The 103,069-nt window shown below is 46.4% G+C and overlaps 2 protein-coding genes across 4 annotated transcripts in view; one reads left to right on the plus strand and one right to left on the minus strand.

Moving 5' to 3' along the window:
• Positions 1-4,918: 4,918 nt before the first annotated feature.
• On the plus strand, positions 4,919-56,042 carry AGPAT5 (1-acylglycerol-3-phosphate O-acyltransferase 5). Its single transcript, XM_079141824.1, is given in 10 exon segments — positions 4,919-5,272; positions 19,750-19,755; positions 19,757-19,795; positions 19,801-19,819; positions 24,686-24,801; positions 26,216-26,305; positions 37,822-37,912; positions 49,642-49,800; positions 52,447-52,570; positions 54,278-56,042. Coding segments are annotated over 10 exon segments (1,089 nt in total). The 5' UTR covers positions 4,919-5,053; the 3' UTR covers positions 54,504-56,042.
• A 36,314-nt stretch (positions 56,043-92,356) lies between these two features.
• Positions 92,357-103,069, minus strand: part of XKR5 (XK related 5) — a 23,092-nt gene continuing 12,379 nt past the window's right edge. For all 3 annotated transcript variants that reach the window (XM_079141820.1, XM_079141821.1, XM_079141822.1), the window contains exons 6-7: positions 99,693-99,804; positions 92,357-96,134 (exon numbers count right to left, since the gene is read on the minus strand). In XM_079141820.1, coding sequence (XP_078997946.1) covers positions 95,017-96,134; positions 99,693-99,804 — 1,230 coding nt within the window. In that variant the 3' untranslated portion in view covers positions 92,357-95,016. The remainder of the gene's footprint in view (positions 96,135-99,692; positions 99,805-103,069) is intronic.

A 103,069-nucleotide genomic window follows, 5' to 3' on the forward strand; every position in this document is an offset into this window, starting at 1 on the left:
GCCTTGTAATTTAAGGATTGCCACTCCTTAACATCAGCCTACTTAATCATTAGTTGCCCTAAGTACTGTCTTGTACTTGCAGCTTTCATCACTGACATCCAAGTCCCAATGAAACGGGGACCTCGGCTGCCTGTTGACAGCTATATTACCTGACTAGACCCAGGCTGGTGGCACCTGGTAAGGGCTCAGTGGTTAATGAGGAAGTGAACGAATGACTTCGTGTCTGTGTGGGCACCAGCAGGTGAGGAACAGGGGCGCTTACAGAAGAACCTTTTGGTTTCTAGCCTTGATGGCTGGGTGGATAATAAAAGGAACACTTACCGCAAAGAGTGGTTAATAAAGATCCATTTGCTCATGTACCTTGCAGGTGACTTAATTCACCAGCTTGAGGATCTCATCAGAGGTTTCTTGTCTTCTGCTATGTTCTGGATGTCAGCTTTGTTCAAAAACAGACTTCCCATACCATGCACTTACTAATTCTTTTAAAAATAATGGGGCCAGGTGTGGTGGCGCATATCTGTTATCCTGGCAACTAGGGAGGCTGAGGCAGGAGGGATGCAAGTTCAAAGCCAGCCTCAGCAACCCGTTGAGGCCCTAAGCAACTTAGCAAAACTCTGTCTCAAAATTTAAAAAAGTGGGTTGGGAATGCGGCTCAGTGGTTAAGTGCCCCTGGGTTCAACCCCCAGTACCAAGGAAAAAAACCTAAAAACCATTATGTGTAGACTACATTTTTACTTAACAAAATTAACTATATTTTCAAACCAAAACATTTAGTAAGAAGGGTGGCACTGTTTTGTTTCTACCCATCTCCTTAGCCTCGGGTGCAAATGAATACACCTGGATTCTAGATGTTCCACTCTGTCTACTTTCAGATTGGTGTTTGGTTGAAGTGTTTGAACAGCCTTTTCAGAAAATGGAACCATTTTCATTTCATAGTACACTAAAAGTCAGGAACTGTAGCATTTATAGATTTTGAGACTACATTAATGAAATTTTCATACTGTTACATTAAAATTCACTGATCTAGCTGGGAACGGTGGCACACACAGGTAACCACAGTGGCTTGGGAGGCTGAGGAAATAGGATCGAAAATTCAAAACCAGTCTCAGTATCTTAGTGAGGCCCTAAGCAACTCATCAAGACCATCTCTAAATAAAATATAAAAAAGGGCTGGGACGTGGCTCAGTGGTTAAGTGCCCTCACTATCAAAAAAATCCAGTCATCTATCACATATGTGTAAAGAACCACTTACCCAAATGTTGTAAATGTCATGTGTCAAGTATTTAGAAAACCTTCACTGAGTTACACAGATCTAAATGCCAACACATTTCATCATACAATACTGAAAAATCACAATGATTACTATTATCACATATCTTATCAAAAAAGTTCTAGTGGACTGGGTGTGGTGGTACACACCTGTAAATCCCATCTACACAGGAGGCTAAGGCAAGAGGATACCAAGTTCAAGGCCAGCCTTAGCAATTCAGCCAGACCCCCTGCAAACTTAGCAAGACCTTGACTCAAAATTAAAAATATTTCAGGAATGTAGCTTGTAGTTCAGTGATAAAGCACCCCTGGATTCTATCCCTAGTGCCCCACCCCCCCAAAAAAATTCAAGTGATGGGAAAGTGTCAAATTCATGGGAGCAAATATGTTTTCCGAAATTCAAATATTCACTTGAAAATTTTATTGCAGTATTATCTATTGTTTTCCTTAAACAATATTGTTTTGTTTCGTTCATTTTTGAGAAAATGTCTGTCAGAACAAGCACAGTTTATCTGCTAGATATTCCTTCAAATAAAAATGACATTCCATGAAAAGAGTGGCTAGTTCAGCCTGCCCTAGAGGCTTCTTCCTCCAGAGCTCCTGTTCTTCAGCAGGCATTCACCAGCACGTCCCGCACACCTCATTTAGCCACGGGAATGCTGCAAGATCTGTGGCCAGGGGCTGGGATCTACTGACCTAATGTTTGCAACTACTTCTTCAAGGATATTATCTAGTGAAATGTGTCTTTGGTTTCTTACCCCGAGACTGTGGTGTCGAATGGGGTGGCACTAGAATAGTTTGGGGTCACTGTAGTTTACCCACTATGGCTCTTGCATCACCACTGCAAATTCAGCACGGTGAAAAAGTAAATGGCATTTTGTGTCACTGCAAAAATACTCTGTACCTTAGGCCACCTGAGAGCACCTTGGGGAGCTTGAGAGGTTCAGGGTCCATGCTTGGGAAAAAAAAACCCACTGCACTAGACTGATCCTGGCCCCCTCAGGAGGGCAGGGTCAACTTCCTCCCAAAGCAGGTTAGTGCCTATCCACATGAGAGCCTGGGGGTCTCAGGAGGGGAACCAAGGCATTGAACTGCTAACCCTCTACTGCATAAACTAGAGAAACACACAGCTGCAACCTCAGGGTAAGAAAACGGGCTGTAGAGGAGAGGCTTTTAGTCAATATTCAAAACAGGTTACTGTTTAAATCTTTTAGAACAAGAATGTCTTCTTGATTTACTTGTATAAATGGAAAAATAAAAGCTTGAGTGGAAACTGGCCAGAAGCCCCAGGAATAAAGGGGAATTGGAGTTTTCACTGTTAACCCAGGTGCCCAGCAGCCTGTGGCAGTCAGCATGCTCTTCAACAAGCACTGTTCTGAAAGAGTTAAGGAAAGATGAGGCGGGTGGCACTGTAATGTGGCTCTTAGTGAGCAGACCAAAGGTATCCTAGTTCAAGATCCTTCCATTCTTTCACACTGAGACCCGAAGCTTCCAAGTGTACTGGTTTCAGATAGCACCCTTCTGTTACCACCTAGAGTGCCAATTTACAATTCGCCTGAGGGCCACAGGTTTCCGGTAAATTCAACTCTGGTGTTCCCCAAGGCCTCAGCCTGCTGAGGCCTAGATCCCCCAGGCAGAATGCTCTGCTTCACTTTGTCAGGTGGCTCTGTGGGTAACAATATCTCCTGAGAATCAATACTTAGGATTACTGACCTTAGCACCATCCCAGGTAAAATTTTCTCCATCTCAAGACTATAAAACTAGTATGCTATATTTTCATAGTATATTTATGTTTTAATTCATATTTTTGGAATTAAATCCCATCTGGCTCTTATTTTGGTGTAGGTTTGCAAGTATCCTTGAGAATACAGAGATGTAGTCAAAAATAGTTGTCAGATGCTCAGCCTTCCTGACCGCTGTACCTGAGCCAAGTCCCGGAGGTCAGAACTGCACTTGAAATGGCCCCTCTCCCACCCAGAGCACTCCAAATGATACTGTATGGCACCTCCCTCAGATAGCAAGAAAGAATAACCTTGAGGACAAGAGATAGTCTGATTTTTTTAAAATTATGGCTGCACTGAAGTGCATTTTGATACATTTTCTTACTTGCAAGTTCTTATCAGATTTTGACATACTATGATTAAACTGTGTATCCTAACAAAGTTAGTGCTTGGATGCAGAAGAAACTTTGATACTCATAACTCTGATGATATGCTTTGATCAATGCCTTTGATGTTTAAAAGCATATTCCACCAAGATAGAATCTTGTAGGAGAGGCAGAATAAAAAGCATTATTCAGGAGAAAAATTCAGTGCAAACTTTCCAACTGGTAAAAGGCTTCAGGATATTTAAAATGTATCAGGGTAGGTACAAATTCACTATGGTACTAACGACCCGCTGTGTTCATTTAAGGTTTTTGTAGTCACTTTATTTTCAAAACGGTACTTATAACTCATCAGAATCTATTTCCTTTGCAACTAAATTTAGGACTTAAAAAAAAAAAAAAAAAAACCTTTTACATGTCAACTTAAGAATGTGTTAGGGGAATACATAGCATTCTTTCAGTAAGCATTCAATTTGTTTCTTTTTTTGTTTTGAAGTTTGTCCCACTGTGGGCACTTTCTCAGCTACAGGCTTTAAATACTACACCCCAAAACACGAGGTTTCAAATTAAAAACGGGGGGGGGGGGGGACCGAAACAAGTCAAATACCAAGGCCCCGGGGGAAGTGAAGCAAGAGTGAATTTCGAAAAGGTCTAATCAAATCAACTGTTGGAAACATCCTGTTCGGTACGCGCAAACATGTCATTATCATCATTCCGGTGATGCAAGAAAAAGGAGCCTAACTCTGCAACACGCGCGCAACCCTCGCTAAGGCCTGGCCTTGGTAGACCACGGGGCGGAAGGCGTCCTGCCACTTGTCCGTGCTGGGACTGCTGACAGCGCTCAAAACACCCACTGTCACCACTCGAACTGCGTCTCGTTGACCTTCCCACGGTGAGCTGGACAGACGTTCGAGGCCCCCACAAGGTCCGGCGCGTGCCCGGGGCTCCCCAAACGCACGCGCGTCTCGCCGCCTTGCTCTTCCAGGGGCTCGCAGGCATGAGGGCTCGTTCCAGGCAGCCCGAGGGACGCTCAGCCCGGCGGGGCGCAGGTCCACCGAAGGGCAGACAGACGCCTGCCCCTACTCCGGCCCGCACCCACCTTCTCTCGGGTGCCCCGAGTCAGCGCCTCCCTTGGCACATCCGCAGCTAGACCCAGATGGGGAGCATGCGCAGTGGCGAGAACCCGTCCACGGCGCACCGGGCGGCAGTTTCAGCTCAACCGTCCGCAGGAATTGGCCAATCGGAGGGCGTGTTTCCAGGCGGAGGCCCGCCCCCCAGCGGAGACCATGGTGACGGGTGGCCAATAGGGAGCAGTGTTATTGCCGCGGAGCCCCGCCCCCGGCAGGGGACCTGGTGACGGGCGAGGGTCATGGGGTGTCAGCGCTCCTGAGCGGCGAGCCCCACAGGGCCACGCGTCCCCTCGTGCTGCGACCAGGAGCAGCGCGCCGCACGCACTGCCCGCACTGCCCGCCCGCGCCCCGGCGGCGGCGCGGCCCATGCGGCTGGGGACGAAGGCCTGGAGCGGGTGGCGGGCTCGGCGTCTCGGCGGCCGGGGCCTGGGAGGTGAGGGGGCGGCGGCGCGCCCGGCCCCGCGCCGTGATTGGCCGCGCGCCGGCCGCGGCTGAGGCCCGGCGCCGGGCGGGGAGGGCAGGCGGAGCCCGCGGCCGCCGAGCCGGGAAGATGCTGCTGTCCCTGGTGCTCCACACCTACTCCATGCGCTACCTGCTGCCGGGCGTCGTGCTCCTGGGCTCGGCGCCCACCTACGTGCTGGCCTGGGGGGTCTGGCGGCTGCTGTCCGCCTTCCTGCCCGCCCGTTTCTACCAGGCGGTGGACGACCGGCTGTACTGGGTCTACCAGAGCATGGTGCTCTTCTTCTTCGAGAACTACACCGGGGTGCAGGTGAGCCCCTCCGCGCCCGCGGCGCCTCCGCGTCCACCCGAGCCCCGACCCCGGGGGTTTCAGAGCGTTCCGGCCTGCTTGGCAGGTCCAGCCCAAGAACACGTGCTAGCACCGGTCCTCCCACCGTGGGGGAAGTTTCTCGTTTTCACTTTGAGGTTCCTCGCAGGTCCTCGGAGTCTTTCAGAAGCGGTAGTAACGTCGTTCCGAGGCTGCAAGTGCAATCCTCCGCCCCTGCCAGCGTCCCCGCCCCCTGCCCCGGACTGGTGTTGCTTTCTGTCTTGGTGCCTGGCACTGTAGGTGAGATGAATGAACACTTTAAGTAGGGCAAGCCTTGGGCTGTTTTTTGGCATTTCATCCAAGAAGGTGGTAAGGTCGGAACAGGATCCGTTTGCACTCAGAAGTGCGTATTTAAAAGGAGCTCTTGCAACTGATGTTACCATTTGGAGGATAAATAAAACTGTCTTGCGTTCTTCCCCTGTACAAAGGAGAGCTGGGCGAGGAAATTGATACATTGTTACAATAGAAGCCCTATGGCATGTAGATACAGGTCTTTCCAACTTTGACTAGGTTTAAATGTGTGTCTGATCTTTTGTCGGATTGCTTTCTCCCTGTTATTGTTTCTTTATAGAGAGTGTAATGTAGATTAAACTTGAAAAACAAAAGTAGAAGGTCTTAACAACATTAGTTATTTGAAGTCTCATAAAAATGTGATTTTTTTTTCTCTCCCAGTTTCAAAGAAGAGCTTGATTCTTGGTTATTCCGAATGCACTATTAGCCTCCTCCACCCCGTCCCTCCTTGAGGTTGGGTGGGGACACCAGTACCGGATCATTTTTAGTCTTATTGCCTTTCTTTTTTTTTTCCATTTAGAGCAGCTGTTTTCATCCTGTGGTCAGGTGTTACTACATTGGATTTGCAGTTGAACTATTGATTCCTTACTGAGTTTGCTGCGCTTGGAGATTATTTGTGAGCAAGGAAACTAGGAAAGGCCAGGGCCTCCACTTAAATCATCATCTTTTAAGTGTTTCCTGGGAAAGAAAGAAAAATCACTGTTCCAGATCATGGTTTCCTGGCAAGTGACTTTTAGAGTGGATCTCATTTAAGATTTTCACAAATTAAGGGTGATCTGTTCGCCCCATGCACTCTTACTTCACTAAGTTAGTTTAAAAGTGTGGTTTTTATCTTGGTTAAGTTTTTAATTTCACATCATGTGACAACTAAGAACATGTCACTCACTTCTTGGAAAATTTATTCTACCTGTAGTGGGTTGTTTTACTTTTGTCTAAAAAATAGTGTGTTCTATGTAGTGTAATGTAGAATATGCCTTTGGAGTTGTTTGTGTTTAACAATTGTAAAACTTTATAGTAGTTCTGAATTTCTGAAATTACACACCTTACTTTGTATATTGCTGACTAAAATGTGCAATTCTTGATTTCCTAGCAAGTGGTTTTAAAAACATTTAATTTACTGATTTTTCCCTGTTATTTCTAGTAAAAGAGTCCAATATCCATTCATAATCGTCATGTATTTGTGAAAGGGTGTCTGCTGATCCTTAAATATAACTCAGAATTTTACTTAATGAGTGTCCCTTGATAAAAGCTTGTCAGGGATACTAAATGCAATTGCTCACTGATCATCAGAAGCAGTTTATGAACAGTTATTAAAAATGTAGACCCAAGAATTTTTTTTGAAAGAGTTATTTGCTGTTTAGTGACAGAGCAGGGTATTTTGAATGTTTTAGTCTTTTTCTAAAATCTGGGTGTCCTGTGTAAGCAGGTCTATATTCTGATATTTATTGGTGGTTTCCTTTAAGAATAAATCAATGGAGGAATAAATAATTATCTTCAAATGTAAAATAAAAAGGAAAAAGATTCATGAGGACATTCTGCCACCTTACTCTTATTTCTAATCTATTATTTTTCATCATTAACTTTGTCATGGAGATGTTTTGATTAAAATTTTAGCTTTTCTATTTTTTCGACAGGCTTTTAAGAATTTGAATTGTCAGCTTTCATTTACAAGTCTATTGGTCATCCTCTTATTCTGTATAAAATACTGTTTGTTGGCTCAGAAGGAAATTTTTAGTAGTTTAAGAGGATATAAGTTTTTAGATAACACTCAGGTTATACACTCTAAAGAAGCATTTTTAGATCAGAATATTTTTTAAATTAATATTTTCAATGCCTTTTAATTTTGGGTTTAAAAGGAAATTGTGTGTAGTAGTTATGGTGCTTTTTTTTTTTTTTTTTTTTTTTTGCATAAAATTTTTAAGCTGAAGGAAGGTAGGTCCATGAAGTTCCATGAAGTTTACTACCTGTTCTTGGCAGGAAAATCTGCTTCCAGCACGTTACTTGGATATCCCATTGGAGTCTAGGTAAACATCTGTTCTTCCCTATTTTCATATGTATCTTCGAGATAGGAAAAAATTTCAATCAGTGTTTCTAAAATTACTCTTTATAACTTATATATCCTTTTATTTAGGTTCTTCCAGAGTCTCTCATTAGTATTGACACTCTAGTAGGTATACCTTAATTTTTCCTTCAGAATAAGTAAAACGAATTTTTAAAATTTTGTGCATGCCACTTAATTTGAGATCCACTGCAAATCAACATGAGTCTTTTTACTATTGTAAGAGGCATTGGTTCAGCCAGGCGTGTGGCGCCTGAGGCAGGAAGATCCCCAGTTCCATTTCAGCCTGGGCAGTTTGTGAGACCCAGTCCCAAAATTTAAAAAAGAGGGGGATACTGAGGATGCGACTCAGTAGTAGAACACTTGACTAGCATGAACCAGGCCCTGTGTTCAATCCCCAATACTGCCAAATCAAATTAAAAAGAAAAAAAAAAAAAAAAAAGCATTGATTTAAGTGTGTAATTTTCTTGTGAACTGCCATAGCAGAGCACTACAAACTGAGCTTAAATACATTTATTCTCACAGTTCTGAGGCTAGAAGTCTGAAATCAAATTGCAGACTGGGTAGTAGTCCCTCTAAGAGGCTCCAGGGGAGAGCTGTCCTTGCTCTCTTTCAGCTCCTGGCTGCTGTCAGCATTCCTTGACTTGGGACCACATCCCTTTGGTCACTGTCTTCCGGCCCAGTGTCATTGCCTTCAGCTCTGGTTCAAGCCTCCCTGTCTTTCTCTTATAAGGACACTTGTCATTGAGTTAAGGGTCTGCCCATATGATCCAGAATGGTCAGCTCCTCTCAAGATTCTCACTTAAATACCTGCAAAGACCAGTTTCTCAAGTCAGGGCACATTCAGGAGCTCCCAGACTTAAAACGAGATGTGTTTTCAGGGGCCACCTTTCAGCCCTGACAGTAGTGGATGCCATAGTTCTGCCTGTTCAGTATTTTGTTGTTATTTCTTAGTTTAATTTTGTCTTATTGAATTATTTACTTTTTAAAAAATACATTAGGTCTTTGCTTTCTTTAGCATGCTAGAATAAAAGGGGCCTCATTCCTTATACTAAAGATACTTTTAAAATCATATTCCGTAATATTTTCATTTCTTAATTATGTATTTACCTTCACATATCCCATAGAGCATCGATTAGTTGTCTTATTTTCAGAATCACTGGCAGTTTTTTATTTGTTTTGATGTTCTTTTAATTCTTAATTGATTCTGAGATTATCTTCTGATAGTATACCCCACAAAGTTCAAAAAGAACCACAAAATGAGGGGCTAGGGAGATAGCTCAGTCGGTAGAGTGCTTGCCTTATAAGCACAAGGCCCTGGGTTCGATCTCCAACACCCCCCCCCCCCCAAAAAAAAAGAACCACAAAATGAAACAAAACTGAAAACGTGATTAATTAGAGGTAATGTAACTCTGTGTTAAGACTTTATTATACATAATATGGTGAAGACATTGGCATTTGGGTGTGTTCACATATCCTAAGAAATATACAGGATAGGTAGGAATTTAAATGTGGGATGTCTGGACTCCAAATAAGAAGCCAAGTGTGTCCTTGAGCCAGAGTTGAAGGCAAACTTGTGGGAAGCTGAATAGGAAGCGGGCCAGCAAAGGGAGTGGTTGACTCCTGAGAAGGGCGTGGAGGCGGCCTTCCTGCTGCCATCCGTAGTCGAGCTGAAGCTGAGTCTATGCCAACCTTCCGTCGTAGGATCCTAGATGTATGCTGTGTGGAGGTAGCTCGCAGACAGTAATAAATAGTGATGATAGATAATGAAGATCTTAACATGTTTCGTGAAACTAAAAAAGTAACTGCAATTTTTTCAAATGTCAGAATACCTTCTTTTTAAAATCATTCTCTTTTCCAATAAAAAACAGTAGAAACTGAACACTGGTATTTGCAGACCAGTTATCTAGTGATGCAATCCAGACCTCTTCATCAACACCTAATGAGTATTTTAATCACTATTATATTACCGCTTAAATCAGTTGGTAGCTTTTGGAATTTACTTCAAAATGTGTTTTCCATGAATGGTTCTGACTGCTAATCCCCTCCCTTGCCAGTATTAACATATTGTGACAGTTAAATGTGAAACTCTTAGTTTATTTAAAATAAACTTAGCTTTTTAGTTGACCTGCTTTAAGTGTAAAATAGTTTGAAAAATACAGAAAGCAAGATAAATAATTAAGTCTAAGATTTTGATGTTTGTAGGATGTGTTCCAAATACTCCTAATTTCTTTAGTGATTCATATTTTAACGGAAACATTTTTCAAGCTCTTCAAAGACAATAAAAGACTTCCTATTTAGGAACTTGTAGTACTACTTCATCAAAAGAATCCTAAACTTTTTTTTCCCCTTTCTTTCTTTGTTACTGGGGATTGAATCCAGGGATGCTTAACCACTGTGCCATATCCCCAGCCTTTTAAAAATATTTTTTATAGAGACAGGGTCTCATTGAGTTGCTTAGGGCCTCACTAAATTGCTGAGGCTGGCTTTGAACTGACCATTTTCCTGCCTCAGCTTCCTGAAATGCTGGGATTACAGGTGTACACCACTGCACCTGGCTGAGTCCTAATCTCTTAATGAGTTAAATGTGCATTCTGTATCTTGCTGTGAAAGCAGCTGAACTCTTGGAATTGAACATATTTACTTGGGATTGAAGAAGACACCATATAAGTCAACTGTACCAACCCCGCCTTACTTATTACATGTCTGAATTCTTTCCACATTCTGCCCCAGTATCTCGAGTCTTCCCTAGTATTCATAGTCATAAACAGAATGCAAATAGATTGTCTTTTCAGTTTTATTTTCCTCTGCTATCATCCACCAGAAGACCTTAAATGGCTATTGCCCTTAGGCTTGACTGGGTGAGGAAGACAGGGGGCTTGGGTGTGCCTTTGCATTTGTTTGCTTAAGCAGAACTGTACAGACCTTTGATACAGGAAATCAAACAATTCCAAGCAAATACAATTCCAACTAGGGAACCTTAGTGAGCTAGAAGATCTTAGAAGTGTAATCAGAACTTTGTTTTTACACTTTTTACAAACCTGTTCTTTAACTTGCACTTGTATAAAGTTTTTAATGTCTTAGTTTTGAATTTTAAATCACAGAGGCAATAAAACATTCAAACACTGCCCGAATATCTTGAGGAAGTTAAAGTTTCCCCTCTTTCTATCCCCCCTCCCCACTTTTCCAGTTATGAAATGGTTTGGTGTGTAACTTTAGGTTTCTTCCAAGGGCGTTTACATAAATGTTTAAACTATGGGCAGACTCATTAAATGAACTTCCAGGGGTGTTTCATAGTGACCCTGCATAGCTCTCCCGGGCCGCCGTGAGGGAAAGCAAAGGAAGATGTGACTCAGGGCGTTTTCCTCCTTTATAAATTTGTCTAATTTTGAGGAACTGAAGAAACTGAGAGTTGATGCTTCTTCAATAGAATTAGAAATTGATTTTTTTATGTTTCTTAAACAGAAGTTGATATTAATAGCTTGACAATCCAGTGCCCAGTAGTGACTCTTGAACCTAGCAATAAATCAGTCATCCATCCTTCAAATATTTGTGTGTGCACAATTTTCTGGGTGAGCTGTGCTGGTTACAAAAGGGTGAAGAAAAATATAGACATGGTACTTGCTCTTGCGGGGCTCACATTCTAGTGGGGAAGATAAGCAATAACAAGATAATTAAAATTTACTGTACCATGTGAGTTTGTTTAGCCTAGTGAGAGGAGGTAGAGGTTTGAAAAAACTTCCCTGAGCAAGTGACATGTTTTCTATTTGGAAAAAGGGTGGGTTTGGAAGATATTGTGATAATCCAGGTGGCTGGATGGTAGAAAGGTGGACATCACAGGGTTGGAAAGAATTCCAGATCTGTTTTAGAAAGAGCCAACAAGGGCTTGGATTGGAATTGAGAAAAAGAAATGAAAAAACAAGGGAGGGTCAGCACTTGGTGAATACTACTGTGTTCCAGCATTGTTCTATTATGTGGATCTTTTCATTCTTGCAAGGTAGACATTGTTCTTCCCTTTTTACAGTTGAGAAAACTGAGGCACAGGTAGTTCCTGCCTGTAAGCTTCAAGCAAGTAAAGATTTAGTTCAAGGCAGTCTAGTTTCAGGGCCGCCATGTTCTGACGAAGCATCGTCAGGTTTTATGGTTATATTGGTTGAAATGCGTTCCCCATTCTCAAGTTACTTGTGCTAGGAAAAACAAGGACAGACAACTACAATAGAAAATAATCTGAAATTGTTGATGTGTTGCATTTATTAACTTTGTGAGACAGATAAAGGAACTCTAATTCTTTGCTGGGGTTACTCCAGAATGTGCTTATCAGTTGTCATGAGCTACTTTGCATTTTTACTTAGAGTACAAGTAACATAGTAACGGTGTGTGTAGGGAAAAGAAATTCTCAATTGATAGAACAGATGTGAAGCACCAAAAGCACAACATTGGAACCTGGCTAAATTTCTGTTCAGCTCCATTTCTTGGTTTTAGTCTAGCCCAGCTACTCCTTCCTCCCTCTTTCCTTCTCTCTTTGTCAGAGTACTCTCAACAGTATCCTTTTAGACTCCTATATGCTTAATTCTCACTCAAATCCGGCTGTTCCTCATCTGTCAAGGTCTCACCCCATTTCAGTGTCAGGATTACTTTTATGTAAGAGTAACATAATTTTGACATGAAGTTAGCATCTCTTATTGTGTATATGGACCCCGCTACAGATTGTAACCTCTTGGAGCTGGCAGTAAAGGGGAGAATAACTTGACTTGGTTTTTCCCTTTTAACAGAAAGGGCGCAGTGCTCTACAGAGAACGCCACTCTGCATTTCTGCGGTTGTATAATGGATCTCACTTGAATGGCCCTACGAGTGGACAAGTTTTGGTTAACAGGGACTGCAGGTTTAGTGAGGCTCTTCATTCTTTACTTAAATAAAGAGGGAAGAACCCTGAACTCCACCCTCGGGAGTAAGATTAGAGGCACTATACAAGAAGCAGTACTAGAACTGCAGAAAACATAAAGCCTTTCAGTAAAAGCCTGTCGTTTTTGCAATTTTGAACCCATGCAGTTCTCCAAGGTGTGTTTTGTTTCCTGTTTCTCTGGGAACTAGCCATAAAAACCCACAGTAAGAGTATTTTAGAGGACAGTATGTGCGCATAAGCACAAGTGCTATTTGGGAAGACAACTTTGCTGTCTCTTGTCTTGGGGTGAGAATTCTAAAAGCGGAAGGAAATGAGGGTTGATGACACCTAGAGAGTGAAGTTAAGTTATATTAGGTGCTAACCACAGAGAGGTGGTGGTGTTTTGGATTAATAACATAGTCTCTGCCCTCAAGTAGCGCATCATTTAGTGCAGGAAGAAGTTGATTAAAAGAGAAAAACCCTGAGCGTATAGTGAGGTAAAGACCAAAATAGAGAGATCAGCAAACAACTTTAGAAATAAAGGTGTCATGCAACTGAGTCCTGGAGTGTCCTTCGTGGGTGGAGCTGTTGCTTCTGTTCGAAGGCGATTCAGGTCAGTGGGTGCCTTGTCACTAAGGAGGGCTCTGTGCACTACCTGGGGCTTCGCGCTCATTCTTTTTTTTTTTTTTTTTTTTTTTTGGGTGCTGGGGATCAAACCCAGGGCCTTGTGCTTATAAGGCAAGCACTCTACCGACTGAGCTATCTCCCCAACCCTGCTCATTCTTAATATGTATTTCTGTAGGAAATTTTTTTGTTTCTTTTTATTTGCTAATATATGAGAAGCCTTGACATTTTTTATTTGGAAATTTTACAGATAATAATTTTATCATAGTTGAGATTTGAGTATCTTGGGGTGAGAAACGTAGGTCTAATTTCTGTTTCTCTTCTGCACTGTGTCCCAAGTTAATCAAGTCAACTGTTCAACTTTAATATTCTCATCCTTAAGTGGAATATTTTTTGTTGTTTTTAAGACTAAATGAGACAATAAATGAGATTGCTTACTCAGTGACTGGTACATCAGAGGTGTTGAGGAAAAAAAAAAAACACTCTAAAATAAAAATGGTACCAAGAAATATGCATGTATATATGAATTTTGTAATCTCTGATGTTTGATTTAGATATCATGTGATAATTGTCTTACATTCTGATTATTAGCCAAATAATTATTTACTAATTTAATCCTGTTTCAGAAATGCATCATAATTTTACTGTTCAATGAAATATTTCAAATTGGACCAAAGTATAGGACCACAGTTTTTTTTTGTTTTTTGTGGTGCTAGGATTCGAACGCAGGGCCTTGTGTTTACTAGGCAAGCACTCTACCAACTGAGCTATCTCCCCAGCCCAGGACCACAGTTTTTGTATGCTTTATATACAAATCTCTTACTGGTTAACTGGTAATGTAGTCCTGTGTTGCTTAGCAACAGGGACATCTTTTGAGAAGTGTGACATTTAGTGATTTCAGTGTGCAGATATCACAGTGTACTTACACAGATGTAGGTGGTCACCTGATATGACTCCTTGATGCTGTGAGCATGCATTGTCGAGGCATAACATAAATTCTTTTTCATAGGTGAATGGAGTACACTATAAAATAGCAATAAAAAGTACAGGATAGCAAACAGACCATTAACAGTGTTTGAGTGTTATTTACCCTACAAAATCGTATGGCTGTACTTTTATATGACAGAGCACAGTGGGCTTGTTTACACCATCACCACAGACACAGGAGTAATGCAGTCACTAAGATGGCTGTTGTCACTAGGCAATGGGACTTTCTCAGCATCATTATTAATCATCTGGGGCCACTATTATAGTTGCGTATGCTATCTATGGTGGACCAAAGTGTCATTACCTGGGGCATGACTATTTTTTTGAACATAAAAATACGCTTAAAAATTCATTTAAAAGTACACATAAGCCAGGCATAGTCGTGTGTGCTGCAATTCCAGTGACTCCAGGGGCTAAGGCAGGAAGATTGCAAGTTCGTGACTCGCCTCAGCAACTTAGGCATTCAGCAACTTAGTAAGACCTGTCTCAAAATAAAAAATAAAGCCAGGCATGGTGGTACATGCCTGTGATCCCAGCAGCTCGGGAGACTGAGGCAGGAGGTTCAGAAGTTCAAAGCCACCCTCAGCAACTTAGCAAGGCCCTAAGCAAGACCCTGTCTCAAAATAAAAAGGACTGCGGATATGACTTAATGGTTAAGTGCACCTGAGTTCAATCCTGGTACAAAATAAAATAGAATAAATAAAAATAAAAAAGGGCTGGGGTATAGATCAGAGGTAAAGCACCCTGAGTGAAATACCCAGTACTGAAACCAAACCAAAACAAAACAAACATCAAAACCATCTAAAATATTCATTCACTTATACTATAATTCATTTCAAATGGTTTAAGCATAGAGTGTAAATTTTATATACAGTCATTTAAATTAAAAATTACAACTGCATTGCTAGTAAGTCTGGGGAGAGGAAAATAGTCTTAGACAGCTGTTTTTTTATCTATTAGAGCTGAAGAAATAGCTCTTGTTGGAGACGCTTGCCTAGCATGCACAAGGACCCGGGTTCGAAGATACTCTTCATATCTATTAATCACAGAACAGTTTTTGGTTTTTTTTTTTTTTTTTTTTTCGGTGCTGGGGGTTAAACCCAGGGCCTTGTGCTTGCAAGGGCAAACACTCTACCAACTGAGCTATATCCCCAGGCCCCCACAGAACAGTTTTGAATGAAACAATTTTTTGTATTGGATGATAACAGCAATATGACATTTTTTTGAGAGGTTACATGTTCCATCTATTTTGTGAAGTAGTTTACTGGCCCTTGGGTTTTACCACAGCCCCGTCGGGAGTAGTTATTGTTACTGCATTCATTCTACAGAGAGGTGTGTTGAGGGTTCAAGGACTTTATAGATCAGATTCTCATAGTGAGGGTCATGGGCCTCAGATTCAAGTTTAAGTGTTAATCCAAGTCTGATGGTGTTAAGCCTGTGCTATTACTGCCCATTGTTACAGTGTAGGGGAGGAAAGCCTTTCTTCTGCTGCTTTTAGGCTGGGTGGCTGGTGCTTGTGAATTACATGGACAAAAGACAGATTCACAGGAGAAAAAAACATGCACATTTACTGATGTATATCTCTACGTGCAACGGGAGATCTACATATGACTTTTAAAAAGGACGGTAAATTGTGAGCAGATGACTAGGCAAAAGAAAAAGGGTCTGGAAAAAGGGAGTTTGGGCTACTGTGGGTGGTAAATTGTGGGGAGGGTGACCAGGAGATATATGGCACACAGGGGTGGCTTAGTATGGTCTGTCATGTAGACTCACATTGGCAGTTTCTGGTCTTCCTGATGAAAGAGGGGATCAGTTTTACAAAGGGACATCATATCACCTTCCACAGGGAAATATATGCCCTGCCTTTAGGCGAAGGGCTAGGGGCCAAGCCTCTTCCTGTGGCTGCTGTTTCTCAGTTGTCTTTAGTTGAATTCTTAGGCCACAGGGGCATATTTTAAGGTGACATATTATGATTCCTTTCAACATCATTGTATTTAAAGACAATGAATTTTATTTTCTAAATATTTATCATATTTCAGTTTTTATATGCTGGAGGACAATGGACTTTATTGAGAATAAATGAATGTATTTTTTTAAACAAAGCAAGAACTCTATGTAATTTTCTGTCCCCTATGGGGGTGATAGTTCGAGATCTTGGGTGTTAAACACTTTAATTTCATTTTACTGCCTTTCGTAAGACCAAAGAGAAAGTCTTCAGTGTATACATGTCCTGGAAGCAAATATAAAAACAATGTAAAAATATAATCAAAAGTAAAGCGAAAACCCAAAACTAATTTTATGTTGAAAACGACGTACAGTTTTCTGTAGTTGTGAAATACAAAAGTCAAACAGTGATTCAGTGAACATCTGTTGAAGACTATCTGGGGTCCTGGACTCTGTTCCTGCCACCCAGGAGCTCGCAGGCCGGAGGGACGTGCATGTGAGTGAGTCTGCAGGGCGCATCCTGATGTGGGCCTGGTGGGACTGCTGCTTTGTCCCGAGCTGGCAGGAGGTGCAGAGGCTTGGGTGGAGAGCCAGTGACAAGGAGGAAGGCGCTTGTCGGGCGACCACCAGGGGGGAGTGCAGGTGTGCTTGGCATCACGTGATGAGCTTAATGTCTGTATGCCTGGAGCGTTTTTTAAGTTCTTCAGAGCTTTTTTAAAATTCGTAAATATTAGAGTTATCTCGGCCATGTACTTCTTTTTAATAAGATAGCGATTATTAAATATTTTGAGAATCTGTATTCTTCAAATGAAAACTGTTTCTTCTCCTCCATGTTAGTAGACTTTTAAAACACATAACCTTTCCACTTCAATGAATGGAAGAAATTTTATATTACTTAGTGTGAAATGCCTATTTATCCTTGGGTCCTCAGAAATGTATGATCTTAAAAACTGAGTATATTCAATAAGCCAGCATTGAACTTATACATTCCTGCCTTTGGTTTATCAGTATCTAAATACTTAGTAATGATTTACATCTGTTATGTTAAGATTTAGTGTACCATTTCACTTACTTTATCTCAGATATGTTAAGTCTTAAATATGATAGGCTCCTATATTTTGTAGCTTCTTATTTCTTGGATTCCAAACAGTTTGTGTTTAAGCTGTGAGTGGAAAATCTTAGAGAAGAGGCTGTCATCCAAATACCTACTTTGAGATTTTAACTTTATTTTGTCAAAGGCTTACCATTTTTTGCAATTCAGTTGGAAATAGCATTTCTTTCAATATGATATGCATATGAAGAAAATATTTATGGGTATATAATCATGTGTAGTAAAATCTTGTAGTTGAATTGCATTTCCCTGTTCATTTTACCCAGTTGAATTCATTGTTTATGCTTTCTGTAGATATCATTGAGGGTTGGTTTTTAAATATTGAACAAATTTAACTTTGAGCTAATCAAACAAAATACTGAAGTTACCAGTTATTTGCAAGCCATTTCAAGGTGGGATTATTAGTTTTGTAGGGATGACAGATACAAATTTTTTTAACGTAGTCTGTATACTTTATTTGTTCCATCAAATATATGTTGTGTGCTCTTTTTTTTTTTTTTTAAAGGTAGAGAAATTAATTGGTAGAGGTAGAAATATCTACTAAGAAGAGATGGCCTTTCCTACAAAGCTTTCAGGTTCATGCTGCATCCACAAACAAAAATAGAAAATTGTAGTATTTTAAGGCTTCCATGGAGGTATGGTAAATGGACGAAGCCCCCAACGTGGTGATGTGCAGAATTTTAAGCTGTTGATGCCATTATCTGCTCATGGATTTTTGAACAAGAAACTTGGCTTCTGTACTCCTCATCCTGCCTAAGTGTAAAACCCAGGCTGGACACACCATTTACACTGAGAGACATTAGATGATTGTACTAATTTTTGTGCTTTTTTCTCTACCCTCACGTGCTTGTTTGACTTTAAAATGAGATTTGTTTAGGTTTATAAAAGAATTTGAAGTGATATGTTTCCCATGGTTGGTACTGGAATCTGTAATCTTGTGAAAACTCCTTTTAATAGCTTGTTTGCCATCCATCTTCAAAGACTGCATCCTGGCAAGTTTCTTAATAGATCTCTACAAGAAGGTGAGAAAGGAGCCTTTGGATTGTTCAGGTGTTGCCTTCAGCTTGGGGGCCAGGCTTTGTCTCCAAGACCCTTGGAAGCTACCCAAGGAAGCGAAACCTGAAACTCTGCCACAGATCTATCTGCAGTACTGTTAAATCGAGCGTGTACCCGAGGGTCCTGAATGAGGTGTGCTCGTCATTAAGGGAGTGGGCTCACGATCTGGAATCCCACCCAGTCTTAACCCTGCACAGATCAAATATTTGGTTTTATTTATTTACTGTATTTATTTATGCCATTGATAAACATTATTTTAAAAATTTGGACATATGTTTGTACTTGTTAGATCCATAGCACTGTGTGGTTGTCAGAGATGGCAGAAACCTCAGTCTGCGTCCCTGACCTTTGGAACTTTATGTCACCTAGTTGCATTTTCTACAAAGATATTGCATTAATGTCCTTTCTTTCTTGTTAAGATATTAATGATAGTTTCATGGAGCAAATGGTAGTCCCTGGGGTTGAACTAGATCTAAAAAAACCTTAGCTAATTCATAATCTTGCTACTCCATGATGACAAGGTACTATCATGCCCTGAATTAAAAAACAGTAAAACCCACCATTAACAGTCATCCTTTGAAGTCTTTAGAAGTGTACTCCCAGCTTCTTTAAATTATTTATCATGGGCTATTTAAGACATACAAAACTTCAGAAGTCTAATAAAGGAACCCTCTCTCTCCACCACCTGGTTTTAAGAAGTTGCACCTGACAGGGGGATTGGAAGCTCTCAGGGCATCCGCTCCTCCCACGTGTGGGGAACTGAATTGCCCTTCTCCTGCCGTGGCTGATGCAGACACACAGTTCGGATCCCCTGACGGTATGTCCCCTAGTACCTACAGAACACAGTGTTAATCTTTTGCATATTACTCGAAAGACTGGACATTCAGGTCAGTTCCCCTCTGTGCTCCTTGCCAGCTCACCAGCTCCCCTGTCTGGTTTTCACCATGACACTGTTTGGTGGGCCCCAGCAGGACTCCAGCACTGTTGCTTCATTGGCCTCATGTTTGTGTCCATTTTTCCCTGAAATCACACCTAAGGAACGCACGGCCTTGCAGTTGTAGTTCTTTAAAACATACTGTACTTTCCACAATATTTGTGCTATGTGTCATTATAGTCGCCGTGTTCATGTCTCTCTTCCACTGGCTGGCAGGCTATCTGAAGGAAGAGGTACGAACAATTTTATATATTGCTAGCAAGCAATCAATTCTTGTGGACTTTCTCTGAGGATGTTGAATCATTCTGCTTTACAAACTATGACCATTCACTGCCTGACATTTGTCTGCTTTATAAACATGAGCTATTTATGGTCTGTGCAGCTTCTGAGAGTTGAAATCTAATTTGTCATTAATTATGGGTATATTTACACATCATGTGTTGTCACTTTTTCACATTGTCTTAGCTTGTATATTGCAGTAGTACATTTTTTAAAATATCAAAGTAATGTTTCTTTTGTCTTATCTTTTAGATATTGCCTATATGGAGATTTGCCAAAAGTAAAGAAATATAATATATTTAGGCAAATCATCAAAGCACAGGTTTGTATTTCATTTGCTGAGACTTAGGTTTTTCTACAAATGGTACATGAGTATTCACAATAATATTTTTATATATTTAAATGAAGTGGGGTCTTTTTCTAGTTGTTAAAACATGCATTTTATATGCAGATTTTCTATTTGTCTTATTTTTCTGTGATTTTACTTTTTGGAAGTCAGTAATGAGAAGGTCCTGAATTTGTCTGAGCGTCTTCCTCTGTAAGTAAGTCGTTTGCTGGCTTTCTTCCTGTTCCCTTGGAGCAGCTTTCTAGACTGTTCGTTCTTCTCTTTCCTAGCTGTTTTGCGGGTGTGTGGGGCAGGTCATGGTGTGCACACCCCATGTCTCCTGGCTGCAGCCTGTGCAGTTGGGCTGGTGTGTACACTTGCACACTTGCTCACTGATCATGGCCTTCTGTTCCCATTGGCCTGTCTCCACCTCCTTTTGGCCCTTCACATGCCTTTGCTTTAACTCCAGCTTGCTAGTCTGTCAGAGGAATCACAGAGACTGATCTTCCAGTAGACTTTGAATTAGGTCAAGGTGCTTTTCAAAAGCTGTTCATTTTAAATAATTACCAGGAATTTGTAAAAATAGTGCATCAAGTCCCATAACCCCCTAACCAAAGTTTCCCTCAATGATAATATTCATAAATTGTAGTCCAATATCAACACCAGGAAAGTGACATTGGTTAAGGGCACTTTTCTCCAAATAAGTCATCAAAAAACACAAATCTCCATATTTTTAAAACCTGTAGCTACTTTTGATTCCTACTTCCTAAGTTCCATTTTTATTACTTTTAAAAATACAGTACGCCCAAAGCTAAAAACCACCCGATCAGTGGTAGTACTCTTTATGAAAAAGATCATGCGTGCCCATGGCTTTCCTTGGTTTTTGCCGATCAGCTGTCCCCGTGATTTTGTTGCTTCATTACTTGTACCTTAGGTAAGTGTAGAAAATGACTGCAGTTGAAGTGAATTTTTCTCAGTTTAGCATATTCATGACTGCATCCAGATGCCTAGGACCAGAGCCGGAGGTGCAGGAGTGGATAGGAATCGGGACCTATCTGTGTATGTTCTCCAACTTCATTAATTTAATGGGACTGGCTCAGATTATTTGATATACTATAAGTCCTGCCTTTCTTGTCCTGTTGCCGAGGAAGAATTTCTCCAGGGTTCAGGTATCCAAATTAAAAAACAAAACAAAACATTCATGGACCTAGCATAGGGAATGGCCTATGATAGCCATAATTACCCCACATTTCCTAATTATCACTGACCCAGTCATTAATTTGACGTGTAATTTCTTTGTTTGGTAGGATTCTCCTTGAAGTTCCGTGTTCAGTGCCCCTGCCAACGTCCCCTTTTCCGGTTTTAGTGGAGATACTGCTCTTAGCAGAGCCGTGGTCCTAGTGCTTACATGGAGTAAGTACTGGGAATGGTCCTGAGGCTGAGGTGGCGGTGGTGAGGAGTCATTTTAAAGCTTGCTCTGTGGCCTTACATGAATCTCCTCCGGGGTGAGAAGTGATGGGAGAACACCTGTGAAAACACACTACGTGAACAGTTCTGCTTTTGTGTTGGGATTGAATGTAGGTGGCAAACGTGAACTCCCTGCTCGGCCCACGCCAGCCTGCAAGGTTCCGTTCCTCGCAGAGAGCCACTTCCTTCTATTCCCGCCTCGCGACTTGCTTATATTGCTTTGGCACCGGGTCCTGATACTGACCAGCCTTTGGAATTTGGGAAGGCTACTTTTTGAATGCTTTCTAAAAATGCCCAACTTGGAGACATACCAGAGGGATGATTTTAAATTACTTTAGAATTGCAGGCTTTAGTTAGTATGTGATGGAAGGTATGGAACCTTTCCCCAGAAAAATGCACTCATGAAATCTGCATGTAGTTTTTGGTTCCAGAGGTTCCCAGAGCCTAGCCAGACTTAGTTCCTTTGCTTCTTGTGTGTAGGTGCCCTTTTAAAAAATGATTTTGAGATATTAAAAGGAACAATTGAATATCTCTGAAATATAATTGGCAGAAAGAACATTTCAAGGGCCGCTGCTCAGCTTGGGCTTTCTAGTTCACCCTCTCTGAGGCCTGCCAGAACAAATGAGTTTCCTGGCTGATGTCCAGATAGAATTGACATTTAAATGAGTCTCCTTCCTCGCTTGTTCTCACTTGGCATGTCCTTGCTGTCTCTACATTCTTAGTTTCTGTTAACTTCTTTCTTTCCAGAGTTACCAAAGATACAGTAATGGCTGTTCCTTTCCCTCATCCTTCTTGAACTATCTGTTTTTAACACTGTTTTACATGTTTAATCTCACAAATGCTCCCTTTTCTGGGTTTAGGTGGCAATTTCCTTGAGTAACAGCACGTGTGGTGAGTAAACTGTCATAAGTAGACATGGGCTTTGAAGTCAGGGACCCTGGTTCATGTGCACGTGTGGACAGACTACTTAACTTCTTGGAGGCTTGTTGCTTAGGTATACTCTTTACTGATTGAGGTTTTAGGCGGTTTACATTTAGGCTATCTCATGATCCCATTAGTGTGTATGGCTTATGGGTGGCATTTAGCAGCAGTAGTGAGGATAAGAGCTAACCCGTTTGCACGGCCTGGACCCATAGTAGATAAGTGCTTCACATGCAGCATCTTTTTACAACAGACCTTTGTGAGTTAGGAACTAGTGTTATAGAATGACAGAGCTGAGGAAGATGAAAGGTCGCTGCCCCTCCTCAGGCCCTCCACACCTCTCCTCAAGATCAGGAAGCACAACCCTACTTTGTTTAGTTCACTGTTGAAGAATTCTGACTTAGCCAGATTAAATTGATTATGCCAGAACACAAAATATGAGGGGTTACCACAAAGGTGATATGTTATCCTGTCAGTTGTAATCTAGTGTCACCTATCTGAAACCTAGCCAAGAATAAGCAGCAGGACAATTCAGTAGCAAATATTGATGCCACAAAGCTTATGTCTTTTGATTGCTTAAGTTGGCTCTTAAACTTTTCCACAAAAATTTTTAAGTTTAAGGGCATAGCTCAGGGCAGTTTATTAGGATCATGATATATTTTGGAAATCTTGTACCTTCTTATGACAGCTCTTAGAAGATGCATCCAAGGGCACAACATAACCATGCTTGTTTCAAAAAATATATTTATTCTTCCCCAAACTTGAAAAAATAATTGTTTCAGGAAAAGATGCCAAATCTGGTTTTTAACTTCATGCCCTCTAAATATGTACCACGATGTACTTCAGCCTGGTAACCATACAGAGCCATATCACATTAGTTCTTAGTATTGAATCTAATTGGAAATTAGGCACAATTTTAACAGAATTGGTTGTGTGTTTTTTAGATGTGATTTCAAAGAACGCTGTCTCAGTGATGATTTATTTGATCTAAGTTAGAAGGGACTAAAGTGAAGCCTTCTATAGAAAGTTGTGTACCTTAGAAAAAGCCATAGTTGGTAGCCTACTTAGTGTAGATGTCTCAGACCAATAGACACAGCTGCCTTTTACTGTGTAACATAGGCAGAAATCTTTGCAGGCATCAGTACGTAAGGATCCGTAACATAATTTATACATAAAATTGTAAGTCTTAAAGATAAGAGCAAGGTAACCTGTGAGTGATAACCCCTAATTAAAAAGAGAAATTTATAGTAATTGATAAGATTTTTCTAGAAGGTTAATTTTTAGTGTTTAAATGACCGTATTTTTGAGATAGTCGAGGTAGTATGTGCGTTGTCTAAAGGATTTCATGTGACAGAGTTAGTCATCTTGTAACCTGTGGAAAACTATCCCCTTTTGTTAAAACTTTATTCTGATTTCTTTAAATTCCAGATTTATTTCCTAGGCTTTAAAACATTTTTTTCCTTTACTCCATCTGTTCTCATTTCCATGGCCCTGGATATGCTTGTGATGCTAGAACTCTATTTTTTTTGCAGGTTCTTAACAAATATATTTTTTAACTCTCACACCCTTGAATTCATCTGCTAACACTAGAAGTTTTCTTCACGTTTCACTTTTACGCTTCCATTCTTACCAAGAGAGGCAGTTTGCAGCCATGGGCTTTGAAGTCCTGATTTCTCTGGTTCTCAAGACACCTTGGTTTGTCTTCATTTCCTGTCTGCGTCATCTCCTCCGTTTACCATCTCCTCGCCCAGTTTGCTGGTTCCTGTTTCTTTGCTTTGGCAAGCCCCCCTCCTGCGCTCAGCATTCCTCTTTCGGAAGCCCAGCTCTCGGCTTCTGGAAAGGCTTTCTTTGCCGGTGTCAGCTCGCTCAGGCTTTGTTCTTGGTTGCAGCCCTTTGGTGATAACATAACCGTGTGATTATGGCTATTGGGGACCTCATCCCTTGGTTACTTAAGGAGCACATATCTGCCTGGCCTTGTTGTAAGGCACTTGAGACATTCTGAGTATCAGTGTAACCTAGTACTGTGTCCAAAAACTCATTAATAAAGTGCCCTGGCCTTTTGTTGAACATTATGTTCAGAATATTTAGTCACTCTTGATAGTTTCTTTAGCATTTTCTGCTTATAATTTTCCCCTTTTCATGAAAAAAGAAAAATATGTCTTCTAGCCTTAATTTAAAAAGCTCAGCTTATTTTTATTTTTTGTAAAATACTGCTATTGAACTAGTTGGTATTTTGTGATTTTGTGTTTCATCCTTGAAATAAAAAATGTTTCAAGAATTGGGGGGAAGTCCAACCCCCCCCAACTTAAATTTTTTAAGTATCTGGGGTTTATTTAAAGTAATTTTAAGCATTCTGATTATTTTCACAGCATATTCCTAATACAGTGCTGTGAAGAGGCTGTTTCTGTGGTCTGTGTAGAGGGATGCTGGAGTTGACTTGGATGCCGGAGGCACTGATGGATTCTGTCTTTGCAGTTGACTGGATTGTTGCTGATGTCCTGGCCATCAGGCAAAATGCTCTTGGACATGTGCGCTATGTGCTCAAGGATGGGCTGAAGTGGCTTCCATTGTATGGGTTTTACTTTTCTCAGGTAACCTTCTTTTCTCTGCTTTTTCCTTTACATATGTGTCAGTTTAAAAAAATATTTTAAGGTTTAAGTGCACTTAATATAAATATGTTTTTTGCTTTGTTCTGTGGTGTGGGGGATTGAATGCAGGTCCTTGTGCATGCTGAGCAGTCGCTGTACCGCTGAACTGCATCCCCAGTCCAAATGTATGGGTTTTAGAATGCACTTAATAGCTTATTTTAAATTGAAGAATTTTTATTTTTGATGTTGTGTATGTATATACATGACTGATTATCTACATAGTTAAAAGAAATTGCAAAAGTGCTAAAGTACAAAAATCAGATAGGAAACTAAAAGACACAGAATTCAGCAGTCATTACCTTAAGAAACCAATGATAAAAGCAATTAGTGTGCCTGGTGTGGTGGTGCACACCTGTAATCCCAGTGGCTCGGGAGGCTGAGGCAAGAGGATTGAGAGTTCAAAGCCAGCCTCAGCAAAAGTGAGGGGCTGAGCAACTCAGTGAGACCCTATCTCTAAATAAAATATAGAATAGGGCTGGAAGTATGACTCAGTGGTCAAGTGCCCCTGAGTTCAATCCCTGGTACTAAAAAAAAAAAAAAAAAGTAGTGATCTCTCAGGGATCAAGCAAAATAATGAGCTAATGTGTAAAGTTTTTAGCATGAGGACATTTATTTTCTGAGGTCTTGAAGTACAGGATCCATGAGTGAGAGAGACTGGATTCTGCCCAGGTCTTTCTCCCTGGCTGGCAGACTGCAGTCCTCTGTCTGTGTCTCACTGGTTGTTTTTATGTGCACTTGCATCCCTGGTGTTTGTTTTTCTTAGAAGAATGCCAGTCACAGTGGCTCAGGGGCCCACCCCGATGACCTTAATTTACTTATCATAATTACCTCCTTCAAGACGCTGTCTCCGTATATAGTCACCATGGAAGTTAATGCTTCAACACATGGGTTTTGGGGAAACAAAATTTAGTTCTTACCAGTACCATTTAAATATGTGTAGCTGAGCTGGGTTTTCAAATCCCTAAAGGTTGTTAGTTTTGACATTTTGAGGATGCTTTTTAGGGATTCTGTAATGAGTATGTGAAAAATTGGGAGTTAGGATCCATCTGATTGATCAATTTTGTGGTTGTTGTTTAAAGGATATATTTTTAAGAAAGAAAGCATTGTTAACTACTGACAAACTAAATGGTCATGTATTTTCATAGGATAGCATGCAATTTTATTGGAATAATGTCAGAACAGAATTTTCATCTAAGTTATTTAGGTGCTAATATTTCAATGTATTAAGTATACCTTAAGTTATGAAATGTGATTTAGTCTTTACTCTTCAGGAGTAAAGTTGCCTCTTTGACGACTGTGGCAGTTGGTTATTTTAAAAGTAAAAACATTTTTTCTCCCCATTTTTTTCATGGGCCAGCATGGAGGAATCTATGTGAAGCGAAGTGCCAAATTTAATGAAAAAGATATGAGGAAAAAGCTGCAGAGTTACGTGAACGCAGGAACTCCAGTAAGGATGCCGGTTTTTCCCTTATCAGCTCTGTTATTAATCCAAGAATTAAATTAACATTTAAGAATCGGTTTGAAAGTGTACAACATTATATATAGTAAATAATTCAGAGTTTCGTTGAGGCAACAAAAACTCTTAAGTATAAGTCAGTGATTCTTTTTAGCCATCAGAAAGATTGCTGCTGACAATTAGGTCCTTTCCTGGCGGTTGTCAGTGTTGACCTTAAAGAGGAACAAAGAGAACACTCGATGTCTTTTCAAATCTATGAATAGTAAATGGCAGTACGCTGGCTCCTCAGAGCTCATTGAACCCCTGTCTTCTGTACATCAGATTTGGCACTAGGAGCAGCCACTGTTTCTTGTGGGTATAAATTTGGATTTCATGTATACACTGAATTGTTTGAAAAACCAGGAGTATGAATATTTGCATTCAATGTGAATATTATTTTCCAAAACTTTGCTCTTAAAAAACAAAAACAAAACAAAACAAAAAAACAAGAATCTCGACCTTGTATTTGAAGAATGCTAATTGCTGCCAAATGACTTTTCCCATGACTCTCCTGGACAAGCAGCGTGATCGGCATGACTTCTTGGGATCTGCCTCTCAGTGCGTTCCAAGTGCTCTGAAACTTTGCTCCTGGGCAGAGTTCTTCCTTTGTCTTGTCCCTTCTCACCTCTCTTCTTGCACGCCACCTCCCCGAGCTCCTGCTGAAGGGATTCTGCCCAGTCAGCCGGTGTGGTGCCAGGGTGAGCATTTTCCCATGAACGTTCCCTGGGCGTTTGTGCAGGATGTGGTTGCGTGCAGTTTGGGCAGATGGGGATGGAATGAAACGAGGTGAAGAGCAGCCCTTCACCCTGCTCGGCACTCTTCGGAGGACAGGACAGGCGTTTGAGAAGGGGCTTCAGTTCACTCAGCGTGGTGAATTTTGACATGGGGGAAGGGTCCCTGTAGATCCCCAACAGAAAGACTGGATTGGAAATATGTATGTGCACTTTTAAAAATTATAAATTTAAAGACATGGATTTACATGTTAAAATGTCCATTCCTCTTATCTCCTCTCCTCTCAGCTCTATGGTTTGGTGTCTGTCATTAATTTTGGAAAATTTGTTTGTTGCAGGGTGAGTATGCCTGATTCAGAAATGCTTAGAACCAGAAGTTTTTCAGATTTTTTAGATTTTGGAATATTTGCATAGAATTTGCCAGTTGAACATCTCTAATCAAAATCTGAAATGCTGTAAAATCTGAAACTTTTTGAGCAATATCAGTATTCAAAAATTTTGGATTTGGGAGCACTTTGGATTTGTGATTTTTGGATTAGGAACGCTCAGCCTATATTTCTTTGAACATCATTCCTGTCCTGCTCTTGTCTTTTCTCTGGATACTAGTGTGTGGGGTCATTTGATGCTGCCCCAGCTCTTGGATGCTTTACCTTGTCCCATTGCTACCCTCCCCCATTCTTGTTTTTATTTCTGTGTCAATGGTGACTTCTGCTGATGTGCCTTCGGGTTCCCTGGTCCTTCTGGCTGTGTTCGGTCTGTACTCGAGCCAGTTAAAGGCGTTCTTCATCTGTCACCTGGCTCTCCATTCCTAGCATTTCCCTTTGACTCTGTCTCATGGTTTCCCTTTGTGCTGAATGTCTCCACTTGAGAAATTGTCCACCTTCTCCAGAACCTTGATTGCTCCTCTTCTTGTTGCTGTAAGTCCCCTGGCTGTAATTCCAGTGTCTGCCTTTCTGAGACCAGTACTTCTGGTGGCCCTGTGTCCAGACCCTGCTTTCATCTGGCCGTTTTCACACCTCCTAAGATTCTGAAAGTTGGCATCTTGGGTAGACGAGTAGACACTGAGGCACATCATACCAGCACTTGGAAATGGTCGCGCCTTTCTTTTTGCCTGTGTTGGGGGTGAAGTCCTTCCATCCAGCAGTTGTATTGGGCTTGAGTTTTGCTTTAGTCATGCTTCTGGAGGGCTTCAGATTGCAGTGGCTCTCATTCCTTGGTGCTCAGGATGAAGGGTCTCTTCCTGGGGAGTTTCCCCTCCGTGCTCGGCTTTTCCTCAGGTGCCCTCTCACCACAGTGCTGTGGCACTGGGAGCTCTGGTGATCTGGTGGAAGGAAGGGAGGAGTATTTTTGTTCTGATTGCCTTGGGGAAGGCCTCAGGGGGCATCCTCCCCTGACCCTGCTCTCCCCTGTCACATGTATCGGGACACCCTCCTGCCCTCCCTCTGTTGAGACTTATTTCTTTGCTATCCTTTGTTTTCAACCACTTCTAAAGTGTAGCAGAATTTTCTTGCTCTTCTTCCAGCAATTTAAGACTGCTGTTGCACGGGAAACACAGAGGGAAGGGCCTGCGTGAGGCTGGGAGGCCTTCCAGGGCCAGTCCTCCGCTCCAGGACTGTGTCCATTCGCCTCCTGACTCCAGCATTTTTCCCCTTTGTCATTTCCTTCCTTTGTCCTTCCTCTCTTCCTCCTCACTTCCTTCCCGCCTTCCAGTTGTGGTGAATTCTCCTTGCGCCTGTAGCCATCGGGGGTTCTTCTATTTTACTGGTTCACATTTGGCCTTTGCAAATTGGTAACAATTTTAATTAAATTCTTTCTAGGGGCCTGCTCTGGCTTTTTCCTAGATAAGCAAGTACTTGCATCTCTTCTCCCCTTTGAGCCCTTTCCTCAGGTATTTGGTTGGTGTTTGCCTTGCAGCCTTCAGCCCTATGAAGTTGTGAGTTTACACGTTGGCCAGTGTTGTGCTCGGTGCTGGTGTAGGCTTGGGAGCAATACTGCTTCAGTGTTCTGCACGCTACTTGGAAGACTCCTCCTATAGTTTATTAATAATTGTAAAAGTTGGAATAATTTCAGGCTTACAGAACTTTGCAGTGCACTTTCCCCCAGCTCTCACGGAGACATCTGGTGATGATCTCCTGCTTAGCCCTGATGCGCTTGTCAGACCTGAGAAAGGAGCACTGGTGCCGCACCAGTGCTTGATCCCCAGTCTGCGTTCAGATTTCACCCTGTATTTACTGCGGCTCTTTTTCAGTTGAGACATAATCCCGCATGCCACAAGTCTGTCTAACTCCTGTCTTTTAAAATCATTGCATTTTTCATTGTATGAAGTACTATGTGTTTTTTCTTTTTTCAGATCTATTATTTCTGTTTTATTCTTCAGGCCTGTCTTTTTTTTTTTTTTATTCTAATTATTTGTACTTGACAGTAGAATGCATTTATACATTTGATTGATTATACATAAATGGAGTATAACCTCTCATTTTTCTGATTATACATATTGTAGGATCACATCAGTCATGCAGTCATATAGTCATACATGTACATGAGGTAATGACGTCTGTTTTGCTTTACTGTCCTTCCTACCCCCTGCCCCTTCCTCTCCCTTCACTCCCCTCTACCTTATTATAACGTAATTCAATTCTTCCCTGTCCCCCCACCTTATTGTGAATTAGCATCTGCACATCAGAGAAAACATTGGGGCCTTTGGTTTTTTGGGGATTGGCTTATTTCACTTAGCATGATATTCTCTAATTCCATCCATTTACCAACAAATGCTATAATTTCATTCTTCTTTAAAGCTGAATAATATTCCATCATATGTATATCTACCACATTTTCTTTATCCATCATCTGTTGAAGGGCATCTAGGTTGGTTCCATATTTTAGCTATGGTGAATTGAGCTGCTATAAAAATTGATGTGGCTGCGTCACTATGGTATGTTAATTTTAAGTCCTTTGGGTATAAAGCAAGGAGTGGGATAGCTGGGTCAAAGGGTGGTTCCATTCCAAGTTTTCTGAAGAATCTCCATACTGCTTTTCAGAGTGGCTACACCAATTTGCAGTCCCACCAGGAATGTACGAGTACCTTTTTCCCCACATCCTCACCAATACTTATTGTTGCTTGTATTTTTGATAAGGACATTCTGACTGGAATGAGATGAAATCTTAGAGTAGTTGTGTTTTTATTTCTTTAAATAGTGGAAGCAGAATTTAAAAGATTTATTTGGTCAGTTAGCATCTAGAGTCCATTGAGTCTTGTTTTCTAGTAGTTCTTGCTCATGGTACTTGCTTTCCTCATGCGCTTCGTTATCTTTGTTTTCTGCTAATTACATTTGGAAAATTATTTGTAGAAATCAGTTGAAGCCTAGTATGAAACTGTCTTCTTCCAGGGGATATTTGTGCTTAAAACAAGCTGGATACCATAAGGCTCCTCTAGTTTGGGCCTGCGCAGAGCCACATTCTGCAGTACTGAGCTGGAGGCCCGCTGAGCTCCTCAGCCAGGGCTGCTCACCTCTCTCTGCTCCAGGGAGGCCGCCACAGGCGTGGTGTCACCTTCGCTCCGGGCCTGTCGGCAGCTTTCTAACAGAAGGCTCTGATCTTTTATTTCCGCTCCTCTTGCCTTTCCTGCTTTACTATGTCTGCTCGATTTTGATCTTACTATTATCTCGTTAGCCTTTTCATTTTTCTTGTTGGCACTGGAGATTGAATCCAGAGGCATTTTACCGCTGCGCTATATCCCCAGTCCTTTTAATTTCTGATTCTGAGACAGGGTCTTGCTAAATTGCTGAAACTGGCCTTGAACTTCCTCCTGCCTCAGCCTCTCAAGTTGCTGGGATTATAGGCGTGTACCTCCAGGCCTGGCTTTGTCAGCTTTTTGATACTTTGAGAATGATGTTATACCTAGTTTTTCAAATTGTTTCTATAGGAAGGTTGATTCAGATAGTTCTGTTCTTCATTGTGGGTTACCAAAAGAACCGTTTTTCAAGGTCAAGAATCTCACTTTGTGTCTTCCTAGCACAATGTTAATGACTGGCAGGCTCGTGTCAGATCGCTGTGTGACTGAGGTCCGACTTCTTAGAATGTAGATGAAAGCAGATATTATACTCATGTTTGTGAAAGTTAAGTAACTAACATGGTATTTATCAAGTTACCTTTCATATGACTTAATATTTCTCATAGGAATCTGTGACTACATCAGTTTGTACTCAATATTGGTATTATTTGAGAGTTTGCAAAATTTCGTTTGAAAAAAATGCATCTGTATTACAAATTATTAAGAAATGATTTCCATAATTGTTGCTGGGATAGTTCTTTCACCAGGTACTTATTGGTTCTGGATGGAAATGAAACATTTATGATAAAAATAACTACATAATTTATAAAAGTCATGTAGTTAGAATTCAAGCTAGTAAAATTTATACCACAAATATGGAGACTTAATGCTTTCTTTTCCAAGTTTCTTTCTGGAATGGGCAGCAGCCTATTAGATGAGAGTATTCCTTTGGCATCAGATTTGGCTTTAAATCTTAGATCTGCTGTTTAAGCTTTGTTATTTTACATAAGTCACTACTGAGCTTTAGTTTCCATGTTCATTAAATGTTAGTAACTATTAATTTGTTAGCTGGTATTAAATAGCATGTTCACAAACTACACTAATTGTCCTAGTTTCCTATTCCTACTGTAACAAATTACCACATACTTATTGGCTTAAAATAACACAGATTTATTTTCTTAACCTTTCTGAAAGTCAGCCAAAATGAGTCTTTCTGGACTGAAATTAAAGTGCTGGTGGGGCCGTAGTCCTTTCTAGAGGCTCCAGGAAGAGCCCATGCTCCTGCTTTTCCAGCTTCTGAAAGCAGCCTGCGCTCCTTACCTTGTGACTTCCGTCCATCTCCAGAGCCAACAGGAGCTGTCCTGGTCTGTCCTCATGGGCAGTTTCTCTGGTTCTGACTCTTAAGCCTCCCTCGTCCTTATTTCAAAGACTCTATGACTATAGTAGGCCTTCTGGTTAGTTGAAGATAATCTTGTCTTAAGGTCCACGAGTAATCCTCATAGCCCTCTTGCCATGTCACACAACATGTTGGCAGGTTCCAGGACTTAGGATATGGGCCTCCTAGGAGGGAAGGCATCGTCCTACCCGCCACACTCACGCGTGTGTCGATGTGACTTAGTGTTTTCTGGTCATACGTGTAGCCCTTCCAGAGCGCAGTGAGTAATGAGCTCACTGAGGGAAGAGGCCGCTGTGCCCTGCCACATGTGGTACTTGCTTCTCTGAAAACACATGATGGACTTTTGAGTGATGTGAGTGTTTCTGATTATAATTGTAAAGAACTTGAAAAGTTTTTTTAACATTGCTAGATTAGATTAGTTTGGAGAACAGAAGGCAGAGGTAAAGAAAAGGTTGTAATTATAAAATATATAGCTGATCAGTTTTTAAAGTTCTGTGACATTATTGCTATATGAATGTGCTTTGAAAACTGTTTAGTAAACTAGATAGAATTTTTAAAACGCAGAGGGGAAAGAAGCTTAATAAGAGTCTCCACTTAGTGCTTGATATTTTTATAACATTCCTCTGATAATTAAGTTGTCCAATGCATGGAGAAAGTCCGGTTCAGTGGTTAGTTACGATTTAAAACTCTAATTATATAGCTGTTTTCTTTTTGACTAGGTTTTTAATGTAAATAGTTGTTAATTTTCCATTAGAGGATAAAGTATCTCATGTTTCACATGGTGTATCTTATCTTGAAAATAGATTTTTTTAAAAAATGGAAGGTCATCACAGAGGAGAACAGAATCACTGGTTCTTTCAACGAAAATTTAGCCTATCAGACTTACGTGTTTAGTAGTAGAAAACCTCCACATAATTTGATTGCTTCTTTCCTTAACTGCCCCCCCCCCCATTATGTATCATCATCCCTTATCAGAGAAAACATTTGGCCTTTGGGTTTTTTGGGATTGGCTTATCTTACTTAGCATGATATTCTCCCAACTCCATTCATTTACCCGCAAATGTCCTAATTTTATGGCTGAATAATGTTCCATTGTGTATATATACCACATTTTCTTTATCCATTCATCTATCAAAGGGCATCTGGGTTGGTTCCACAATCTAGCTATTGTGAATGAGCTGCTATATACATTGATGCAGCAGCATCACTGTAGTATGCTGATTTTAAGTCTTTTGGGTATAGGCCAAGGAGTGCGATAGCTGGGTCAAATGGTGGGTCCATTCCAAGTTTTCTGAGGAATTTCCACACTGCTTTCCAGAGTGGCTGCACTAATTTGCAGCCCCACCAGCAATGTATGAGTGTACCTTTCTCCCCACATCCTCGCCAACACCTGTTGTTGCTTGTGTTCTTGATAATCGCCATTCTAATTGGGGTGAGATGGAATCTTAGGGTTGTTTCAATTAACATTTCTCTTATTACTAGAGATGTCAAACATTTTTTTCATGTATCTGTGAATGCTTGTGAATCTTCTGTTAAGTGTCTGCCCAGTTTCTTAGTCCATTTGTTCATTGGGTTATTTGTCTTCTCGGTGTAAAGTTTTTTGAGTCCTTTATAAATTCTGGAGATTAGTGCTCCATCTGAAGTGCATGTGGTAAAGGTTTTTTCCCACTCTGTAGGCTCTCCCTTCAGATTATTGTTTGTTTCCTTTGCTAAGAAAAAGTTTTTTAGTTTGAGTCTATCCCATTTATTGGTTCCTGTTTGTATTTCTTATACTTTGGGAGTCTAGTTAAGGAAGTCTGGTCTTAAGCCAACATGATGAAGATCTGAGCCTACTTTTTCTTCTCTTTGGTGCTAGTATGTAGGTTTTAAGTCTTTTGGGTCTATACTAAGGAGTGGGTTAACTGGGTCATATGGTGAGTCCATTCCTATTTCTTTGACAAGTCTCCATACAGCTTTCCTGTGTGGTTACACTGATTTACAGCCCCACCAACAATGTATGAATGTACGTTTTCCCCACATCCTTGTCAATATTTATTATTTGTACTCTTGATAATTTCCATTCTGACTGGAATGAGATGAAATTTCACTGTGGTTTTGATTTGATTTCTCTGATTGCTAAAGATGTCGAACATTTTTGGCCAGTGTATTTCTTCTTCTGAGAAGTGTTTAGTTCTTTTGCCCATGTATGAATTGGGTCATTTGACTTTGTCGTGTCAAGTAGGTTGAGTCCTCGATGCCCTTTGAGGGGAGCAGGTGGCGAAGGTCTCCTCCCTCCCCACAGACTTTCTCTTCACGCTCGGGTCCTTTGTGGTGCAGAGGCTTTTTAATTTGATGCCATCCCACTTACTGATTTTTGGTTTTACTTCTTGCACTTGAGGAGTCTTGTTAAGGAAGTTGGTTCCTGTGCAAACATGTTGGACCGTTGGACCTACATTTTCTTCCAGCAGTTGCAAAGTTTGTGTTCTGATCCTAGGTCTTTAATCCACTTTGAGTTGACTTTTGTGCAGAGTGAGAGATAGGGATCAAGTTTCATTCTTCTATATAGGGATTTTCATTTTTCCCAACACCATTTGTTGACAAGGCTGTCTTTTCTCCAGTGAATGTTTTTGACACCTTTGTCTAGTGTCAGATAATTATATTTATGTGGGCTTATCTCTATGTCTTCTATTCTATTCCCTAACCCTCCATGTCTGTTTTGGTGCCAGTACCAGGCTGTTTTGTTACTATAGCTCTGTTGTATATTTTGAGGTCTGGTATTGTGCTCAGAATTTCTCTAGCTGTTCTGGGTCTCTTATTTTTCCAAATGAATTTTAGAACTGCCTTTTCTAATTCTGTGAAGAATGTCATTGGTATTTTGGTGGTAATTGCATTGAGTATGTAGAATGCTTTTGGTAGTATGGCCTTTTTAATAATGTTCCGCCTGTCCAAGAACATGGAAGGTCTTTCCATCTTCCAAGGTCTTATTCAACTTCTTTCTTCAGTGTTCTATAGTGTTTATTGTAGAGGTCCTTGACATCTTTCTTGAGATTTATTTCTAAATTTTTTGAGGTTATTGTAAATGGAATAGTTTTCTAATTTCTTTTTCAGCAGGTTTGTCTTTGGAGTATAGGAAAGCAATGGATTTGTGTATGTTAACTTTGTGTCCTGCTACTTTACCAAATGTGTTTTTCAATTCTAGAAGGCTCTGGTGGACTTTTTTGGGTCTTCTCAATATAGGATTATGTCATGAGTTCTTCTTTTCCTGTTTGTAGCCCTTCTCCTGCTTGATTGCTCTGACTGGAGTTTCAAGGACTATGTTGAGTAGGAATGATGAGAGTGAGCATCCTTGTTTCTGTTTTCAGAAGAAATGCTTTCAGCTTTCTCCATTCAGTACGGTCTTGGCTTTGGGTTTGTCATGTATAGCCTTTACAATGTTGAGGTCAGTTCCTTCTATCCCTACTTATTGGCTATTGTTTTAAACATGAATGGGTGTTGTACTTTGCCAAATCCTTTTTCTGTATCTGTTGAGATAATTATGTTATTCTCATCCTTAAGGCTAATTATATTTATCGATTTCCTTATGTTGAACCAACCTTGCATCCCTAGGACAAAACCTACTTGATCATTGTGCAATATTTTTAATGTGAGGTTTTTTTTGGAAGCAGAGATGAACCCAGAGGCACTTAACAACTGAGCCACATATCCAGCCTTATTTATTTATTTATTTAGAGACAGAGTCCCACTAGGTTGCTCATAGCCTCACCAGGTTGCTGAGGCTGGTTTCAAACCTGTGATCCTTCTAGCTCAGCCTCCTGAACTGCTGGGATTGCAGGCATGTGTGACTACACCCAGTTTTTAATGTCTTTTTGTATGTAGTTTGCCAGTATTTTATTAAGACTTTTTGCATCTATGTTCATCAAGGATATTCATCTGAAGTTTTCTTTCCTTGATGTGTCTTTGCCTGGTTTTGATATCAGGGTAATACTGGCTTCATAGAATGAGTTTAGCAATATACCCTCCTTTTCTATTACATGGAATAATTTGAGGAGGATTAGTATTTAAAAGTCTGGTAGAAGTCAGCTGAGAATCCATCCAGTCCTAGACTTTTCTTTTTGGAAGGCTTTTGAGATCTCCTTCAATTTCATTTCTTGTTCTTGATTTGTTTAGGTTTTCTGTATCCTCATGGTTCATTTTGGGTAAGGGAGCTTTATATCTCTTGGAAATTGTCAGTATCTTCAAGTTTTTATTGCTTATTAGAGTGTAAATTTTCAAAATAGTTTCTGATGATCCTATGGATTCAGTGGTGTCTGTGGTGTACTTCCTTTTTCATATCTGATTTTATTTATTTGAGTCTTCTTTCTCCTTGTTTTAGTTAATTTGGCTAGGGTTTATCAGTTTTGTTTATCCTTTCAAAAAACCAACTCTTTGTTTCATTGATCCTTCATATTTTAAAAAATTCTCTATTTCATTGATTTTTGGCTCTGATTTTGATTATTTTCTATTTTGTATTGACTTTGGTGTTCATTTGTTCTTTTTCTAGGATCTTGAGATGTAGTATTAGATTTTTTATTTGGTGTCTTTCTAATTTTTAATGCATGAACTCCATGCTATAGATTTTCCTCTTAGAATTGCTTTCATACAATCGGAGAGGTTTTGATATTTCATTATTCTCATTTGTAAGAATTTTTTTTATTTCTCCCTTAATTTCTTCTGCCATTCATTCATCATTCAAAAGTGTATTTAGTTTCCAGGTATTAGGATTTTTTCTGTTTTTTACCTTATTATTGATTTCTGATTTCACTCCATTATGAATAAAAAGGAGTGGGGATGTAGCTCAGAGGTAGAGCACCCCTCAGTTCAGTACCAAGGGCCTACTCCAAATGTTTATTTGAAAAGATGAATGTCTACTTTTGTCTTTTGACTGTCTATTAAAAATATCACTGTAGTTTTTGCAACTCACTTCTCAAGCTAAGGGTTTGTTATTGTATGATTTTAATGTTTTGTTTTACCTTCTCAAGCAGGTAATTATGAAAGCTTAGACTAATTGATTACTAAGTAAATAACTCGATACTCTCATTTATTTATAGGTATTATATTACTTCAACTTATGTAACAAATATGAAGCTGCTTATAAATGCATTAGGGGAGTTATATAAAATAGTAATATTATACAAAGCTTTTGAAATGCAGACACTGCCTTTTATATTGTGGGAATTTCAATTCATATATATGATTTTCCTCAAATGAGCTGTACATTTAGTCTTGATACTTAACATTGATTTCTAAAATTTGTACCCTTTTAAAATGTCAGGTTGGAGTGTAGGGGGAAAGGGTGGAAGAAGAACGGTTGGGGCATGGTCAGTGCACACTCTCTGCATGTATAGAAATACACTGAATACCAGTATAAATGTGCAATTAATTACTATGTTAATAAAAATTAATACAAAAATAAAATCAGTGTTATGTTATAGATTCTTAGAGGGGAAGGGTTATTTCATTACAAGTCAGCCTAGGATGGCCAAATTTTTAATTAGTGAATACTAGCATATTATTAGAAATGTTTTTAGGTTCTTAGTGACTAGTCTACCATGAATATTGCATTTTAAATACAGTCCGTGTTATGTTCAGACTTAAGTGAATGTTTGCAGATTGGTTGCTCTGCATGAAACAAATGTCATATGTAAAAGAGTGTATATTTTTCTCACTCTAGGAAAGACAGTCCTACAGTAATTGGGTTAGTATTGGTAAGGTAACAGTAACAACAACAAAGCTCACACAAAAAAGCAAACTAAATTTCCTTTATGCCCCACAGATGTATCTTGTAATTTTTCCAGAGGGAACCAGGTATAATCCAGGACAGACAGAGCTCCTTTCAGCTAGCCAGGCATTTGCTGCTCAACAAGGTAAGTAAAAAGTTGACTGTTTGAAATATAATTTTTAAAGAGAATGATCCTTATAGTTTTTCTTCCTGGAGAAATATGTCTTACAGTTGAATGCATTAATGTATTATCTTTGAGGAAATGAGGTTTCTCTTAAATTCATTGGCATGTTATTGCATGTGTCTAAGAGAGTATATTCAAGTGCTGTGGATTTAGTTAAAATCTAAGTACGTGGATATGTAAGTGTGGTTATTTTCCTACTTGAGTGGGTTATGGGTTATGGAAATAACTTCTCTCTTGTAGGTTTATAGATCAGAGGCAGAAGCCATACTCTTTTATCAGCTGTATGAGTACATGTTGCCTAATGTGACCAAACACCAGTTTCTCATCTCTAAAATACATAGATGTACCTCTCAGGTAGCCTCAAATTTGTATATAATTAAATTAGAATATAATACTCCTCTTGGAGAGTATTTCAAAGTTGGTTCACAGTTCTTAGAAGGTGTAATATTCCCCAGCAGTGGAATGTTCTTAACTTACCATGTCCATTATCCTGTGTATAGGACACCTACAAAAAATGTATGCCATTGTAGGACACCTGTAAAAGTGCTCAGTTAAGTTTTTGTGGGTGTCCTGCACATAGGATGATGGGATGTAAAGGATCACAGTCTACATTTTAGAAAATCAGATAACTAGACCTCAGTAAACCAAGTGGTTTAACCAAGTTGGAATTCGGCAGACAGCAGTAGTCCTGCTGTGTCCTCAGAGGTGTCTGGAGCTCGGGTCAGTATGAACTCTGCTGTGTGGCCACAGGCGTGACTGAGCGTGTGTGGATTCGTGGCGTCGTCCTGGGCTGTGACAGTGCTGGGACAGCGCTCTCTGCAGCAGCGGTGACACCTCTGTCCAGCGTTTGCTCCCACCCACATGTGGTTTCTGAGTGTTCAGAATGTGACCAGTGCATCAGAGGAAAGGAATTCCCAGTTTTATTTGATTTTAGTTTCATTACCACTCTAAATTTTATTTAATTTTAATTTGCATTTAAATAATGTTGCTGGGGCAGATCTATGATAGCACAGGTTTGTGGGATACAAAAAAAAAAAAACTTTAGATTTTAACTAAATCCACAGCACTTGAATTTAATCTCAGACAGATGTAATACGCAAACAAGTGAAGGAGAAACCTCTTTTCCTAAGAGAAAACACTTTCATTCATTCACTATATATAAATATGCACATGTGTGTGAAGTCTTTATAACAGTACATTTTGTGTTTTACTCCTGGTTTACACTCCCTGTGTTAAGGGGTGGTTCGGGGCAGGAGGTTCTGTGAAGGCTTTGGACTTTTACCACCTTCTGTATCCGGTCTGGACACCGTGGGCTGTCATTTCAATTGCTCTCTTGCAATACCAATGTCTCTGCCTTTTTCATATTGAAAAAGGAAAATAAAACCTCCCTTAACTCCCATTTTCCTCCTGGCATCCTCTTCCTCTCTCATTAAGAGCCCAGGCCTCTGTGTTCACTGTCACCTTCTCACTGTCCTCTCGACTCCGAGTGAGGTGATACGGCATTCATGGTGCTCTCTTGTTCAGATTTCCTAGACTTCTGTAGGGCTAGCCTTTGTTCTCCTGCTAATTTTCCAGTGATTCCTTGTGAGTCTCCTTTCTCGCCCACTCTTCTTCCTTCTTTTCTGTTTCACACACTATTTCCAAGGTCTGACTTTGACCTTTCATTCATTTCACTTTCTATGTTTTTCATAGTGGTCTTTGTCTGAATTCATGGCCTTAACCATCCTTTGTTTAATTATCGATGACTCACAAAAAGCTCTCTCCTTTTTCTGTCTCTGCCTAATTCTAGTCCTGTACGTACAGTTGCCCACTAGAGAGCTTCACTTAACTGGTGCAGAGCGACATCTCAAAGTCAGTATGTTGAAGGTATGTTGCCCTTTCACACATGCACTCATGTTTCCTATCTTAGTGATTCATTCAGTCCAAAACCAGAGTCATCCTAGACTCTTCCCTTTCATCAAGCAACCATCTGATAGATCAGAAAACCTTGTTTCTCTGCATGCCCATAATTACTGCCATACTTTAAAATCTTAACTCTTTCTTTTTTCAGATATCTGATGTTAGATGAGAAACCATCCAAAAGCTTAGTAACTTCAGACAGTAACAACTGTTTATTTGCTCATAATCTGTGCCTTGGGCAGGGCTCAGCAAGATTGGCTCATCTCTGTCTACATGGTCAACTGTGATCCAGAAAGCACGTGGAAAGTCCAGTGTGACTTTGCCAGCATGTCTCATGTCATACATGGATGGGAGTAACTGGGCCTCTTTGTTAAATTTTTCAACTTTTCTTCATGGTATTTATCAAGTGTCACTCTTTGGCCAGTATTTGTGCCTGGATGGACATCAGCAGTAGCTTTGGACTTTTCCTAAGCTCATTATTAGTCTCATAATCTTGGACAAGTTTCTTTCTTTCAGTCTCTTTCCTCGTAAAGCAGCAATGATAATATGGGTTTTGTGAGTGTCACAATATTTATACAAAGCCTGGAATGTAATCTGTATTTAGTAAGTCATCACTGGTAACTTTAGAAATGGCTGGAAGGGACCAGTACAGGTGAATCTGTTGGTGATACCAAACACCGGTAGCTGAGCCTGAGGGATAAAACAGAAGGACTAACAATTTCATTCCGCTACATATGGATTTCCAGTTTCCCCAGCACCACTATCTTTTCTCCAAAGTATGTTTATGGCACCTTTGTCTATCATGAGATAATTGTATTTATGTGGGCTTGTGTGTGTCTTTGTTTCTGTTCCATTGGTCTTCCTGTCTTTTTTGGTGCCATACCATGCTGTTTTGTTTCTGTAGCTCAGTAGTAAAGGTCTACTATTGTGATGCATCAGCTTCACTTTTCTCCTAAAGATTTCTTTGGCTCTTCTGGGTCTCTCATTTTTCCAAATGAATTTCATGATTGCTTTTTCTATTTCTATGAAGAATGTCATTGGAATTTTAATAGTAATTGCACTAAATCTGTATAGCACTTTTGATGATATTAATTCTGCCTATCCAAGAACTTGGGAGATCTTTCCATCTTCTAAGATCTTTTTCAACTTTTTTTCTTTAGTGTTCTGTAGTTTTTATTGGAGAGGTCTTTCACCTCTTTTGTTAGACTGATTCCCAAGTTTTTGTTTTGTTTTGCTTTTGAGGCTACTGAGAGTGGGATAGTTTTCCTAATTTCAGCTGATTCATCATTGGTGTATAGGAACACAATTGATTTGTGGGTGTTAATGTTACATCCTGCTACTTTGCTGAATTCATTTATGAGTGCTAGAAGTTTTCTGGTGGAATTTTTTAGGTCTTCTAAATATAAGATCATGTCATTGGCACATAGGGATAGTTTGAGCTCTTCTTTTCCTATCTGTATCCTTTAATTTCTTTCTTTGACCTAATTGCTCTGGCTAGAGTTTTAGGAAGAATGTTAAGTAGAAGAGGTGAATGAGGGCATCCCTGCCTTGTTCCAGTTTTCAGAGGGAATGCTTTCAGTTTTTCTCCATTTAGAATGATGTTGGCCTTGGGTTTAATGTATATAGCTTTTACAATGTTGAAGATCGTGAAAAGAGAGCCTACAGAATGGAAGAAAATCTTTGCCACCTGTACCTCAGATGCAGCATTACTCTCCAAGATATATAAAGAATTCGAAGAACTTAATACCCCTAAAAAAACCCTCAATCAATAAATGGGCAAAGGAACTGAACAGACACTTCACCGAAGTGTCTTCACCGACAAATATATGAAAAAATGTAAAGTATCTCTAGCCGTTAGAGAATACAATTTAAAACTACACTGAGGTTTCATCTCACTCCAGTCAGAATGGCAACAGTCAAGAATACAAGTAACAGTAAATGTTGGCAAGAATGTGGGAAAAGTGTGCACTCATACATTGCGGTTGGGACTGCAGATTGGTACAATCTCTCCAGAAAGCAGTATGGGAATTCCTCAAAAAACTTGGAATGGAACCACCATTTGACCCAGTTATCCCACTCTTCGATATGTACCCAAAGGACTTAAAATAAGCATATTACAGTGACACAGCCACATCAATTTTTATAGCAGCTCGACTCACAATAGCTAAGCTGTGGAACCAATCTAAGTGCCCTTCAACAGATGAATGGATAAAGAAAATTTTATATATATACATATATATAAACACACATACACACACAATGAAATATTACTTAGCCATAAAAAAGAATGACTTTATGGCATTTGCCAGTAAATGAATGGATCTTGAGACTGTTACGCTAAGTAAAGTAAACCAATCCCCCCCAAAACCAAAGGTCATATATTCTATGTGTACACACAGTAAGGGTTGGGGAGGGAAGAATAGGAGTTCAGTAGATTAGACAGAAGGGATTGAAGGGAAGGGAGGAGGGACAGGAATAGGAAAGACAGTCGAGTGAATGTTTATGAGCATCAGTTAATATTGAATCAAAGATCATGAATGGTCCAGAATGTAAAAGTGGGGGGAAACCATGGTAGAAAGCTGCACTCAAGCTTCGTATGACTTGAGTTTTTTATTCTTCTGTGCTAGTCATTTATTGAAAAAACAGTAGGAGCGAAGAAAGGGAGTAAGAAAGCTTCTGCTTTCAGATTGTATGCACAGTGATTGTGAGGAGCCCTGGATCATTTGACTGTCTGCCCGCCGCGGATCCTGACCTGCGCCTGGGCGGTTCTTCAGCTGCGACTCCTCTGCCTCCTGCTTCTCCAGCAGCACCCCAGCTGGTAGCCGTGTGTGTGTTTTTGTCTGAGGAGAGGCTGCAGCAGAGGCGGCACTGGTCACTCCTGCTCTCCACGGAGGAAGAGCAGTCTCCTTGGGCATCCTGTGTGTGCAGCAGGTGTTCAGCAGCAGATGTTCAGCACCTGGGAGAGTTCGACTTACATCTTTGAGGCCGTTCCTATACCATCTGATACATTTTTAACAGAACAAGTGGTGTTAGTAATAGCCCTCTTGCCTTTTCATACTGCTTTCTTCTGCCCCTTTGTGAATTTTTGATGCTCTCAAGTCCTATTCAAAATTCTCAGTGATTCTCAAAGTGGTGTCTGGACCCTCAGCAAAAGCTGCCTAAGAACATGTTTGAAATTCATATTCTCAAGAGCCCCACAGTCCTACTCAGTGGGCAACCACAGGGCCAGGCCCATACACTGCTTAAGTTCTAGAATCTCTGGTCTAAGCAGTAGTCTTGTGTTTCACAGGGTAGTAACTGGGGCACTGTCGTGCATGCCTGGAATCCCAGAAACTCAGGAGACTGAGACTGGGAGAATTTCAGGTTCAAGATCAGCCTCAACAACTTAGCAAGACCCCATCTAAAAATAAAATAAAAATATGGACTGGTGGTAGAGCATGCCTGGTTAAATCCCCACCCCGTATCACCAAAACAAACAAACAAACAAAAAAATAGAGGAGACTTGAGTCAGACTCTTACATTACAATTAGAACACGTGGATCTAATATTTATTCATAAACCTTAGTTTTATGCCTGAGTTTCGTGAAGAACAAGCAAACACTGACAGCAGTTAAGCACCTACTCCAGGAGCGCAGAGCAGGGTCGTGAGAACTCTCCACCTGGCTCTGTCAGACATCAGGCACTGCTTTGTGAAGTGGTCCATTTTAGCTGGGTTTCCTTGATACTTGATGCTTTCAAGTGCTTCGTAAGAAATTAAAACCCTATCATATTTTCTGCCACACTGGTAGTAAAGATGGGCATACTTAGACTTTTCGAGCTCTAGTAATAGGAAACAGAAAGGTAGTGAAGTCTCTGTGATGGCAAACCAAATACAGTTGACCTCCATATCTCCTCTCTGCCCCAACTCTTAACCCTGTGGGTTTCACGTCTGTGGATTCAGCCAGTTGCAGATCATAAATACTTGCAAAAAACAAAATTGTGTCTGTACTAAGCATGTACAGACTTTTCATTATTCCCTGAACAGTAACTATAATAACTATGAATGTAGTGTTTGCTGTGTGTCAGGCACTGTGAGTAGTCTAGGGTCTTTAGAGTGTGTGGAGGATGTGTAGGTTCTGTGCAGGTACTAGCCCTTTGATATGAGGACTTGAGCATCCACAGAATTTGGTATCTGCAGAAAGTTCCAGAACGGCACCCCATGGATGGCCAAGGAATGATTGCACTGAGAATTTTCACATTATTGCATTTGTGGTTTCAAAATTCCTCCACACTTAAGGAACTTAGCTTTCATCCTATGAATAATTCTGGCAATTGTGTATTTTTGAGAGTTCTTTCGAAACATAAAACAAACTGAGTGTGGTGGCGCATTTCTGTAATCCCAGTGTCTCAGGAGGCTGAAGCAGAAAGATTGCTAGTTCAAAGCCAGCCTCAGCAACTTAGCGAGGCCCTGAGCAACTTGGTGAGACCCTGTCTTAAAATAAAAAGTGAAAAGGACTGGGGATGTGACTCAGTGGTTCAGTGCCTCTGGGTTCAGTTTTGGGTACTAAAAACAAAACAAAAAACCCCCTCCCCCCAAAAAAAGCCCTTAAAACAAAGGAATAAGCTAAGGTAAATATTTTTTCTACACTGAATAAAGATAAGTTTTATGTCTGATATATCACATAAACAAACTTAGGTGGCAAATAGCAAGCTAATAATACATTTAATACATGACATCAATTTAGTATGAAAAGAGCTCTTGCTAATTATGAAGAATGCAAAGTAGAAACATGGATAATGGTGTTGACAAGAAATTCAAGAGATATGAGTGATTCAGACATCTGAGCAAGTGTTAAAGAAATGTAAATTAAATAAGCACTCTGATGCCAGCTTTCAAAGACCAGTGTGACAAATGTTAAAAAAGAAAGTTATTGCCCAGTATCCAATGGAAAGGACTTTGTCTCCTCCTGATGGATATATGAGTGGGTTGTTTCCTGTTGCTATAACTTTACCATGAACTTGATGGCTTGAAACAGTGGATTTATCCTTGGCCGTTCAGTTATCGGTGTTTCTGGACCTCACTGGCAGCTGCTGGGGCCTGCTGGGAGGCCCTAGGAGCACACCTGCTTTTCTGCACAGGGTCCTGGTGTGACCTAGTGCTCCACACTCATCCTCCTGAGACCCATGGTCCTGCAGATGATCGGCCAACTCTTCTTCCTCTTCCCTCTTCTCTCTGACCCTGGCTCATTTTCTTTCTGGTGTAATTCTGCCCTCTCTCTCAAGGCCTGTGGCTCCTGTTTGCCCTTCACCCAGTTGTCTGTGTGACCCTCTGCAGTCCCCAGTGTGGGGTGGACCCTTCCAGCTGTGTCTCAGCTGTCGGTAACCCTGTGCTTTCTCCCTTTTGCAGCTGACAGCGTGGTAAATCGCTGACGACTGCCTTCTGTGGCTGGCCCTGGTTTCAGCTGAGCCCGGACCCTGGGACTGGCAGTCCCCCCAAATTCCTCCTTTTGACCACCTCTGTGGTTTTCCACAGGCTTGCCCTCCACATTCTAGGTGGCTTTGCATTCAGAAGGTTCCTTTGGCAAGAGTGTACTCAGTGTGTCTTGTTTCTAAATCTTAATTTGGACCGTCTTTCTTTGGCTTCCTCTCTTTGGAGAAAAGTTTTCTTCTTGGGTGTGGCAGCTGCAACGCGTCCGTGTTCTCGAGTCCACCTCCTCTGCCTGCCCATGTCGCTTCATAGCCACTTCTGCTCTCTGCCCCAACTCTTAACCCTGGCACAGAGCGCCTCGGAAGACCACGGTGGGCCGTTCCCCACCTCTGCACACCCAGGACTCTGCTGCCCCCAGTGCCAACCTTCAGAGGGGCTGGGCCGCCTTTCCATCTATTCTCCAGGAGTTCACCCACTTTTAATGTGATGGTGATTTCCACAGTATGTCACCTCATGTGATATGTGCTCCTCTTTGTTAATTTCCATGTAACATGACATTACGTATGAATGACCCCATTTTATAATCAGAAAACAATTCTAACTGTTGTGGAAATAAATAATCCAGTATATATATTTTTAATAAAGGTAACTATCACCTCTCCTTTAATTTCTAATGTTCTTACAAAGTTTTTATTTGGTATAGTTTTAAATTTTTTATTGGTGCATTATAATTATACATAATAGCCTGGCACAGTGGTGCACACCTGTTAACCCAGCTAATTGGGAGACTGAGGCAGGAAGATTGCAAGTTCAAGGTAGTTTGGCCTATTTTATTATTTGTGTCAAAATAAATAATAAAAAGGGATGAGGACGTAGCCAGGTGGTAGAGCATCCTTAGGTTCAGTCCCTAGCACCATCAAAAACCAACCAGACTGGGGAGGGGGCAGGGGAAAGGAAAAATAATAGAATGGTACAAACATCATTACCCTGTGTACATGTGTGATCACACAAATGGTGTGACTCTACTTCTTATATAGCCAGAGAGATGAAAGTTGTACCCCATTTGTATACAATGAATCAAAATTAAAAAACAAAACAACCCAACAAAAAAAAAAAAAAAAAAAAACACCACACACACAACAGTAGGGTTCATGTACATGGACTTGAATAGTTTGGTCAGCTTCATTCCCCAGTACTGCCCCTTCGCTCCCTTCTCTGCTCCCAGTCTCTATTCTTCTGGTCCCTTCTGTTTTCATGAGATCACCTTTTCTTCCTTTTCTCTCTCTGTCTTCCACATAGGAGAGAAAATATAGGACCCTTGACTTTCTGAGTCTGTCTTATTTCATCTGACATGACTTTCCTCCAGTTGCACCTGTTTTCCTGCAAACTACTTAATTTCATTATTTGAGGTTGAGTAAAACTCCAGCGTGTGTGTGTGTGTGTGTGTGTGGTACCACATTTCTTTATTCATTCACCTATTGACAAGTGTCAGCCTGGTCCCATGACTGAGCTGTTGTGAACTGTGCTGCTGTAAACATGAGTATTGTATGTATCACTATAATACGATGACAGTAATTTTTTAGAATAACTAATGAGTGTAACAGCTGGGTCATATGGTGGTTTCATTCCTAGTTTATGAGGAAACTTCACACTGATTCTGTTGTGGTTGTACTAACTACAATACCACAGCTTAAGTGTTCCTTTTTCTTCACATCCTCTCCAGCATTTATTATTGTGTTCTTGATAATGCTGTTCTGACTGCAGTGAGATGAAATCTCAGTATAGTTTTGATTTGCATTTTCCCTGATTGCTGGAGATGCTGACTTTTTAAAATTTCTTTTATCCATTAATTAATTAGATTATTGGGGGGGGGGGTTGGTGTTAAGTTTTTTGAGTTCTTTATATATTCTGGATATTAATCCTCTGTCAGAAGAGTAGCCAACCTCCTCTTTTGAGCATTTTCTTCCCTTGGCTTTTGCATTTTGTTTTAGTCAGCTTTTCTTTGCTTCTGTGACTAAATGATCTGACCAACACAATTGTAGAGGGGGAACAGTTTATTTGAGGGCTCAGGGTTTCAGAGGTCTTAGTCCATAGAAGGCCGGCTCCATTCCTTAGGGCAGAGGCAAGGCTGAACATCATGGCGGAGGAGGGTGGCAGAGGAAGCAGCTCACATCATCAGAAAGCAGAGAGACTCCACTCTCCAGATACAGAATATGTACCCCAAAGCCACGTTCCCATTCCCAACTTCTCCAGCCACATCCCATTACTTCAGTTAATCCCCTCAGGGATTAATTCACCAATTGGGTTAAGACTCTCACAACCCTGTCACTTCTCCTCTGAACCTCCTTGCACTGTCTCTCACGTGAGCTTCTGGGGCCACCTCACCTCCAACCATAACACATTACATTGACCTGCCTTGCTTTGCTTTGCTTTGCTGTTTTCTTTTCTCACTTAAAAAAACAAAACAAACAAACAAAAAAACCTGGCTTCTCCTATTCTGTTAGCATTTTATCTTTTACTGTAAAGAAAAAAACATGCATGTTCCCTAAGTCTGTACTTCTTGCCTTTTCCTCTTCTGTCACTTCTCAACTGCAGCCACTGCCATTTCTTAGATCATCACATCGAGTCATTTGATTCCCACAGGTCTGTCTCCAGCTGAGTCTTGCCACGTACAGACATCTTTCCGACTACCTGGAGTGTGCCTTGTCACGTAGCTTGCTCAGTTTGAGCTCACGTTCTCTACCCCTCTTTCTCTCTGCATGGTGCTCACCAGCCCTCCATGGGTAGCATGGCCTTAGCCACACATTCTAGGGCAAAAACCCAGTGGTTTTTATTCTTGTTCCTTTATGACCACATTCATTATTTGCTTGATTTAGAATATGGACCACTGTCTACATTGTCTCTTCAGTCTACACTGCTTCATTCCTAATTCAGAACCCCACTGCTTATGACCCGGTACCTTAAAATACTTCTGAAACTTAAACTCTTTTTATAAGCTTAGGTCATGTCTTTCAGCCTCAAATTCTGGGACTCAGAGAGCACAGTAGGAGTGACTCAGCTGTCACTCTGAGTTCTAGAAAGATGTCTGTGGTGTGTTTCCCACCTAGCCCTTCCTGCCTTGGTGCCAAGCTCCTCAGACGCTCCAGACTCCCCTCTTCACCTTTGTTCACGTGACTTTCTCCCACATTCTCTACGTCCATCTTGGCCTCTTTCCAGTGTCTTTTCTCTCAAAGCTTTCACCAATAGAAAATCAGTGATTTAAAAAATTTTTTGAAATTTTTATATTCTGAGAATGTTTTATATCTCATTGAAGACATTCTTCCATGTGCTGTAGGTACATAAGTTTTGTTGCTTCATTAATATTTAACGTACATGATTATGGTTTTAGAACAGTTACTTGTTAGTACTCGGGTAGAAAAGTACTGAACTAGATGTAATAAGGTCTTGCTAGCTCTTTCACTTCAAGAAAGTTGTTTTACCTCTCTGCGCCTCAGATTCTTGATTTGTGGGAATAAGTGAGATGATATATATTAAATCTATACATTTGTGCATGCAAACACAAAATTTCCCACCTTCATCACTGAAGGTATTCTGTCTAAATGTGTTTGTTTATAATGTTTCCACAGTACAATACTAATCACAAAATTTCATTTATACTCAATCACCACAAGAGGCCCTGAGGTAGAAACTTGATCAGATGGGTAGGTCATCTTCAGTGCTGAATAGAAAATGAGGAAATTCCAGAGTCGGTCCAAGAACAGACACCGTCACCAGAAAGAGCTAACTGAACAGCTTCTGTTTTTCTCTGTTAGGGCTCAGGGCCTTTATACAGTTTCTTGGAAGCAGAGTCAGATACCAATTTGTTGGGCTCAAGTTGAAGCAGTTAGTTTAAAATACCTTGTTATTTCTGTTTCCTCCACTGAAATTCTGATTGGTATCTGCATTTGTTACTATAAAATTGCTTTTGCAATAATGACTCGAGGTTTGAGATAGTGCCAAGGCACAGTTGTGGACTCGGGGTCATTAATTATGAGATGTGCTGCTCAAACATCTTGAGTGATCGTGGGCAAGTTGCTGCCTCCTTATGCAGCTGCCTGAAGTGAGGATCCCAGTGTTCGCACTTGGCAGGGCACACTAAAGCCCAGGTTTCTGAGGACCTGCTTTCTGGCAGCTTCCCACGTGGTATCTTGTGCCTGTAGGTGTTTGGTTTGTATTAAAAGAGTGTGCACTTGAGCAGAAGGCAGCTCGTGAGAGGAGTGCTTCCTCAGACAAAGCCCAGATGTGAGGTGATGGCATTAGTGTCTGCCTGTCGTGTCTATTTGTGGAAATGGAAAACTTTACTGTATTCCTTATTCGTGGCACACTGAATTGACTTGTTTTCTAGGCCTTCCAGTATTAAAGCATGTGCTGACACCAAGAATAAAGGCAACTTACGTTGCTTTTGATTCTATGAAGAACTACTTAGATGCGATTTATGATGTTACAGTGGTTTACGAATGGAAGGACAATAAAGGGCAGCGAGAAGAATCACCGTCCATGACAGGTAAGTTCACGTTTTCGTATGCTAGAAAATCAGTACTCGTACAACACTTGCGAGTTCTGTCTATTGAGTGTATCACCATTCTTCTAAAATACTAAGTGTGCTTTCTTTTCTTTCATTCTGTGGACTTGGTGTCTTTTTCAAGATGCTCTTAATCCACCCCAGTTGAAATCTCACTTGCCTACTAAGTTTGGTACTTCTTGGCTGCCATGTTATTCTTTTGTAAGTCTTTAACCAGCCTCTTGCTACCTGAAGCTCATATACAAAAATGGACAACTCTGTAAAGGAAAGGTAGGGTGGTACTGAGTAATTCAAGGTATGCATTGATGGTCAGTGCTAATCTTTAATTGTGTTTTTCAGAGGATACTTACGAAATTTAGTATCATTGATAAGAAGAATTTGTGACATTTCTTTTTCAAACATGCTGCTTTTTAAGGACTTAGATCTATTATCTGTGTCATATATAAGAAAAAGAATTTTGAGTGGGCAGAATAGTTTGGGTAAATATAACCAGACACTTTTGACTTTAGAGAAATTTGAACATGGGAATGTACAAACAAGGAAGCGTGGAGCTGCTGTCCCTTTTCAGAGCATCCATTTGAGCTGGACTAGAGAGAGAACAAATGCTTTCTTGGTGAATGTGCCTTTCACCATGACAGCTGTTTGAAGTTGGGTCAGCTTGTCAGAGAGTTTGCACCAGTGGGATCTCCTGAAGGCAAATGTCCAAAACACACACCAGGAGCCCGTGTTGTATTTAAGCCTGCTTTTAAGGCATTCCTTGGAATTAGATGTGCCTTAGGAATTTCGCAGAATAGCGTTGTTCGTTGCAGCAAAACACTGATAAAGGATCGTGAGTAGAGCTTGAGAAGTCGGTGAGAACGGAGGTCACTCCCTCTGCCTGAGGCCCTGGTGGTGTGGACCCAGCACGGGCACCGCTCACCATCCTACAAGTTGAGAAAATGACCAGTGACTCAGAAGAAATAGATAAGAACATCACAGAGAAAATGTTCGACTTTATTCATAATAAGAGAAATGCGAATTAACTACATTTTTAAAAAATCTGTCACATTGACAGCAATCCCAAGGTATGATTACACGATCAGTGGGTAAGATTAAAGTCTAACAGGCAAGTTCATACTTTTTTTTGGTACTGGGGATTGAACCAGGGGTGTTTAACCACTAAGCCACATCCCCAGCCCATTTTTAAATAACTTATTTTGAGACCAGGTCTTGCTAAGTTGTTGAGGCTGGCTTTGAACTCGCAGTGCTCCTGCCTCAGCCTCCCGAGCCGCTGGGATTACAGGTCTGCGCCATTGCGCCCTGCTCACCACACGTTCATGCTTTGCTTTTGGGACATAGTGTAGTACAACTTCTGATACAGTTGTTTTGAAAACATCTTTCAAATTTCCAATGCATTTACATTGTAGATTTAGTGATCTCCCTTTGAGCCAGTATTCCACATGTATACCTGCGCACTGGAGAGATTACATGGTTTGCATCTCCCTTGCCATCAAAACCTGTTCGCCCCTCCTTAGGTATTTTTGATGACCTAAGTGCTGCATGTTGCTAGGGCTTGACACAGAAATAAAGAGCCACTGCAGAGAGTTCCCAGCAGAAAGGGAGGTGTGCAGACTCAGGAGAGTGAAGGCTTCTTTACGGATAAGCCTGAAGTCTTCCTCAGACTGTGCAAGGCTGATTCACCATTTCTTAGCACATGTGTTTACACATTTTCAAGTTGAGAAGAAAGGTCTCGGCCTCCTGCTTGCACACCTGCCCAGGGAACATAGTCTTAAATGAATTATGTTCTTGTTCTTCAAGGAACATCAGTGTGTGCGAGTCTCCCACAGAGAGCCACCTGCAGGGGAGTCCCTGGGCTTGGAGGGCTTTCTTGCAGCACACACTCAGCTCACCCCTTGTGCAGCCCAGACAAAAAGAGATCATCTCTTTTTCCATTTTAGTGTGCCTTCAAAATAACAGTCATTTAAGGCTTGTAGCTATTTCGTAGTAATAACTTGGTTCCCAAACCAAGGGTAGTCTGTTAACATGTGGCAAGGAGTAGGAAATCAAGGATTACCAGCAATTAGAAACCAGTGGCCAAGACTGGAGAAGCAGCTGCTGCTCCTGTTCCACTGGGGCTGTGGAGCAGTGACAAGAAGCTGTGTCTGCTGGCACCCAGAAGAGAGGGCTCTTAGGTGCACTTAGGTCTAGGTTTAGTAGGGAAACAGATTGACTCCTCTGCCCTAGAAGCCTCCAGTCTGGAGGGGGATGGCAGTGACCATGCGGAACAGGTGCTGTCCTGGAGAGGGGTTGGTATGGAGGTGAGTTGATGGTGATCAGCGTCTTGGCATCCCTTCAGAGGGATGGGGTGGACTTCTAGTTAGGGTCCAGCTTCCTATTCCTAGGATGCTGAGAGAATTAAAAGTTGTTGTATGAAAAGAACATATGGTGCTATTGATTTATTGATGACTTATATAATTATAGTAGACTTGGAAATAACATCTCTTCACTGCATCTTGAAACTTCAAACTGCCAGTTTATAATGTTTTTTTAAGCCCTTTTTTTTTGCCTTGTCTTATTTCATTGTGAATTACTTTATATAACCATGAGTTCTAAAATAGCAAAAAGTGAAATATTTTTGTCCTTTTTTAGAATTTCTCTGCAAAGAATGTCCAGCGATTCATATTCACATTGATCGTATAGACAAAAAAGATGTCCCAGAAGAACAAGAATATATGAGAAGATGGCTTCACGAACGTTTTGAGATAAAAGATAAGTGAGTAACAACAGTTCCTGCACTTAAGAAACTTAAATTTCACTACAGTAAATAATTTGAAACCAATTTAAAGAGTTTTATTATCTTAAGAATACTTTTTATAAACTCAAGTCAAATCTTATTCCATGCATATCTGTTCATGTTTCAATTTTTGCTTTTACAAGTCATTCATTATAAAAACCTGTTATGGTGGGCCTGTCTATGGTATTTCCTGAACTATGTGCTAAGATAGAAAATTCAAGGAAACAGAAGAGTGTAAGATGCCAAGTCTGCTTTCCCAGGTCAGATAAGGTGGTGTTCCTGTGTAAGGAGCAGCTGCTGTCCTGTGGCGCACAAACAGGGCTATGGGAAGAGAGGGTTGTGCCTCTTGTGTTCTTGGGCATGGTGCAGGTGTGTTTGTTGGAAGAGGAAAGGGCAGTGGACGTTTTGATGGCGAGGCTGTCTCTGTGTTGTTAGTATGTTGGAGCCTGAATAGTTTCTGGCCTTGACCACGTTTTTGTCCACACGGATAGTACAGCATTTAACCTTGCTCAGAATTACCTGTTAGTGAACTACGGGCGTATTTGGATCTGCTCAGGTGACTCCCAGCTAAGGCCACGCTGCGCAGCCAGTGGCGATGCCTCAAACTAGAGGGAGCCTCGCTGCGGCAGGCAGCCTCTCCATCTGTGAGTTCAAGGGAAGTTGAGGGTTTCCTTTTCAAGAGTGAAAGGTGATTCTTAAATTCAGATGTGATATTTAGAAATTATGTTTTGTTACAAGAAAGTATTTTTTCCAAATTAATACTTTAGGATATTTACTGTTCGTTTTGCTATAAATTAAAGTTTTATGGTTTCTGAAGCATATCCTACTTTTTAAAGATATATTTTAAACATTATATATATATATATATATATATTTTTTTTTTGGAAAATGGGTTCATTAGTTACAGGATGTACCAGTTACTAAGACCACATTAAAAAGCATTTTCTGTATTTCATTGATGCACAGTTATACATGACAGAATTTATTGAACTAGTGATTCAGGGCCATTTTGGTTATGGGAGAACTTTAATAAATAACATCTATGTATGTTAATATGAAAATCTATTTTTAGAATAAAAGACCAAACAATGTTTAATATCCCATTTATTTTGTGGTATAGATATTTATATGTATTTAAGATGAGTCTGGACATTTTAAAACAGTAGTTACCTCTAGGGATGAAATTTATAAGGCAATAGAAGCATTTTTCCTTCCTGAATTTTTGTGTTTGAGATTATTGTATTGTGTTCTGCTATTAGAACCTTACATGTTTTAAATAAGATGGGAAAATGCTGTTGTTTTCCTTCTTTTACCCATGTTTATAGTTCTGTGGGAACTAGGGCTTTGTTGGGACTCTCCATGTGTATCGTAGGCACTGCGGGTCTTTTCTTGGTTGTGCGGTGTGATGGGAGCTGCAGGGAAGAGGGAGAGAAGATGCAGTGAGCTGTTCCCTATGAGTTTGTATAAAAACAAAAACATCCTTATCGGATGTTCCGAAGTCATACATGAAATGCAATCATACGTAGCATATAAATTGATATATAAAGCATAAGAGGCTAGAGATCTCATTCTTCCCTTATTTTCCAAGGAGCTCGACTTTCTCCACATGTACTGGGAACCCCCTAGATCCTTGAAGTGTCTTTAAACTGACACTGTCAATTGTCGTGGTTTTCATTCTGGCTATAGGTTGCTCATAGAATTCTTTGATTCACCGGATCCAGAAAGAAGAAACAAATTTCCTGGGAAATGTAATCATTCCAAACTAAGTCTCAAGAAGACGTTGCCGTCACTGCTGATCCTGAGTGGAATGACTGCTGGCTTGCTGATGACGGAGGTGGGGAGGAAGCTGTATGTGAACACATGGCTCTGTGGGACCCTGCTGGGCTGCCTGTGGGTCAGCATCAGAGCGTGAGCCGGTGGGCGGAGCCTGCTGCCCGCCTCTCCTCTCACTGCTGGCCGCACAGTGCATCAGCTTTTCCTGAGTTTAGTAACAAGTGTAAATAAAGCCTTGTTGATTGAACATTGGATAAGATAGAATTTGTGGCTAAAGCCGATATGCAGATGATCTTGGGCAAACATACATGGTTTTCAGCTCTAGTAAAAGCCCAGTGGAGCTTATGTGCTCCTTAGCCTCCTGTGAGTTAATGTCAGCTTCTGAAGATTAATAGGATCGTATAATTTGACATTGTTTTGTAATTCAGATGGCTGTATTTTTTAACATTAATTTGCAGCACATTTCACTATATTTGTTATTTCCAGTTTTTTTACGACCTGACAGCTCCAAACTCTTATCACTGTTTAGTATCTTACAGCTATGCAATACTTGGCTTTTTCTTACTTTCTGCAAACCCATGAAAGAAATTGAATTTAAGTGTGAAGACATTCAAGGAAAAGGGCAAGAAATGTTCATGGGGAAAGAAATTCTGTTCAGTGAGTGTTTTTATTGTATTGTGGTATTAGCTGATTTTACTTTATATTGAAAAATAACTAATGTTTCTAATATTTATTGAAACCACTTAATTTGCATACCCTATACTCTGCATAAGAGAATAATGTATCAAATATCAGAATGAAGTTTAAGTTAAAATCGCGACTGATTAATTACAACAGAACTTGAAATTGCCCAGCTTTTGAAGATTTAAGCTACACTATTAGTACTTCCCAACATCTGTGCCATAAGTGCTTGAAAACATTGTTTCCTGTTATTTTTTATATCAGTAATTACTGTGAACCTTGTTTGGATCCGGAGTCGACAGATATTTGAGATGATTGGAGCTCACAAACATTACGACTCCATTTGCTAGCATGTGCCTTTTGCCTCTTTCTCCTTGATTTAGCGAACTGTTCGATAGAGACACCATTTCTATGCTATCTTGGTAGTTTGCACTGTGCCCTCTTCGTTTCTCTGGGACCCCTTCAGAGGTGCTGCTCCATCCACAGCTTGCACAGTAGACCAGCAGCGACGGGCAGCCAGCTGTGGGCCTCGCTAGGAGTTGAACTCCCCAGGCCTCCTGAGTGAGCGTCCCTGACTCCTGCAGAGGCCATCTCCCCCTTGTTCAGTGTCAAGAACTTTCTTCATCACATCATTCATCAGGACTGCGTGGATTTGGGTCTTTTCCGATGGTTTTAATGGAGCTACAGAGTGAGAATAAGAGCTACCTTCCAGGAACCAAATCACAGTTTTCAGTCATGGAAAGACATAGCCCATGGAAGAAGACCTTTTTAAAGTGTGATCTGCTGTTTTTATGTTGTGATTTAAATACGACTGCCTACTGGTCTTTTAAGATAACAGTTCTGCTTTCTGTTGGTTAATATTTGTTGCAAAATTATTTAGTGACCCAGATGACACACACCAGTTGAATTATGAAAAGCAAAATGGAAAAAAAAAAAAATCAAGGGAAGTTTTGTCTGACTGTCTTCTGTTACTTTTCCCAAACCAGAGAATACGCCATCTCATACAATACCTTTGAAGAGTAGCGTGCCGTGGTGCGAATCTGTTTCCGTACGTTGGTATGTCTGTGAATAAAATGTCCATATGCCCACATTCCCACAGAAGACAGTTAGCCTCACTGCAAATGGAGGCCTGGGTCATACTTGTGAGAAGGTCCTCGTGCTGAATTGCCTTTTTCTCTTACATGTAAAGTGAAATTTAAATCAACCCCATGTCTTTGTTAAATCCTTTTTTTAAAAAAGTCTTAATTTTAGAGCTGATTTCTGATTAGATCAAAATGAATTTAAGTTGTGGAACTTGGAATATCATGGATATGCTCCATATTTAAATTTTAAGAGACAATACCATTAGAATTATGTGGATTATAACTGATTTTAACAAGGCAAAGTGACCTTCATAAGGTCACTTGAACATGGTGTTTCTTAGGACTGTACTTAACTTTCTTCTCACAAAAGATCACTAAAACACGGGAGTTGGAAACATTTTTGTATCAAAATGTTTAAAAAGTCAGAAACTTAATATGTATTGATATTGACTTGAATTAACTGTTTCTAAAATTAAAAACCGTATGCCTACCTATAAATCTTTTCACATGTCATTTAAGCTTTCATTGTATTATTGATGATTTACAGCTTACTTTACTTATTTTTTTCTTTTTAAGAATGCCATCATTGTGCATGCTTTTATGTTTTTCAGCAAAGGGTGTGTTTGGATGAAAGTAAAAAATAAAATAAAATAAAATCTTTCACTCTCTCTAATGTCTTTGCTGTTTAACATTTTGTGACCCAAATATTCACCAACTGTTTTCTATTATCTTCTTTCTAAGAAGATAGACTTAGTGATTGAATGTGCTTTCTGAATTTATAAAACTATAATATTTTTATGACATACTGAGCAAAGCTTTTAAAAACTAAATTGAAATGCCAAAAATTGCAAAGCAGTATAATAGTTTGTAAAAATTCATCTATGTTATTAATAAGATGTGTGGTCAACACTAATTGCTCAGCAGTTCTATAATTGTTAGGTGATCTCAGCGAAACATGTCAAGTGCCTAAAATTAGCAGTGCTGGTGAGCAGATGGGCAGTCTGGCTAGTTGTTTTACATTACTAATGGTTTATTTCACATGTTTCAATTCTGTGTGATTTTTTAAAAAATTTAGAGTAGTACTAGTTTTCCTTTATACATATAATATTACACGGTTTATACTTACATTTTCTGAGTAGGTTTGTGTCAATCAAATGGTTTAACTAGATTGACTATTAATTAGAAATAGAAATTTGCCGAAGTAACTCCTAAATGTATACCAGACACACATTTGCGAAGACAGAAATACCTACCGGAATATTTCATCTGTTCAATTGCAAGTCTGTAGTAAAAGTGAATTTTAACCTTACTAATATTAAGGCCCTGGTCTGGGGTCAGAGCATCTGGAGTTTCGGCCCATCCCACATGTGATTCAGATCAATCGTCTGTGGACCCCTGAGCCTCAGAGATGCACAGGTTCCCAGATGGTCTCCCGGCCTGGTCCTCATGCCTGGGGCCGTCTTCTGCCGCCTTGCCACCTGTTGCCCCAGCTAGTCGACCTGGTGGTTTTCTTCTGTCTCCGTCACTGCTCAGTCTTCACCCCTCCACAGGCCCTGCCACCGGGCTGAGCTGTGCCACGTGGAGCTCCCTGCTGCTCTCAGGACGTGAGCCACCCACCTCCACAGCCCATTTCCAGGGTTGTAGAACCCTGGAGATGGGAGATGTGCTCCTGTGTAAAATGAATACCAGATTCTGAAAAAATAAGGATAAGATCAATGTAAAATACTCTATTGATTTTTTTTTTAAATTTTTTAGTTGTAGCCGGACACCATACCGTTATTTTATTTATTTTTATGTGGTGCCAAGAATTGAATGCCTTGCCTTACCATGGTAGGCAAGTGCTCTACCACTGAGTTATGATCCCAGCCCTCTATTAAATCTTTATATTCAGTAAGTACAATGATAATTTTTGGGGGGGAATATTGTGTTCAATAACATATACTAAAATTACTTTCATCTGTTTTACTTTTTAAAAGTAATGAATAGAGAATTTAATATTGGCTACGTGCTTGGCTTTGTATTACTGTTGGACAGACACAGTATACAAGATGACTTAAAGGGCAGGGACCTTTGTCCCAATTTTTAATTCCCCGAACTGGCAATTCCCAGCACATATTAAACACTTAAAGAGTGTTTAATACATACAAATGTTAACAAATGGATACTCAAATCTACAGAGATAATAAATACAAATTATTTGTCTTTCACATTTAGCTTAATCATTTATGTCAGATTAAATATGATATAAAGATTTTCTGTAGTCCACAGTCAATTATTTTTAAAGTAAATGGCACAATCAAGAAACATTTAATAAGTGACATAAAAATTACAGTGGAATGGTCATCCAGGAATTGGTGTTCAAGGTAATGCACAACAAGAAACAAACTCTGACATGAACAGAACACTGAAACGTGTTCCCTCCGCATTGGGTATTCAGTGGGTATTGGTGGGGGTTGTATTTTCCAAATTTAAAAAATGTCAAGTGATTTCATTTAGAAATAGCCAAAGATAATTCTGTACTGTGCTACAATTGCTAGTTAAATATGTTGCCACTCTCCCTTGATCTCTTTTCCAGGTGTGAGTGGAATCAGTAAAATCTTCAAGGAATTGGAAAACCCTCTTCTGGACTGTATCTCAGTGAATGTAGTCAGCTAATGTCACATGACACTCATTCCAAATAGTGACTATTGAAACTGATCTTGCATGTGTCTGTAATAGGGAACTAAAATTCTGTTACTCCTTTCTGCTCCTTTCATTATTCCCAAAAGAAATCCCTGGGATAGATTTCCCTGGTCTCAGAACCACTGTTGCCAGCGGGGTGCTGGGTGCCAACGGTGAGAGAATGGGGTGCCCAGCCTTGGTGCAGCTGAAAGTTATAAGGACCTAGGAAAATGGATTCCCCCAGTTATTGTTAAAAACACTCTGGTAATCTAGCCAATAATTTTGGCCCTTTAGGTAATACACAGAAAATACATTTCTAAATGGCTCAGTGAAGAAGTAAAATTGGGAACAGGGCTGGAAGGACATTGCAGAGGAAGAACCAATCCGAGTCAGCAGAAGATGGCACTGAGGTCTCACTGGTGAGCTGGTGGGCGCGGACAGAAGGATGACTGGGCGCTCCCAGGTGAACTGCCATAATCAAATACTGACTTTATTATAAGGAGTCTTATTTATATATGCACTATCTATACATCCAGTTCCATAGATACGAGATGCACATGGTGTGTGTCCTACAGCCCAGGGTCTGCCTGGTATTGCTGAATCACCTCTCTCCACTTTTGATGAGCACAGCTGCCAGGGCACCCTAACTGAAAAGGCCCTCCATGCATTGCTGCTGGCCACCTTCCCCTCTCCCCAATGGCCCAGCAAGGTCTTGACCAGCCTCCTGAAGCTTCACTTAATTCAAAGACTGCTGATTTGGTAAGTGGTACATCCCATGTGATCCTCAGTATCTGTTCATGCCCTATTACCGTCTCACTTAACAAATTCATTCTTATAAATAAATTATTTGAACTGGGATGCAGCTCAGTGGTAGAGTGCTGGCTCGGTGTGAGCAATCCCAGCACCACAGAAGAACGGAGGAACCTGCGGTGTTTCCAGGCATGTTCATGCTGGCCGCACCCGACTCTGATGGACTAGGGTAGCTCTGGGCCGTTCATGACTTTTGATCAATAGTTACTGAAATTCTCAGCCACTCAGCCTTACCCGAATTCAAGTAAGTGCTCCAGTAATACTATTTAGAATCACTGTCTGTCATTTATTGAGTGTTTGCTGGCTGAGATGGCACACCAGGTCCTTTACCTAGACTCTAGTTTTCACCGTGACTGAAGTAGTCAAGAGTCCCCAAACGTCTGGTGATGAATGTTTATTACTGTTTTTGAAATCTCGCCATCCAAAAGCGGAACTCTGAGAGGCACCTGCCACTGCCCCTGTGCCACTGCTGAATGGAGGCCGGGCTCCCTGTCTCAGTGGCCTCCCCGGGGTGAGGACGGGGTCGAGTGTTGAAAGGAGTGGGCGACCTTCACAGGGAGGCAGCACCAGTGGACGGACACCCAGTCCTGCTGTGTGGTGGGGAAAGCCATGAGTGCCTTCTGTCACCAGTGTGGACGGACACCCAGTCCTGCTGTGTGGTGGGGAAGGCCATGAGTGCCTTCTGTCACCGTGTCCTGACCTGAAGGCAGCTCTGCCCTGCTGAGGGTCTGAGGACCGGGGAGCCTGGGGCACAGGGCCCTCAGGCAAGTGCAGGAGCCCATGTTCTCATTGGAAGGTGGGGAGCTGCTCTGCAGAGACTGGGGTGGAACTGAGCTGCTTGACATTCCAGTCAAATGACCAGCCAGATGAATGGACGTTGGTGGAACAGGTGAAGAGTCGTGAAATCAGCAGCAAATTCCCTGCCCCAGAGGCGCCTGTGGCGAGGCGGCGGGAAGGCGAGGGTGCGCTTCCTTTCTCCCATGAGGTGCCTCAGGAATCTGTGACTCCAGCACCAGGGGTGAGTGAGTGGCTTCTAGGAAAGCCACGGCTGCTGTGGGGACATTAAAGAAAAACAGGTTTGGGGAGAAAGCAGGTCTAGCCTAGACCCTCCTCAGGTTTCCTCCTGAGGCCTGGAGGCCGGAGGTGGCTTGGGGTCTGGAGCAGGGATCATGGCCTGGGCAACCAGCCCTGCCCTCTGCAGGCCTCAGGGCTGCTGCTGTCAGGAGGTGAGGTCTGGAGAGGCAGCTCACCCGGTGGTCAGGAGTGGGCTGAGGCCTGAATGCCCATCTGACCCCAGAGCCCGTGTTTCCCCCCGCGTGCCCTGTTGCCCAGTGTTCTTGAGGTCACATCCAGTGCAGAGCCAGCTCTCAGGGCTCAATTCCAAGGGCAGCCGAGAGGCTTGCAGGCAAAGGAAGCTGCTGGGGTTTACTCCAGAGGCATAAACACGCAAGAGGCGAAAGCCCGTTAATGGGGCTGTCACAACGCACCACGTGGCTGAGGAACAGGCCCTGGAGGGAAGGGGGGGTCCCTACGGAGTCTGAAAGCAGAATGAGCTGGAAGCCCATGTTTTAGCCCCTGGGCCAGTGATGGTCTGCCACCCCATGGTGGCCGCTCAAGGACAGAAAGAAAGCTGCTTCCCTAAGGGGATTTCTGATCGCGGGGCTGGGACTGGCACAGGCCTCTGCCCCACCTGTCATCCGTGGCTTGGAGAGATGCCCGGCCCCACCAGAGGGGGTGCTCTGAGCTACCCACCCAAGCCTCCTGCTGCTCACAGCCAGGGGCTTCGCACAGTGGGGAGAAGCCTGAGGTTCAGAGAAGCAAAATGGGGGTGGCCGAGGGCACCTCTCCAGTCACAGCGCTCTCCTCCCCCACCCAGAGGGGAGAGTGTGCGCGTGGCCGCCTGCCCTGCTTGGAGAGCCAGTAGGGACTCTCCAGGAGGGCCACATGCCCGCCCCACAGGGCGGGCCACAGAACCCACCCACCAGCCCAACTGCTCCTGCAGTTCCTTTTTCCTCTCAAGGCTGCTCTGGGTGTTCACGTGCCACAGGAGAAAGCACGGTGGGCGTGTGGTGGTGCTGAATTCCCCGCACCCAGCCCCCGGCCTGCCTCAGTCCTGGGGGGACAGGGAATCAGCACTCGCTGGGCATCTTCCTGAACGACAGGGAAAGGGCACTTCTGAGGGTGTCCTGCAGGCTGCTGAGGCCTGGGTGCCAGAACCAGAAGCAGCCTGCTGCCTTCCCAGAGCCAGCGGCCCAAGCCCTGGCACGGGTCCTGCCCCAACTCGGTGTGAGCACCAGTTCAGCTCACAGGCCAGCTGTGTGACCAGCCCAGGAAATGACTAGAGACCTGTCCGGAGTCACACCGTGTGTTACAGCTTCTGGTTCCTGGGGAGAAGCGGGCTGTGTGGGGAAGAGGGGCGTCCAGCCAGCCTGGAACAGCCCCCAGTGTCGCCTAGAGTGGACTGGCACCCGGTGGCAGGGCTGGCGTGGCCATGCCACCTCCTGACTGTGTAAAGAGGCATCAAGGTTCCCACTTTACAGACAGAAAACCGAGTCTCCAGCAGCCATGCCGGGGACAGAGCCGGAGTAGGAGAGCCACGGCTGGGCGCAGGGGTGGGCACGAGCCTTCCTCCTCTGGCTGCAGCGGCAGGTGGCCCGGGGGCTCGAGGCCCAGGAGGCGGAGGTGCCAGCATGCGGTGGGCACCGGGCAGGGGCAGGGTGTGGGAAGGCCGCCTGGAGACGGGGACAGAAAGCAGAAGGAAGTGACTTGGATGGGGTGTGCCCAGCGTTCAGCTGCCCCAGGCATGGGCTTGGTGGGCATCGCCCTGTCATTCCTTAGGAGACCTGCTGTCGTACAAGTCTGTCCTAGTTGACAGCTGAGGGACGGGAACTCACAGATTGGACAATCCATCCAAGTCACAGAAGAAGGGGCCACGCCAGGTGCAGATCTCCCTGCTGGTGCCCAGCCCACAGGCTGCTTGCAGGCCAGGCCTCGAGAGGCCACGGTGGGCTGTGGGCTGGCTCCGGTCTGTGCTCCTCTCAGCAAGGCCCCACTGCCCTGGGCCACTGTCCCTCACCACGGGCAAGCAGGTAGTTTGGGGAAATCCTCAGGGCCTCCTTCAGCTGTAAAAGCGATACCCGCTGCCCTGACCCGAGGCCATCAGATGTGTGACCTGGACACGGCCCGCCTGCTGCGGGTGGGAAGCAGGGAGGCCCTCCTGTCACAGTGAGGCTGCGCAGGCCCCAGGTGTCGCCCTGCAAAGCACAGCTCCTCTCCATGCCGACCCGGGCCTCATCCTCCTTCTTTACCAAACGTCTTCCTCGGGAAGGTGACAGGGACAAGCAGAGATCCTCGCCACTTCCCACCCCAGAGTCCAGAAAGGACCGGCGGTGCCGACCCAGGCTGATCTTTCTGTCTGCTGGGGGAACACGCTGGGGCAGGCTCAGGCCTCAGGGAAACCTGGCTCCGCCTTCTCTGCAAGGCACCTTCAGGACTGGGGACACACGGCAGGGCAGCCTGATTCCCTCCCGGGGCAGGCAGTGGGTGTCAGTGGACCCTGGCCAGGCCTTTCCCAAGAGGAGCAGCTGCAGAAGCCCAGGGTCTCGGGTCACCCCTAACACTGGAACCCTGCCCCAGCCTTCGTCCGGCCCTGGCCCCCCAGGCTTTCCCTGATCCTCCTGCCCTCAAAATGTCCATTGACAAGGTTGCCCTTTTTTCTAGGCCTGAAGCTGGGAGAGCTGAAACACACCTGCCAAACCTGTTGTCCAGGTGCTCATGCTCGGTTTTGAAATCGTGGAGAATAAGGGATGAACTGCATCTCCCCAGCTTTATTTATTTTTTGTTTTTATTTTTGAATTTTTCTGGTGCTGGGAACTGAACCCACAGCAGGCTGAGCGAGAGCCCTACCCCTGAGCCCTACCCTCCGCCCCTCCCCCAAATGCCTGATCTTCAGTGCCTCCAAATGGGACCATGCTTGGAGGTGAGGCTTTACTGAGAGGACTAGGGGAAATAAGGTCTTAAGGGTGGCCCAATGCTGCATGACTGGTCCCTGTGAGAGGAGGGACTCTGGACACAGACCTGCACAGAGATGTCCATGCAAGGACATCCACGAGCCAAGGAGAGAGGCTCGGGAGAAAGCAGCCCTGCTGACTTCTTGATCTCAAGACTCTGGCCTCCAGGACTTCAGGAAGACAGATTCCTGTTGTCTGGGCCCTGGTTTTTGCTTGTCTGCCGTGGCAGCCTGAGCAAGCAGTGCAGAGATCTGTAGGAGACCATCCCTGGGCTCAGAGAACACCGTGCACCGGGCATGAGGTGTTCTATCAGGAGTGTGGGCTTTCCCTGCTGCCTGCTCCTGCCTCCGAGCCCAGTCGGGGCCCTGGGGAGTGCTCGCGTGTTGCTGCCCCCTGTACCCCCTTCAGGCCTAGGTTTAGGCCCACTCAGGAACCCTTTCCTCGTGGCCAAGTACACACTGAGCCTGTGCCAGGCAGACTTGAACTGAGGCAGCCTGGACACTTTTAAATCTCTTGCACCCTAACACTGCCAGAATCTATATGCCTCTCTCCCCGGACATTCTAAATGCAGTTCAGTGTTCGTCTGTCTGTCTAGAGATATCTAAAATCTGTTACAGCAGACGGGCACATCCTCAGAGGGCTGCTGAGAAGGGCTGAGTTAAGTGCTTCCTTGAATGACTGATTTGCTGGATACCCTTGTCTGAACGATTAAGATGGAGACTGCAGGCAGCTAGCTCCTGACGCTCTTCCCCTGGGAGCTCCTACTCATCTCTCAGAACCGGCCTCTCCGGTAGTCTCCCCTGAAGGTTTCTTTGCCCCTGAAGACGGTTGAGCAGCCCTTCCTTAAGTCCCCAGTGACAGGGGTCTGAGGACTGTGTGTGGTGTCCCTCACTCTTCTGCCGAAGGCCTCACTGCAGTGCACTGGTCCAAGAAGGCGATGCTTCTGGAGGAAATTAAGGCTAGGTGAGGTCACAAAGGCCGGGCTCTCACGGTGGGATCAGTGCCCTTCTCGGAAGAAGAAGGGACTCCAGAGCTCTCTGTGTTCTGCCCTGCATGCAGGCATAGAGCCTCCTGTGGAGTCCACCCACCTTGGCCCTGGACACCCACCTCCTGTGCTCTGAGCAGCAGACCTCTGTTGTTGCCGTCGCCTGGTTGGTGGCCCTTTGTGAGCGTACCAGGTGATGGTGCTGGCGGTGCGCCTCACCCTGGAGGCGGGTGCTCTTCACCCGTGCACAGCAGCTGGTTGCAGGTGGCTCACAGCAGGGCTCCCCTGGCACAGGTTGAGTTCACGAGTGGCTGGGGTGCCTGGGACCGTGTGAGGGTTGGAGCGGCCTGGGGCTCCAGGCTGAGTGCTTTCAGCTGAGGGAGACTGGAAGGCCCAGCAAGGAGATCTTTCTGATCTCCCATTTCCTGTCTTCTGTTCCACTCTTCCCAGGGCAAGTCAGGAAAACCAGAAACTAGAAAGGCGAGTCAGCTAGCTAGAAAGGTCACTCTTTCCCTTCCCCCTCAAAGCCCCGTGCAGCCGGCCCTGCCATAGGTGGCGAGGTCATGTGGAAGGAAGGCTGAGCCATGGCCCCCGAGACTCAGGCAAACAGACCTGGGGCCCTCGGTGGGACTCTGGTCCAGGCACACACTTCATCAAAACAGATCATTCTCCCTGGGGCTATGGGGCTCCATTTCCAAGTCTCCTGTGTTATGCAAATCTTCAATTAAATAAATGTTTTGTTTTTCTTGTGCTAAACTGTCTTTCCTTATAGGAATGTTGACCTTGACCTTCATGCTGGGTGAAGGTCACTCACATCCTGCTGCCCCTGCCATTGTCACCTGAACTTGGGTATTATCGTTTCAGTTCGGACAGGTGAAAGGCTGGGTGAGGCCTCAGCTTGTTTTAAGGGGTGAGCAAATGTATCCTTCATTTCATAAAAGGATCATAGTTCCTCAGAGTTGAGACACTTGATTTTGGGGGAAGCAGGGCTTGCTGTGTCTTTATTCTTATTCCAGGTCTTCCTGTTTGTTCTGAGACCACCAGCTTCCTGAGGATGTCAGTCACAGGCCTGCTCCTGGCCAGCTCCTGCAACAGCCCCAGGCCAGCCTGTGGGCCTGGGATGCCCCAAGTCAAAAGTCACAGCAACATGCCCGGAAAGACAGCTTCCACAGGATGGTGGAATGAGGTGGAATGAGGTGGAACGAGGTTAAACGAGGTGGCCCTGTCTGCCTGCGCCCGCTTGCGGTACTGAGGGATTTACAACCAGCCTCATAAACGCTGTGCCCCAGCCAAGCGGAGCTGCTGTCTCCAGGCCTGTCCGGTGGGAAAAGGCTCTTTGTGGATGCAGAGGCCGTGAACAGCCCCAGCTTCCTGCAGGGAAAGGAGCAGCCCGAAAAGCCACCCTTGTGGGAAAACAGAAACCAGCCGGCCGGCTTCGGACCTGGGCTCCTGGACCAAGCCTGAGAGAGGGAGTGGCCGGGGGTGGCGGCTCTGGGGCCCTCCAGGGGCTCAGGTGGACGGCAACTTTCTCTGGGGGTGCCATTTGGAGAGGAAGTGACACCCCTAGACTGGCTTCCAGATTTAGTCCGTTTACAGCTGTCCCCTCCCCCTTGTTCCTTTTGAAATTCTCTTCTGGGCTTGACTCCCTTCTGGTTTCTGCCCCCCAGGATGCCTCCAGCTCAGGGGGCACGCAGACCCCTTCACAGGGATTTGGCACCACCTCGTGGCCAGTGAGAAGCTGTTGGTTCTGGTTTTGACTAGGTATTGGTTCCAGTTGTTAATGAGGTTTTGGTTTTGGTGCTGGACATTGAGTCCTGGGTTTCACACATGCTAGGTAAGAGCTGGCCACCCAGCTGCACCCCAGCCCAAGGAACGAGTTTAAACACAAACATCAAAAGAGCAACACAAGCCACAAGAACAACAGACCCCGTGGGTGCTCAGCACTGGGATTTCAGGATTGTCCTTAGGTTTGGCTGCCCTCTGGGGAAAGGGCACTGCAGCCATCGCTGGTCAGGATAGAACTGAAGTCCTCGGTTCTATCCTGGGCCCTGCTTTAAAGAGAACCTGTGGGTTGCCATTCCCGTTTCCCCCACCCCAGTTCCTTTCTCGCCGGCTGACTATGGGGGGCGGGGGGGGGGGGGGGACAGAACCTGACTTTTCCATTAGCCTCGTCCTGCAGAAGCCACTCACCGAGGCCTCTGCGGGTGGAGGATGGCCGGAGGGCTGGTCCCCCTTGGCCGCTGATGGTCAGGTGAGGACACCTCCCTGCTCCATCCTCTTGAGACTGAGGCCTGGCCTGCTGCTTTACCCCCTGCCTGGGGGCCCTGAGGTGGGGTTGGGTGTAGGGAGGAGGGGCTATGGGAGGGGGACAGATGGCTGGTGCGCAGGGGAGTTTGGGGTATGTGTGCAGCCGCCCGCACTCCGCCAGAGTCACGCTGGCTGTGGTCTCACACACTGGGAAGGCCTTTCTTCCAAATGAGAGGTGACCACCTTTCAGGTGGCTCAGGACATCTCTCTTTCTCAAGGGTGTCCCAGCCATAATGGGCTTCAATCCAGCTGACAGGAGGTGCAGGGATCCATTTGCATTCCATGCAAAACTAGATATTTCTGTTCTCCATTTGGGTACCAGAGGAAAAGTGTTCGCCACAGGCACAAAGCTTGAAGACAGGTTCCAAGAGCAGTGCAGAGTGACCACAGAGACACTGATCTCAGAGTCCTGAGGCATCTGGGGATTTCAAAACCGCAGTGCACAAACTTCAGATCATGTGAAAGTGTGTTTCTTCCCACCACAGCATCTGAAGACAACATCCCTCATTCAAAGAAGCCCAAAGAAATCTGTTGATTTAAATGACAGGTTTTTCCATGAATGGGAAATATCAAGAACTAGTTTATTCTTAATATTTAACCAGGTTTTCATTAAAAAATTATTTTCAAGAACTTCTTCTTAAATGTAACAAGCAAATGAATGAAAGGGAAATTTACAATTTACAACTGTGGGGAGTCATTAAATGATAAGGCCTCTCCTGGGACGGGCAGGGCGGATGGGTGCTGTGTGGGATTGTCAGGGATTGCCCTTCCGGGACTGGACGGAACCATTCAGGCAGATGTTCCATCTGTGATGTCTGCAGTGCTCAGAGGACAGTTCCCACTGGCCTCTGACCAACCTGAAACCTGGGCTTAGGGGTCAGTTTTCCTCCCACATGGAAAAACCCCAGCGAGTGGGGAAGTCACAGCAGTGGGATCCTTCACATCTCGTGACCGTCAGGCACATTTCCTGGTTCATTTCCTCAAAGTTCCATCAAGGAATTTACCCTAATAAAACCACAAAAGCCAATCTGGTTTCAGCTAGAGCTCCCACCCCAGCTGCTTGACTCGACCTGGAAGGCCCGGTGTGTATGCAGCAGGCTCAGTGGTCTTGCTGGTGGTGTTGTGACGTAGCTAATGCCATGGTGGCCGCATGGACCAGGGAGGGGTGGAAAGGACCTCTGGGAGCGCCAGATTCAGACCAGAGAACCTGGGTTTCCTGCTTGTTTACCAACTGTGATCTTGGGAAAGTCTTCTTTCTCAGTCACTTGATAGGAGGAAGAATGGACCGGACTTATAAATTGCATCTTAGTATCTGGAAGGGAAAAGGTTGGCACGTTGGTGACATTGAGATTACAAAGGAATTGTGGAGACCATAAGAACCAAAACCAACCTTTAGGCCACTTGTAAATACATGTCAAACGCATCCTGATTATTCCATAAGGGGGTTGGTGTCTGGCCACATTGTTTGTATGGGTACAAGCTAGTCTATTTATAGAGATTTCCAGTAAGTTCTCTGAAACTTTCGATGTCTATTTCTTTTTGAGAATAGGGAGTTCAGTAAGTCCTTCCCCTGAGAGTGTCCTGGATTGTGTCATGTGCATTGGAGAAACATGGATATACCTACCAAGCTGGACACGAAGGCTACACAGCCAGACAGCAATGCAGGAAGCCCAGTGAGCTGGACAGGACGTGGTGTACTTCTGCCTGACTCGAGCCCTTGGTGTTGGGAGGTAGCAACTTTGTTGACTCCTTCCACTGGGGAGGCGAGAAATGCGGGCAGTTCCTGAGAGGCAGGGACTCTGAGTTAGGCTGTTCCAGGGTTATGGGGACCCTCTGCCCAGTCCCACATGCGTATGGCCATCATTCCTGGTCTCAGAACTGTGAGATCCCAAATAAAGACCCCCTACGGTCAGATCAACACCTTCTTATTCTAGTAACTCTAGAAGGCAATAATTAGGTACAGAAGGAACCAATTAAAATGTCAGGTTCCACGTCTTGAAGCCTGCACTGTGCCTGTCAGGGTGGGCCGGCCTGATGGCGTCCCGTTCCTTTGGCGTCTGTTTGGCCAGGCAGTGTGTGACTGACCGGTGTGACTGCTGCTGGGGGTCTGAGGCCAGGTGTGAGCACCTTGGCAAGTGGAACTTCTGAAACACCTGCCGGATTCTCAGTCCCAGAAAGGTCCAGAAGTGTCACCTTTGAGAGGGATTCTGGGCCAAATCTGAGGCAGGAGCATGGCTAGGTGCCAACAGTGACCCCTATCACCTGGTCAGTGAAGGATGTTAGAGGCTCCGGCTGGCATAAGCATTTGTGTTTGAAAAGCCCAGCTCCTAAGTGGTGCCGTCTGCGTAGGATGAACGCAGGCCCAGGGCTAGCTGATGTGAGGGCCACAGGCGCCCCGTGGGCACAGTGCTTGGGCCGGCTCAACCAGAAGCCAGGAGGAGCCACATCGGCCCACTTGTGCTACTTTGTTCTGGCAGAAGTAGGAAACGTGTATGGATTTTGGTACAACTGAATTGATTTAATAAAGAATCCTAATTTGAAAATAGAATTAAGCGAAGCAGTTGAGGTCCTCTTAGGTCCAATTAACCATCCTTATGTGTAGCAAATTTGTTGGCCCAAAGAGAAACAGTTAATACAATTAATTGGATTTTCAGGTAAAGTTTATGAAAATAGATAAACATGAAAGCTGCCCCTGCAGACCAAAATCTGTACAGTAACAGGATTCACACGTGCAGTTTTCTAGATGAACCAAAACAGATAAGTTAGAAAATTGTTGTTTTCTTTCTAAATATTAGCCATTCATTTTTAAAATGCATGGGGTGCTTTTAAATAACAAGTTTGCTAATGAATTATGGATTCCTTTGTTACAAATAATCATTGATTTATATAAATATATACCTGTTCAGTGTTTTCTCTGCCCTCCTTTCGAGAGGAGAGAGAAAAAAAAATTTGACCTACATGTTAACTCTGATTTTTTATATATATCGGTATACCCATCTGTTAAGGTCCCTAAGTGCCCATCTCTAGGAAAATGTTATTGGTCAAATTCCAGTTATTATGAGTATCAATAAACATAAAACTTTTAAAAAGTTTTAAAAGCATTCGATACAGAAGAAATTACATTAAGACAGGCAATAGCCTGGTAAAGCTCTACATTTTGTATTGAATTTTTTCCTATGAATTGCAGATAAAAATATTTTATTGCTTAAGTATAGCCTTTTCTATAAAAATAGAATCTTCATAGCAGATCATAATTCACTTAACATGCACCATGCAGGAAAATCCACAGATATGTCCCGAGGGTCACAAGCACCCCCAGTTCAGGCCCTGAAGTCATCCCACATCAGAGAACAAAAGCCACGGGGATGGATCAACACCTCTCCAACCTGGAGGCAAGCCAAGGGACTGGGCCTTCCCTGGTCTTACCTGCGTCCTTTCTGAGGGATCAAGTAGAAGGATAGAAGATGGGGCAGCCGGTGTGGGCTCTCCCTCTCCCAGGCACATGCTAGGAGGGCCGTTGGCAAGGGTGTGAGCACCTTGGCAAATGCTGCTGTCATTTGTCCATGCCCTGCCCAGCCAGTGTCCACATTTAGGATGGACACAAGTGCCTGCAGGTGGGGGGCGTTGGCCCCTGAGATATACAGCAGTCACATGCATCATTGACGAGACAGGGCCGAGCTGACACGCCGCCCCAGCCTGGTGAAGCTCCTGTGCTCTTGGGTCACACAGAGCTTCTGGAGGCAGGATCCTGCACAGCACCCAGAACAGTGCACTGTTCTTCCCAAGCCACACACGAGGACTTGCTTCCTTGGGACCTTGACTTCCCTTGGCAAGCACCCACTTGCCCACCGTTTCTTGGAGACTTGTCTGTCGGATCCAGTATGGTGGTACCACCACATCAGCTCTCTCCTGCACACACCTCCACGTCCAGTGAGGCCCTTGCTGAGCACCCACAAGAAAGAGTGGTCTGTCCTGTGGCCGTCCATTTACCCACACTGGGCGTGGCCAACTTCAGTGAGGATGGTTTTCACTCACCACCTTGAAAACTCCTGTGCAGAGAAGGGGAGCCCCTCACTGACTCCCTCACACAAATGTCAGTCAACTGTGGGTCAAGACTCGGCGTGCTGCCCCCAGAACACTCACGCCTGCAGTGGGAGCACCAAGTCCACGGCTTCACCGTAGACCCGCTCGGAAGGAGGTGGGGCTTTAAGGAAAGGTGGTCTCAGGCATGGGAACCATGGCACCTACGGAGGTTGGCGGGAAACTTTCCCGGGGGAAGCTGACCGGGACGAAGACAGCAGGCCGTGGTAGAGGAGGAAGACCGGCGTGTCCAGAGACACCTCCACATTTCCCAGGAGTGTTCCCTGCCCAGCCTTAGAAGACCGAGTGAAGCTGCCATGGATGCTGAAGTCCCCTGAGCACCATGGGCACGCCTTTTGATGACAGCATTTCATGACCCAAAAGAGCCACTGTTTCATCATGATAGACCTAGTGTGCGAAGGGCGCTAGCTTTTAACAGCAGAGGCCATTACGGGCTCATTTATTGACCCCCAAAACAAGTGGCACAGGTCATCTCACTCAATTGTTTTATTAATGGCTTCTGTTCCCTGTCCCCTCTACCTTATTGTTTCAAATAAATAACACCAGTGAAGCGGAGAGGGCGGACCTTGTACGAGGTCACAACGTCGCCAGGTCTAGTTCTCTCCCGGCCCTTCCACAGCTGTATCTGTACAACCATTGTCTGCAGCTTACGGGTAGAAAGGACCCGTGAGCCCTCGCTGGACCCACCTCGGGCAGCATTGCTCTGGTGCTGGCTCGTGTCCGCCTGGGAGCTGGGTGTCAACTCTGTACATTTATTCCGAGTTCCTGGGTCAGTGACGCCACACTGGGGGCCATGGTATGAGTGTCTACACCACAATGATTGGCAACAGCTACCTATCAGGGCCCCCAGCCCCTGCCCAGGAAATAGCTGCTGAGCATCAATCAACCCCCCAGTGGACCCAGGTGTGAAGCACTGCCCTGCAGCCCGCTGGCTCATGGCCCCCAGCCAATCCCTTCACCCCTCCAGGCTCAACTCTGCTGTGTCCGTTTGCTCGGGCCGCCATTACCACGTTTCAGACTGGGTGGCTCGCACGGCAGAACCGACTCCTCTCAGTTCGGAGGTGAGTCTGCAGTAGAGAGGTCGGCAGGGTTCGTTTCTCCTGAGGGCTGAGAGGGAAGGCCTGGATCCGTGCCTCTCTGCGGCTTGTAGATGGCCATCTTTTCCCCGGGTCGCTGGTCATCATCTTCCCCCATGTGTGCCTGTCTTGGTGTCCACGTTGCCCTCCTACAAGACAGCAGGCTTATTGCATGAAGGTCCACACAGATTACATCATTAAACTTGACCTCTGCAGAGACGGTCCAAATAAGACCATGTTACAAGGTTGGAGCTCCAACATAGGCCTACAGTTCTTCCAGAACATTCTCTATACACGAGAGCCAAGAATACCTACTTTACAGGCTTGTTTTGAACACTAAAATTACATATGAAGTAACTGACAGAGTAGGTCTCCAGGGCCAGGGCTTTTATTGTGATAAGTGCAAGCAGACATCTCGTTCATGCTCTTAAAGTTTCCAGTCTTCTCTTTGCTGTGTTGCCTGGGGCAGGGAAGAAACTGTGGCTTTCAGGAGGAAGGGATTGGGATGGGGACCACACAGGATCTGTGCAGCCTGGAGCTAGGCACCCACCATCTGTTGAGCCACGGGCACCTGGCCTTTGCTGTGGGCACGGTACTGAGCCTGCTTCCTGGCTTCTGCTCTGGGACTGTTAGGAGCCTTCCTCAAAGACTGGTAACAATGTGTCTTTCTTTTTTACTTCTTAAAAACTGCGGTAACATATATACACAGCATAAAACTACCCATTTTAACCAAGATTAAATGTTCAGTTCTGTGGTGTTGAGAATGGCGTCCCTACTCAGCAGAACGACCTCAGCAGAACTTCCTGTCTTCCCCACCCACTTCTCCTGCTCCCCAGTCCTGGGCAATGGCCTTTCCATTTCTGCCGCTGTGATCTTGACTGCCCCGTGCACCTCACACAGGGGAGTCACACGGCATGTGTCCCACTGTGACCGGCTTATTTCACACAGTGTAAGTTCCCTCCACGTAGCACATGCCAGCCTTTCTGTTCCTTTCAAGGCAATGACACTGCATTGGGCAGACCGACCCCCTGTGCGGACCCACCCCCATGATGGGCATCTGCCTGGCTTGTGGGACATGCGGGCTCCTGTGAGTCTTGTCTGGATGCTCACCTCCAGGCCCAGATGCTCTAGGGCACCGTGTCCTTTCCACGGCTCTGCCCATGCAGCCAGCTGTTAGTCCAAAGTGGCCATTTAGAAAGAACACTGTTGCCCTAAAAATTACTGTAGCTCACGGAACTCAAAAGAGGCCAAAGTCAAGAAGTGCCAGGGAGCAGCTCCAGAGCACGTGCTCCCTCCGCCCCTTGGGAGGTGGCCAGGGGGCGGGCAGCAGCGGTGGGCGCTGATGAACCAGCTCTTCACCACTTCGTTCACAGGTCAGAGGGGACCAGCGGACCTTAGCCTTGCAGCCTTCAGACGGGTGAGGAGTCCCCATGCCAGCCCCCGGGGCCACTTTGCCCAGGGAAGTCTCAGGAACTGACCCTGGCTTTCAATACAGCAAGAGGCAGAGGCCACTTGCTCTGGCTGATCACTCACACATCCACACAACTCCACACAACTCCACACACTCACATGCACACTCACTCTGCCCTGGCAGAGGCCTCCGAGCAGGCCTGGGGAGCCTCTCCTGCTTGCTGCCTGCTTCTCGGGGGGCTAAGCTGTGACAGCAGGTGCAGGTGAAGGTGGCTGTGACCCCCAAGGCCATCTCCCAGCCCCGGCCCTGGCGAGGGGCCTCAGGCTCACCAGTGGCCACCCCCACAGGCCCGCAGGGACTCCCTGGGAGGCCGCTGGTGGCCCTGGTCTGCTGCAGAGCACGGCGCCCACGCACAGGAAACCTTTTCCACTTCCCTTCCTTAATGGCCTCCCATGCCTTCTCCCCCTTCCTTAATTCCCTCCCCTTACTCCCACTTGACGTCCCGTGCCAGGCCCACAGCTGCCTTCCTGCTGTTTGTGCCTTTGCTTTGTGTGTGTGTGTGTGCGCGCGCGCACGCACTGAACAAGGCCCCGCCCTCAGGCTCCAGGAATTGCTGTTGTAGCCTGGACCCCAGCACCCAGCCCCTCCAGTCCACCAACACTCACACTGAAACACACGCACTTTCCCTCACGCACACATGCTCTTAGCACACACCAGCCAGTCATATTCACATGTACCTCACCTGAACATCTTCACATGCACGCTCACACACTCGACCACACCCAAACACACACACGCGCACAGACATGGACATGACACTAATGCTTACTTGTACGTCCTCAGACACACATTCACTCAGAAGCACACACAAACACCACTCACACATCCACACAACTTCATACACATGTACAGGCATGTATATCAAGTTTATTTCGGGAATTTGCCTGTGTGATCATGGAGGCTGATCAGTCTTGTGACCTGCCGCCTACAAGCCAGAAACCCTGGGAAGCTGCTGTGTTGCTGGAGCCACATGGCAGGCCTGATGACGGAGGGCAGGCTGGAGGCTGTCCCAGCCCGGGCAGGGAGTTCTTGCCTTCCTCTGTGCTCTCTTCCTGCCCTGGGTGGTGTGGGAGTCACTGGTGAGGGCAGGTCTTGGCTCAGTCTGCTCCCCAGACACCCTCCAGATACACCCAGGAGGCCTGTGTCACTAGCTATCGGGGCATCCTCTACCCAGTCAAGTGACACCTTAGACTGACCGACCACAGTCCAAGGTGAACTTCCACAACCTCTGCTCACTATTCCGGGTTCCTCTTCTGTGTCTGTGAACGACTGGGCCATGCTCTTGGCTGACCGAGGCTTGTGCAGGTGGGCGCCAAGGCCTCTCAACCCCCAGCAGTCTCTCCCTCTTCCGACCTCCTGTCCCCCTCCCTCCCGTCCAGCCCGCCCCTCAACGCACCCTCTGCTTTCCTTCCTGTGCTCCTCTCAGCCCCTTCCCTCCAGCTGCTGCTCTGCAGCTCCCTTCTTGGACACAAAACACCTTAGAGGGGTCTCCCATTGGGGACCCAGTCACTCTGCTCTGGTACCTTCTTGAGCCTGTTCAACATTGGTGGATCCTAACCAGTCTGCCCCAACTGCTGTCGCTGAGGTAGGCAGACCCTGCATGCTGGATCCGTGGGCTGCTCAGTTCTCCTGGGCCATGACTCACCCTCTGTGTTTGACATGGGTGATGGGACCCTGCAAACACTTCTCGGGACTTCAGGGACTCACTCACACCTGGCTTCCTGCTGCCAGCTGCTCCTCTGGTTCATGTATGGTTTTTTCTTTTCTCCCCAAACTCCTTCGCGATGACCTGGTCTTATACAGCACTGGGTGCCAGTGAACTCCAGCGTCCTCCCTCCAGGCAGACCTCCCTCTGGAGACACTACTGGGACATTCCAGTGCCACCTCCCACACCCACGGGGTCCCACAATGAAGCCACCCAATGCGGAGAGGGGTGGCGTGGATGGGATTTAGGGCCTGCGTGGAGTCTCTGTCCAGCATCTGCATCGGGTGCCCTCTGTGTGAAGGCTAAGTGCTTGCAAGTGTTGGTTTGTGACCCCAGTAGACTTAAGGTCCTCTTGGGAGGGGCTGTCTTGGTTGTCTTTGTACCTCAAGTCTTACCCCAGAGCCTGAGGGGCAGCAGGCGCCAGCAGATTACAGAATGAATAGCTGTGGGCAGAGCTGAGCGAGCTGTGCGTCTGGCGCCCGGGCCCTCGGCCTCCCGTCTCAAGGGTGCAAACCTAGATCTGCTAGGTGGAGGAGCCGGCCCTCGGCTGACACCCAGCATCCTGCCCTGCAGTCTGTTAGGAGCAGGGCCTGGTAACCTGCATCCGATTGGTGCGCTTCCCTGTTGCGGAGCAACAACATGAGTGGCAGCAGACGGGCTGGGCCTCTGTGACCACCAGGTGCTTCAGCCTGGGCTACGGTGATTCCTAAGTGAGTTTCAAAGACTCGGCGAAGCCTGATGGGAACAGGCAGGAGACCTGGGAGAGGAGAATGGCCATGGGGACCTGCCAGGTGCTGGCAGGTGCTGGGAGAAGTATCTGGGACATAGGGAGTGAGTGCAGGGACCCTGGGGAGAGGCTGGAGGTCCAGCAAGAAATAGGAACCGACACCTGACAGATCTGGGCTCCGTTCTGGTCCTGTCAGCAGCCAGTTTGGGGGAATCCCTCAGTTCTCTAAGGGACAGTCTTGTTATCTTTAAAACAAAGATAACATGACCAACTTGAGGATTCCCTTTACACAGGGCACGTCCTATCTCAGCACGGTGCCCGGCTCAATCAACGATGGCCACATTAGGATTTCATTAGGTGGACAGCCAGGATTTGAGTCTAGACAGTTGTAGCCACCTGGATAATTTAGCCTTCCTTCCCCACAAACACCCATCAAGCCTCGACTGTTCTGATGGCCTCTTGTCCTCCCCCAGGGGAAGGAGTGAACTCTCTTCTTGGCTCCCCGTGCCCAGCTGCCCCGTGCTGGCCTTGGAGGGCTCTCCTTACGCAGTCCCCAGGCATGAAGCAGGCCACGTGGCGCCTTCGCTCCTCCAGCTTTCCATTCTCCAGGTCGAGGAACCACCAGAACTTCCAGAAGGCCTTGCAGAGCAGTGGCCACACAGCTGCACCTCTGCTCCGTCCGCGGTCAGACAGGATGCACGCTGCGGGTGGCCGAAGAGGGACTGGGAAGCCCCGAGGGCAGCGGCCTTCACACCCCCACGGGATGCTGCTGCTGGCGATGGGGGTCGGAGAGATCATCCCCTCCCCTGGCTGCCGCCTGACTCAGAGTCCTCAGCGGCTCCTCCTTCCTGCCGTCTGCCACGGTCCCTGCTCACATGACTCCGTTCCACACCTCCATCAGGAGGGTATTCTGGGTAGGTTTTGAGAGAAATTCAAAGTCCTGTTTGTGTGAATCTCTGACAAGATCCCAGGCCCTGTGGAGGCCTTTGAAATTGGTGACATGGTGGAAAGTTGAGGCCTGCGGGTGACCACTGACTGCAGAGGGTGCAGCCAGCTGACCGAGAGTCCAGGCAGGTACTGTAGGAGTCCAGGCAGGGACAGATGGACATCTAGCTTTCTTGTGAGTGGGGTGCAGTCATGAGAGTCAGGGCCGCCCCATGTGTGTGGGCTGAGTTTGCAGCAGGTGTCTTGCAGAGGGGAGAAGGGCTAAAATCCACTGGACAGAAGCCTTTTCCTGACCTGTATGCAGGGCCTGGGGGCTAGTGGTGCCTGGAATCAGAGCACCTGTCCTGCCCCAAATGCTGGGGACACGGTTATCAGCAAAGTGCAGGCTCTGCCCTGGAGGACACAGCAACCCAGAGGGCAGAAGGAGCTGGCACTGAGTGAGGAGTTTGCTGCTGTCATGGTTCAACTTGATTTTGTGACTTTGAAAGTGACGTTTGTGGAGACTAATATGCCAAACGCAGCGGCAGGCACTAGGTAATCAGAAAACTGCTCCCACGTGTTGGCCTCAGGCTGGTTGCCTGGTGAACACACTGAGCCAGAGGAACCTGACCGGGGCAGGTAGGCGAGCAGAGGCCAGTGTGGTGCCCACCCAGTGGGTTTCCTTTTCTTTGCTCTGTCACTTCTGGAGGTTGATGTTCAACGATGTGTTTTTATTTTCCCTCCTGCACTCAGGGGTATCAGCTACTTTTCCAATGGAAATTGCGTCTTCTTGTGAAATGTGAAAGCATGATGAGGAAGGACCTTGAGCATCGCCAAGTATCACCAAGATGGTGTCTTACCAAGGCCATTGCATGCTGTTGCTCAGAGGTTACTGCCATCTGTTGGGATGCAGGAAACCTGCCCTAAACTGCCTTTCTTTTCTGCCTAAGGACTGACACGGAAATCTGTGGTAAAGGAAAGAAAGAGAAGGCTTTCCCTGACGGCCCCTGTAGACAGACCCTCACAGTGGGAAACAGTTCCCACGGAAAGAGTTTTCTTTAACAAGCAAAGTGCCACCAACCAGACAGGCACTAGGACCCTGACCTGCGCTGTCAAGCAGATGCTGCCGTGCCCCACGTGTCTTCTACAGGACCAAACCTAACAGGTCCTGAACACAGGACTTTAGAAGGATGCTAAGGAATTTGAAGAGGATTACTGAATCCGCCCCCGGAAAGAGGACGCGAGACTGTTTAAAGGAAATCACAAAAGCGCTCATGTGCCACACAGTACCGATTGGACTTCAGGTGGTTTCAGACGCGCTTTGCCCTGACGCTTTTCCTCACTATGGAGGCAGGGCGGGCCTCTCCGATGCACTGCTTTTGTGACCATCGCCGAAGCACGAGGTAGGAAGGCCCCGCTGCTCCAGCTTGGCTTGGAATATCGAGAGCAGAGCAGGAAATGAGCAGCGGAGGTTTGTGCCTTGAGTTCCAGGAGAACCAGAGCTGTGGGCTGGGGGCGTTGGCCCAGGGAGAGAGGGCTCCTGTGGTGGGGCCTAGTGGGCAGGGGCCTCATCCTGGGGGTGGGCAGGGGCATCAAGCCAAGCAGGAGAACTGAGTGAGACTTGGGGAGGATGCTGGCTGTGCTCTAGCGTGCAGTGAGGCTGGGTGGTGTCTGGGGGCATCTTCAGAGGTGCTCCCCTGTTGGGGTCCTGGGGTGGGGGAGGTGTGTGGGGCCAGGAGACCTCTGAGTGGTTCAGGAGATCGGGTGCATATCCTTAGCCCATCGTGATTCTGGGGACCTTGCTCAGGTCGTGTGTCACCTTCACTGGTCTTGAGGAGAGGGCTGGATGAGAGGCCTCTGAGGCTCTTCCAGATAAACGAGTCCCCAGGTCAGCTGGAGGCGCTGAGTGGTGGAAGAGCCTGGAGGGTGGAGGCCAGGACAGGGGTGATGGAGGCCAGAGCAGGGGTGAGCTGGAGGGGGTGACGAGGTGGCTGGAGGGGTGGCCGGTGCAGGAAGCATTACGCCTTTGTGGAGGGAGGACGTGGGATCTCAGGGGAGGCATCTGGAGAGGGGAGGGGCCTCCTCATGGGAGGACAAGGAGAAGGCAGGAGGCATGGAGACTAGGGCAGGGGGGCAGGTCTTAAGGAAGGGACAGGAGGCAAAAGGCGAGTGACAACGCGTGCCTGCGGGAAGGGCAACCACGGGACCCCAAGGGAGTTCCGCTCAGACGGCCCGTCTTCATTGCAGCAGGAGTTTCCTCTGAAGCACAGGGGCCAGCGTCTGGGTGAATGCTGTGGGAGACGCCTCGGGCCTACCGAGCGAGGGCCGAGCATTCCAATAAGGCACAGGAGCCCCGCTTGGAGCAGAGGGCAGATTCACAGGGAAGCTAGTTGGCGGGTTTCCTCCTGCTCCTGGAAAATGGTCATTTTGCTCCTGTAGGGGTTTAGAGTTGCCTTCACGTCTCACGTGAATGGCCACGGCTTGGCCTACTTGGTCTTCCGGCCACGGGGTGGGCCGTCCAGCCCTGGGCCTGGGGTAGCCACCTGGGAACCTTCAGGTGGCTTCCCTTTCCTGGACCGGATCCCTCCTCCAGGAGGCCCCTCACTGGGCTCACTGTGCTGAAGAGAAATCACTGGGGTCTTGTTGCCTTAGAGGGTCTACAGTGGGATGGTCCCACTGGCAAGTTTTCCTCTCTGTACGGGGTGAAAGGGGACCATACAGTGGTTTCTTTCCACCATTCCGATTTCATTTTCGATACAGAATTTAATGAGTTACACAAGACGGGCAATCCTTTATTCTGAAATAAGCCAGGGTTGGATGTTCTGCCCAATGGTGGGCACCTGTGTTCTGGGCACGCTGAAGGCCGGCGGGCCCAGCTGCGATGGTTAGCAGCTTGGCGGTATGGAGTGTGTCTTCATCTCCGACCGTTCTGAACTTGCAGTGGGTTTCTTGGAACCCAGGAGCGTCTTTGCTTCCCTGCAGAGACAAGGCATGAAAACACTGCTTTGTTCAATGAATTTAATGTCACCAGAGTCTAGGCATTGTTCTGCGTCCTGGGCCATCATCTCGAAGGTGTCTCCTCGAAAATTCAGGTGTTGCCAGTGGGGCAGTGACGGAAGGGGGGCCTGGAAGAGGTGACCAGTCCCTCCCCGAGGGCGAGGCCTTTGTGAAGAGGCCTCCTCAGCGTTTGGGTCCGCACGTCCTTACCTCCTGCCATGTGTGGACACAGCACTCCTCCCGGCAGAGGACGCAGTCCTCCTCCTGCACTGAACCAGCTGGCACCTTGACCTTGAATTTCCCAGCCTCCAGACCATGCCAAATAAACGTCTGCTCTGTCAGTCCCCCAGCCGTGGCATTCTGTGCTACAGCACAAACAGACTGAGAAGGGGTCCAGGGGGCCACAGCAGACGGGCCTGGTTCCCAGGAGCCCACGTTTCAGCAGACTCTTTAGCCCCTGTGCCAAGTGCTCAGACACTTGGTCTTTTTGGAGCAGAGACGTATTTTCAATGATAGGTTAATTTTCAGTACGGAGAACTCAATCATCCAGCTGGACCCAAGCCAACTTTTCTGATCTTACTCAGAGATGAAGCTGTTTTCTATTTCCATCAGGCTCAGAATTCCAGGCCCGATGACTTGACCCACATGTCCACAGTTGGCTTGATCTTTTCAAAGTAGGGCAGAGACAGGAGGGATTCATGCAGCCTGTAACATCCTGGTCATCCAAGGACGAAGGCAGCTCAGCCTGGGTCTCAATTTCCTCAAAGAGAGTGGACAGTTGCTCATTCCCTTGTACCCCCTTGCTTCTGGCTCTAGAAATGTTTCAGAACTCCGTCTCCAGAACTCTGTCTCCATGAAAATTAAAGGATGCATCCTGGGTGGCATTCAACACACATGGGCCCAGGGGGGAATGGGGAAAAGCAGGAGAGTGTGTCTTAATCTGTTGGTGGTACTATGACAAAGGGCAATAGACCAGGTGGCTTATAAACAGCAGAAGTTCATGTCTCACGGTTCTGGAGGCTGGCCGTCGAGTCCGAGGCACTGGCAGAGTCAGTGTCTGCTGAGGCCCCATTTCTTGGTTCTTGGGTGGCATCTTCTTCTGGTGTCTTCACACAGTAGAAGGTGAGGCAGCTCTCTGCGGCCTCCTTCATGAGGACATTACCTCCATTCTTGAGGGCTCCACCTTCCTGACCCAAGCCTCCCAGCACACTGGGAGTTACAATTTCAACAGATGCATTTTGGGGACACAAATTTTAGCTCATCACATGGTGGAAAGTAAGTTAGCGCCATTGGGCTTAGAAGTCACCTTCCCAGTTGGGTTGTGACAGAGACCCTGGGAACTCTGGGCGGCGAGTCTAGAGGCGCCTGTTGGGAACCTTGTGTTGGATAGGTGAGTTTCCTCCCTCTCACAGGACCAAAGCCACCCACCCCTCTGGGTTTCGGATGCCAGCAGAACCCTGAGCAGAGCCAGAGCCTCCTGGACTTGTGCTTGCCCTGTGGCACCGTGTTCCGGGCCGCCCACGCCTTCCTGCCTCTGATGTGGATGGTGCCCCTCTGGAGCTCTTCCCAAGGGACCGAGGTTTTTCCCAAGCCTGGAAGACTGTGTGGCTGGCCGTGTCTAGGCTCGGGCTGGGGCCCTGACGGACTTGACGGCTGTCTCCAAGTGCTACAGAGGCTGCCCCCACTGGCAAGGTGGGCTGCAGCAACAGCTGCCCCTGGGGCTCCAGGCCTCCAGAGGAGGCTGGGCGAGGCTTCTGTGGGGGCTGGCTGCAGAGTTTGCTCTGCGTTTCCGGGCATGTTCTAGGAGGCTGGTTTGTATGCAGTGGGTATTTTCTTTGGCCGGCCCCCAAACCACAGAGGTGGAAGAAAACCAATTTGTTAACAGTTCTCAGGAACAAGAGGCCAGCTGGGGAAAGAATCTGCAGGCAGAATTCCAGGGCAAAGACCTGGGTCTCAGGCCCCTGCCACCAACTCCTTGTCCTGCCAGAGCCACATTCACATCCTGCACAGGCCTCCTCCACCAGGAAGCCCCCTCATCGTCCCCCATCTTGTTACCGACACTCTCTCCTTAGGGTGGAGGGCAGGCGGGTGTGCTGACCACAGGACGGGTTTGGATTTGTATGATGCTTGTTACGGTGGGTGAAATCCTGTTACAAAGTTCTCTGCTCCAGAGCAGCTGGATGAAGGTCTCCTAAATCCAGGTCATCTCTTTTGTTGTTACTGTTCTACTTTTTGAAGACTTTTAAAAATTTTTATAGTAGTTTTAGATTCATAGCAAAAGTGATCAGAAAATACAGAAATTTCCTATGTATTCTCTGCTCCCGCTCTCTGGGCCTCCCCACTATCAACACCCCTTGCCCCAGAACGTATCCTTATCACAATCCATGGACCTGCATTGACATGTCAGTCACCCCGAATCCACAGCTTACGCCAGGGCTCATTCTTGGTGTTGGACAAATACATTGTGATGCATATCTACCGTTCTAGTAGCTACTGTCCTAAAACCCTGTGCTCCTCCTGCTCACCCCTCCCTCCCCCAAGCGCTGGCTGCCTCTGGTGTTTTCAGTCTCTGTGGCTTGGCCTTTTCCAGAATGCCATGTAGCTGCAACCACCCAGCAGGCAGCCTCTTCAGATTGCCTTCTTTCATTTGGTAATCTGCTGTCAGACTTCCTCCATGTCTCTCTCCCTCCCTCTTTCTTTCTTTATCTCGCTCCCTCCCTTCCTTCCTTCCTTCCTTCCTTCCTTCCATCCTTCCTTTGTTTCTTTCTTCCTTCCTTCCTTTGTTTCTTCCTTCCTTCCTTCTCTCCCCTCCTCCCATCTCTCTCTCTCTCCCCCACCCCCGTATCTCTCTCTCTCTCCCTTCCTCCCTCCCTCCCTTCCTTTCTTTCTGCTGGGAATTGAACCCAGGGCCTTGTGCATGCTGGGCAAGCACTCTACTACAGAGCAACATCCCCAGCCCCATCTGCATCTTTCCATGCTTTGATAGCTCATTTCTTTTTAGCTCTAAGTTATACCCTGTTGTCTGGATGTACCACAGTTTGTGCATCCATTCATCAACTAGAAGACAACTTGGTTGCTTCCAAGGTTTGGCAGTCACACGCCAAACTCCTATAAACAGGCATGTTTTGTGCAGACATAAGTTTTCAGTTCCTTTGGGTAAATTCCAAAGAGCATGACAGAGGGATCATGAGGTGAGAGTGTGCTGGGCATTGTAAGAACCTGCCAGACCTCTTCCCAGAGTGCGCCATCTTGCGTTCTCTCCAGCAAAGAGTGAGTGCCCCTTAGCTCTGCATCCTCACTCTGCATCCTCGAGTGTTTGTGCTGTCAGTTACGCGCTTGACCAATGCAGCAGGGAACAGCGGCACCTCCTGGTGGTTTCACTTGGCATGTCCCAGACGGTGGGTGACAGGGAGCCCCTTTCTTGTGGATATGTGTCATCCCGGCATCTTCCTTCCAACGCACACCAGTGCTCTCTGCTGGGCAGTCGCTGGGATCTGAGTTCTTGTTGTTAAGAAACTGAAGTCAAGGAGCAGGTGGCCCAAGGGCAGAGCTTCTGTCAGCTGTCTGTGTCTGGGCCCAGCAGGGCAAGAGGCTGCACATTCCGGTGCAGTCGACCCCTGCTCAGGCCCCTCTGAGCCTCGCGCTTCTCATCTGTGGTATGGGAGAGCAGCAGGGCCTGTTTTGAGTGGTGACTGTGCTGCTGCAGACACACAGCCCAGGGCCTGGCATGTGGGGAAGAGGAGTTGCTGGTGACAATGATCGTCAGCTTGCATTTTGACGGGATGACTGAATTCCATCAGTGCAAAGAACAGTGGAGCCAGAGCAGGACAGCTGGTTTCAACCTCCAGGACCAGGAAGTGTGTGGCCCACCGATGACTATGTCTAGTTGCATTATTTTATCTCTAAGAGAGATGCCCAGGAGCTTTGGGAGTGGTGGCTAGAAAGCTAAAACCTGCCAACTGGGCCCTGGAAACAGCAAGTGTCCCGCTGGAAAAGTACAGTTTCGACTGAAGGATTACATTTAGAGAGTAAGGAAAAATACCTAATTTGGGGACAGTACCCTGGAATGGAGCTCAGAGAGTGGCAAGGGGTCAGCTAGTTAATGGGAGGCCGGATCCTGGGTCTCCCCCACTCTCTCCACTCTAGCCAAGGCCACTCTGGCCTAGTGATGTCCTCACACCATTAACACAGGCGACTAATGAAACGCTGGACCCGGCCCAGAGTGGAACTGTGTCAGGGAACTTCCTCCACCCGAACCTCGGCCGCGCAAACATCTATTCTGGGTTTGGGCCGTTTTCCAAGTCGGGTTACATGATGATAAACAATGGGTTTTTTTTTTTTTTTTTTTTTCCGAGGGGGTGTGAGTGAAATTTTAACTGGGTACTTCACAAAACACAATTTCAAAAACACAGTTAAAGAAATGGTTAAGTGGAAAAGTTAGAGAGGTAAAGAATGGTGTGTGGCTGTAAACATGGTTCCCACTAAGCTTCTTGTTTATTCGTTGGGTCCAGCAAGACCTGCTGGGCCTCATTTCTGAGTTGTCGTTTGTGTTTCCCATAGAGCCGGGGACTTTCTTTTACAGACAATCAATAATGATCTATCCGACTTTAAGAGTAAAAATGGAAAGTGAAAAGTTCAGGAAATCAATTAGCTGGCTGAAATTTGCTGAGAAATTCAGAATAATGTTCATGACTAAATTTTACAAAGTAAATCAACATAATATGAAGAAGTAAATTAACCCAAAATGACAAAATGAAAGGATGGTTCCCATGTAACCTCATAAATTTCCTGCTTGATGCATTTCAAGTCTCTGATTTCTAATAAAATTCTCATGAGAACATAGTATTGCTCCATAAAAACTCCGGAACTCTCCCCATGAGAACCAGCTGGTTTATAAGGGCACATGGGTTCAAGGCTGTGGTTTATTTATTAAAAATTTCTCAGTAAATATATCTTAGTCCGCTGGATAGTGCCCTGTGATTGTGGCGAGGCCATGCATCATTCCCGCTGTCCCCAAGTACGAAGGAAAACAAGAAGAAGCACGTCAGGAACTCTCCAAACCAGAGGGAACCGAACCGTTTTTTTTCAAACTAGAGAAAGTACTATGCTCCTTTAGTTTACCTGAGACCCAGAGGGACCCATGGAGCTGTGCGTTTGCCTGGTAGAGTGGGAACGTTCATGCCACAGTGATTGACGGGGAGCCCTGTGAGGGTGCAGGGGGTATCGTCCCTGTTACGGGAGGAGAGGGTGGAAAGGCTGTCCAGTGGGCACTGCAAGTGCTCTTGAGGGCTTCAGACGTCTTGAGACGAGCCGAGAGTCTGTGTAGCTGTGTCAGTCGTGACTCAGGGCTTGCCTGCCTCGCCCGTGGACGGTCCACCCAGAGAAATAATGCCCACTCACTTGGTGTTTTCAGTGCGGGTCAGATGCTCTATAGAGAGCTTTCCGGGCCTCAGCTCCTTCAGACCTGCACGTAGCGCTCAGTCACTGCTGGGCGGTCATTATCTCCCTCCCACACAAAGGTAGGTCTCTTGCTGAAGTCACACACTTAGTGACAGAGCAGGAAAGCAACCAAGTCCCCTCACTCCTAGGCCGGTGTCCTAACCACAGATGACTTAAGAGAAAACCAGGTCCTCTCCTGTTCGTGCCCAGCTCAGCCAGGACCCTCTTCACGCAATCCTACAGGTTCGGAGCCACCACGGCGTGCACCTGAGACGGGCCAACTGTGTGGCATTCAGGATCAGCGACTCTCACTGCAGGCCCTGGGGCAGGGGCCTTGCGTCCTGGCTCCTGGCCCAGGTGATGGCACTCCTACTGCTCAAACACCCCGACAGATGAGAAGGGGTTTCGGCTCAGGACTGTCGAAGCATAATTCAAAAAAATGGTAGATTTTGGTTTTTAGAGAAGTTTTAGTTTCACAGCAAAATCGAGCCGAGCAGAAGGGGAGAGGCCTGCCCAATGTCCTCACAGTTGCTCCTACATCCCCACAAGAGCACTGTGGCTGTGACAATCCGTGTGCCCACGCGGATGTGTCATTGTCCCCAGAGTCACAGGGCCTCCTGGGGGCCACTCTTGGTGCCACTGTGGGTCTGGACAGGTGCATACTGTGACATGCAGAGTGGCTCCGCTGCCTAGCAGCCCTCTGCCTCCATCTGCTCAGGCGTCCTCCTGCTGGCCCCGCAGCCAGCCGGCCTGAGTTCACTGCGTTTCGGCGTTTCCAGAATGTCGAGTGGCTGGAACTGTGCAGCATACAGATGGGCTTCTTCCGAGTGAGCGCTTTTAGGTTCCTCCAGGTCTTTCATGGCCTGTGGCTCCTTTCCTTTTTAGGACCAAACATTATCCCACTCTCTGAGAAGAGCCACTTCTCACCTTGTGGAATGAAGAGCTCTCCTCTGCTTCTCCAGGGAGGCTGAGGGCCCTTCTTGTGGGAGGCCACTGTGGAATTCTCGGCCTGAAGAGAAGCAGATTATTTCCTGTCTCTTAAATTACAACAACAATAGGTCCAGGCCCACAGGAGCCTTAATAATTCCTGGCTTGTTGGACCCTGCTGTAAAGAGTGCAGGAGGAGCTGTGCCTGTCCAGCCCCACAAACCCAGCAAACCCAGCTTCCTGGAAGGGCAACTTCACTTGATGTTTCATCAATACTAACTTCAAATGTAAGGGCGCTCACTGTTGCAAGCGGAACTCCGCGTATTCCTTTATTAGAAAGTGGATAGCTGCATTTGAATACCTAATTATCTTCATAGAACCTTAAAGGAACTCCAACTAGGGCAGGTCGGCAGCTTGCTGGGAATGCAAAACGCCCTGCGTGTGCTAAGCTTTCCACAAGCTCCGTGGTGCGCCTGCGCTTCGGTGTGCGACTGAAAGCAGCGGATGGACCCCCGACACTTGCACTTCAAAGGCCAAGCGGCCGAGCCCCAGCTAAGCCCAGAACCCGGCCGCGAGCGCCGGCGAGGGCCTGGAGCGCCCCCTAGCGGCGCGACTCCGCAGAGCCACGTGCGCGGCTCGGCCCCGGGGCTGCCAGGAGCAAAACGAGCTGGAACTCGCTGCGCTATTTCAATAGCTCACCGCAGTGTGTCTTCATTATGAGTGTCAATAAGACCTGTGGCAGCTTCACACTTTAAAATGTCAGCGTGACTCCACCGCCACAAAGAGTGGGCTGTTTGCCGCTTCCAGTGCCAGTCTGTGCTGACCAGGAAGGCATCTGGCGCTTCACCCAAGCCCAGGACAGTTGACAGTTACTGAGAAGAAGTGGCTAGCAACCCTGGGTGTTTTCACGTCCTTGCATTCATCTTGGACCTTTGCTCACCTCTTTCCCTCAGACTAATCAGGCTACTTCCTGACTGCTGCAGAAAAAGCTGTGGAATGACCTCCAAATTCTTAACATGCCTGAGAATGGAAAGTTGGGTCTGAATATCCAAGTAAAGCCTCATCCTTCAGTGTCTGTGACTGAGAACTCACGACCGCTGGAGCAGATCCCCTCAGCACTGTCCCCAGGCCCCGTGAGGGGAAGGCAGGGACTAACACCTTTGGCACTCCTGCTGTTGGAGGAGCTGTGTTGGTCATTTTGTTGGTCCCCCTGTGAGTCTTGAGAAAAGTCTGTGTCCCCATCCCCAAAGACTCCATGGAGGAGGGTTCTCCCCCACCCTGTGCTGGACAAGGTCAACAAATGAGGGCGAGTGTCCTTAAGAGATTTTTGGTGCTGGAGCAAGGACTGTAAAACCTTCAGAGAAAGTAAGCTGGAGAGCCCGCAGATGTGCAGTGCACTGGGCGAGACGGAGCCGGGGGAGGCACCCCTTCTTCCCTGGCCTCGGTGGACAGCAGGGGCCTCTCCTCCACTGTGTCTCGAGGTTGGCGGGGGATCAGCTTGAGGATCTGGGAAAGAACAGAAGGATCCCGCCACTTGGTAAGACAGTTCACACCTGTGGCCTTGAGGACGTGCTTAAGAAATCTACTTATCAAGCCAGGCCAGCAGGAAAGGGGCCAGACGCTCAGGAAGATGAAGTCATTATCTGCAATCTCAGATTTTGCTAGAAAGAAACCCATTTCCCACTGCGTTCTTCCCAGTACTGCTCTCCTCTGAGGCACAGACGGCCCGAAGCTCATTTCTTTAGTGGTGGGTCAAGCTTCAAGTAGGAGGGAAAGAAGGGTTCATCTTGGTTCTTTCATCTAATGCTGCATTTGAAAAACAAAAACAAAAACAAAAGAAGACAAAGTGTCATTTTAAAAAACCTCAACTCTTAGAGTGGAGTTGGATGATATCCTTAATCAGCCTCGGTGGGATGTTCCTGTGTGTTCTTCCAGTTTCAGTTGACAGGACACACGAGGAACAGAAATCCCCATTGTTCATTCTGTTCCCAGCCTCATCTCCCTCATCTTCCCCCTTTCCTCTCCCTATCCTCAGCCTTGCCAATGTGTAAACAATTCGGAAAAATCCCCAATGAGCTGAAAACCTGTCCGTGTTACTCCAGCTGGAAAGAATTGTGCTCCACCAAGATTTAGACCCCACGTGTAATGGAAACCCTGACGGCGATGCTGTAATTATAGCCTTGCCATAATGAATGTATCAGTGTGGACTTTTCCATGGTATTTTTCCATGGGAGATTTCCTCCTGTGAGATGCTGACTTACAATCCGGATTATAGCCTTTACTTTAGAGAAGGCAATGCTGCAGGCTAAGTGGGTGATTACACTGGCTCCGGTAGCTGTGGATCACAAGGGGGCCATGAGTCACGTTGATTCTGGAGAGACCCATGGTGAGGACTGGGGTTGCTCAGTGCAAAGGCTGACCCTGGTGAACTGCATCATCTCCACATTAAACCAGGGGATGTTTTCTTTCTTCTCTGATTTGGGGGCTGCATTAGAGAAGAAAAGTTGAGCAAAGCTAACTCCTGTTAGGGTGATTGCCCTTCCGGTTGGCCTGCAACTCTACACACCTCACATCCCAGGAAACCCCCAGGCCTGGGGAGGCCAGGACAGCCAGTCATCCTAAAGAGAAATATGTATATATAGAAATATGTTACATTTTACTATAGAAATATATTGTAATATATGGAAATAGAGTATATGTATAATATATAGAGATAGAATCAAATTCAAGACGGAAAATTAATAGTCTCTTTCTTTGAGAAACCAGATTGAGTTTCAAAGGAAAATCCTTTTGGGGTGCTTAAAAACCCTAACGTTGTCAACATTTAGCTGGAGATCAGATCCAGGAAAGGACTCAGAAGCGACCGTAGACCAGGCCTCATAAGCGTGGTAGCAGAATATGCTGTGGAAAACAGGTGAATGCCTCTGTCTTCACCCGGTGGGGTAGCGGGTCTGCCGCCCTCTGGAGGAAGAGCTGAGGAGTCATCTTGGGGCTGTGGGGAGGGTCCACTGGCCCACACCTCCCCCAGCAGGACGGAACCTCTTTTCTTTATGATGAAAGAGGCAGTGGAGGAGAGCCATTCCTCAAGGGCCCTGCTTTCTGGATTGTTTCCCTCCACAGATCTCTCAGACTGTCCTGTTTGCCTTTCGAGGTTCTGTGAGAATCACGAACTCTCAGGAGTTGGGGCCTGAGTGGGGATGAGGGCCTCTTTCCCACTCTGTGGAGCAGCAAGAGAAATGTAGATCAGAACTCTTGTTGATATATAAAAGCAGATCTTCTGGGACATGAGTGTGAAACCTACTTCTGGATCTATAAATAACCTTCAGCATATGACTAGAATCCATTTCTGGATTCATAAATTCAGGGCCCGTGGTGACTGTGCATTAATTCTTTCTGCTGCTGTGGCTCAGATGGCTGTGATTTCTGGGATCATATGATGGAGAAACAGGGTGCCAGTGAAGGGAAGATGCCGCCCTGCTGGGTGGTCCTGTTCTGCCCACCTCTGTGGGAGGAGTGTGGTCCCGGCAGGGAAGCTGGGTTGGTGAGTCCTGTGCCTGTGTTTCTACTGTCCTTCCTCAGGCAATCTGCAACCTTCCCCTCTAGAAGAAAGGAGGACCTGGTCACTGCCCCAGGAGCCTGGGGAAGAGCCCCTTAGATGACTCACAGACCCGGCCTGAGCAGCATGTGCCACTGAGGTTCTGAGCTATTTGTGATGCATCGAAGCTGAGGGATCCACCTTTAAAGGAGGAGAGGAAGTCTTGAGGGGCCATTCCTGTGTTGGAGAGCCAGCAAGGTCTTCAGACAGATCCTCCCTCCAGGCTTGCTTCTGTTGTGTAGGAGGGCAGCAGGTGCACGACTTCCTTTCTGCTTTTCCTGCTTCCTAGAAGATCTAAAATGAGTAATGTGGATATGCCCATGAAGGCCACAGCAAGATACAACCAGCAGGCCAGAGCTACAAAGGACAGAGAGCAAACTTTTATTTTCACACGTTCCAGGACTGGGGACAACTCTGGAGCAGACCAGAGGCCACAGCATGGGGCCATGGGGCAGAGGTCCCAGTGTGTCTCGGCACCTGAGGGCATCTCGTGTGGCAACCCCACAGTGATTCTCAGTTCCCCTCTGCCAGCCTGCCCGTGCTGGGCCTGGGAGCTGTGTGGGAAGCTCCAGGTCCTCTGGCCTTCAGTTGGGGCTGGCCACGGTGGCGTCTGGGGAGAGGGCACGGGGCTTTCCTTACTTCTCACTGGTCCCTGTGGGTCGGCTGCTGGCCTCATCAACACACAGTTCAGGTGGGACCCAGTGGCAGCCAGAGCCTTGTCCTTCAGGTGGGTGGCAGCAAACTGGGTGCCCCGGCCCTCCTTGGCTTTGGAAACTCGCCTCCACAACACTGAGAGGGAGACAGTCATGTTCTGAGGTGTCAGGGCCCCTACTACGAAAGTGAGGAGTTGTCCACTGAGACCCCTGTCCAAAATGGCTGTTCAGAAGCTTTGCTCCTAGTCCTTCAGGAAACCCACCAGGCCTTCAGGAAACTCCTAGTCCTTCAGGAGTCCCGCACAGGAGGTGTCTGCTAAGTCTCAACAGGGGTTACAGCTGCACCAAACAGCCTTCCCCTAGGAGAGTGGGGTCATGGTGGAAAGTTATGTGAATCAGCTAATTTCCTGCAGGTCCTGGGGGCTGGGTTTTCCTGCCTTGGTAGGAATGGTGGTGAGGAATGAGGTGAAGACTACGGCCTGCAGCTGTGGGAGACCAGGTGTCCCCTCGTGGGGGAGGAAGTGAGGTCCTTATGGTTTGGATATGAGGTGTCCCCCAAAAGCTTGAGTGAGACAGTGCAGAAGGTTCAGAGGAGAAACGATTGGGTTTGAGAGTCTTAACTAATCAATGGACTAATCACCTGATGGGATTAACTGAGTGGCAACTGAAGGCAGGTGGGACATGGCTGAGGGGGCGGGGCCCCGGGGCGTGGCTTTGGGGTCTATATTTGCATCTGGTGAGTGGCGTCTCTCTGCCTTCTGATCATACTGTGAGCTGCTTCCCTCTGCCACACTCACGAGCCCCAAATAAACTCTTCCTCCCCTAAAATTGTTGTTTTGGGGTCTTTTAGTCACAGCAGTGCAAAAGCTGACTAAAACAGAGAGGCTTGAAAATGCAGAGACCAGGCAGGTGCGGCAGCAGGTGTAAGATAAACACCCTCAGAGCAAACCCAGTGCAGATGTCTCGGTGACGAGACACCTCCTGACATAGCAGCCCAGTGGAACAGCCAGCCAGGTCCCAGCGCCCAGGAGCAACTCTGCTGTCCAACGTCCTCCATGCAGCCTAAGGGGATGGGTACCCACAGCGCCGAGTCTGGGCAAAGAAGCAGCAGAACAGCGGGGTGGGGCACTGGGAGGAGGCAGTGGACAGTCAGCGTGGTGGTTGTAAGGGAAGGACAAGCCAAGGCCCAGCAGAGGCCTCAGCTCCCGGCAAATCACCTGGTGAGGAAGGGAGGAGGCAGCAGTGAGTGCCCACGGTCAGGAGGAGCGATGACCATGCTGCGGGCAGGTGCCTCTCTCCCTCGGGAGCTGCCAGGCAAAGCAGAGCGCCACCCCGCCCCTTCCTCCACGATGCCGAGGAAGAACCACAGGAGCGTGGCTTTGGCATCGCCTCTGGAGAGCTGAACGGCAGGCTCACGACGCTAACTTCTAAGAATGTTATGGCTGGCTTCGACTTGCCCTGTGGACAAGGGCGGCCTGTCCACCTCAGGTCAGCTCCTGCCCGGGCTCGGGTGCAGACAGAGTGACTGCTGCGGTTTCTCTGGGAGACCTGTGGCTTGGGCTGTGGTCCAGGGCAGGAGAGGGAGCCTGGTGAACACAGGCAGAGACAGAAGAGGCCTCGTGCCGCTCTCCAGGAGTGGTCTGAGGCCACAGGCTGGCCATGTGCTCTTTGGTCAGACACAATGAGCATCTCACCAAGCACCAGGCAAGGCTGCCTGGAGTTGGGCCAAAGCGAGGGGAAGGCAGGGGCTGCGTGCAACCCACAAACACAGCCCTGCCTCTTCGAGCAGGCTGTTGCCTCCTTCTGCTGCTCCAGTCGCCCTCTTATACACGAGCCCCACCCCGTCCTGAGCGAGTACTGCTCCTCAGACCCTTCAAGTCCACCCTCCCAAGGCTGAGCCCCTGCAAGTCCTCCCCAGTCCTTCTGTGGAAATGTCCCACGTTCCCCATGGGGTGTGCTCTTCTTCCACGAGGAAGATGAGCCTCACCCAGTGGGTCCTTTCCCGGTGGTCTTTGCCTCCTGGTCTTGGCACAACTGTCTCCAGATGTCACAGTCTTGCTCCACGGACTCAACCACAAAGATGAGGGTGAAGGACAGCAAGGTCACCCCCCCCCCCCGTGGTGAGCGTTCAGCCCCAGGGAGCCTAGGAGGGCGTGAAACGCTAGATGTGTTGATGACCGAGAACCTTCCTGCAGCGGCAGAGTCCCAGTGCGGCCCTGCACACTCTGCGTCGGGCCGGTCAATCTGGACAACTCCACGCCTGCCTCAGCAAGGCTCCAAGGGAAGGAGCTGGCTGCTGGTCTTCAGGTCTCCGGGGCTCACTCCGATTCTTGGGTTCTCCTCCTTTTTGGAGGACGGAGGCTTCCCAGAACAGACCTGAAAGTCCTCCTCACTGCTCACATAGCCGCCGGGGTCACAGGGTCAGGTTCTCCTTCTTAGTCTTCGCTCCGGGGTTGACTGGGCTTGGCACATTTCCAGCGGGATGCACCCTGCCTTCCGAGATGGTCTCGCTCACCTCCGGATGATCCTATCATGCACATCCTGCATGGAGCCCTCGTCTTTCTTGGTGGTTCACAGCCCTGCAGGAAGAAAACCCAATGAGTCTTCCACAGGACAGCCCTTATGTCCCCAAAGGTGGCAGACAGTCCTTTCTGAAGAGCAAGCCTGCGGCAGGTCCCTGTAGCATCTCAGAGGCGGCTCCGCAAGGCTGTGCCTACTCCCCTGAGCATCATGGGCACATACTGAATTTATCTGGCGTAGCTTTGGGATCCCAGTGACCAGCATCCAGGAGGTACAGTTCTGTCCACTTGTTAGCCTTCTGTGACTGTGGTTTCTCACCCGCTCACCTGCTGGCAGGGTACTCCGAGGCTGAGAAGGGAGGAGGCCTCCGGGAGGCCCTGAGCCACAAGGGCACCCTTGCTTCCCATGCACTGCTGCCCGTCACGTCGGCTATTATTCCCCACGTGAACGGAGGAAGAGCGAACGGAGGAAGAACCAAGCCGTCATCCCAGGCTGTCCAGGACTAGGAGGTTTGAACAGATGAGGAAATTCCCTGTACCCACCCCCGTCCCCTGTGCCAAGATGCCTTTTTACCAGGAGCAGCAGTGCCGCAGTCCATGACTAAAGCCCTCCCCAGTTCGCTAATTCTTCCTGAATTGTCGCAGGCACTGTGCTGGGCCTTGAAGTTCCAGAGCTCCAAGTGGGGACGGCACTCTTAACCAGCACTCAGGGGAGGACGTTCCAGCCTAGGGAGAGATCAGTGAGGGCAGAGGCCAGGGAGGCAGCCAGGGAGAGGCTGGTGGGGAGGCCGGCAGGGCCAGGCTCTCTGAAGGCACGCTGGAGCTGAGCATCAGAGGACGGATCGGAGGGGGAGGGGGTAGGAATTGAGGGGCCGTGTTCTTCTCGCCCGGCTGCTGGGAACCTGGGCGGAGGAGGAACAGCCAGATGCTGTGAGGCACAGTGACTATGACTCTGACTCACTGGCTCTTTTACAAACTCCCTGTTCTTCATATTCACCTGTTGCCCCAAATTCTCTGCTGATCAGCTCACGTGGCTGGTGACGAGGATGCTGGTGGTCTGAGAGATCACAGCAGAAAATGTCTGTGAGGCCTTAGCCTGAGTGATCCTTCTCTTCCTCTTAGGGGCTCTGATGCTGTCCTGGGACCTGGTGGCAAGCAGCATGCAGTCTCCCTGTGACCTTTCTCTAGGTGGTTTATGATTGGATTTCCTTAGCCAGCTATGAAGAAAGGCTCGGAGAAATGAGGGCAATTCCTGCCCACAAAGGACGGCCTACAGGGAAGAGTTAGAAAGAGTGACGAGGGTGTGCTGGCTTCCCTTCTCGCTGGACGCACTTGAGTCACGAAGTTTCTCACTTGGAATGGAAAAGAAGCAGTGTTTGAAGATAAAGGAAATGGGATATAAAGCAGACAGAGAACTGCTGGCTGCCTACAGGAAGGAGACCTGGGGCTTAAATGAAAAATACCATCTATGCTCGCCAAAGACACCTGGAGATCTCAGGATGGCATTTGCAGGTGTAGTTCTGTTGATTACAGGTATTGTAGTTCTCATCTGCTTCCAGAGTTTGCATTTTCTAGCTCTGCCTTTCCAAGAAATAATGCAGTTGGAATACGTTAAAAAAAAAAAAAAAAAGATGAATAAGCACTCAGTGTCAGGAGAAGGTAAACAAGAACCCGGGATAAAAGAGGGTTTTCTAAGAAAGAAAACAGGGATCACACAGCTCCCAGGAGGCGGGCAGTTTTGCCTGGGAGCCTTTCCACCCCGGCCACGTGCTAGAATCTCCCACGCAGGCGCCACAGGAGATGTTCACGTGGGATCTTGGAAGGCATCCAGTCCCGGTCTCCCACTTTTCAGGGTGCAGGTGGAAAGCCAGAGGAGGAAGTGTCCCGTCCAAGGACGATGACGTTGGAAGCGGGGTTTCTCTTGTCATGGCCCTCGGTGGCTGGCCCCGTTTGCTGACCTGTCCCACCCGCTGTGACCGTGTTCAGATGAAAAAGCTTGCCTCATGCTTCATGTCTGGGCAGCTACAGTCCCTCTGGATGGACTCGGACTTGGGGGTGGACGTGAGGCAGGGCTCTTCGGCAGCTCTAAGGCTCACCTTTGGCAATGGCATCTGGGTGCCAAGGGTGGCAGGATGGCTCAGGTCCTCTGCCGGCTCCTGCCAGTCCTCATACTCTGAGCTGCCTGGGGCTCTTCTGGGGAGGCCTGTGCCGGGGCAGAAGTTTCTGCCTGGTCCCACACCTAGGATGGGGCTGATGTTGGCCACGGTGATAGGGAAGGGCTCTGCGCCCGGCTGGGGCAAGGGAAGCTGCGGGGCTGCTCTTTCCCGCGTCCTCCTAGCGTGGGCCATCTGCAGGGTCACGGGGCTGCCTTCTTGGCGTGAGGACACAGCCTCTTCCATGGCGGCACTGAAGTACAGTGTTGCACTCTCCTGTCCCTCGCTTCCTCTCAGCTGCCCCCTGGCAGCCCTGACTCCCTCCTTCAGGCCATCCGCCCCACGTGTAGCTGATGGCTTCTGGGTGGGCACACTGTCCAGATGATCGCTGGTGAAAGAGACGTAACTTGAGGTTTCCAAGGACTCCATCTCTGCTTTTGGGGCCCCTCCAAACTTGGAGCCTTTCTCTAGGGTTGAAGGGTCATGGGGGGAGGATGCAGGGGCTTTCTGGGTAAACAGGGTCTGCCCCTGCAGACTGCAGTGTTGACTGGACCTCTGTGCCGGGGGACAAGAGCAGCCACAGCTGTCCTCTCCAAGGGCTGCGCTGATCTTAGACACATTTCCTGTTTTTAGGGCAAGTTTCACCAGCAGCCAGTGGTGGTGGCTCAGGAAGGACTCCCCCCTGGAGCTTGGGTCCCCCAGGCCTGCCTCTGGAGGGCCCTGCTCTGGGCTGGGGGGCTTTTCCAAGCTGGCCAGCACATAGCTTCCTGCGTGGTGTGGGCCTGCGCTCTCCGGCCTCCCCACGGCTGCAGCTGTGGCCCATGGAGGAGCCTCCTGCTCTGGGCTGTCACTCTCCACAGTGCCACCGCATGTCCTCATGACGCCTGGCCAGATGTCTGTGGATTTTGGATGTAGCAGGCTGTAATAAATAACCAGCGAGACGCTGCCTGAAAAAAGAAAAAAAGTTCCAGGTTGCAATCTTTGAAGTCCTGCATCTCCCCTGTGCTTTGGGATTCCGGGTTCTGGCCATTTTGAGTAGAGCAATATCACTGGGATCCCAAATGAGGCTCTATTTGGAGCCTCAGAAATGAACGTTCTGGGGGGGATTTGCAGATTCTAGAATTTGCAGCTCATCCTCCACTGGAACAACACAGCTCGACTCCTACTGACGCTGGGCCTTCTTCCCCGAGCCCAGCTCCCATCGAGTACTTAGGTATGAATGTGTACATGTGTGCGTGGCATGTACCTGTGTGTACGTGTGCGTGGTGGGTGAGAGGATGTTCAGTGTGTGATGTGTAGCGTGTGGGAATGTGCACACGTGTGTAAATTTGTGACACATCTAGAAGAAATTTCAGGCAGCACTGGGTGGAGGTGCACTCAGAGCTCAGTGCCCGTGCCCAGCTGGGGAGGGAGAGGCTGCAGCCCAGGCTGGTCTTGCTCCCGAAAAGCCCCACGGAGGACTTTGCACGAGCAGCAGCAGCACTTCCTTTGTGACAAACATCTTCATCACATTGTTCTTGATCAGCAGTATTGACTGCTGCGATGATCTCTCCTACAGAGCCTTCCAGTAAGCCTCCCACACAACAGTCCAGCTTCCCGCAGCTCCTCATCGGCTGCAGGAAACCGAAGGAAGTGCTGGGGAGAAGCGTCTGCAGGCGCCAGGACAGGGCAGTGTGACAGAACCAGAAGGAGCCGAGGATGCTGCCCAGACCCGCTGGTGTGTCTCCCAGGGATGAAGACACAGGGCCAAGGGCCACTGGTGTCAGCGTTGAACCGGGGACACGGGGTGGGATCCCTACAAGCTCAGCGTGGCCTCTGCAGTGGGCCCTGCTCACTGCTTTAGATTCTCACACAGCCTGGAGGGAGTTAGGGTCACCTCCTTTTGCAATAAGTGACCCAAGACGAAGTGAGCTGCTGGATCACAGAAGTCCTTAGAATACCAATTCAGTGAAAAGTCTCTCCAGGGCCATACCATTTGCTGGTTCTTGGTTGTAGTCCCAGGCTGGCAGGCAGCAGGTGCTCAATAAATGTTTGTTGAGAGAAAGAAGGAAAGCGGGGTGCTGGGTATGAGCTGGAGCTGTCTACTTTTCAGCCTGAGCCCTTTGGACTACAAATCTCCCTCCCTCCCTCCCTTCCATTTTGTTTCATGTTTACTAATATCAGCTTGGATGTAGTGTATTTGATTATAGGTGTGTACATAATATAGTTTGATTCTCAATTGTGCCTGTGTTTAACAGCTGGCTCACAAAATTCCTTTCCTTTTCAGTTTTTGTATCTCTTCCTGCTGAGGATGCTGAGCTCCACCTTCAGTGGGAAAGGGACAAGTAGCCCCCTGTGGCTGAGCCCTGCCTGTGCTCACAGGACTCCGCTGTGCCTCTCCTGACCCAGAACATGAAAAGGAGAGGTTAGATTCACAGCTGGCGCAGCCCTTGGTCCCACCTGCCACAGGACCCCACACCCGAGGATTGCTTGACGTGTGCCAGGAGCAGGTTCTTACCTGCCTGGTGGCCTGCTGCTCTCTCAACAGCCCATCCGTCCACACAGACCAGCTTAACAACACAAGGCCTGCTTGCTAAGCTGCTGTAAAGGACTATGGAGATGCCCTTCAGAGGGCGATGGTTAAACAGTCACTATGGTTTGGATGCAGTGTGTCCCCCGAAAGCTCACGTGTGAGACAATGCAAGAAGGTTCAGAGGAGAAATGACTGGGTTGTGAGAGTCTTAACCCAATTGTCGATTTAATCCCCTGACAGGGATTAACTGAGTGGTGCCTGAAGTGGTGGGGTGTGGTGGAGAGGTGGGGGGACTGGCTATGGGGTATATATTTTGTATCTGGAGAGTGGAGATTCTCTCCGAGCTGCTTCCCTCTGCCACACTCTTCCACCTCGAACCCTGAGGAATGGAGCCAGCCGTCTACAGACTAAGACCTCTGAAACTGTGAGCCCTCAAATAAACTCTTCCTCCTCTACGGTTGTGCTGGTTGGGTCATCTGGTCACAGCGGCAATAAAGCTGACTAAAACGAATGTGGTCCTGACATGCGTGAAATAGGGCTCGTCATGAAAGGGCAGGTGCCCTTGGTGCGTGTACCCTGGGTGGCTCCAGAGAAGCATGCCGAGGGAACAGGACCATGCAGGAATCTGTTTAGGTGATATCCTTGAAGAGGTGGAACGTGTGCAGAGGTGGAGCGTGGGTTGCTGGCTAGGAGTCAGGGGTAGCGGGGTTGAGAGGAAGTGGGCACTGTGGGGGTCACTGGTGGGGGAGGGCCTTCCTGTGTCTGGGCTTGTCACACTCTGTCCTGGTTGTAAGACTGCTATAGCTTGCAGGGTGGGAACAGGGTGATGGGTCTAGGAACTCTGCACGATTAAAACTACAACCATCTGAAAAGAAAGGTTCATTTGAGAAGGAAGGGCTGGCTCAGCCGCCCTCTCCGCCAAGCCAGGACTCGGGACTCGAGTGAAGGCCCAGGGTGGGTGCTCTCACGTATTTGTCACAGCCCCGAGATTTAGGAACCTTCTGTGCTGTAAATGGTCTCCCACCTCTGAGCGCCTTGTGTCAAGGCCACTCCTTCCCCCAGTCATGGCTACTCACACAGGCCATCCAACCCCAGAGCTGTGAGCAGGAGAGGACCCTGGGTCCCTGGTGCACATTTCTCTGGGGAGGGCCCAGGTGTCAGGTGATCTTGTCACCTCCAAGTGCCTCTGTCAGGGTGCAGGTGAGCAGAGGAAGGGCGTGGGCGTGGGCAGGAGCTCAGGCCAAGACTGGCAGTGACCACGGGGATCCTGTGTGCTGGGCCTGTGCTGTGCGCGGTGGCTGTCCTGGACAGTTCCCCCATAGGCCCCAGAGAGGTTTGTGGGGCGCAGGGCAGGCTGGCATTGTTCTCCACACTAGGATGAAGCCTGACGGAGCTCACACCAATCCGGGAGGTAAAGTCAACATGTGGGCACGGCAGGGACATCCCTGTCGTCCATTCACTAAATGTGACTGGTACCTGAAGCCCCCGGGCACGGTTCCGATGCCTGCAACGGAGCTGGGTTTGCTGCAGCTCGGCCACTTAGCAACTGCCTGGTTGTGTGGAGGAGTTTCTTCCCATCCTCTGGCTACCCTCTCCAACCAAGTGCAGATGTGACAGACACCAGGGTGCCCATGGCCGTGGCCAGCAGGAGCCCCCTGTTCTGCTGCAGATGGCATGGCAATGCCAGGGCAGGGAGGAGAGGGAAATCACCCTAACCCCACAGGAGCCTGCAGGGAGCTGGCAGAGGGGGCATTTTGGTTAGAAGGGGCTGGCCCAGCCTTGCCCGAGTTTCCAGCAATCAAGACAGGACAACAGGGTGGAGCTCAGTTTCTCCTGCCCTGGGGGATGGCCTCCTGCCACAGCAGGGTGAGCTCTGTCTGTCTCCACCCTCCACCTCTGAGCTCCGTTTCCTTTCCTGAGTCCAACGTGAAGACAAAGACCAGACAACCACGTGGAGGAGGAGGACTGGAGAGGAAGGCCACAGCGATCTTACCTATCAGAAACCCAGACGAGACCCCTGCGACCGTCCACAGGCTGGTCCACGATGTCCCCTGGAGGAAGTCCGTGGCCAGCAGCAAAAGGATGATGTTTTCCAGCAGCATTACCTGCGGGACCAAGGCAGAGACACCACGCCTGTCAGGGGCACCCCAGGGAGGGTGCCCCTTCCTGGGATCTGCAGGTCTTCCTTGCTGTCCCCAGGGCTCCTAGACTAATGTGGTCCCAAGAAGCAGAGCCAGGTCCTCAGCCACAAGGGGAACCTCTCTGCAAGGGAGCGTCTCCTAGCGTGGCTCATTAAAATGTCACAGAGTCACAAGCCTAGCAGACACTGGAACTGCCGTGGGGGTTCCCTTTGGTAGGTCGGGCTGGGTGGCTTCTCATGCAGCACGGACCATGTTAATTATGGTAACATGATAATTAAGCCATGTGTGGAGCTCAGGGTGCCACTGAGCTCCAATAAGCTAGAGTCACAGACGTTCATAACAAGTTTGGAAATTTTCTTTAAACAGGAGCATCTTTAAAGGTTAATTTGTTTTGCAACCACTCAGTGGCAGGGGGAGGGGGGTCTCCCTGGCTGGAACCTGCGGTTGGTGGGTTCTCCCAAAGGCTCTCTGCACCCACATCCAGGCTGGCTTAGTAACTTGTTTCTAATTTTTAAATATAAAAGTAGATTTTTAGTAGACTATGTAAATAAACAGCACATAATTCAAGATTATACAGATGCTCCTTGATTTGCCATGGGGTTACCTCCCAATAAACCCACTGCAAATTGAATATGTTGTCAAGTTAGAAACAAGTCTAATGTACCTCTTCTCCAAACACCACAGCAGAACCAGCCTCACTGACCTGAGTGTGCTCAGGACCCTTACCCTACTCACACTTGGACAAAATCATCTGCACAAAGCCCGTCTACAGTGAAGAGTTGACTGTCTCATGTAACTTACCTAGTACTGATTTAAAGTGACAGAAGGGTGGCATGGGTGCAGTTTTGCTACTGCAAGGTGAAAGAATCAAAGTCGGGGACCATCTGTATTCTTAACGACTGAGTATAAGACATAGGAAAACAGTTATAATACTGATATGCTCAAAAAGTCTTCAAAAGTCTCGCCATGGGGACTCATTGGCTTTGTTTTAACTCCAGCAAACTCAAATAACGCAAGTGTTAAAAAGTCTCAGGAGCTGCTTACTAATCCTGAGAAGGTGCCTCACCCCACCTGTGGGCTTGCAGGCCGAGTCTCAACAACCGTCAGTGGCGTTGCCAGCAGCCTGGGTGGAAAACCTGGAGTCTTATGTTCTCCTCCTACCAGATGTCTGGTCTGTTGGTTCAGATTCTTAAACTTCTTTCAAACCCCCACCTGCTTCCTGTCTTTCCTGCCATTTTTGTGGTTCTGGCCAGGCATCCTCTGCCTTCAGCCTTGCTCTGTGGTCTCTCCTGCATTCTGTTGCCAGGGGAACCCATCTATCCTGCAGATCGTCCTTCCTCCCAGTGAACCTCGAAATACCCCACCTTAACTTCAGGGTCAAGTCCCCACTCCCCACGCACAGGTGGTCCTGGGTACCATTAAGCCCCGACGTCCCTTTCCAAGGTCACCTTCTAACACATGACCCAAAAGCTCATGTTTTGAGACACTGCAAGAACATTCAGAGGTGGATGATTAGGTCATACTAGGTGTAACCTAACCAGTGGCTTAATCCACTGATAGAGAGTAACTGGGTGGTAACGGCAGGCAGGTAGGATGTGCCGGAGGAGACAGGTCACCAGGGCATGCCTTGCGGGTCTGTATTTTGTCCCTGGTGAGTGGAGCTCTCTCTCTTCCTTGTTACCACCATGATGTTCTCCCTCACTTTGGGCCCAGAGCAATGAAGTCAGTCGTCTATGGACTGAGACCTCTGAAAATATAGCTGCTGAATGAACTTTTCCTCCTCTAAGAGTCCTCGGGATAAGGTTTTTTTTTTTTTTTTCTTCTTCTTTTTTTACCACAGTGAACAAGCTGCATAAAACCACTGACAAAGAATCTCTTCTCTTTGAACAAACTGCAGCCTGGTGAGAATAGCAGGCCCTTAGCACAAATGGATCCGCCCTGGAGCCCTGACACGAAGTGAACTGAGCAAACACTAGTGTCTTACAATTCAAGGCCACATCCTGGGATGATGACCCAGGATCTTGAAATCTTGCCCAAGAAGGCACAAAGCTGCCAGAAGTTACTGTGCTGGCCAAAACCTGGTAATGGGCAGAAAGGGTCCTCACCCCCTTACAGCAGTTACAAGGAAGCTTGCAGATCCTTTCTCTGCCCTCTGAGATGTAGACTTCTACCATCCAGGACTCTCTTAAGGACCTGCGAGTGCCTCTCCAATACACTCGAGTGTTCCCAGTCACCCCTGCACAAATCAGCCAGTTCACGCCGGACCCTCTTCCTACTTCAGTAACCGGGTGCAGCTCTTCATCACCCTCGCCTAGCCTCTGGCTTTGTGCCCCTCAGCACTGGATTCCCCATTCTCTGCAGCTTTGCCTGACGCCCGGACCCCTCCCTGCTCACCAAGGGCACCCAGGTCTGCTGTCTCTCCGTTTCCTGTACTCCCTGGGGCTGCGGGCATGCTGCTTCTCTGATCACAGCATGGTTGTGTTGGTTCACGTGTGTATTTGGGGCCACCGAGACGGGACCTTCTCATGTGGCGTCTCATTCCATTTCCAGCATGTGCAGGGAGCTGTGCATGTGCTGCGGGAATAAACTCTGGGCCCTTGAATGAGGTTAAACCAGGCTATTACCTTAAAATAATGCTCTGGAGGCAGGCTTCCTCCTCTGGAGGAGACGGTGAAGACAGGTGTGTGTTTCCAAGTGGGCCAATCATCAGCTCTTTCCAAAGCACAGATTCCTGAGCCCCACTCAGACCCATGGAGGCAGCATCTCTCAGGAGGGTCTGGGGTCTTCACTTGTGAAAAGCCCCCGGGTCTCTGAACACCAGCCAGGCTGAGGAGTGCCACACCGAGGCCCCAGGGCCCTCTCCAACTCCAACAATCCTGAATCTTTGCCATGAAGACTGTTTTTGGTTTAGGGTGGCCTGTAGGACTGGCCAAGATGGATTTGAATGCTGCCCCCTGTCTGATTGGCAGGTTAGTTCCCCTTTGTGTGCCTCAGTTTCCTCATCAACAAAATGGGTCTTAGCTCAGCAAGTGTTGTGGGGCATGGGTGACATGAGGCCACCCTGTGCTCAGAGCAGTGCCGGTGCACAGCAGCTCTGTGCAGAGGCTGGCACTACCAATGGAGAACGGGAAGCCACAGGAGGCCGGGGACAAGACCCAGCACAGGACCTTGGGGAAAAACACTTCATACACTGTTGAGTGAGTCAATGAAAGAGTGACTCCAGAGGCTA

Source organism: Sciurus vulgaris, assembly GCF_902686455.1.
Source record: "Sciurus vulgaris genome assembly, chromosome: 5".
NCBI classification, from domain to species: Eukaryota; Metazoa; Chordata; class Mammalia; order Rodentia; family Sciuridae; genus Sciurus; species Sciurus vulgaris.